The sequence below is a fragment of the Limanda limanda genome, chromosome 15 (genome assembly GCF_963576545.1).
Source record: "Limanda limanda chromosome 15, fLimLim1.1, whole genome shotgun sequence".
In the NCBI taxonomy this organism is placed as follows: domain Eukaryota; kingdom Metazoa; phylum Chordata; class Actinopteri; order Pleuronectiformes; family Pleuronectidae; genus Limanda; species Limanda limanda.
In genome coordinates, this window is record NC_083650.1 from 15270929 (window position 1) to 15415107 (window position 144179).

Here is a 144179-nt window from a genome sequence, read left to right on the forward strand (position 1 = left end):
GAAGGTAAGAAAAGAGACAACAGATTCGGCAGAAATGTGACTTTGAAGGTGAAAAGTGAAAAGTCAATGAGATTCTCAAGCTTATTGTTCTTTAACTGCACAAACGGTTTGTTGAGCAAATGAACTAAAATAACTCGAACAGCATCTCTCCCTTCTTAAATGTAAGGGGAAAATAATAAATGATCTCTGCCTGTTATTTCAGCACTTCCTTCAGGATCCTCTGCTTATTGGCTTAGCGAAATCCACTGAAAGTCGCATCCACTTGAGCACCGCTTAATGGATTCAATCCAGCATGGTGCATATAATCCATGCAGTCACACCTAGCACCTCAAGCTCTTCAGCAACTCTGGGATGTCAGTGTTTACGTTGAGTGCAGTGGTGGAAAGTAGGACAAGATGTGTAGCGTCAAATTACGCAGCGTTATTTGGCTTTTTTGGGGGAGGGGGGGGAACTGACTGAGAACAACAGTGGGCAGTGTTGAGACCTTCAGGTGGATACTTGGTGGCACAAGGAAGTTCTGCCGAAACATCTACTTGAAAAAGCAGTGGAACAACAGAGGCAGGAGCAACAGCAGATAGTTGAGTCCCGGCAGTGACGAGGCGAAGCTTGTCACGTTGCAGTCGTTGCTGTAGCAGCAGTTGACTCTGACGCCCGGCGCCCTGTAGCCCTGGCTGTTCGCCTGACTGCAGAAAGACTTGTAGGAGCATGACTTCATCACCCCACCTGACAAACACACAGGAATAGAAGTCAGGTACACTGGCTGACCAGCTGTCTCACACGGAGCAACTTAGTTCAACTGGTTCTAATAATAAAACTGCCCTGCTGGACTGCTAGATGGGCTATGATGCACTTTATGTGAAGAAACTAGTGTATCTACGATGTAACGTACATACAAGATGATGGTTTCTCCTGCCTTGTGCAGGTTTCAATTAGGAAAAAGCGTTAACTTAATTTCATGAGGAGGAATTGTCTCGGTGCCGTGAACACATTGTTTGCTAATTAAGGATATCGATCGAGTAGGAGAAACAAAGCTCTTCATTCTCAGACCCCCTGCTGACTGGGGCGTGTCTTCAGACAGCAGCAGCCTGTCCTCCATTAAATAAAACACACACACACACACCAATATACAAACTCACACATGCTGATAAAAATATAGTTTTAACAGTTATTATTGTTGGTATAGAAAGGCTACTACACTAGTGTCACAGTTGGACTCACTGTCATGGCCCACCACCACAGCGCAGGCGTCAGAGAAGCTGGGACACGATTTGGAGCCTTGTTGGTTGCAGTCCTCGTTGTTGGAGCCCATACAGGAAATACATCGCAGAGCCTCACCTGACAGACACAGAGAAGAAATGTTTGCTAATGTACGAACACACGTGCATGCATGATACACTAAGTCAAGTGGTACAACAACTCAGAGATCTCTTGAATATAGTTTTATCCTGGTGGAGGGAAGATGGATGGCTCTATGTTTTTCGAACTAAAACTTTTTATATAAAATACAAACATACACAGAGTCTCCATTTTGTTCCAGAGCAGGATCACTCAGACGTACATAGACATTGGGAATGTGTATATGTTTTTTCTTTGTTTATTATAGTCTATTATACTGTACACCCTTTTTTTTTTACTACACATTACCATACCCGCTATGGTTGAGGTTGCTGTATTACTTATGGAAACAATAGACAGCATAATAAAGCAATAATAAAGCAATATAGCTGCAGCTGCTCTAGCGTGCTAAAGACTGCATTATACTTTGGCACACTTAAACTAACTAGTCCCATTTATCATAAATTCAGGGCCTGGGATTTATGCTCTTTAAAAAACAGGATCTTTGTTGAGCATGGACACACAGTTGTGGTTAATCACACCTTACAATGACAGTAAAGTCAAGGCAAGACAAAGCATTAATTACTCCCTTTTGTCTTCTCAAACAAAGCAAATAGTTAAACTCAGATATAAAAACACATGTTCCTAACCTTCAGCTAAAGCTTGAGGAGTCCACTTCAGCACATAAAACACTTAAATGTCTCTCTAAAGCTCTCCAGAGGGAGAAGTGGTTGTTCGAGAACGAGCTGACCTTTAAAATATCCCTTTAACGCTTCCTTTTGAAAACCTCTATCCGTCTCCTAAATTCTCAAATGGCCCTTCAGAAACTGCCTGAAATGCAGCGTCCTAAGAGGATCGAACAAAGCTGGACTTAGAGGAATCACTGAAAGATTCAAACATTCTTTTGCAGCAGCACATCTCTTGCTTTGGCGAATCAAAATAACCTCCTTCGACCCCGAATGTGCCCTTTTATGGTTGTTGTGATGGTGGGAGGACAAGATAGTTGCACAGGTGCACAAACAGTTGTTTCCTTACATATACAGATCGGAGTGGTGACATTTTCCAAAAGTTATAAAAGTGTAGAAATGTCAACCTGATAACTGACCAAATCACAACTTAAGCAGTAAAACGATGACAATGACAGCAAGCCATCATTTCTTGCGTGAATTTGAATAGCTGGTCTATTTCGGTCACTGGTGGTGTGCTCCTCTGTGTGTTGACATGCCATATAAATGTCCCCTGCTGTTTGTTGTTGACCCCAATCTATCCCCACAGCACAGCCGCTCCACACACATGCTTTAAGTATTAGCCTGCAGGCCTATTAAGAGATTAACTGCTGGGGGATTGCATGCTTGCTACAGGAAAGGATGACAGTTGGGAGGGAGGCAAAAAGCAGGATAATTACCATGGAAATTAACAACAATTAGCAGACTTGGCATAAAATACGAGTCATCATAAGGTCTTACAGTGGAATCTACTTAATAGGTTTAGAAAACATGTCAGGGATGTTCCAATTAATAAAGAAATGCAGTGATGTTGTGTCATCTCTTGTGCTGATGCGGTCTTTATGGACAGTCAACAGCTTTGTGCCTCTTACAGAAAACAATTAGTTAAATCTATTCTTGGAAGTTCAAGACAGACAAATGCGAAGATTGTCTGAAGGGAGACACCAACCAAGTTCAAAGTTGACCGATGATCCAATAGGAGGAAAGGCCAGTTAGAAGAAATAGAAGATAAAGTCCTTACTGTTGGTTGTTAGCAGGACCAGGGTAAGCAGGAGCAGCGGACAGTACTGGATAGCTCTCATGGTGCCGGTGGTCCTTCTGTGAAAAGCAGCTTGTTTGGTCCTAAAGCCCCTTGAGCTTAATCTTGGCTATCTGATGAGTCAATACCCCCCCCCCCCCCGGCACTGACCAGGAGACAACGGCCCCTCAGCTGGGGCCCACAACTCTGTGTACGTTGTGTCAGTGGTGGCTTCTTCAGTCAAAGATGTGCACTGGGACACATGCTGAACCTTTCACCTTACTTATCCTCACTTGATGTGGCCACACCCATGGAGAGTGTGGCTCTTCCCTTTCCTGTCCCTGTCTGCACCTGCGGCCCAGCCCTCACCTTTATCACTCTGATACTCAAGGTTCTCTGAGGTTTATAGTGTTGTCCTCTGAAATCTGTATTCAAGAACATTTAGCTTTGTCTGTATTCCATTGGGATGGAGTTTATGTAAATGTGGCAGCTTCTTCATTTGGACTTTTGTAAAGATGAACTCTGTATCTAGAGTTATATATCAGGAATGTGCAATGTTGGGTGTCATCTGTCTAAAACACACCAAATGTCTACATATTTAGTAGAGTGAGTAGTAGCTGTCAGCTGTTGAGGACTGTTGAACAAGGTTCAACAGTCCTCTTTGAACCATTTTAGTTTTAGTGAATTTAATTCTGTTGTATTATTTGGATCTGAACCAAATTGTACACACAAAAACATAAACAGTCACCTTTATGTCAGGTTTTTGTTTTCATTAAGAGTCACACAAAATTTGAGGAAAATATTGAAAAAAATGCCTTTATCACAACTTTAAAGAAAGTGTAAAAAGTTCCTGGATCCGCCACCTCCACACCAAAATTTCATTGATTCTTCCCTGAATCATATTACATCCTTCCACCAACTTTTATGGTAATCCATAGAGTAGTTTTTGAATAATGCTGCAAAATAACAGACAAACAAACACTACCTACTCAGGGGAGGTAACAATGTTTTCTCTCAAGCTAGTTTTCACCCAGTCTCAATCATGTCATTCGGTGTTAAGGTGCCTCCTGTGCAGTTGGGTTATTGTAGCTGGTTAATTGATCACTGGGGCAACATTGTTAAATTCTACAGATCAGCCACAGAAACAATATTATTAATATTTATATATTATCATTTCATATTTATTATATTTTTGAATTGATATTTCATGCTAAACATAAATATGTTGTATATGCATTTTTTTTTCAAATACGCATCTATCTCGCCACATAATCCCTCGCAACTGCAGCATGACCCCCTGTGGTACATACAACCCTAATTGACACTGATCTGGAGTAAGAGAACAGGAAAACAAAAGAAAAGTTTATGATGCATCAGTGCATCATTTACACAACAGCCTGATCGCCTGTGCTTGTGTTTATTTTCTCCTCTGACACTGACAGGAAGCAGCATATCCTCAAATTAGTAGTTGTGCCAGGTCGACTAAACTCGTTTTCACCAGATTGCCAGCCAGGCAGAAATGCAGGAAAACAAATTGAGCCGCTGATTTTGATTTTCTACATGCGGACCCATCTAAAGTTAGTGAGAAAACATGTTGTGCAGGTAAAGCAGCAGAGTGAAACCGGTGTGCTGTATTGCCATCTTTTATTGCACTTTGTAAGCAGACGCTGTACAGTAGCTGTGCAGAAGGTTTTTCCTCAGTGTGACACAACCACCATAGCAGGACGAGGACATATCCATCCAAAATTAAATTACTCCTTGTCACAACTGAATACAGTCACGATTAGTTTGCCTCATATCAAAATAAAATCAAAAAAATAAAGTCCCCACGATTTCATCGAGAAAGCTATGACAAGTATGACAAATATCTACAAGGTTACATGAGGAAAAGCGCACTGAGGATGACAGAATAACTATCAAAAATGCAGATACTTGGAATTTCCTATGGTATATACAAACATTAACATTTCTCTCTCACATGCAGGAAGCTACTGTGATAGTTTGAGTTCTCTTTGTGGTGTATCAACATGTTATAAATGAATCTAACTCTCTGATACTCTTTGTCAAAGCCTATCTTTGAGACGACAACAGGAGCGGGTAAACAGTCTTCTCCCTCAATGGCTGTCATGGCAACAACATTATAGATAATTTTCACCCACAAACAATGCTCTCACTCTCTCATCGACACACACACCCACACTCTCTCACACACACACCAACACACTCATTAGTGATATGGTACATTTTCTAAATCTTTAAATCAGACCTCTGTTACAATACGATACGCTGACACATCAAAACAATGTACAGAGTGATTTAGAGGAAGCCATTTCTGTGGATCCTGTGGAGACAAAGTCAGTAGGTAATAAAATCTGCAAAACCACTCAGGGCTAAGATCTCCATTAGTCCTTGGTGGAGTGATAAATAAAACTGATCTGCTTCATTTTCTAAGTAGTTTTTCAACTGCCACTCGTCTTCTCTTTGAGACTTGGCCCGGATGTGACGCAGGCGCTAACTCTTCCCCATCTTGGCGATCAGCTCGTCACAAATCTTTGTCAGCTCCTCGATCTCTTTGTTCTGTAAAACAAGAATAAAAATAACTAACATACGCCTACATCTGGCATTTTTGGGTTGAATCTCTGTTCACTTCCCGGTCAAATGTCTCTGCAGTAGACACAGGTTTTGATCTGCTCTGATTGAAACATGACATCCAGTGAACGCGATAATTTGGCAAGACAGCAAGTTGAAAGAACGTCTCCGGTTTTCGCTGCATTTGTGACGTCGATCGTGACACACAGGGTGAAAAAAATATATATATATCAGAAAGGTAAACTCCACTGTCAATGAGAAAGGAGTAATTTTTTACACGTGTTTACTCAAATAATAATATTTAATTATTTTGCTGAAAAAGAGGGATTATTCACGTAGATTTTTCTGATTTCATTTCCATTTTTGCTTCTCACAACTGACCTTTTGCTCTAAAGTGCGCTCCAGAGAGTCCACTTTCATCTGCTCCTTCCTCAGACTGGCCTGGTGTCCGGCCTGCTCCTGCTTGGCCTTGATTCTCACATGAGCTATGTCTGAATTGGCCCTGGAAACACAAAAGTCACACAATGAAAATCAAGTCAACTCTGTGTAGCTCCCATAAGCTTGGGGAGTCTTGCAAAAGCACTGCCAGCTAATTACATTTGCCCGTATCCAAACATGTTCCAGTTGGACAGTGAGTAACTGTGTAGTTAGTGTATTGTGTGGATATCCCTGATGGGGAAAACGCAGTCATCGAAGAGCAAACATTAAATAATGAGATTATGTATAGACTCACTTGTCTAGTTTCTCCTCTGCATGAATCTTCAGGGCCTGATAGCGCTGTTCCTCCTTACGGACTCTGGACAGATATTCCTGAGCGCACTTCTTCAGAACCTCTTCATTCTGAAATGGAGTGAGAAGTAGTTGCTTTTAATCTCTTGCCATCACTAAAAAACTATAGGACAAATGTCTGCGTTTAGTGAATGATTAATGAGTCAGTATAAGTCACCTTGCGGAAGCCCTCCAGCACATCTTTCATCTTTTCGTAACGACGGAAGAGTTCGGCCAGGGACTTCTCCACGGAGTTGAGGTCGGACAGGGCCTGGTCCTTCTCCACGATCAGTTGCTGGATGGTGTGGTGGGAGAGAGACTTCTCTTTCTGGTCATCCTCTGATGGACACACACAAACATACGGTAGCTCAGATCATCAGTCTGCAGTATGTGCTGAACAGTCCGCTGTACTGGTGGGCATGAATGAATGGTTTAAAGACCCCCAGCAACACACATATGTACAAACAAATTATTTAATTTGGACTATAGCTGTGTCTCAATTCAGGGGCTGCATCCTTCAGAGGCTGCATTTGAAGACTGATTGCTCGATAGGAGCGTGAAAGCTCCATTTCAAGGGCTCCTTCAAACGCACCTGACAAATATGTTCATCCTCCCCTGAGAAACAAATAATTAAACATGTGGATCCTCCCTAGCCTAACCTATCCCAGAATCCATTGTGCTTTACTGATTAAATCTTCTTTACGAAGAGGTAATGAGTGGAGTTGAGGCACCGGCAGTTGACGAGATGTCAAAAAACCACAAGGGGCAATAAAACTTTCTTGTTGTGTCCAACTTCAGCTCTGTTGCTAGGCAACAGCAATAAGGGCATGGCACACTGGTGACAGAAATCCTCTGTAGACCAGACTCATTTCAGTTCTGCCTTATCAGTCCACACAGCCCACAATGAAGGCAGCCGGTTAGACTGCGTTCTCTGAAGGATGCATTCCATGACTTGAGACACAGTCTATACATCAGAATGGATTTGTTAATTTGTATGAGTTAATATCAATTTATACTACACTACAAGTGTATGTCTGATAAACCAGTGTAGCATGCAAACAAAAACACTTAACAATGGAAAACATAAAGAGACCTGCAAACCATAGAGGAACCATAGAGGCCACTGGTTTGCTTTTCTTTGAGTTCAATATTATGTGACAAAGCTTCAACAGTATCTTGACCCCCTCCCATCTTTCCTTTCCTCTTACAAGCTTATATGACCAGCCTGCTTAACTCACTAATTCTATGAATGACTCAACCCTCCATAGTACAGAAATAAGGTGCAGATGTGCACGTAAAGGTTTCCAGTAGGTACGATGTTGCACTAAATTTCAACTACTGAAAATCCCATTAAAGGCAGCTGAATAGAAACTGACAAACAATTATCTCCTTGTTAAAATACAATGTCTCACAATACAGAATGATATACAACAACATGGACAAACAGTTGTCTTTGGATGAAATGAAAAACGTGAGCGCATCTGCGCCCATTCTTTGACGGACGGATGGAGAGACGTGAGCTGACACAAAAAGAAGTGAAGGACGAGTCCTTGTTACTCACCTGGCATGCCTGTCAGGGTTATCAAACAGTAAGGGGCAAAGATGGGAGCAGAACAGAAAAGAAGGGACTGTGTTAAGTCAAGCTGGGAGGGCAAGACACGTGAGAGAGCCGAGTGTTAGACACAGGCAGAGACAGGTTGTTTCTTTTTTGTGACAGTGCTTTAATGAGAATAAGAAATTAAATTATACAGCAGCGAAAAAAGCAAAATCTCTGATAATGTCCAGAGGTGGTGGAGAGGATGTAGGTGAGGGCAGGAATGATGCAGAGAGTCGGGCCTAGGTAGAATTTACTGTGTCCAGAGAAGCTGAACACGAGGGAGCAAAAGTGAGAGCACGGCCCCGACCAAAAACTTCAGGGTTCAGATAATATCCAACAAATATGAGAAAGTTAGCACATAGCAAAGTTAGCTTTTGTCAGAGCATTTAAAAACTCTCTGCGCCCTGAAATCAGTGTATTCGGGAACATAGAGGCCTTCTATGTTTTTACTTAATTTGCAAATAAAACAAGTGCAGCACAAAGTGGTGGCAGAGGCTGGGGAGCAAAAGTAATTAATTTTAAATAAAATTCAGAGGGAACAGTAACCATGTGATTTGTTCATGTGAACCTGTATTTAGAAATTAACTCACCAATCATCTGTGAAATTGTCCTCTCATACTCAGCAACAATTCTCCTATGGATGAGAAAGTTTAGATCATCAGAATATGGATAGATTTAGATCAGTATTAATATACATGTTTCTAAAACAATCTTAAAGTGTCTAATAATAATTTATATATTTACCTGCACCATCAAACCCAGACATTTGTTTATAGAGCTTCCTGTCAGCCCATTACCAAGATTTCCAAATGAAAACACGGGATTGGGTGGATATTTCCTAGATAGCTGTGGATCTGGCACTACAGCCAAACAATTTGGGCTTTTGATTATAATTTTGAAATCACAATCATATATGTCTGGCAATATCTGATATTAAAAAGTCCAAGTTGCATTTACATACACCAAACATTCCAGTTTTATGCCTGTATTCTGAATGTTTTTTGTTGCTGTGTGGTGAAGGTTTGTTCATTTATCATTCACATCCTGATTTATAGAACATATTTTTACTCAAACATGTTGAAAACAGATTTTTTAAAAGGCTCTTAACACTATTTTCTGATTTATATAGTGATAAAAACAGATATAGAAACTTCCTTCTGTAAAAACCTTTGTGACTCTATATAACATATCAATTATAATAAATGAATTTGAACAGGGCTTCATCCAATGTTTAGATTTATGTCCTGTTGCAAATTAGCAACATTTTAACAATAGAAAACCTTATTTTCATATTTACACTTAACGTGTCTGAAAACTTGTGATAAAACGTGTTTGTTCAAATTAGCTGAATGAGTTTCATGGTGAAATCATCTATCGTAGTAAAAAATGTTACACTATCCACCTGTAGTATTGTATGATTGTATTTTTTTGTCCACCTGCATCTCACTGTTGGTAGTGCCTTGCCCTCCGAGCTGAGCAGCAGGGCCCAACGAGAAGCCTTGTTTTGGTAAAAGCAGGTTACTAGAGGTAAGAGGATTGATTAGCCATGCCTCGTCCTTAGCCTTTTAGCTCCTCCTTATCCTGAGCCCAATAAGTCAAATGAAGTAAGCTCTGTCTTATCCACACTAACTGGTCTGTGGCCAGCTGGACCCACACCCACCACCTGCTGGCAGAGAACATGGTGTCAGTGCAGCCTATCTTCTTCTCCTCTAACCCCCATTAGCAGCTATTTGTCTGATATATCGATCGTTTGTGGATGTAAACGCGAGTCGAATTAATCCCAGTTTTGAGTCAATCAATTGCTGGTTAATAAACCAAATGACAGCAATTTAAAGCACCTTAATTTATCTTTTAATAGAGATCTAACTTTTTAACTCTGGATATCAACCACATCTATTTCTCTCTTCTCCAGAACTATCACTCACGCTGATAATAAGATGAAGATCTTTGAAGAGCTCGCCACACTGCTGTTAACCATGGCTTGGTCTGTCAGTTTAAGCATGATAAACCAATTGACTTGTTAAATGCAGAGAATGGATAAAGACACTAAACATCATGACACTGCTGTAGAACAGAAGGTGTTAAACCCACACCTCGCAGTGACGTTAGTGACGACAAGGCGATGAGCTGCGTCTTACCTCATCTCCCCCACTTCCTGTCGGCTGTCTTCATACTTTCTCTGCCACTCCAGCACTTCTTTCTCCTTTGTCACAATCTGAAGGAGGGCGATGAAAATCATCAAGTAAAGAGTGATATCTTACTCTATACACAGTATTTATGACTTATAGGATAAAATAAATAGTTTTGTGGTACCTCTACTCGTGCAATTCCCAACGAGTGGTCCAGATCCCTGGGCAGGTGGGGACTCTCCCCTTCGATGTAGTTGGTGGTGGCGGTCCTGGGGTACAGCGAGTTCTTGGACACGGCACTCTCCACCGGAGACAACGTGTCTCTGTGCTGCTTCCAGGAACCGAGAGAGAGGATGGAGAGGAAAGGAAACATAGCCATTAACAAACTAGACGGAGCTACAGATGGGGCATCCTCACCCTCAGGTCCCACACGCACATTGTCCACTAGATCACTGGACCAAACTGCAAGGAAGCATCAAACGATATCAAAATGTACCACGCAGCAAAAAAAAATTAATATGTAAATGAGGCAGGGTGGTGATGCTCCTGAAGACTTGGTCAGCCGCCGCATGATTGGATGAGACAGTCTTCATAGCCACAGTACAAGCCAAGTGATTGGCTGATGCTGCCCTCGGCCGAGCAGTCATGATCTCCTGCTCGTCGTGGGCGCTGGAATGTAACTGGGGGGGTCGAGGCAAGGCTGAAGGGAAGGAAGGCAGCAGCTGATACAGCGAGGACTGCATCATATAGGAGGGAGGTGGGGTAGAAAACTGGGCAGCATGGGAAATAGATGTTAGTCTCATGTTAAAGCATTCAGCCCCATGCTACACTGTTCTTACCTGTTGGCAGATTGAATCAATTGTGATGTGAGGTGAAGTAAAAATCACAAGATTTACCATAACAATTATTTTTTACTATAGCGTTGAAGTGCACTGAAAGACACAACAAACCAAAGTATATATACACATTTTGATATGACCATCGCAACTTAGGACAATACTCCTCCCAACAACAGCTCCAATCACACAAAACACTGGGCCAAAACCAAAATCCCCAAACAATCCAAATTCTAAAGCCATTTCTGGTCCTCCAAACTCTGTTTGCTGCTCTGAAAGGGATTAAGTCATCCTTGAGAGAGCCGGATTACGGAAGGATTTGATGAAACGGTCGAGGCTCCTGGGGGACAAGGAGACTGAGACTAATTCGTAGAAAAGAGAGTAAAGTGTTTGGGTTGGCTGCAGCAATAATTCCTTTATTCCACCGGAGGTAAAGCTGGTCAAGTTCAGGTAACCATGAACCTCTTTTTGCTTTTAGCGTGGTATTAGGCTTATTCTCCCAGTTCAGTGAGGTTTTAAAAAGAAAATTCAAGTTGCATTAAAGTGCAGTCTTACAGAGACAATCCCCAAGAAGTACCCGGGGCAAAATGAGCAATTGTGCATTGGTGGTGCCATTAAGTAATTGCCACAACTTAAAAGTCTGTGGCCCCCGGGGCCGTTGCCCACTTTGCCTAATTGGTAGATAAGCCTTGTACTAAAAGCACGACATCATCCTAAAGCATCACGTTTAATAAACTGCCAACATTTAGCTTCGCTTTAAGAACGATACTGGCACAAAAAAATCTGAATCCAGCAGAAGTTATCCAGCAGAGTTTCAGGAGCAAGACCAAACCTCAACCGCGAATCTTTCACCGTTTTGAAAGAGGTTGAGGAAATGCTTTCCTCACCCTCTCCCCCTCTTCATATTCTTCCCGCCATCCCTATTCTCTCCAGGTTTTATTCCTCTGCTCTGTAGGGTTCTGAGGGGGTCCAAAGCTTCCCCACAACGCAACAAAGACTCAAGAATCCTTCATCCTCTAATCATCATATTGTAAATTGTGCTGTGGATATATGGATAGATGGATGAAGACTACAACTAGGACAAATTTGCTCACAGGGACAAATTACAGCTAGGGTAGAAGGCAAATGTAGGGATACCTTAAGAAAGGTCTTTCTATATCTTCTGGGGTCTAGAGGGTCCACAGTGCAGTCTTTAGGTATCTGGATGGTCGCTTTGGCTCAGGAATCCAGCACAGGGAGGGTAAAGTGCTGAATTTCAATTTATATCCAAACAGTGTTAGAGTTGTAGCCCCATGGTTTGCTGAAATGTTCAAAGATTGGGGCTACTACACCGACCCAACAACACATACATTTTCATTTATGTTCTAAACTGTCTTTTCTAATTTTGAAAACATTTAAACACAATACATATATATATATGTAAATAATATTTGTTGATGTTGCTGTGTTACACAATACATCAATTACGCCTCTGTCTGTCCTGGGAGAGAGGGTGAGGGACAGAGGATGTATCGCCGAAGCAAATTGTGATTAGTGAATATGGACTTTACAAATAAAATATGATTGATTGATTGATTTATTGATGTAGGGCTGTGATCCCTGTAGTCAACACTTCACATCCAGTGGTCTTCTGCACTGATCCAGACACGACCAAACCCAAGGACTGCACTGTAGTCGGGTCAAAACGTGGACAGATCACAGGAGTGTGATGTCACTCTTACTTTCAGTAAAGGTGAACCGTTGATATTCCACCGCCGTGTGCTGGGTTTCTTGAGTCGAGACTGTAAAATGTGTGGGACAAGAGCATGAGACAAGGAGGTAGAGAGGACTAGAGAGCTTCTGCCCTGCTCCAACTGGTATAAGAGTTATTCCACTGACTGATGTTGGAGATTTACCACTGATCATTCACCAAAGAAGGACAAAGACTTTTCCTATGCCTAGACAGGTGCTTTTCAAACCAAACCTAATTACTCTCATTGACACCTACCCAGTGTTTGTTAATGCTGTTAGTCTGGGACAAGGAACCAAATCACAAAACAAGAATGTGACTGGGAGTCAAGGTGATGATGACAGTAAAGCATCAACAACTACATCTGTGTGAGTCACTTCCATATACCTCCTCAGCTGCTGTCGAGTGTGAGACGTTCCCAGTCACATTCATGCTCATGTAAGCCTGAACAGACAACATGAATGTTGCCCAGCATGCATAGCAAAGGCAAGGGACTGCCACGGCACAGCACTCCTGTTTCCTGAGGAGTCAACCTGGAAGAGCTGGCTGCTAGTCGGGGATGGGAGCGGGACGCATTAAGCCATGTTAATAAGAGATTTCAGATGTGGGGACTGAAGAGGTGGCGGGCCTGCGGATGTGGTGGTGCAGCCGCCATGTTGATAAGGCCATGGGTTCACAGTCACACTCAGGATGGTGTGTTTAGGGAGAGGGGAAGGCAGGCTGAGACACTCTCATGCACACACACACGCGCACACACTGCAGTCCCTCAGGTGTGTGCCTCTACACACACCTGCTATTATGCAATCGCTCATTCAAGATGCACCTTTGCTCGCACAAATGCACTCACACGCGTCCACTCACACATACGCACACAGAGCAGGTGCAGGCTGAATCAGCGCAGTACCTGGGGGGTTACAGTGGAGAGGGAGGGGCACTGAGAGATGTTTTTGGCTACCTGCAGAGCCTCTATCCTCAGGGCAGCAAGCACCAGCTCCTCCTGGGCCGCACTCAAGGGGGGTTTGGGAGGGGGTTGATGGATTTCGAGGGTAAGGGAGGCGGGGGTGGGGTTGCGGCCCAAGGATGAGAGAGCAAAGGGAAAACATATTGAAAGTTCAGCACACACACTTCCTGCTGTCTACATTTCACACACCATCGATCTTAAGCCAAAGTAAGGAGGAAAAAATGGGGAAATGAATATGTCGGATGTGATGAGGCGAATACAATGGGAACAACAAAAACACACATCAGGGCCACACAACGGGCCAGCGAAGTGGGCTGTCAACACACCTGTAGCTTTTGGGCGAATGCGGTGGGGTTGGTCTCGGCCAGGTCAGGCTCCAGGTACTGCAGAGGGTCCTCACACTCAGACAGCCTGTCTAACAGGGGCATGGCCGGGACAGGAGCAGGGGCCTCCATGGGGCCCTGGCTAGGGGACTAAGAAGGGTACCAGGAGGAGTAGGCAGAGGGCAGGGAGGAGGGCAGGGGGTCAGCATGGCAAAGCAAAGCGCTGAGTTTTTGTTTGAGTGGCAGCATTGGGAGCTAGGTCATTGGGTTCAAGCTGGAAACTTGGTGTGGCGAAATGACTCGGCTTTAATGAGAATCATTACGACTGGCGGAGGGCCAAGTCACGGCCTGCCATGAAGCATACACTGGCTCTCACAGTTGTGACTAAACAATGACATGGTGCGAATGTTATGAAATCAACATCGACAGATTCTCCTCACGTGATGGTGACGAGACACAGTAATGGCATATGTGATGATAAAATGTGTTTGGCTCACCTGCTCGTCCCTCTCTGAGCTCTGAGTTCGACTGAGAGATTCACTCTCTCTCTTCCTGCCCTTGTCTCCGGCAGAGCCCTCGGGTCCGGGCCGGGAGCTCAGCACCGGTGTCTTTATACTTGCTGATATCTGGGCCTCCATCTCCTCAAAGCTCCTGCACAGAATGAGAGGGAGAGAGAGAGAAGGAGAAAGAGGCTCATGACATGTAATGCACTGGGTTTGATGGATGAGAGTGTTAATTAAAAACATCATGAAGCTGTATGCAATCATTGAGCAATGAAATCCAAATGTGGTTTAGACTTGGCATGTTAGATATGCCAGTAAAGTCAAACTAAAACTGCCCAGTATATCCTCCTGTACAGTGAACATACAACTTGTGAAATACTTCAGAGTAACTACACATTTACAAAACTAGAATTATTGCCCTGCAGGTGAATGCCTCCACTAACCAGTGCAGTTTAATTTCTACACACATTTTTTCCCCCAAACTCATAGAAGGTCACTGTGCCTTACACCTTTGACCACTGAGATCAAAAAATTAGGAAATTCCCAACAGGAAGACATGATATATGTTGTTCAAGAGGCCAAACACATACTGTGACCTTGACCTTTGACCACCACAATCAAATAACTTAAGACATGAATCTAAGCGAAGGTACTGAGGTAGTTAAAATAACTCGTTCAAAAAGCAAAAATAGATTTGTGAGGAGACTATGAACTTGACCCAAAAACATAATGCCTATGGCCACTGGCTGTCATCAAAGTAAAATCATGAAAAAACAACTAGTAGTACTATCAGTAGGGCTAGTAGTGGTAGTAGTAGAAGTAGTAGTAGTAGTAGTAGTAGTAGTAGTAGTAGTAGTAGTAGTAGTAGTAGTAGTAGTAGTAGAGTGTACCCTGTGCAGGGGGAGCTGGGCTCAGATCCATGTGCACCCATGTTCTTGGTTAACTTGTCAGACACTGAATCCAGATTCAGGTACAAAGATGGCTTCTTCACTGAGGGTGGCTACGAGACACACAATTCATTAAAACATGAACACATTTTTAAGCCTTACTCACATATCGCAAACAAAATCTCTGAATTATACCAAATACTCACAGGCGAAGAGGAGCCAATCTTCTCCATGTACTCGATTTCATAGTCTTGCACTGCCACAGAAAGACAAAACCAAGTTTGTGATGAAGAGGAATAAAATTGAGAGACATGTGAGCCACTGTTCAGCTGTGGACTGACGGCATCAGAGGCCGAGGCAGCACTCTCTGTTCTCGCATTCATCTGTGACCCATCTGTGGTCAGAGGGCAGCAGGGAACTAGGCCAGCAAGCCTTTTGCAATTGTACAAGAAAAATCAATAATGTTGCCAGATGAATGAAGAGTAAAGTGACTGATTGTTTTACACAAGGGTTTATCCAAACATAAGCTCTAAGCCTGTCTGTGGCATGTTGTGATCGCTGTTAGCGTTTGTTGGGACACAGGTGGCTGAAGGAACAAACAGGGATCCAAGAGAGTTAGGCCCCCTTCAGACCTGGTAGTACAATCTGTCCTGAGAGACCTGATCACAAGTGTAAGTTTGTGTGATCCCACCTGTGTATTTAAATATGATGAGATCTCACTTTCCGGCTGTATTTAAAAAATTATTTATATGTCATTTGAACCGTAACAAATTATGTTGTTTGTACCCATCAAATCAGCATATGGAGACTCACAAATATTAAAATACTTTTGATTCATAGTGAAACTGTGGTGAGTCAGAGATGTCAGTAGGCTATATATGGATATGAGGCCCAGGATACTCTTGCGGTCACGCAGCGAAAATAATGGGCCCAAATGTGTCCTAGACCACCTCCGTATGTGGTCTGAGTGATCGGATCTCAGGACAAATGTTACTCACCTAGACTCTGATGAGGAAGACTGATCTCATTAACGAAGGATGTGAGGTCGCTCGGCTGAGGAAAGTCTTGTTGGTCAGAGTTCAGTTCTGCATCCATGTCATGCAGGGCGGCCCACTTGTGACTGGTGGAGGAGGCCAGCTTCTCCTCGTCTGTGGCGTGGTCTTCCTGTGGGTGGAGGGAGGAGGGCTCATCTGTGAACGTAGGATCCTGCAACACAAAAACAATGATACCGTCAGACGGAGGAGGAGGAGGAAATACCTGAAATAGTTAGGTCAGCATTAGGTACGCACCGGTGATGTTTCAGACAGTGGGGATTTCTTTGGCGACCTCTTCACTCTGAAAGTATTACTGAGAAAGAGAAAAATAATTAAGATCCACTGTCTACAGTCCACAGACTGGACTGTGGCTGTGACACATATTAGGGGTCACAGCTGTTGACCCTAATATTCACTGAATAATAATGAGTGTGACTCAAACATGGGAAACCACAAACGCCATAATCTATTAATAACATTTATGCTTAGAGCAGCATAACCATGTTTAACAGGGCTACTTACTGTAGTGTATGTGAGGCTGAAATGACCAAACAGTGGCTGTACAAATACTGACATATAGCACAGAAACCAGACATTAATGCATTTAGGGATGTAAGGGGTTAGTTAGGACATAATGCAAACATAATGTATTACTATGGATTAACAGTTAGTTGCAGCTATTTACTTTCACTGTGAGCAGGAGCTCTCAAGAACTGGTTGATTATCTTGGGATGACCTTGGAATTCAGCAAGTCACAGAATTATAAAGGTGAACCCTCTTTAGTATTGTGAATTGAATGTGAGCTAGTTTTTACTTCAGTCTGTACATTTCTGCATCCAGTCACAAACATTTAAGGCAGTGTTTTATTGTTTAAATGCCAAATTCATTTTAGAAAAAATATTACAAAAAAGGGCACATCTTTATATAAAAAATTGACTGTTACTTTACAGTTTTAGTTCTTTCAGCCAACAATAGCCAACAGTGAACACAAGAGGGTGCACGAGTACCTCCTTTGTTTCACTCTGGCATGTCACTGAAATATCTATCACAAAGACAGACATAAGTATACAAAATAGATAGTTTCAATAGAGAAGATAATGGAACATTTTGTCAATTAACAGAATCTTTGATCTTGAAAAAAAATAGTTTGATTGTTGATTGGTACTCAGTAGAGCGCATGCCTCTACCAAGGCCCAACAGTCCCCTTATGAAACCATATTTACATTGACCAGATCTGGATTTTTATCTGGATCTGCACCAAATAGACTTAAATCTTAATATCAGTCCCCTAAACATGCCTGATTTTTTCATCAAGATTCAATAATTATGTATGAGAAATCAAGGAAAAGGCTGAGAACGCTCATATCTCGCAATGTTAAACTGGAGGGATGGGGAAAATCGAAATGTAATGGGTTCTTCCTTGGGTCATGCCCCACCCCTCCACAAAGTAAATATTAATCGTAATTTTTACATAATCTTGCGAACTAACAAACGAACAAACCCCAATGAAAGCAGACACTCCTTGTTGAAGTAAATAACACGTAACCTTGTGTTTTGTTTGCATTGATCAATTCTTCATCATTTAACAGAACCTCTTTGAGCACAGCTACACGGACCTCTGGTGGTAGAAGGTTTAAAATCCTTCATGATGCAGACTACACTGAAACGATGTGTATATTGATGTATATACTGTATATAATACAGAATGAGTGAAGATATTTGTTCTGCAATTAAAATGGGCAGACAAAATGTTTATATGGGATTATTTAATAGTAGTTAATAATAATAATGGATTGTGATGTTTCTGTTAATATGAGGAGGGACACCTGGGCAACGTGCAGACTTAGAATAAGTCACAATGGGATTAAGGATCAAATGGTGGATGGTTGTGATGCCCCTGTACTTACAACAAACAACATAGAGAGGACACACCCCTGGACTTCCTGTGGCATACGAGAATACACAGACACAGGTGACAGACAGAGGACACTACAAGCCATAGTAGACAATTAGACCACAAACACACAGACTAACCTAAAAACCCACAACAACAGAGATGCAGATGTTCCTACAAATGAAGGTCTGTAATGTGATGTTGTGTATGTCTGTATGGAGCTACATGAACTCACGATTTGAGAGGAGTTTTCTTTTTCTTGGCAGGTTTGTTCTGGTTTTGGTCCTCCAGTTCCCCCAGGTTGTCATTGTCATTTTCATTATCATAGTCATTGGATGACAGTTCAAAAGAGGCAGAGGCCTTCGGGGGAGAGTCGGCCATCTTATTGGAGGATTTGAATGGTTCTGTTGAGTCGTCTAAGTTAGTGGGGTCAAAGCTGTAAGACTGCCTGGACGATTTAGGGGAGTTGCCAATTCCTGTCTTGGAGGTAAATGGATTGAAATTTGGATTTTCCCACTTGTCCGTTTCAAAACTGTATGATGCTTTAGGAGCAGAGATTTCATCGTCGTTGCCGTTGTGTGTTGCTGGAGAGTCGTTGTCCAGCTGCTCCAGCTGTGCTGGAGGAGCCTTCTTCATCCCCAGCTTTGGTTTCCTCAGAGGCATCTTGGAACCAGGTTTCTTGCCCACTTTCTTGAGTGGGGGTGAGGCCTGGTGTGACACCTCACTGCTCTCCTCAGAGTAGTCAAACTCCAGCCTTACCGCCTGACGCTTGGGGTTGATCGGTTGCTCTTCAGGGTTGGTGATTGGCTCCTGAACAGGAGCTGGAGGGCTATATTGATGTGGGTCTGCAGCAGGGACAGGGAAACTCTCTGCAGGCGTAGCAATAGAGACTGGACCTTTACGTCCTAGTTCTGGGGAGTTGGCAATTTTACTACCTCCTGTATTGAAAGGGTCAATGTTATCAAAATTATCTGGATCCCATTTATAGGAGGTACAAGGGGGGATGGGAGATTCTTCTTGGTCTGTTGCACTACCAGGGAGAGGTGTCTCCTCGTGGCACAAGGGTAAGGCAGGGATGACAAGGCTCTCTTCTTGGCTGGTGTGATTGGTCTCTTCCAGGAGAGGAGGTGGAGTTTCAACACGGTTCTTCCTGGTTCTGCGGAGGGTTCCTCCAGGGCTCGGTGTTGCAGATCCTCCTTCTGCTTCCTCCTGAGCCAGGAGAGGGCTGGCAGTTCGAGGCTTTGCCCGCTTCTTGACCTCTGGGGTGCTGCTGGATGAGGCAGGCCTTGGACTTTCTGGGTTGGAGTTCTGTCTAACAAGAGGCTTCTTCTTCACAGAACCAGGACGGACCTTCTTGGGCCTGTGGAGTGTACCTGGGGCACTCTCTGTGCCTACGCTGAAGGACTCTGAATTTGGTTGGAAACCTCCTTTTGTGGATCCATCAAACAGACCACAGCTCTCTAGCTCTCCTCCCTGGAGGCTGAGGGATCGAGCGAGTGTGTGACTTGATGAATCAGTAGCATTATGCGCAATGTTGTATGTGCCACTGGCTGCGATTGGCTTGTTTTCATCAAAAACAATAGATGGAGAACGGCATCGTTCATCAATTGAAGTCAAGTCAGAGGCAGGGTCACTGACTGAGGTCTCTGCTACTGCAAAAGATAAAGAATCACATTCTTTTATTAATCCAACAATGGGGAAATTTATATGACGTATAAAAAAGGTTTCAAGACATTAAAAATGCAAAATCATAGCAAAAATAAATTTATAAATTACATTATGATGATGATATAGTTAAACTGGTGAGTTCCAATGTGACAAAGAAATCCTGCATGTAGCTAAAAGCTGCAGACTGGCTTTGCTCAGATGCAATGATAAAAATTAACATGTTAAAAATAATTCAGTGAATCTCTCTGCTGGACAGAAAAATATTCTGGTTCTGAAATATTCTAACTGATTGGTCGAGCTTTCCTAGATACTCCAAAAGCATCAGTTTGAGAAGTGGAGATTCTTGTCTTCAAATAGCCAGATATACCGCTTGTTTCCACTAGATGGTGCAACATGACTTTGCTTTACATGGTCTTTTTTCTGCACTCCTCAGGCTACAGCATACTACCACAGAGTATTTTACTGAGCTAAGCACGAACAGTGCAATATCTACTGTACCTTTGTCATCAGATGTCAGAAGCAGGATCTGGGGGTCTACAGGAGAAACAGCCTTGACTGGAGTGGTAGCTTCAGGGGTCTCAAACGCTCCATCAGAATCTGAGCTCCTTTAACAAAAGACAAGGACAAACTAAGTCAAGGATGCTGGGAATCAGACTTGAACTACGATGACTCTGAATTACGATCATTGGTATCAATATCGCAAGAGGCAGAGCTAAATATGTCTCCACTTCAACAACACAAACAAATTTTGTCAAGACAGCAGATAGATTATCATGTGTTGAGGTCATTTATTGAGTTATTATGTCACAGATATTGAATAGTTTGCTGTGACTAAAGGTGACAGACATAAAATCCCCTTCCCCACACACACACACACCGCGACACACACATCCCATACACACAGACAGGAGACCATCTTAACATCCAAAGATGTGACAGCTATACAATAAACAGGAGGTTGACCGAGATGAACATCAAGCCACAAATGGAGAAATTACGGATTTGGCTGATGGCAAATTATAACCACAATGTTATCATCCTAAGCAGAACACTGCATTGGTTTTTCCTCTGCATTACACATTTGGTAGCAAAGATAAGCACACAACCTGAATACCAATCTCCATCCTCCAGTGCTGTCATCATTAATTTCATCCGTGGCCCATCATCCCATTCACTCTCTCACCTCTGTCTGACCAGCCCCCCGCCAGCCTTGATCATGCCATGGCGTGAGCTCCATGAGAAACTCCGGAAAAGCCCCAGAGTCGGATCCGAGTCTGGGCTCTCCCCGTCTCCTGCCCCTCCCAGCAGCGTGTCCCAGCCCCAGCGAGCCCACTGCAGCGGAGACAGAGCCTGCCACGCAGTCACTGCCATGGCTACCGGCTGGCTAAACCCTCACAATGCTCCTGCCTGACACACAGGTAGACGCCCAATGCCTCGTCCTCAGATGATGATTAAGACCACAGTATTGAACGCAGCCTTTTTCTTCTCTATACCTTTCTCTATAGTCTAATTAGCAGCAAGCAGCTCTCTTTGATTCCTATCTACAGTCCTTTCCCTGTGCGATTCTCTATGTGTCCATATCAGCACGTCTCCACTCCTCCCCAGTAGGAGATGAGACTAAATGAGACTGGCTGCAGAAGCCCACCGCCTGCATACAACTCTCCCTGCCTCACTCTCTCTTTCTCTCTCTATCCAAGCCTTACTGTACCTCCCTCTAACTCTCTCTCTTCCTCTCTTGCCTCTGAGCCACTCTGCTGTATCGATACAGGGAAGGCAGTCTGCTGACAACCAGCTCACTCATCACATTTAACACCACTACATTTCATGTACAATACTATGTCCTGTCTCATTATTTCCACTTGGTCTCCTTTTATTTTAAAATTAAACAAATTGACACATTTTCAATTTTCAGCCCAAAATAGCCATATACCAGAGAACTTGTGACCCCAGTTATTTTCTGAAATATATTGATTTGAGCGAGTTCCCAAAATAATTCACCTACATGTACATGAACCAATGTCTTAGTCAATGCAGAAGACAAACTGTGTGTCAAATATATGTGTGTGCAGGTGCAGAAGATGGCCTCACCATCATATTCTTGGACCGCACCATGAAATTAGTCTTTTACAATGAACCATAAAAATGGCGACGAAAACCCCCAATCCCTTGAGGTTACGCTAACATTATTGGAGTCATCCACAGTTAAATGACAACTCATGTGTCCACAATGTATTGATTCAATCAATAGAGGCTCACCGGAAGGCATGCTGAGGCCAGTCAGCATCTTGTGGGGCTAATTCATCACATCCCCACAGACAATACACACAAAATATGGTTCAAATTAAAAGCAGGTAAAGTGTGAGAGACATGGGGGCCGGAATCAGCAGCTAGTTATTAATACAGCTGATATGGCCGATGCAACACAATTCCAGAGCTTAGACTTTAATGTTTATAGAGTGGGCTGGTAATAAATGTTTTTGCTGCCATGGTCAATATGTCCTTTATCCCTGGGGCCATATCCCAGCAGAGTGGGGGGTTCTTCTACGCCAACAATATGGCAGGAGTAACAAAGTCTCCTTGCACAGCAACATGCTCCTCTGTCAAATCTACAAAACTGATCAGGCTACACAAAAACCTTGGACAGCATGATGGGCTCCAACAAGGGCTACAATAATAAGTTGTACCTGTTTATTTCATTTGAATATATTTCCTCAGCTTTGAAATCACCTCCCCACACACACACAGTATGTTCATGGTGCTGTGATGTGAGATGAAACAGCACATGGCTGAGAAGGGAGCCAGAGCTATAATCTCTTCGAGGGCCCGGTGTGTCCCAGCAGGATGAGATGAGTCTGTCTGGGGATCCATCTGGATCAGTCACAGGGAACCAGGATCATATACTGTCAGATGATTTAAGGCAGGCAGTGAGAAACCACTCCAAAAACAGGACCCTAATGCTGTATCCAACGAACAAAAAAGCTTCCAGCACACAAAATTAAATATATGGGGAAAAAAAATCATGCAGTTACGGATATATGGTAAGAAAACTCAAAACAGTAAAAAGAAAGAAAAAACGTGCTCAGTTTCTCTCCATGCAGAGGCCATTTTTCATGCAACTGCAAACTCTGTGTTGCTATGGCAACTGGAGGCTGTCGCCGCCATATGTTCCACGTTGGCAGGAAAAACATGAGCAGAGTGGCTGGATGCACACGGCCCAGAATGCACTGGGGCCAAGGCACAGACGCAGACGCAACAGAGGCTTATAACCAGCCAGGATCTGCACATTGCACATTAATGATGCGAGGTGCTGCTGCATCAGCATCACCCGAGCTGGTTTCTTCTACACCTCCCAGAATCAATCATCTTTATTTAGCTTTCCAATGACTGCAATCATAAATGAATCTGCCATCTGTGTTATTACAGTTGCATCTTCTGCAGCTCTTATGCTACCAAACAGCAGACCAAACACAGAAAGAGGAATGGCTGCGTGTACACGGATGAGCAGTCGGGGTATGAGGTTGAATAGAAACAAAGAGAGCAGCAGTAAGCGATAGGAGCCTCTCAGATTGCCTGGAGACAGAGTCTGTGCAGTGTGAGGCAGGGGAGACGCTGCATTTCAGACAGCCAAACGTGTCTCTGCTTCCAAATCCAACTCCACCTGTCTCGACAGCTTTCACAGAGCTCGAGGGAGAGCCATCGCCAAGCCCTGGGGAAGTAGGAGAAACTGGGCTACACTGACACCACAAGTCAACCCAACACCACCTATCTGTCAATTTACAGCCTCCATATTCTTCCAAAACAGAAGATGCTGTGATTATTAATTAGCATTTGTGTGTTGCATAAAAAAAATGATGTCATCGCAAAGGGAAGATGGGGGAGGATGAGGCAACTGATGAGGAATGAAGGAAAAAGACGGAGAAGCGATGGATAGATGGCGGCTGGCTCCCGGTCTGCAAGCAGCTGTGTGATTAGCCCCAATGAATTATCTGCCGAGAGACAGCTCCCTCCACCGTCTCGTGCCTGTCAAACACCTTTAAACACCCTTCTCTGTCTGGACACCCACGCTCATCTATCTCTTTCTATTCCTCCCTCCCTCCACCTTTACATCCCTCATTTTCTCCGTCAACTCCTGCATCATCTCCACAAATCCTATTTTTTAATCTTCTCTTGATGCAGCAATCACGTCTCCCACATCTGCTTTGATTTATGATTTATTCTTTGCAATTTGTGGAATTAAAGAACCAGGGAAAGGTTTTCTTCAGCAAGAAGTGTGCTGTGACACATGCTTACCATTATTAAATGTCTTTGTCTGAGGGTAAATGTCTGTTTTGTTCTGTATTGTATCTGCGTTTGTTCTTTATTACGCTGTGCAGTCTATGGTCTTATGCTGAGATGAAGAGACCAACAGGGGGAGCTCCTGTGCTGTTATCCCCTGATGAATGTGTCTGGATATGAAGTATTACATCATAACCACTGTACAGACTGTGAAGCTCTACATCATTATTATTATTCATATCTTTTTACATGAGTCTCCCCATTTTCTACACAGATGTGGTGCAGTGAGCAGGGAGCAATCTGCAGAGGCTGTTTTTAATGGGACACAGAGCACAAAGCAGCTCTGTCTGATTCTTCAATCTTCAGGAAATGGAATCTTATGGAGAATCACTCTGCACTTCCTGCAGGTCATAAAGAGAATGGTACAAAAGTGTGTTTGATCATCCCCTCAGGAGTCTGGTGTCCCTTTGTCCAAGAAACCCACTCATCCAGTTCCAAAACAAAGAAGCCACTGACAGACTAAGATAATCTCCAAGAGTAATACCTCATCGAGCCTAATCGGAGACTTTGACTGCCAGCAGATGGCAAATTAAACAACAACAGGTCAGGTCAGGTTTGTGAATCAGAGCCGAAAGGGAGTATTACATAATATATGTAATTATTACATATTACAACCAACTGCACCCTCCCCTTAGGAAGTAGTACAGTGGTATTTCAATTAAATTGTGCAGATCAAGAACATTTCCTCAAAGAAAAGGTCCTGAACATTATTATGTGTAGTGTTAGGATTCAGTGCAACATATATTGAAATATTAGATATATCAACTAAACAAACAAACTATGATACAATAATATTTATTCTCATTGAGGTGGTGGGATTACAAATAAGGGCTATAATGAAAAAATAAATTATCCTTTCTCATGCAAAGTAAAAAATAAAATAAATAGAAAAGTTTTTTTTTAAATGAGCATCTTAAAACGTGTAAAATTTTTAGAAATAATAAAATAGTCATAATCAAGTTTCACTTTATCTTTTGTTAACTCACGACAACAGTCATACGTTTTTTTTTTATCAATTTCAACACATCATAACATCTGAACATCTACTTTACTTTTCCTTTCTTTTCCTTTTATATCCCACACCCACTTTTCTTTTTCAGTGAGAGAACTGAGCTCCAGCTTGTTCTGTCAGGATTTTGTAACTGGGATAGAATGGTGTAATGGTTTTTATTTTCACGTTGCTTCTTTAAAAAATTCACCACGGTGTCAGATCATATGAGACACTCGGTGGAAGAGACACCGATCCGATTCTCAAGTCACAAAATACAACAATTCTTAGTTTCAGGTGATCAAAGTAATGAAAACATTACTATGAATATTATCCCCAATAGATCCACTAAATCCAAAGATGAAATGAAAATGAAAAGAATAAAAATTCCCTTTAGCGTAAACAGAATTTGGTCCATTACTTAAGACTCAATCGTTCCACATCAGAGCCTTGCAGTGCTTCAATGTGTGAAGGCTTTACATACACCATGAGTAGTGTTGACAGGGTTACACAACTGAGGGAGTAAAAGCCTTGTTAGTCATGGTTGGGATGGCGGGAACTATTCCGGTCACCTGTGGGAGAAAAAAAGCAACAAAAATCTCCCTCCCTGCTGCACTTCGGTCCAACGAGCTCTGAGTTCAGTCGAGCTCTGACAGGCAAAATGCTATAAATCATTCATTTCTGCATTACACACAGCACACACACATTTATCCCATTCCCCTCATCCCTCTCTTGTCTTCCTCCCCTGGTCCCTCTTCCCCTGTGCAGCAGTGTGTCTGTGATATAAATAAAACACAGCAAAGTGGAGCACTCTCCCTATCCCCATTCCCTCTCTCTCTCACTCGCTCTCTCGTTCTGTCTTCAACTAATATACCTGACTTATCTTCCTCTGCCCCCACACAGCGTGTTCTATTTCAACACCGTCACCAGCTCCTGCTCCCAGTGCACCAGCCGCTTCCTGCTCCACGCAGAACAAAACATCACCCCACCAGCCTCCCAGCGGCACCTACTGTACCCATTGCCTCATTCTCATTCCCACAGGCTTCCCAGTGCTCTGTTACATCTCATCCATACGTGTAGTACCTGTAGTGGAGAAGGACTGATCTGGCATTTGTGCCTGTGCACGTGCTCCGATTCTCTCATCCTTATTTACATCACAAAAGAAAACAACAACATGATGACGCGCTCAGTCGCTCACAGTGGATTTCAGAGTGTGATGGGGTATTTTGCAGAAAGAAAGCAAAAAGGGATCAAAAACCAAAGGAGGCAGCAAAACAGAATGTCCCAGAGACAGAAATGTGTGTAAGGCTTAATTCGGCACGTGAGTGCATGATGCATAATAAATCAGTCTGGACCCACAAATAACATTTACGTTGCATGGGAAGCCAATGTCAAGCCATGAGTAAATAAATCATTGCATGCAAGAGCAATGCAGAAGCAGCTGGAGCAGCTCCACAGACCTCCAGCTTTTAATTAAGTAATTGTTCATAATTGATAGTTTCTTAATTAGCTCGATCGCCTCAGTCTGAACATTTCCAGACAGAACACTGAGCATGAATGCAGTTAAAGTCAAACTCACATGTGCTCTTGAGAGGGACAGGGGGTCAGTCCTTGCTCCATAGACTCGTTGGCTCCCATCCTTAGCTAGCTCGGCCCCCCCTGTCCCCCCTGCCTGCTCCAGCTCTCCAGCCACCCTCCACATGCACCTGCTCCCCCCTCTCCTCTCGCCTCTCACTCCGGTCGTTGCAGAGGAGGCAGCCTGTGCAAGAGGAGGAGAGCCCCGGCCGAGCTGACTGTGCTGCAGTGCAGAGGATGAGCTCGCATCAGGAGGAGAGCAGTGGGTGATTCACGGCTCCACGCACAGCATCCCTCTGCTCCTCTGCTCCTCTACACACTGAACGGAATATTCCTGCGTCTCATCTGGAGGTGCAAATGACGCAACAACAGGAGGAAAACAAAATCTCCAAGGGGAAAATGTCGAGAGGAAAATCATCCACAGCAGATGGGGCGAAACGATAATCCTGTTTTCTCTGTGTCCTGTGAGTGTGCGATGTGCCTCGTCTGTCTCTGATATCGCTGAGCTGTGTTGTTGCAGCTCTCACTGCCTCCTCCCCCTCTCTCCTCCACTCTCTCCCCCCACAGCAGCCTCCTGTGCCTTTAAAAAGACAAGCAGCATTTTTTTCCTCGACTACCTTCATTATGCAGGGGAGCCAAACAATAGCAGACCCCTGAAACCACGTAAGAGGGGCTTTCTCTTTCACTCCGTCAGTCCCCCTTCTTCCTCTCTTCCACAGTAACTCATCTCCCGACATCGCCTTTGTCCTCCCAGGATCCCCCTTTTCTTACCCTGCATGATGCATAGAGAAAAATATCATCTTTTTTTGCCTCTTTTCCCACAATGGGAGCTTCCACGACTCAGCGTAGCCAACCAGAGGTAAACAATAGACTCTGGGAAACTAGTATGTATGTGCATTATTCAACTCTGACCCTATTAGGTTTCATTCAAGCCACTCCAGCAGTGACTCAACATAAACCAAACAACCAATACAGATTACATATTTAAAGATTTTCCAAAGCCAATAAGCTTTTTACATTTACAAGCTATTATCAGACGAAATGGCAGAGACATTTTGTCATTGACATGTGAGCATCTAAATTTTCTAAGTAAAAAAGTGTCTCTGTGTCAAATCCCTGTGCAGCAGAAATCTATTTATTTCACCAAAACCTTAAACTGCATCAAATATAGGGAGAGCAATAATGATATTCTGTCTCACTGTGTCTTCGAATTTGTGTTCTGTGTGTCATACGCAAATAATGTGTCCTGTGGGATGGAAATAGGAGCAGGAACAGGTTCTACAAATTTCCCATTGATCGTCCCGGAGCAGTGGGAAAACGACTCGCTGCATGGTGGAAATATGAGAGCTATAAATCTATTGTTCGCTCATGGGAATGTGAGGAAAACGAGGGCTCCCAACAATAGGATCTCCAACCTGCAGCACTGGGGTTCAGGTGTCCCACTTGGGCTGAAAAGACAATGATATGTAGTTCCACTGCACATCATAATACACACTAACCAGTGCTCAATCCAACCTAACAGCACATTGCAAAGCGGTCACTGTTTGCATGTACACATGAAGTCCATTAACAGATGTTCACAAAGAATATCGATGTATCTCTAGTCTCAGATGAGCCTGTTGTTCGACATTTCATAGCCCGAGGGGACAACTAAAAAATGCTGCCCACTCACAACTCCCAACGCAGACCCCTGCTAAAGCACACATATTGATTACTGCTGCTGTGCAGACCCCAAACCAGTTCACAGACGTATGTAGGCCAGCAAAGCTTGTTCAGTGTGTGTGTCGATTACAAGTTCCTATTCTATTGAATGAGCAGCATCAACATCCTCTCTTTGCTGCCTCGCCACGCAGTTCTAACTGCAGCCTGAAGAACATGAAGAAATAAAAAATTCAGCAAACTCATGCACTGGAAATTATGGCTGTGGCAGGGTTTTCTGAAAGATTCATAATGGCACTCAAGAAGAATCAGGGTCACTACCATCCTACTAAATGTAGCCTGCAAGACTCCTATTACTTGTTACTTAGAAGAAAACTTATGATATGTTTGTGTCTGTTAATGTGTTTTACCTGTGCTGAAAAAAATAAAATATAGAATTGAGAGTTCATATAGAGCTGCTGTTAGTTACAGATTTATCAAGCCTTACTTTCAAAAACTGACATAAAATGTTGGCGGATCATCACCAAAAGTATCTTTAGAAGTGCCATAGTGAAATTTGAAAGCAGTTCAAGTGAAAGTGTGCACCTTCATCTGTTACGGGCTCAAATTCATTCTTCTGAAATCTAGAAATTAAAATAAATAGAAAACTGACTGTCGTAAACCATGAAATCGCTCTTACCACAGCAGTGATCACACATTTACAACAAAGTGGGCGACTAACGCCAATATTGTAAGACAGATTGTTGCTGCTGAGTGTAAATATGCTCTGCTATAGTAAAGGCTGGAAATACTATACAATAAACAGAATATAGAAAACAGAGTAAAGCAGCTCCATAAGTCATAAAAACGTGTTTTAGGGAATCCTGGTTTTAGATATCTGTGCTGATCTGCTCCTCTGATCATCCAGCTGAGCTGCTGCTGAACAAGAAGGTTAAGAACCTGAAGCTTAGAAAAAGCTGCATAAACAATGCATGCATCCATTTTCTATACCTCTTATCCTTTGAGGGTCATGGGGGGAGGGAGCAGCTGACATAGGGCAGCAGATGGGGGTACACACTGGACAGTATTACAGAGCCAACATACACAAACAAACCACCACTCACATTCACATTTACAGTTATGGTCAATTTAGAGTCTCCTATTAACCAATCTGCATGTGTGTGGACTGTGAGATGAAGTGGGAGTAAACCCACGCCAGACACAGACGAATTCCTTCTCTTTATATCAATAAAGAAAAATGGCCACAATCAGCCGGTGGAGGGATCAGGGCCCTTCAGTGGGACATCTCAAAAATAAAGACGCAATGAAACAAAAGCTCAGACATCCATCGGCCCACTTTCTCGTTTGCAGACGAGCACAGTAATAAGATAAGTTAATGCTGAGAATGCCGGTCACAGTAAAATGTCAAATAATAGCAGCTTGTGAAATGCAGTGCTCTATATCAGCCTCAATTTGTCAACAAATGTGTGTCACTGGTGGATTAAGTCTTTTGAAATTTTTGAAATACTCAGAAAGGAAAGAAAGCAGTTTTTTTCTTCAGAGAGATGTAATTATTACTCAAGATACTACTCTTTAAAAATCCCTCAGGAAAATGCACATAAACAATGTTTCGTTTTTGAATTGACTTAAATGATGAAGAAGTGCCTTTGAGCAATATAATAAATGTCTGACAGCAGAGGGAGGTGTTTAGTCTTATACGGGCTGATATATTATCTCTTAATTACCAGTAAATGTCAGTTTTCTCTCCATTATGGCCTTTGTACTCAAACTAATGTTCTTTTTGTAAGTATAGATCTTACCTGCACATATTTAGGCTTTTTTTGTGTTTCTGCAGGCAAACAATCTGTGACATCCAATCAGAACATTCAGCCCATGTTACTATGTAGGTACCCCTCTTCTCTCCACGGCTTTCCTCTCAGATGTCATAAATAATATAACAACACTACGTTCTCCAAGCCCTCTTTCTGGTTCTGGTCTTCTCTGAGCAGGTTAGAAGCCAAACAGCATTAGGTTAATAGGTAATATTTATATATGTATATCATTTTACACAGAAAATATTACAGTCTTTTCTGATTAAATGCTGATGTTAAGATACATGAGAGCTTGTGTTTCCCAGTGTTCATTCATTTATAAACACCAGGTGACTGCAGCATTCAGATGACACAGGCCAGCACTACAACAAGAGCACTGGACTCTGAGCCCTCTGCTGGTGGTACTTAACACTGCACTAAGAAAGTGGCTGAGTCATACCCTCCTACAACTGAAGTCTGTGAAAATAAATAAACAGCGAGGACAAAACACCCTGCAAATAATGTCTAGTGTTTTAAGTACTGAAAGCAAAATAATGACAAGCATTTAAATATAATCAGCATGCAAGTTAATGAAGCTGTCATAATACACCAAGTGGTTAAAATAGAAAATCCATTGGGTTAAAGTGCGCCACAAAAACCATTTGTTCCTTCTGCATTTGTGATATCAACTATTAGAAAGCCACAATTATACATACACATTACATTAGAGTTTCCATGACCACTAAGTTCATAAATTGGCAAATCCCATTTCCTTTGAAATCATGTGGTAGACACATAGAGCAATGCTATACTGTAATTTTGTGCCTGGGGTAATAAATCTGGATTTCACTGCTGCTCAGCTGCTTTCTAGGAATTATTCAACATTTAAAGAGACATGCTCCTTATCCCTCTACATGAGATCACTGAAACCACTGACAAATATGAATGGGGCAGATACACAGATCTTTATTAGCTTTGGACAGAGCCAGGCAAACTCTTTCCCCGCTGTTTATGCAAAGCCAAGTTAACCACCTGCCCACCCCAGCTACACATTTACCACGTAGCTGTGGGAGTACTGGTATCAGTTTTCTCATGTAACCACCGGCAAGATAATGAGCACATTTCCCCCAAATGTCTGGAGCTGTAAGAATTCAAACGTATCAGATAAATCAGTGAACCAGATGTCGACTTAATGCGTTAATTTGACTTGAACTGGACTTGAAGGGATAAAGACGTGGCTGCTTGTCGTCAAGGGAGGCTAAAAGGACTAGTGTCAGCCCGGGGCAAATCTATACTGGACTTACAACTAAAGCAGAGTAGAGGCACACAAGAAACCACTCACTCAGTCGCATCACCTTTTTTAACGTGACAAACATGATGATGAAATGAGAACAGGTTCAGGACAAGTGACAGGTAGTCAGAGCTCATGTGCTTACCTTAAGTTCTGGTGGCAGGGTGCAGAAGCAGGGCCGGGGTCCTCGTGAGTAGGAGGTACAGGAGGGGATGCAGGGGCTGCGGGAGGAGGGAGAGGAGGAGGAAGGCTGGGGGATGCAGGTGGGGTTACTTCAGGTGTGTGTCTCTCCGGGGGTGTGGGAGGAGGAGTGGGGAACTCCGCGCTGTCGTGGAGGTGAGGAGGGGGCTCAGGCAGGAAGGGGGAAGTGGGAGGCAGGGGAGAGGCAGGGGGACAGCCACTTCTCTGTGCCTGCTCAGCGAGGGGGGGCCTGCAGGGGAGGGAGCGCAAAAACATCAACACACAGACTGAAATAAGGCGGCCGAGTACGATTATTTGGAAAGAACTCGGTGGACAAACTCTTGTTTCCCATGAAGGAAACTTACCTCAGATAAGAGAAAGACTACACACTCTGCTCTGCCCCTAAACCAGAAGTGACTTGAAAAACTAAATGCTCACTCCAACCATCCTAAGGAAGCTATGACGTTTAAAGTACATCGAAACTGAAGGTGCAACTCCACTCATCAATCCCTCTACATGACAGCCCACGTTTCCCTTCTTTGCTCCACTTGTCCTCAGCATTGAAGACTCCCGTCTCTAGGTATCAGTGTCCGTCATCATTGGTGGAGTGGATTTGGCACAGATCTAGTCTGGTCTTATCAGGAGGCGTAGTCTAATCTGACAGGCATTGCGGCGGACGCCCCGTGCAGCTGTTACCCACTTGGGGCATGCCTTCTGTTTTAGCTCTAAAAATACCCCCCAGCAGCCTTTTCTGCAGAACAGAGAGTCAACAATAAGTTCTGGGAAAAAGCTAAAGCACATTCACAGTGATCGAGCATCAACTGTCTGCTGAGCTGCACTTTCCAACCAGCTCATTTCAGACTGAAAGTGAAACTCTGTTCTCGAGTAAAGTCAGAGTTTAATAACCTTTAATGAGGGCGTGTGCTTTTCTACAGGGCGTTAAAAGCTAGAGTTTAACAGGGGCCTGGTTCCTATCATCCCATTATGAGGGTACAGATTTTTTAATTGATGCAAGATGGTTGTATGAAAAGAAAACATGCTATAATAACATATATGCAAATGTTTTAAAGTGTGTTTTACCCTCGTAAGCATCTGTGGCTAACTTTGCACATGCAGCCTGGAAATAGAAACAAGTCACAACTTGGACCAAAACTCAGAAGCAAGCAGCAGAGAGTAGAAAGTAATATGCCCCTTGACACCGAGGACCTGTGGAGTATTTACTGGTTCGTTGCTTCTATGTGGAGATAATGTCAGCTGGCCCACTCAGGTTAACAGCTGCTGCTAGATATGATGTGTATGTACAAGCAGAGGTTTTTATTACCATAAAGGAATGAGTGCAACAAGTCAGAGGGTGCACATGTGCTCTTTTTCAGCAACACATCTCTTCATGTCAGCACTGTCGTAATCAGCGCCTGCAGGCCGCCCCAATTCACTGGTTCACTGTTTGTAACTGAGCAGCGTGCAGGGTAACTCGTGAGCACATCTTGAATTTACAAGACAAGATGCATAAAATTCACCATAAAGTCAAGATAACAAACCTGATTCTCCAACTTCCACTTTATTGACTGAGTGTTAAGCAAACAAAAGGGACATGTCCTGAACTGTGTTCAAGCCGAGCACATGCACACTCAGTGTTATCTACAGGAAACAGCTAGATGAGAAAAGACAGTCGGGGTGTTTAATGATAAACAAAGCTGTAAACAAAACTAGCTGAAGGTCCTGACTCCTGAGCAAAGCGTTTTTTTCTGTTAATGCCGTAATGATGGGAGGACCATGTCTGTCATGCAGCCAGCAGCTTGCTCATACTGTTCCTACACACATTGACACACACACTGTGCGTGTGCTGCACACTCAGGGACACACACTGACTGTATATATTACAAACACAGACATCATAAATAACCCACTAATTTGTTTCCACCGTCCACTTCTCTGATCAAATCATCATTTAAAGACCAGTGGTGGAATGAATGACAAAAAATCTGCATGACTTGCACAGGCAAAACATATGAAACTACAATCGCCATGGCAACTAGTCTATTTAGAGTTCAATGTGGGCTAAAACACATCCTACTTCATTTTTTACTCCAACAACACGAATGAGAAATATCCTGCATTCCAAGCTCAAGAGTCACAATCATTCCCTAACGTTCCATAAGCAACAAAAATAAGTTTGCAACAGATGTTTTGTTTTGTATCAAGTGTAAGATTTCCAGAAAGTTGCATGGCGTGTTTACACCATCTGTCATACATCAAACCAGACAGTGGCCCAGTTCCTGCTAGGCCTAAAGTCATCTATTTATTAACATCCTAATTTTAAAAGTCTAACATACCAACAGGATTCCTGAAAAAACTCTCAAGAACGTAAAAAATCTTTTCCTTTAACTAATGAGGGACGATCTCACCAACTGTCAATCATGTAAGGGAGGGGAGCACAACATGCTATAACCTGTTAGATTTTTCTTTAGCTTACAACCGTTTATTTCGCAACTTTGTTCTTTCTTTTCCGCCTCCTGTCCCGCCCCCCCTCTGCCCATCTGGTGAGGTCAGCCCCGGCAGAATGTTATTAGCACTGTTACCTACAGACCATCTGCTGCATCCACCTGGAGGGACTTAACCACAAACTCCTACTGTAGACACACACACACACACACATGCACAGAGGGAAAATGAGGGCAGCTACTTCTCCAACTCACCCAGATTCCAGCCATAGAGAAAACCATCACACGACTTCAGTAGGTAAATTCAGTCAGTGATGGGAATGACTCCGATCCAAAACACCAGAGGCCGGTAATAACTGTGCGTCCCAGTCCTCCTGCCCTCTGTCTGTGACTCCTCACCGACTCTGTCATAAACACACGCTCACTCCGCAGCACATGCTCCAGTCTTCCTCTGAACTCTGGCTTTTGTTCCCCTCTGTATGCTCTGTGCAAATGACTTCAGTGGGGCTGAGTGCCTGCCCAAATTCCTCCCACTACAGGCTTCAGTTCACAAAGCCGCACAGACTGAGCAGGGCTGACAGCTAGGACTGCCTCTGGGGGGGCGGGGAAAATAACATACAGACACACACACACACACACACACCTCCACATTGACCATGCAGTCACATTTCTGTCTCTGCCACACATACGCAAGTGTAACTCTATCCATTGATGAAACCTATAGTGGAAATAGCAGTGTCACCCCTCCTCTGAGCAAACCTTGTCCAGACAGCAGTGATGGGACAAATGTTGTGACTGACAGGCGGCAAGTGCTACTCTGGCATGTGGGGATGGCTCCTGGGCCGGCAACAACCGGCACGAGAGACTCACTGTACTTTCATGAGCACATCCTTATATACACAATGAACACTGTCGAGGCTGGTGATGAATCTTTTCAGTAAAACAGTAACTTACAAGGAAAGAGAGTCCAGCTAGAGCTGTTAAAATGCTTGAATAAATACTGAATCTCCACATGTCGGCTGAACTGCTTTACTATGTGTATTTAACCAAGTTGGGAGTTTTAATAGCATAAAGGGTTCACCGCCATCACATCGAGTAGTACCTATGTGTGTGACGCCTTTTCATTCGTCCAGTCTGACACTGTTAAACCACCGCAGACAACAACAGCCAACCAGACGCCCCCCCGAGGTGTCTGAAAGGCAAACAAAGCCACCAAGCGGCCTCCGTGCGCGTGGAAATCAATTTATGTGCGTTCAGGCATCGCAATGTGTGATCTGCCCACACACAAGGCATCAGTTAGATGCAATAAAATGTGTCTGTTTGGATCAGTGTAGTAGAAACATTATGAAAGGTCATTTACAAATCATTTTAATGTCTAGTTGCCGGCTGGAAAACCACTCAACCACAAATGACTAGTCTCCGTGTGAACGTGTTCATGTTCAAATGTTAGAAACCTCAGATTTTGGTCAGCTGAGAAGTAAAAGGGCTTTTTCTTTTCTTTTTTTTTATCCTAACTCTGACTGAGCTCTGAGACTCTTGGTAGTTGCTTTATTGGCAAACATACACTGGACATCGCAGAGTATATTTCATAACTTTGACTGCAGGAAACAGTAATAACTACAATGTGACTCTGTAGTGCCCATACCACCGCAAAGTCCTCTTAAATTCAATTGAGCTGTACTAAACTGCACAGACTTATGGATTAGGGCTGGGCAATCAACCGAAAATGTTTCGAAACCGACATATAAAACCTTTAAATTACTTATTTAACCTTGCTGATGTCGGTTAATTCTGTACTTTCCCCAATGTGTGCATTCAAGAACTGTCGGTTGTCTGCTATGTTAATTTTGCAGCTGGGGCCCATGAAACCTGGGGCATAAAATAATCGTTCTTTAATCACAAGCGAGGAAAAAGTTCGCCCAGCCCTAGTAGAGATATAAATTCCCTAAATATGTGTTGTTTTTTTTCATCCAGATCCATGAATTATTCACTTGTATCAGTGAAAATGTCAAAAAACACAGCAACACAACACCTGCCTCTCGTAGTGTTAAAGGAAGAGATAAAATATTTCTGGATCTGATCCAGATCCGTACCAAACTTTTTATGGGTTCTTCCCTGACATTTTTCCACCAAGTTTGGTGAAAATCCATACAATAGTTTTTGGGTTATGTTGCTCAAATCAAACTCACTATTAAACAAATGGATTGGGGTTAACACATAACCTCCTTGGCAGAGGTAACAACTGATCCTTCAGGATCAAGCAGAGCAACGAGTGGAAGTTGGTTCATTAATTCAAAGATCCTTATCATGGTTATCAGATGTAAAGATGAACCAGTCTCAGTGAAAACACTTGTAAATGTTATGGTTTTACAGAGACACTCACCTGCTGTCCTGATGCTCCTCAGCAGGATCCTGGACTGCTTCAGTCTCTGCCTCAGCCGGCTCCTTCACTGGCTCCTCTGGTGGGGTCTCCACAGGTTCTTCCACTAACAGCTCACTAATCAGCTTCTCCTCAGGTTCTCGGGGCTCGGTTGTCACCTTTGTTGGTTCTGGTTCCTCATTTTCTGTTGATTCTGGCAGCTCTTCTGTGCTTTGTGCTGGTTCTAGGAGCTCCGCGCTCCCCTCTTCAATTTCTGAAGAAATTAGCGGATCTGCTTTGGCTTCTGGAAGTTCTTCGGGAGACTCCTCTTGTTTCTTGGTTAAATCTGAGGGTTCTTCTTTTGTGCTTTGGGTTGGTTCGGAAAACTTGACCGTCAGCTGTGTTGGTTCTGGGAGATCTATTGACTTCTTTAAAGGTTCAGGAAAATCCACTGGCTTTTTCACACGATTCAGAGGTGGGATCTCTGTGGACTTCTCCGTTGCCAAGTCTGGTGGCCGGACCTCCTCCTCCTCCTGTTTCAGAGGAGCAGCTACCTCCTCGGTCGGAGTGAGAAACTCTAGTTGAGGAGACTCCAGAGACGGGAGGGCTCTGAAAGAAAGATTCAAGAGAGGAGGGGGGTTGTTGTTTTAGTTTACAGCATATGCACAAGGGATGACTGACAACTGACAAGTGTGTGTGTTTGTGGGGGCTTGTGTCCATGTGTTTGTGTTGACTGTGTTTTGTGTAGAAAAATAAGGCTCATTCTTGCTCTGGAGAGCAGGGACGATGTCACAGCTGATGTCATCGATTGAATATAAAGGGCTGCATTACTTCCATTAGACTTCAACAGGCACAGTCATCTGACCAGAGCTGGAGTCAATACAAAGTGCAGCTCTGTGTTTACCTCCTCATTCATATTCATTGTCACACTGCTCTCTGTATATCCAACAAGTCCAGGGCGAAACAATCTGCAGTACTCTGAATACCAAATGACGGGAAAATAGATGAACATCGCAACGTGGAAATATGAATTAAAGTAAAGATATTGATCTACTGAAGTCAGAAATCCTTCTTCTAGGTTCTGATTTGTAAAAAATACAGAACATACTACAAAAGGGCCTTTGATGTGCATGAGCAGATGATATGTGACAGCCAGCTAACATGCTACGTGAAACACAAAGAGGGGGGTGCTTAATGGCCTCTACTGACCTTTTTAGACACATGTGCAAGGCATGAAGCTTCCATTAATATAGTTGTTTCCCAGTGAAGTGTCATGTGCCACTGGGGATCTCTGTGTTCGAAATCACTCACTAATCACGATTTAGTCCACTATATTGTGAGTTAGCCATTTTGTAGTGCTGTCCGAATGTTTAGTGAATTTTTGTTATACCCTATATAGTGCACTCATTGTTTCCCCAGAATGCATCATGATGTGGAGTCCACAACCGCATTACAGAACAAACACGTTTATTTGTACATTTAAAGAAGATCATTCACAATGTTTTTACCAAAAAGTATTCAAACTAAGTGTAATATAGATATTTAAAATGTACTGTTTTCAACCGGCCGATGTTGTAAATCATAATCCTGCACCTGACGATATAAACAGCACAGAGAAAATGCGACAGGTACCGTCCGTAAACGTTTTCGCCTTTTGCTGATGAGCTCACTATATTGTCCTCTAAGTAGAAGACACTATATAGTAAAGTAGGGGGGAGCGAATGAATGACGACGAAGTGAAGCAGCGTGGGATGATGGGAGCTGTTCGCACCAGCATTAATTAAAAATTTACCTTACACGCCTTAAATCCTGTTCATGAATGAGGTAATTTATTAGTTTTAAGTAAATGTTTCTGTTTTATTCACATTACGTAGCAAATGGCACTGAATAAAACGTATCATTACGACTGAATAGCAGAGTGTTCTTCCTTTGTCAGACTTTGTTTACCTCTGAAGTTATAGCAGAGACGGGATAAGTCCCAGGTAAAGATGATATGATGCAATTACAAGGCGACTATTCTGTTACTTCAAATAAAACGTTTGATTTCCTGGGTTTAAACATAGTTAGAAACGTTTTGAATAATGTGAGGGCACAAGTCAACAAAATATATAACATAGGTCTAGGTGTTTTTAGAGTAATGCTACATATAGTATGTTTAACAACTTTGCACACATACTGTTGTTGTCTTTACCTTGAGGTCTCCACTGACTTAACTCTCTGGTGACTCTGACAACAGGATGCAGCCTCTTTTAGAGCTTTTATCCAGTCAGCATCCGGTTTGTGGGCTGTTAGTCCAGGATCAGGACTCTCAGCAGCCTCTACATCCACAGACAGTTGTTCAACAGGTGAGGTGCAGGCAGGAGGTTCATCCAATTGTTTACCTTCACTTTGCTTCACCTCAGTGTCACGTTTGACATCTTTGGGTTTTGATAAGGACAACTGATGGTGCAGCTTCTCTAATTGGGCAGAATCCTTTGGGCACTTTGACTCATGGAGAGCAATGCTCCCCTCAGAATGACAAACAGTCCTGTCGGTGCTGCCGTCTGACAACCCACTTTCACAGAGCTCTGAAGCTTTAACTGATTCTGAACGACTCTGAGATTGATTTGCAAGATCTTGTTTCCCCCTGGCTTCGTTGTTTATAGCGTTTCTCTCACTTTGTCCGTTCCCCTGGCTGCTGGCTTTCTCTCCGTCCAACGCTGCTTTATCTTCCCTTGTGATCTCCTCTACATCAGGGCCTTTTATGGCTGTTTGTGCTACTGGGCTGCTCTGTGTGACTGAGCTTTTATTGGGGCTTTGCAGCTCAAGAGACCCGCACACTGAATCCAGCATTTCACACTCCTCAGCTTCACTTCTGTTGCTTTTCACAGCTACTGCAGCACTAACGTCGTTTTCCACAGTTTCCGGTTGCCCATCAGGATCAGGCAGGGCACTGAATGTTTCTGTACGAAGTTCCTCAGCCTCTTTTGCACTTGGAATAAAAGGGGTATGAATGTCATGACTATCTGTGCTGACCTTTGATGAAGCCGGTATCCTGAAAGGTAAAGTCTCATGTACCTGTGATGCAGACTCTGGAGGAACAGCAGCGTTCATTGAGGTCTCTTGTTGGTCTTGACATGCAGCTGACAGATTTTCTTTTTGCTGACCTTTACCACCCATTTCACTCAGAGACTCGGAGCTTGGCATTAAATCTTCATCCGAACTAACTGCCACTAACCCAGGGCTTTTATTCCCATCCACCACCTGTGCTGTCTCACCTACAAGAGAGCAAGTTGTTCCTGTCACTATGTCAGTCGGTGCCTTTCTCTCAGCAGCCCCTCCACTCTCATTTACATCACTGCCGGTGTGAAATGGCACATACACCCTGTCAACTCCTTTAACAGCTTGTGATCCCTCTGCATCTTCTTTCTCTGGACCTAATACTTGTTCTGAGCCTCTGCTGTCATCATGTATCAACCCCTTCCTGCTTTCTGACTGACACAAACTCTCGACAGCAGCGTCTCTTTCTTCTTCTGCATCTTTTCTTCCTGGAAGCAGGGCTTCGGCCTTCTCCTTTTTTTCTCCCCCCTCTAGGCAATCACCTGATGCCTCCTCTGTGGGGTGTCTGCAGCCCTGACTCTGCTGTTGCTGTTGCTTCTGTTGCTGAGCAAAACAGTTTAGATCTGGTGATTGGCCAAAGGCTGCATTCAAACCTGGTACCGGGTCCCTGTCTGAGCAGCATTCCAGTGTTGCTGTAGCAGTTTGGCACAAACTCGGATCAGAAACGGTCTGTGGTTCCCTAACAGACTCTGTGTTGAGCTTGGTGTTAGACGACCCTGCAGGTCTGTCTGAGGAAAGGCAAGAAGCCTCTGTCTCACTCTCAGATGCAGTCCCACCCTTCCCCTCTACCTCCTCCCTTAATGGTGACTCATTGTTTTCTACTATATGTTTATGTGGTGGCTGCAGGTCTCCAGTTTCCCCTTCAGCCTCTTTATCTGGTCCATTATTCTGTTGTTGTTTTCCTATCAGCAGCTCCCTACTGCTCTCCTTTTCCTTTTGATCATCCATTGTTGCTTTTTCAACTTCTTTCCTGTCTCCTTCAAACAGCACAGATGACGGATGACCTTCCATTTTGCATTTTTCTTTTACATTGTCTTTTTTCACGTCATCAGAAGCCTCGTTGGTAGGCGCGTCAGAGATGAGTGGGCAGACATCATTTATGAGGTCATTTGGAATGGAAACTTCACAGATAACAGGCTTAATTGCAACAGAGTCAGGTTCAGTTTGAGATAAAGAAATTAAATTATCATTTTCATCATTTGCAAGAGCCCCGACTGCATCAAGAGGCTGAAACAGATTTCCCTCTTGTGAAAATTGAATATTAACATCATTAATCACATTGTTTTTGATCTCAGCCTCTGTGGCATAATTTCTATCCTCTAGTTTTGTCTCATCTGCTTCAGCACTGACATCAGCGTGCTCCAGATCCCACGCTAAAGACATACGTGTCATTTCCCCGCTCTTGCTGTCCTCCACCTCTCCAGAGACTTTGGTGGCGTCACCCTCAGCAATGCGCTTCTCTGTATCCTCAGGAAGACAGATACCACAGTCATTAATGAACTCCCAGTGACTCAACATTGGACCAGGGGGCCGCAGCACAAAAGCAGGATTACTGGCACATTGCTCGATAGCAGGAATCGACCGGTCAGAGACTGTCACTTCTGAAGTCCCTGATTCATTTTCACTCTGCTGATCATTCAAAGGATCGGTTTGATCTAATGGGGTAGGGTGGTGATGACCGGGGTCACTGGGCGTCGTCTGAAGAGAGGCAGTGCACGTTAAGGTGACAGTTTCAGGTTTTGAACTGGGGTCAAAGCCAGTAAAGATCGTCCCAACAGGTACCTCAGCAGAGGTGTCACTTAGGGGCTCACAAGTAACATTATCAGCTGGACACACAGAACTTGAAGAGAGGGGGGGTTGGCTACCTTCTTTTTCTTCATGAATGACAGCGGCATCACTGAGTGAAAGAGACTCGTCAGGCTTGACTGAAACTATAGAGTCAACCTGGGACTTATTCATCTCGTTCTCCTTTGACAAACACAGAGTTAAAGGGTCTTTCATCGTTACCGCCTCTTCTTGCTTGATCACATTTGTCGACACCTGTTCAGCTGTTCCAATATCAGGGTTAGAGATGGCACTTCCTGCTGTTTTTAAAAGGTCAAAACATTCTTTATTACAAGTCTGATCCGTCTCTGCAGGACATGGAAGCTGTTTTGTGCTGGCTTCAGTCGCTGATTGTAAATCCACAGTGTTAGTCACTGACCTGTTGTTACCTGACGGATCTATTGCAACATTCTCCTTGGTATCTTTGGTCGCCAAATCTCCTTTATCCAACTCAATCTCTTTCGGAAAGTCTGCTGAGCTTTGTGTCGTTGGTTCATCCTTGGTAGAAGCTGCACTGGTGGGGATTTCTGGCTTCTTCAAGCTGAGGAAATCTGGGAAGATGTAGCTGGCCTCAACCACGGGATGATGCAAACTCTCATGTACAATCAGGGGAAGCAGAGAGGCGTAGTCCATCGGCAGCACTGACCTGTTCCTGAGATCCACAGAGGAACTGCCCTCTCCTTTCACTGTGTCTGCAAAGTGAACTCTGTGGTTGCCTCCACTGCTGCCTCCACACACTAACACAGCCATTCCGGACATAGCAGGGTTACCAGTGTTGCTGTGGGCTTGAACTTGGCTCTCAGCTGCACTTTCTGTGGTGCCACTCTCAGGCTGTACCTGTTGATCGTTGCTTCTTTGCCGCTCGACTGGGGCTCGTTGCGGAGTAGTCAGAGGCGGAGGTTTGAGCAGGAGCTGGCTGTCGTTTCTCTCTGTCTCTGTGATGGATGACTCCTCACAAGTGTGTCCCAAAGACACTGCTTCGCCTGGAATCAAATTCTGTTTGAGATCAGCCCTCACCCCTTTGTTTGCACTGCTGGAGCTCTGCTCAGGCTGAGTGGGGAGCGGTGCGGAGTCAGAGTGATGGTGCTGTTCGGTGTAGATGCTCTCAGCGACGGCAGCATTCGGCTCACTCCGGCTCTGTGACTTGGGCTGTGACTCTGCAACATCGGTGGGCGGACACTCCTCAGTCTCAGCTGATGACACCCCACTAGCATAGCCCTCTGGCTGGCTGAATGAACTGTGGTCTGTAGCAAGCCCTCCTTTCTCTTCCACCTCCTTTCTTTGTCCTCCTCCCCCCTCTCCTGCTCCCTCCAATCCCACAGCACTGTGAGCCTGACGATGAGGACCAGTAAGTATCCCTAGGGGAGAATTATTGATGTACGCCTCTAACAGGAGCGTGTCCTTCTCTCTGTCTCCCTCTTCGGCTGGCGGGCTCTCTGCGTCTGCAACATGAGCGGTGGTCTCTCGCGGTCCCTTCATTTCCGTCTCAGCCGAGTTGTGTGGCATTTTGCCGCTGCAGCCTCTCTCAGACACCGACTGTCCGTCTTTGGCCGAGAATGCAAGTCCACATTTTCCCTGTGAACAGAATAATGGGAGCCGAGGAGGGCTGTCCAGGAGCCTTTCTCTCTCTCCGTCTGCAGAGCTGAGGCACTCTTCTCTTCCTCCCAATCCCTCCTCTGCTCCCGCTTTCTCACTCTCTGCAAATGCTACAGTAGCTACTCTCTCCGGTGAATTGCAACTCACGCTCTCGCCCTCTCCCTTGCTTTTTATCACTTCTGGCATCGTGGGTGTTGTCAGTGGCAACGCAGCTACCACCACTATAGCCTGTTCAAGGGCACTCTCCGTGTAACTCTCTCCCACACAAGTTGGACTGTCGGTGAGTGGGCTCAGTTTCTCCTGCGTGGGTTTTGCTGCTTCTGTGGTAACTATAACCTCCTGTGTTTGTGCATCCGATCTCTCACCAGCAGAAGCACAGGCATCGATAACTGTAGTTTGGACATGTGTCTCGGGTGTATTTTGGTTGTTGATGACACCTCCGGGTGCATGTTGCCTCCTCTGCGTGTTCTTGTCTGAGCTCTCGCCACATGGGGCATCTGCAGGGCTGAGGTTATCTGACAGATGAGTCCTCTGAGAAGGACCCCGGCTGGTCGCAGGTGAGCAGTCAGTAAGACGATCCTCTCGGCTCTGTGAGGGTGATAGATGGGGGCTGGGCGGTCCTGCAGGACTCAGCGGTTGCTTGTAATCAAACCCATTATCAGGCTGCTCCCCACAAATCACAAGGTCTGCCCCTGACACTGATTGTGCTTTTGCCTCTGAATCTGCTTGAATGAGTGACTCAGCCTGAAAATCATTGTCAGATTGTACCAGTGCCTTTGCTTTCTGTTCGGTCTCTGCATTCTTCTTTTTCTTCCTCCTTTGTTTCTTCTTGTCTTTCTTTTTTGTCTCTTTGTTCTGCCCGGCCTGTCCGTGACTCGCTGAATTCATCTGCGTGTCTGCTTTTGACTGATTCTCCTCAAAGTCTGTTCCTGTCTGCGCTTCTGACTGCAACTCAGAAAATGCATCATTATCATTCAAAGGAAGTCTGTTGCCTCCCAATATTTCATTAACTAAATCGTCTTTCTTTTCAGCTTCAGCTATACAAACACTAATACTGCACTCATCACTGTTATTTTCTTTCTTTATGTCTGCAGTCTCTGTTATTACCTCTGTGCCTTCGTCCCTAATCACTGTGTTACAATCTAATCTGACATTTTCCCCAATGGTTGCATTAGAATCAACATGCTCCTCTATTAGATTGTCTCTCTGCTGAGGGGACACGACGTCCTTTGGGGTTTCTTTACATGAATCTGAATCTGATGAGGGTGTTTTCTTCTGCTCATGTACCTCTCGTTCTTTTTCTGACTTAATCTCTGCACATCCATCTGTGCTCTGTGTTACTTTTATTTCACATTTTGTCTCTGCTGCTCCGGCACTATCCTCAGTGCCCAGTATATAATTCCTGAAACTAAACACAAGTACGTCTCTCTGAGTGTTTGCTGCCTCACTGTTTCCATGTGTGTTCTTGTTTCCATGGCCTCCACTGCTTTGTCCTGGCTGGACTATGATTGGAGACGGTGACGATGACTCACTGGACTTATTAACTGTCACGCCTTCAGTTTTCTTTCCTTCATCGTGAACAGTCTCCTGCGTGATGCCAGGCTGCTCTATGGGAGTAAGAAGGCCCAGCGAGGCCATTTGCTCTTCACATTCCTGGAAGGCCGCTTGCAGCTCCCTGTCTATGAGCGCAGATGAGGGAGGGGTCAGGGGTCGGACACCCGAGTGAGGTGTGGCAGCGAGCTGAGGTGGAGGCTGGGCACCTGTGGGAACTGGGTCGCTGTCATGAGGCCTGAGTCGAGGGTAGGGTGACAGAGTGGAGGAGTTAGGACTGTCAAGCAGACAGCTGGTCATTCCACGATGCCACAGAGCGCTGCAATTGAAGCCCATGCTCACTGCACACACAACTGACCTCAGGATTTCTATTCTGAGGTTTGTGCATTCCTCTACAAGACATAATACCAGGTGTATTCTATGCATATGGCTATTAATGAACATGCATGTATGTTCATACACAGCACAACACACGTTTTAGGATACACACCGAGTAAAGAAGCACATTGGCACATTTCAAAGGCAGTTGTGTGCCCTACACAACACTCATTGCTGTTACGTAATGTAATCAGCCATTCCTGGAGGCCTCCTCTGATGGATCGGCTGCTTTGCAACACTCCTGAATGTGAGAGCCTGAATTTCTACTTGATTGGTTAATAATGTATTGGAATTATGACTTTGAACTGTTCATGCCAACTTTTTAAGTGGGAACCTATTATGGACACTATGAAAAGTCTGTACCCCTCCCATGCAGCAGCTAACTACTGCGTACTATATACATAACAACACAGTCTATTCCATACTGGTCACAAGAGTTTCTTGGTTTAGACATCAGAACACACATTTTATGTTCTGTGTCTATTGTTATGTACCTCATGTTATTTGTTACATGTTCTGAGTTAATGAAACAGGCTAATTACCACCATATTGTGAATTATATAATTATATAATAGACCTAATCATTAAAAGTAATTCAAACCTGCCTGTATAAACCTTACCATAAACCTATATGCTAATATAAGATTATATCAGAGCAGACATTACCCTGCATAACACGCCTCAATGTATACAGTTAGCATTAAGAAGTTAAAGAGCAGGTGCAGGGTAGCTATTTCTCTTCCAGTTGTAATTGCAGAGTCACTGCTAAGCCACTGTTTTACAGGAAGTTGGTGTGGGTTCCTTTTAATCTCTAAATCCCATTATGGGTATGTACAGATCATTATTATATAGGTAACATATATAGCATAATCTACAGTCGAGTCACTATTCATGTCCAGATATAAGGTAATAAATAAAGTGGTAAATAAATACGATCACTTTATGTGTCAGTGTATGTGGTTGGTTAATGCTTGACCTGATATGATTCCTCAGCTCTGTCATTTCCTTGTAAGAACAATCACTACCTACCTCACCTGACTAGCCTGCCACACAGGCCTGAATCTAATCCACTTGGCACTCATCCTGCTAAGGGGTGGAGCTACAAGACACACTCAACAAGTTAGCAGATGACCTGTTTTACCACAATAGATGTTTCTTGCAGTTTTGGATTTTAAGACTATGTACACGTTTGTCCTGGTACTTTGCAGGAATTCTGTCTATTTTTCATTCATCTTTTCTTAAGGTTTTAATCTGCCTTGCAAATGCTTTAAGAATTCAAGGGGTTACACAAGGAGCAATATTATTTGGGGCGTCACACAGAACTCATTCAGGCCTTCAACATATTAGTGCAATTAATCTCAGCACTGAGACAAAAGCAGAATGCCAGGTGACACTTGAGTCAGTCCGCAGTTAATTCACCAGAGCATGAAACAAAGGAAGTGACCACACCTCAAGCCAAGACCTCACCCGAACTGTGACATCCATCACACTGGTTAAAAATACTTGAACACTCCAAGCACCCTTGTTTTAATCGTTATACAGTATAATGCAGACCACTCTCCCACAGCAGACAGACCCCCTCTAACCATCATCCTCATGCTGAGTCTCTGAGGTACCTTGTGTCTAGAACCACCCGCGGTCCACTCACTTCCACGTGATGCTGCAGGCTCGCCAGCAAAGGGTTCACCTGCTCACATTTCCCTGAGCTCGTCTGAGCTCTGCAGACATTCACACAAGCAACAAATCAATATCACATTAACGTTCACCTTGACTGCATTGTTCATAAATATCTGTTCTCTTGCAGCCATAAATCAAGCACATATATAAATATTCCATTATACAGTGATTATAATATGAGACTTTATTGATGGTGACCCTGCATCTTCCAGAGTATCTCATTACTACACTATAATTGTATTAGTTTGGAATAAACAAGTTGATTATAAGCTGTAAGTATGATAAAGTGCTTGTTGGCAAAGTAAAGTTAGACTTTTGAAAACTTTTTACAACTGAAACTAAATCACATTGTAACTATCTGTCTATATTTTAGTCCTGCAATCTATTAGTGGCCTGTCCAGGGTCTTTCTATGCCTCTAACCCAGTGCATGCTGGGATAGGCTCCTGTCCCACGATGACGGACAAGAATGTCACAATTATCATTCGATTTGTATCCATAACTTTGACTTATGCATAAAAACATGAAATATCAGTTTTCCTGCTGAATCCCACTCACTCAAAAAACTTAAATACAGAGCATCTCTCATTGCTTTCATAAGATGCTGAATGAGAAAATTGGCTTCTTTCAGACATGCACTGAACTCCGGATAATCTCCTGACATTCTCCATAGGGGCTTTGTATGAGAGTATAAAATAAATATCTTGAGGAATATAAAAAACAGTGTCATACACATAGAAGACGCAGGCGAAGATGTCAGAAGAGCTTTTAGGGATAAGTCGATGTGCTGTAAATAAAAACATGTGATCTCTGCAGTGGAACTAATTTATCAGGTCCTGCTTCAGGCATATGTCGCCTGAATGTTCTGGAGATTTCATTGTTGTTGTGAATGCGTAGCAGAAAATCTCCTGCTGCGTTATTCATACGTGAAAGGCCGGACCCCATTGTGGGGAAATTGCCTGGAGTTCATGTCTAAAAGCAACTATAGTGACAGCAGATTTATTATCTGTCTTGCGTAGAAAATCCAGGAAAGTCTGGTTTTACTTCCTTCAGTTTTTTCAGGAAATAGACAAGGAATGCAAACAACTGTAGTTCATTTACATGAACCACACTTCCTGTAACTTTAACAGCCACCCAAAAACCAAGTATCAAGTCCTGGTTTTATCTTTCATGCACAGTTGTGTATGCACATGTGACTGTATGTGTTTGTATGACCCCTGAACTTACCCCAGCGATGACCCCCAGATGTTGAACTCACTGCTGAAGTCCAGACTGGGCAGCAGGTCGTGTGGAAACTCTAGCTCATCCTTGTCCTCCTGGTCTGCAGCAGCACCCCCGCTCTCCTCCACTCCGGTGATGACCGGGACGTCGGGGTACACCGGCTGAAGCGGCAGACTCTGCAGGCTCGCCGAGACCTCGGTCAGCAGCGTCCTGTCGTCCCTCTGGGTCAAACTCTCAACTTCAGCCTGTGGATCAGAGAAACATGGCTGAAGCGACGCACACTTCATGCTGGAGTCTCTGTTGGATTATGCATGACAGAGTGTGTATTTAAACAAGTGTGAGCACGTTACAGGCAAACATGGGAACGCCGTCAGAATTAAGGCTCAAAGCCAAACACAATGAACAAATAACTCCACCCATGTGTTAAACGATTAACTAAGGGGTTGATTTGCATAATACATAAGTCACATAAGTCAACTTCTCAGCACTCTACTGTTGAGCCTTGCATGATATATTTTCTAAGGAAATAACTATTGATTAATTAAGGTGATTAATTGAAGGTATCTTGTGATTGCTTGGCTGTATGGTGTCCTCCACCTAAGAATCACCTCATAAGGACGTCTGCTGCTGTACAGTGTTTTTTCCCAGGGTGTCAAAACATTTTTTTACCCTGCGAGTATGAATAACTATTAAAGACAAACCAGTTATGCTGCCTGTGACAAGCATAATCACACATGTGGTTTCAGCATTTTCCAGAGTCTGTCATTTAGAAGACATTTTCACTTTTTAATCCATCGCACTAACTTAGGTTGATAAAGACGTTCCTTGATCTCTGCCAGTCACTTCACTGAAAAGAAAAGGTTCAAACTGTGACCTGTCTTTCTGTCTGTCTCCCACACCGCAGCCACACACCACAATACTTGGCTGTGGCATCATGTTGCAGCAACAATGGCCTCTACAACACACAACATTCAGCTGTGGACTCTTGTGATGTAATATCTCCTGCATGTGAAGTCTCGGTTTGCAGCGGTGGACGTGTTTCCCTTATCTCACCCTCACTGACTCAGATCTGTACGAAGGTGTGCAAGTGCAGGCAATGTGACGCAGCCCTTTAACATTCAGATCATCTGGGACATGTGTGTACATGTGAACAGTTACTCTCTGAGAGTTTAAGCTGAATGAAGATGTGAGTTGATTTGTCTGTGTGTGCACAGAAGGACATAACGTGGCTGTATGTCGAGGAGGTGCTGAGATTTGGAATCGAATCCATTCATTCATTATGTATGAAGTAGACAACATGGCTGCACACACGCAGAGATGGCTGTCGTCACAAATGGATAAGAGACAAATACACAGAACATACATTTGACTTTTACTTGATATACATTTTAATGTATTTTTGTTTTCTAGAATTTACTTTTTAGAGCCTGACAGATGTGGATTTTTGGTGGCTGGGGCAGATATCAATATTGGGGAGTTAAACAAATTTCCAATACTAATATGTTGGTCAATACATAGATATAAAAATTTGATAACTTAATACAATTATTAAATCCTAATGAAAGAGAAATGCAATTTAGGCCAGACAGTTTACAAAACCATCAAAAAATATCCATAAATAAACAGAAAATGCCAATACAATATTATAAATATTAGAACAAGAAGACAGTATAATATTGTACTACAAGATGGACTAAAGAATGGTCACCTGTGTGTGTGTGTGCATGTGCGTGTGAGTGTGTGTGTGTGTGTGTGTGTGTGTGTGTGTGTGTGTGTGTGTGTGTGTGTGTGTGTGTGTGTGTGTGTGTGTGTGTGTGTGTGTGTGTGTGTGTGTGTGTGTGTGTGTGTGTGTGTGTGTGTGTGTGTGTGGCTCTGACACACTGGATTCACCTGTGTCACCGGTACAAAGACCTCCCCTTGTGTGACACCCCCAGCACAGTTGGAGAATCTCTTTTTTTTTCACATACACAAACAGAACAACAATAAAACACTTCAAAACTCTGCCGCGCCAAGACTGGTAATCGTTGGCCAATTATATGTAACCTCTCTCATCTCATCTATATATAGACAGAGTTATTTTTAAGTAACTATTTAAGTGCTATTTTGGACCACTCCTGATATGTTTCTTGTAAAAACATTTTTTACAAAAACAAGGCCCCACATTTGATTTCAATGTAAAAATCTAAAACGGAAAAGAAGAAACTGAATCCAAAAAGAGTTCATCTTCAGGTACGAGCGTCACTCTGAATACCTGCTGTTACCTTCTCTGTTGACGTTACATAATCAGATAAAAATAAAACCCTCCACTCCTTCAAAGTCTTGCACGCAGAGATGAACACAGTTTGATCCTAAGACGGCTGCATGTTGTTGACGTGTCTTGGGTTTCCTGTTTCCTGACCTTGTCACTAGACGTGTGTTATACAGAAACAACACCAGAAAGCAGATCATGTTCAAATGTACACCTCACACTCCTTCACCATGTTACTGGCCATTTAAAAAAGGTCATTATGGAGTCAGTGTGTAACCAGGTGGAGACCTAATCTCAGTAGGTTTGACCCCACACACACAGAAAGAACTGTCTGTTATTAATTAACCCACGCGCAAACACAACAGAAAGCAAACTGAGGCTGCCTGGAAACTGCCGCTCCTCCAAATGTCATTCATAAGTGAACTTGCCAGTGTCCATGTGCTAAACTTCAAGACTTCACACATGTAAACAGAGAGGAAAGCAGGAGCAGGCCCCATTACAAACACACTCACACCATCCTGTGCAGAATAACACACATCTGTCACTACAACTTGTATCCCACCAGCATCCCCTGTGTGTTGCACTCACCCAGCAGTGTGCTCCTCTCTCCTCTGTCAGTGCAGCCCTCCTGCTGCTGCTCTACTGTACAGGCAGCCTCTGTGTTTTGATGATGGGGGCCGACGACGACACAAACTTGCCGCAACACATGCTGCTACTGACGCTCTCTCTCCTCTCCTCCCCTCTGGACTGACTCAGCTGACTTCCTCCTCCTCCTTCTCCTTCTCCTCCTCCTCCTCCTCTGTCCTCTATTGCAGCCGCTCCCCTGTTAAATTTCCATGAGCCTCCTCTGTGTTTTTGCAGTAAGCGTGTGTGCGTGTGTTAGTGTGAGTGAAGTCTAGAAAGACTACACTACCAAACACAGTCCCTGCTGCTGAGACTTGACTGGGCTGGCCTATGCTGACAATTCTCCTCCCTCCCCCTCTCTACTGTAAACTCTTTCCACGCAGCTTTCTCTCTCTCTCTCTCTCTCTCTATACCCTCCTCCTCCTCCTGTATCTCCCTTCCCTCTTTTTCTCTCTTCCCCTATCCACCTCTCCCTTCAGCCTCCTCCCTCCCTCCTTCCCCTGCTGCTGTGCCTCACGCCTGGCCGGTTGCACTGGCTGCCTGACAGTGCCTCTGCAGGTGAATGCTGGGAATTAGGCCAAGGGTGGACCTGCAGTGACCCCCTGGGAGAGGATCAGGTTACACTTCCAACCAGCTTTGGTTACATGCACTCGCACGGAGACGCACAACATCCTGCTGCATCCCAGCAACACCTTTCTCATCCTGCTCTGACCTCACTGTGTTGCTAAGGTCTGACATCATCACTGTGTTCATCAGGACACGTGGACATTTAAGCCAATTTTTTACTTAGGTGATTCTCAAGAAACACAAACATAATGTAAAAATACATCAGGATGTTTAACTGTTTGGTATAAAACGCATGTTCTTGTTGTGCCACTTTTCTAATTTGTATCCTTAAACACCAGGAAATGCACAACCAGGTGATAAAACCAGACAACAAAAGTACTAAGAGAAGTGATCACACTACACAGACCCTTGGTGCACTTCACTGGTCACCTGTGTGTTTTTGAAGCTTTTTACAGCTTGTTTAGAACGGCCAGGCTCCTGCTTCTATCTGCTATGACCCCTACGGCTCTGACCACTGCCCGAGATCCTCCAGCAGAGCCCTTTACTAACTGTTCTTAAATCACAACTCGGCACTATAGGTGACCAGAATCTTCCCTTAAGACTCATTTTAATGGTGTGGCATATCCGTAACTACTGGTATAGTTAAAGATATTTAGATCTTTATCTTCTTGTGACATCTGTTTTATTGTAATGCACGTGAATTTGTTTTGAAATGGGCTTTATTTTTATCAGTGTTGCATTTAGACTGAATGACAAACATCAAAGATGCATTCTACAATGGCTGACGTCCAAGGGGATAAAAATAAACCAGTTCAAACTGAGTCATCACAGCCAGTAGAGTCAGAGATATGTCATTTGAAGGGATAATGATACACATGGTTTGAAATCTACTCATTTTAACTGTGATCTAAAAACAAATGTTTTGGCTCAACAACAAGAAAAAAAACGACGCAATTGTTTGCATCAATCTGTTTGAGAGATTAAATGACTTGGAGAATTAGGTTTCTCTCTTAAACCAGTGTTGTTCTTAATTACCACTTACCTAATAATTACTTTAATATACTTACTTATTAAAGATGCAGCAAACATTGCTCCCTCTTTCTCTCCCTCTCTCACACACACACACACACACATACGCACACAGAAGTTGTTGTACCTGAAAGCTGTCATTTTGAGTTTCCTGTGGTGGAAACAGAACAACATTCTCTGGAGCGCCCTCTTCTGGCTGTAATGGGGAATGAAAGAGAACTTTAAGAGGAAATTCTATAATGGGTTATAAAGCTGTGGCGGTATGTGCTAATGCAAGGAAAACAAATCCAACTTGTTTTTGAGGTTTTAGTTTGAGACCCAGTCTACAATCACATCCAGTCAGCTCCAGTGTGCATAGTTTCTAGAGTCTATAGCTCATGAGACAAATGTTTATGTTAATCCTATTAGAATAATCCTGAATTCCACTGCTGGAGACTTCATGTCACATGGGCACATTTTTCTATCGGTGTGATTTTTCTAAATGTTGTTACACAAAACAAAAAAGATTTAAAAATAACAAGTTAACTGCCACAATATCTCCCGATGCCAAGAGGAGGCCTGCCACCCGTCGGGATGGATTTTAATAAACTGAAGAAGCAAGAAAGCAAGCTTAGTAGTATCAGAGTGTGAGAGTGAACATAGATCCTGGAAACATATTGTGAGTCGTGGCATAAACAGCTAATGTTAACGTCTGCTCTACACAGGTTAACCACATAATAGAACAAAGCATGTTATCTGAATGCTTATTACAGAAGCCTCAAATTAAGCACAGGAATGTACACAGTCTGCAGCTCTGTAGACATCCTACGTGAAGCCGCCAGTTTGTAATCACGTGAGCTTGTTTTGTTAGTCGTCCGTGCACGGAAGAGTTTAAGGTATGCACAGTGCAGCAAGTATAACAAACCAGCCATCCACTGCCAGAAACTCGCTCTTACCAACTCCTCGGTCGTGCTGGTCTCGTTCCCCATGACTCAGCCAGCTGCAGGGCCACAACTGCCCAAACCAGTGGCGCCCCTCACATCAACTGTCTGAAAGACACTGGCACAGAAGAACCATCAGCATACAGCCACATCCAGGTTCAACAAAGAGCGACTGGAGCAGAGGGAACAGGGGTGCTGTGGTCCCACACACTCTGTGGGGTTAAAGCTCTTCGGTATGAGGTTGAAGTAGTAGGGAGAGAGAATGTGTAAGTGCATGTGGTCTTTTAGAGATTAGGGGGCCTGGGATGCAAAACCGCCCCCCAGGACCAAAGTGCAGGCTTTACCTCCAATAGGGTGAGCTTCAAGAAAAAACAGCATCCTAACTTCTTGAGATAGAATGGCACTTAGTGAAGCTCATACCCTACCATGGCCCAACTCTCCCCAAATCAAACCACATTTAAATTCACTAGATCTAGTTCTCTAGTTAATTCGTATTTGGATCTGCACCTTATTTCACACACTTAGTCCCTGAGGAATGCAATGTTGTAGAAAGTGAAGAAAACATTCCCAGATCCGTCCCCAATCTGAATCTGAACCAACATTTGGGTCAAGTAGTTTTTGCGTAATCCTGCAAACAAACAAACGCAGACAAAAAAAACCCTCCCTAGTGGAGGTAATAACTGTCATGTAATTACAGACGGGGATTTCAAGTATTACTCTAAGGATAAATTATAAACAGCAGGTCCCTGAGGTCTGGAACAACACCTACACATGTGGTGTGTCACTTTGTGCGTGTGATGTGGCTGAGTGACTGCAGCATAATGACACAGTGACTGAGGATGTGTAATCCCGTAAACTAATACTAGCTGGATTAATAACAGATCTCCTGGCTCCGACTAGTGGCCCCTTGTCTGATTGAACATCAGGATCGAGACAATAAACAAAATACCCAGGAGCTTCTCTGATCAGATTAATCATATAACACATAAAACTACATTTAGAAAATTTCACAAATTCAAAATAAAGAACAGCAGCCTTCTACATTGATTTTGAGGAGAGCCACTTCCGTAACCCTGCTTGTGAGGGCATCTTTCCTCCTCTCACATGAACATGTCTGTGTTGTTGCTGAGCAGTAAACACGCAGCACCACACAGAGGCCGCTCATGCTTTTCCTCATATGACTGTAGGGACTTTGTTTAGTCAGAAAGCACTGACCTGGATATGTTAGACTGTATAAATAGAAATCTACGCTGTCCACTGCTGTTTGACGTTATTCCAGTCGTGTGCACAATTTTTCCCTCACACTTCCTCCCCAAACAAATGAGGCTTTGAACCAATGTGTTAGTGGAGTTGTGTGTGTGTGTGTTGGTGTTTTTTTTTTTTTTTTGTGTTTCTCTTCTGGCACAGATGTTATTCTCTGCTTCCCGGGGACTGCAGATGAAAATTAACTTATAGCTATCTCTGCTACTCTGTCTATTGTCACTGTCAAATACACAAATTAATAAACACTTCATCCGTTTTCTGACTTGTAAATTATTATATATTGTGATGCCAGTCATTGATAATGCCATGACAACAAGTTTGTTTCCTCTTTATATGCTGCAGCGTGGTCACCCCTCTCCATGCAGTGCCTGCCTTCTGGCTATTTGTGTGAATGGGGTGTAATTTCAGCCTGCACTTTGCGGACGTGTGTGCGTGTGTGTGTGTGTGCGTGCGTGCGTGCGTGCGTGCGTGCGTGCGTGCGTGCGTGCGTGCGTGCGTGCGTGCATGTGTGCATGTGTGCATGTGTGCATGTGTGTGTGTGTATGCACTTGAACTGGCAGCAGTGTTTTGGGGCTTTTTCTGGCAGCACCAACAGGTAATCGGGAGAAATCATATGATCAGACTGTTGCCAGGTCTCTTTTCACCTCATCATCACTCAACATGATCCTTTAAGCTCTTGGGGTTTTGGATGAGCACCGCGTGTCTTTGCTGAGACACCGAGAGTGTGAGGTTACCCTGTTTCCTGCCCCGTACCTGACCCCCCCCTCCGCTGGCACAAAGACCCAAGCAGCAGCAGCGCAGCCTCCAAACTAAACCAACTACGGTTCTAATGTTTTAAAACCAACATAGAATACGGAATGTCTCAGATAATAGAAAATAACACAGTTCAGCAAGGTGGGGGAACAAGGAAAACAGGTGAACACACTATGAAGGAGATCAAGTTGTAGATTAAACCATTTTCTTCAACCAGGCCGATGGCAACTATTGTAAGTCTATTGAAATAATTTCACTATACAGCAAAGTCATGCAAATTCCAATGCATGCATCACCCGATCTCCCACTTCACCCCTTCATCCTCCAATTTCATATTTTGACTCTTTCATCAGTTATAAACCAAACCAATCATCCAAAATCAACGCTTTAACACACAGTGAACTACTCACCAGAGCAAACAAGAGAGACTTTTCCCGACACAGCGTCTGCCTCTTGACAAACCCCCTTCACTGTGTTTACTGTCCGACTCAAGGCCAATGTTTGTTTCTGGCCCCCCCCCCCTGGTCTGAGGAGTCTGTTGCTATATTTATGAATTACACGTTGGGTGGGAGGAGAGAATGAAGGGTGGACACAGGACAGGGCAGAGGGGAGGAGACTGAACCAGAGCAGGGGAGGCCATGTCTGGGAGTAATGGTGGTGGTGGACTGTGGGTGGAAGGGGAGCGTTGGAGGGGTGTCACCTGCTCTGACAGGCTCAGGAGGCCTGTCAGTCAGCCTGGGGGGGGGGGACTAGGGCAACGCTGTAAACAAACAGACACGCTTCAGACAGCAGGTCAAGGTGTGGGGCCTCCTCACCCTGGACTGGTCATTTGAAATGAAATATATATATATATATATATTAATTTCATTTGTACTTTTGCTCCACAGCCTTTACATTCACACATCCTCTCATCTTCAGCTTGGAGAACACAGTGTCCGTCTGAGAATTTGTGGTGACTGACATGTTCGGACAGCAGCTGAAACATACTCCTGCAGCCACAAACCTGCTGCGGCACAGATTTACAAACCTACCATGCCAACAGGAGCAACATTTACAAATCTATGTTGGATCAGGTATTATCTGCCATCATCACAGGCCACCCGGAGCTCAGTGTGTGGAGAGAACAGGCTTATCATCCCTATAAATAACACTGATTTGATCAGCTCTGCCTCTGACAGATCAAAGCACTCGCAGCACAAACATCCCTTTTGCCTTGAACGTTTTTCTTGTTTATCAACCGCTTCGCTCAAAACATCATCTGTTCTCTTCAGGATTTGTCAACCCGCCTTCCACCTTCCTCCACTTTGCTCAGCATCCCCCTGACACTCCTCCCTTCCTCAGCCCCCTGCTCTCCACAGCTCCTTTTCCCAGCTGACGTCGCCCCTCCTCCACCACTGGAGAGCACTGACTCTCTCTCTCAGCCTTCTCCCTGGGAAAAGACGCTTCAGTTCCGAACCAGTTGAAATGTATTCAGCCTTCTCTCTCTCACACACTCACACACACACACAGTGATGCGACGCTGCAGTCAGCCTCAGCTCAGCACACACTCCCTCCTCTCCTCTGTTTACCTGGCTGTGTGAGATTCCGATGCAGCTCCCCATCCTGTATTCCATGTCCTCCTGTGGTGAAGTGACCCTGGCACTACATGGCTGGCACAGCACCTTTCTGCAGAACTGCATTGTTATCGGTCGGACTCAGCATTGCCAATGCAGCCGAGTCTCTACTGACAGAGTGTGTGTGTGTGCACGCCTCTGTGTCTGTAGAGTGTGTGCCTCGGTGACTAATAAATGCTCTGCACTGCGTTGCCCGAGGTGCAGCTGTCACAAATATTCTCAAGCCATTGCTATATAAAAAAAAATTCTACATTACATAAGGAATCCAACCTGAGCAAAGTGTGTGTGTGAAAAAGGGAGCTGCTCATATGCAGCTCAGGCTCAGACCACTGCATACATGGGTGAGCAGAGCTTTGGAGGGAGGGGGAAAGCTCAGAGAGGGAGAGATGGAGAGATGGGAAACAGCATGAAGCGGTGCCTGCGCCTTTAAAAGAGCAAGGAGGAGATGAGGATGGAGCGACAACGTCACGAGGAGAGCGCACCAAGACACCACTGTGTTTATCCAACTAAACCTGATCGGAGAGGGGATCACTCAGCTGAAGTAGAGCAGGAGGGAAATTAGTTCACGGAAAAAATATGAAATGGAAATTACCCTTTCTTCAAATTCCCTCTGTTTGTAATTTGGGTAAATTTGGCTAATTTCTGCCGCATCTCGCACAAAAAGATGCTGAACTCTGAGCACCATATTGGAGTTTGTACATTCTCTTGGGTAAAGACATACCTCCCACGTTCAAGGAAGAACAACAAAAATATTGTCATATTAATATTTATCCCCATATCACCCTTATGTTTAAAGTTTTGCCTCATTGTTACTGTTGGTTCCCGATCTTTTAAGCTTGTGACACTATTGAATCATCACTAGACCCTGACACCAGTTACATACGTCTATGAGTTGTTTAAGGTTAACCAGGAGCGATTACCCCTTCCTGCTTTATTCAAATAAGTATAGAGAATCTGAGGAAGCAAATCATCGTGTAAAATCATAAGAAAAAATACTCTAGGTACATTTAAAAAAACGACTATATTGTGTAAGATACATATTTACCTTCTCCAAAGAGTTTATGTTTCCACCCCAGTCTGTTTGTTAGTTGGAGTCCAGGAATCTTTCTAATTTATTGACATTTTCGAGAAGAAAATCTTGATGAAAAAAATGGTTAGGGGAGTGAACATGATTTTGTGAATGTAAATGTGGTTGCATAAGGGGACTGAGTAGAAAGTATTAGTAGACTAACATTTTGCCTGGAAGTGAGGCGTGACCTTTAAACACACAGATGCTGTTTGTTCTTTACCTTCTGCTGCAGGGATCTGTCCTTCAAATTTGAATACCAACTATTCAAATTACAGCATTTGCTCATTTTCTAACAATACAAAAAATACCGTGTTAGGACCAGAACAGTGTATCAGAGTAATGTTCAACACCTGCTATTCAAACATGCTAAAAATAAATGTAAACAGTACCAGCTTTCGCTTCTTGTCTTTTATTATTTAAACTTCTAAAAACAGAAACACAAACATTAAAATAAAATGTGCATTTGAGTTATTATGAACTCAAAAAGTGATCTACAAGAATTTGTCTGTATTATGTAGAAATCTTTAAAAAAAAGCAACACACCTAAAAAACTATTTCGGTTTCAGGTAAGAAAAAGTGGCGCGGTCCCTCACTCGCTCTGTGTGTTAGGAGGATGAATCATCGTGTGCGTGATGTCGAAGACGTCTATGAGCTCCTGGGGAAACAACAACCAGTTATAATAAGAAAATTATGACCAGAATAAAAAAAAAGAATGTGTATAATAGATCTTTTAATGTTGCTAAATTAAGACTCACCCTCCACATCTTTGGACTCATTGAGATGATGCACTGTTTGCGGCTGATGGATCCTGCAGCTTCTGCCTCGCTCTCCTCTACAGGTGCTGAAACACAAAAAACACACAACAATGCAGCAGGAGACATTTTCTTTCCTGTTCCCCAGGTGGAATATTACAACTAAATGTCACATCCTCTCACCTATACAAGGCAGTTTTTCATCCAGATGCATCCGTGCCAAACCGTCCTGAAACACACACACACACACACAATGTGGTCATGTCTGCTAACAGCCACTAGAGAGCAGAGAAGCTCAGTTAAAATCGACCTCAGCACAGGCATCTTACCCGGATTAGGAAAGACGTGTGGAAAATGTTCTCTACCGTCCGAGAAAACGAGTTGGGGTCAATGACAAACTCATAGTATGAAATCGGCGATGTTGCTAAAAAAAAACAACAAAAAACATAGCCATGTAAGCAAATAATAACAACACAAAGATGCAAAGTTAATATCAGCAAGGTTGACTTTGAACTCACGATCGTCATTGTAATAACTCTTCAGGTATCCTAGGATCCTTTCAACCTCTTGCTCCGTGGCTTCTTGATGGGACTCTTCCATTTTCTTCAGCTGAGGCAGAGAGTTTTAGTTTAGATAATACTCAAACCTGGATCTGTTTGCAAAGTCACATGAGCACAGGTACCTGGAGCCATGAGGTGTAAGTTCGGTTACCTGAGTGGGCATGATCCTTTGGGTGTCCTTTGTAGTCGCTTTACTTTGTCGCACTATCTTTTGCTTTGGAGGAGGCGGCTCTGCATGGAACGAGCCCATCCTGACGGGGGAAAGACATTTTTGCTATATGAAAAAAAATAATAATAGAGACCTAGCAAACTTGTTACAAGTGAAGTGATTTTAAATTAAGACTGTAATCTGGGATTTGAACCTGGGCCAAGAAGGTTATGTTTTCATTCATGTCTTTTCATTTGCAACAAAGTTGGTGGAGGGATGGGGCCTGGGAAGAGCCCATTCAATTTATGTACGGATTCAATATTTTTCACTTTCTTTACTATGTTTTATGACAAATTAATCATTTAGGTCATAAGACCATTTACCTTTTTTCTTTCATTTGTCTACTATAAGAACTAGACAATCATATGGAGGACACCAAGTGGCGTTCTCTATTTTGAACAATATGTTATTATTTACGTATCCATATTCTATTCCACAGCCAAACCGAGTGAACTAAGAGCCAATTTGAGCGAAGTGTTAGGCGACTCAATTATCATTTGCACATTGGTCTTTTTTCTAGTTTTTCTTTTAAAATTATCTTTCTCTTCAAAAAAATATTTTTAAAGCTCAACAGAAGTAGCGATAAGTGAAAAATAACATAATTAAGGTCTATCTAAATGTTTTTGAGACCTATGTAGTAGCAATTTTACCATTTGGGCATTGATTGATGAAAGGAACCACTTTGATGTATAGAAAGATGAGCAAATGGATTCCCTTACATATCAGAGTGTTGCTCAAGCAACTGATGTTATATGACTTTGTCACTCACATGGTCACCTAGCAATGACTTCTTCACTCACATGGTCACCTAACAATGACGTCACATGACAGGGGATGTGAGTGGGTTGTAAAACATTGATAAGAGATCTTTGAATACAGATGTTTCACTCAAGGGGCCTGAGACAGAGCAGAAGACAGGATACTGATCACCTATTTCTAATGATCAAAGAGGTTTATTGCTAACATGTGTTCTTCTCCAGGAGGAGCTTGGAAATGTATAAAAGTGCTGTGTGTCCTGTATGTCATTGCTCATTGTATGAAATCTTTGCCATGGTCATGTACTGTGATGCCCATCTGCAGGTGTAGAATTAAACTTCCAGAAAGAACAATTGTAATGACTTGTGCTTGACTATTGAGAAATTTCCATGACACCTACTATGTAAAACTTATTAAACATATTTAAGACTTTCCAGAACTCAAATTAAGCTTATTGAGTTTCAGAGTTTTAAAACCTTTCAAACCTCAACAGTGGTTGTGCGTAACATTTAGAGGCTCTCACATGTAGTGGAAGGAGGGTGCGGTCCTGAAACAGCCCTCTGCCCTCCTGGCCACTCTGTGCCAGGCATCCTGGGGAAGGTAACCCTCCACTGTGCCTCCGTTCTGCTCGTCCTCGCCGTCTTCTAGTCGGTTCAGACCCATGAAGGACAACTGTTGGAGAAGCAGACACATCTCCACATGACTACTGCAATGTGTGATCCCATGATGCTTGCAATAAAAACAGCAGATTTGTTTTTTACATTGTATTATATTATATATTTATCATATCACTGCTTTACTTGTTTCCACCAATCTGGTAAAATAAACCAAATGACAAGGAAATCTAAAGAAACACTGTAACTATGATAAAAATCCATACTGCAAGATGTTGGGATAATTTTATCATTCAGAAAATTGACAGTTAAGTGGGATCTTTGAGTTACAGGAGCAAGTGGCCCCGGTTCGAACAACAAGGTCATCCATAATGATACCGTGTTAATGCCATATCTTTGGGTTTGGTGTTTCTAGCTACTGTAACAGCTTTGTCGCAAAGGATATGTTATATACTAACATAGCAGGTATTACTGCTATAAAATTTGCTGTTGTTCACTTAAAGGAATAGAATATCTCCACTATGTACCATGAAGATACAATAATTGGTAAACATACAGACAGAAACAAACAAATCACATTAATTAGACTGTGATTCTACGATGCAAGTTCTGATTTCATACTCACTACTACTTATAAAGCTTTGATGTCTGATGTGATATAGTTTAGACTCTTCTTTCAGCTCTGTTTTGACCTTCTTATCTTTCCGCCTCACACAGGGTGAAGTAATTATAATACAGGCCTCAGCAGTCATGACTCTGTGACTGTGTGGTTATGCCAGTTAAAGGACACCTCCCTCAGTTGTAGATGTAGACATATTGAGTATACACAATAAATGTACTCACAAGATGCTCAGCAAAGGCGGTGGGGTCGAAAGCGGTGCCTTCAGCAAACATCTGACTGGCTTTCTCCTTCCCCAGGTCTGTGGCCATGACGAGGAGCTGGGAATCCAGAGCAGCTTCCCTCGCCTGTCGAACTGCAAAAGATCATTCAGATACAGAGAATCCAAAGTCAAAGAGCTGCAGCGCTGCATAGTGTTGATGATGTGATTCATATAAGAATTGTTACTCTGCAAAATTACATTACATATTAGAGAGCAGGGGAAACAGGTCATCAATTAATCAAAGTCAAATGTCTTTGGACTGTGGGTGGGACACCAGAGCAGCCAGGGGAAACACAATCAGACATGGGAAGAACCAGTAAACACGTGCTCCTCTTCCTGAGCATATTTATTCCAGTGGAGACGCAAGTTTTAAGGATTTGCTCATATTGAGAAAATGCTGTATAGTGTAGCACTAAGGCTCTCTGAGATACTTTCACCTTATTGAATGCACAACCCTGCAATCTGTCCATGTTGGACTAAAGACACAGTCAAAAGACTGAAGCCCAAATTAAAAACTTCAGTAGCTGCATCATACCTAAATAATCTTTGGAACACTGAACCAAATTATATAAGAACATCTGAGACCCTTGAAGTGTTCAAAACATTAATACAGACCCACTTCTTCTCATTGGCTTTTAATTCCAATTGAGGTTGAGACTTTGATTTCATCTGCTATTGAGCAACATTTAAATTCTCATATGTTCAAGTTATTTAATGTTGTATTGCTTTTGTATTTCCTTTTGATTCTGTTTTTTATATATAAGAGTGGTCAGTTGGACCAAGCCTGTGACAGGGAAACACTGGTGGATGTTAGCCAGTGGATTATAGACTTCAAGACCCATTGCAAATTGTCACTACCACCCTATGACCAGACCTGGTCCTCTGTTCTAACCCCCTGCGTGTAGTCTACCTCTGAGAATTCACAGTACCTCGGGCAGATGCTGAAGATGAAGCGGATGAGAGGAAGGAGAAGAGGATGTGGCATGCAGAGCAGTGGAAACAAGGATGCTTGTAAGCAATAGTCCACCCAGTGGAGGTTGGCTGCGAGGTGTTAATGCATCATGCACCATCAGGTTCCTCAAAGAGCTTGGGAATAGACAAGCCCTGTACCAGACCATGAAAGAAACATCAGGGACTACAGAACGCCACAGCCAATGGCTCTGGATCAGGAGGAAAGACCCCAACCAGGCCCCAGGATGTCGGGGACACACACCAAGGTCTGATCAGTCCGTGGTGGGCCTGCCTAAGCAGGGGGTGTCCGGTGACAACTATTGACCATCTTATCCTATGTTCTTAAAAACTCAAGTCACCTGTGGTTGTTATAAACGCTCTATATTAATAAACATGGTCGTATCTTGACATACCATCTTCAAACAGCTTGTTGGCCTCCTCTAAAACTTCAGTGAGCTTGTTGTTGGAGGGGTTCAGCATGTCCTCTCTACTCTCTGAAAAACAAAAACACATGCATCAGAGACATGTCAACAAATAAACAACATGAGGCCCCGGGTCTGTACTCACGTTGCACGGTGCTGATCAGGTCTCTGTACCTGCTCCGGATCTCCCTCCGGGCGGCCGGGTCATTGTCCTCGTTGTCCCGCAGGTCGGACGGACCGTAGCCAGAGTCGCTGTCGTCCCCGTTGCTCTGCGGTCGCTCAGCTTTCCTGCGGCGGCCAGAGGAGCCGTTCTCCCGGGAAGGGTCGTCCTCGGAGCCCTTGGATCTCTTCATGTTCGGTCGGTGAGGAGCCGAGTGTGGCGGTGAGAGGGAAGCACGCTGCCCGCAGAACAACAACAACAAGGTTACAACTCAGGACGTCGCAGCGAGAGGAAACCAAACAGACACAGAATGTGGAACCAACCAACGAGCGGATGTGTTCGAGCTGCTGAAAGACGTTTGGAAACGGATCACAACAAACAGGAGGCTTCTTCAAATCCAGCCAAAGACGTAGTAAAAGTCAAGATATAAATCCATCACTTTAGCTCATTTACAAGATGGACAAGTTCTAAATGTCTCTGGAGTCACAACACAAGTGAAGAAGCTAAAAGTGGTGAAGGGATCAGACTCGTTGTTGTTCTCCTGCTGAAGTTATTAATGAGAGTTAACCACAGCTACTGTGGTAAGCTACTGTCAGAGACTGTGGACGATGCTGCCGCTGTGAGAGTTAGCTGGTGTTAGCTGTTTAACTAACATTACATCATATATGAACCAACCACGGACATAGGATTGACTCGTTTGCGGCTAACAAACATTCAGAAGCAGCTAAAAAACAATACAAATGAAACCTGAACCAGATCCAGAAGCAAACATCTGCTGGAGCCGCCACGACCGGACAAACCGGAAGTGCTGAACAGTTTCCCATTTCGTTTGTGTTGCACTTATCTTTGGGTCGTGCTAGCGTTAGCCGTTGTTATCTTTCAAAATCAGTTATATAAGTAACTTAGCCGAGAGTTCGGACCACCGAGGCTCTCGTTGCAGAGAGGACACGTTTAAAAAAGTCCCAGTGAGTTTCTGTTGTTGTTCTACTGAGTCTAGAAGAGATGATTTCGAAAACTTCCACCAACCTGCTCTGCACTGACAGGGCGCCACAAGTATCCATGCGGAACATGAAGCTAGTTCTGTGTTGGGACTGTCTTAACAGAGAGGAAACAAGAAGTGGAAACTCGACTACAATAATAATATTATAATTATTATTATTAATAATAATAATAACAACATTATTAATAATAATAAGCTTGTTTAACAAATTATGTCAGCCTCACATAAATGCTTGATTCCAAGTTAATGCATACATCAAAATTGATTTTTTTTAAATGTATGAGAGCAATAAAATCAGAGATTAATTCACAATGACTGAGCAAATAACTTTAACTTTGGAGCAAACTACAAATGTCCTTATTCACTGGCCAATCAGAAAAACAAATACATATAATACAAATACAAATAATACATCCAACAAGTGAAGCACAGATAACACAAAGATAAATATGGCCTGTGAGTGAAAAGTTGTTATGCACTCTTTTGTGTATCTAAAATCATCACGCGCATTGTTTCCAAGTTTATTCATAAAACTCCGAGCGGGAGGTCCGGTCCCATCTTACGAAGGTGGAACTAACTTCAGTGACGGTGGACAGTGTGATTCTTTCTACAGTCGCTCTTTACTGTGAAGTCCTGGTTTCGTCGTCATGGTAACCTGAAGCGTCACCCCCAGCTGTTACCAGTCTTCTTGTCCTTTTCATACAAAGAGTTAAAAGTGATCACTGACGGGGTTTGTTGACATTGTTGACGTTTTGTTTTCTTTATGTACTTAAAGCATGTTTAAGAACATGAGTCAGTCTTCTCATATTGTCCTTACATTGACTTGAAATCATTTTGGCGCAAAGAAGGCATAAGGGGTGAGTTTTGATGATTAAGAGATTCGTTCAGGAAAACATTTCCATTGTTCTGGAGTCTTTCTAGATCTTTGCTATTGTTGTTATGCTTCCTGTTTATTTCCCATGAGGTCATAGTTCTCTACATTATTCGGTGCAATCTGTAATTAAACGTTTCATCAGGTTTGTGTAGACAACTTTAGATATTTACAGACAACATTTCTACACTACAACATTTTTCACTTCCACAGTGAAAATGTTGGACTTCACTAGTAAAGTCCAACATAGTCAGAGAGGTCCTGAACACAGGCATATCAGTCTCTCTCTGAACTAATCGAGCAAAGAGTTTTTACAGTACTTTGAAGTATCCTGAAATTTTCAATTCCACAGTGAAAATGTTGGACTTTACTTTGAAAAATCTCTTAATCTATGCAGTAAAAATGTTTGATATTCAGTATAGTCAGAGAGGTCCTGAACAATGGCATATCAGTCTCTCTCTGAACTTATTGAGCAAAGTGTTTTTACAGTACCTTGAAGCAGGGCCGGCCCTGGCAATGTTGGCGCCCTAGGCGAAATTTACTGCCAATAGATCCCTTTTACCTAAATCTTACACACTGAACCTTTAAATTGACAAAGCGAAAATATCAGCACACCTCATCTGATTAGTGAAGAAGTGTTGTCTTCTAGTGCCAGTCAAAAAGGTTCAGTTTTATTATACTAACTTTCTCCAGCTCATGAAGACATCAACACCTCCAAGGAGCTGTTTGACCTTTGACCTTCTGCGGAACAAACCAATGTGTTTATGACTGATCAACGTTTAGAGGAGAATCAATAAGGTCGATTTTTTTACATTTAAGTTTTCACTTTTCAAATTGGGGAAAGAGTGAAATGTAAAATCTAAGCGGATCTTGAGAACATTCAAGGGCGCCCTCTGGTGGACGCATGGCGCAAAGATTACCACTGAGCTCTGATGTCATCAGTGTGCGACGCGGCGTGCAGGACTGTGAAGGACGCCGACGAGAAGCTGGTGATGAACAAGTGAAACACAAAGGTTAGTGTAACGTCACTGTCCGTTTGGTTTGTACGTGAGAGACATGAGAGACACGTCTTAGCTGAATGAGACAGATAAGTGAAGGCAGGTCTGGTTCGTTCACCGGATTGACTCGGTGCACACAGGCTAAGCTAACTGTAGCTGTGGTCTGTAGAGCAACAGCAACACAACAACACGCCGAGGAACGTGTAGCAGTCCGTGTGTAGAAAGTAAAGTGAATCTGCTCTGTTCTGACAGGAGACAGGAGGACGTTGTCATGGCGATGTCGTGTCTCACTCGAGCTCTGCGTTCACTGACGTTGTCCCAGCATGCTGTGCTCCCACCACAGGTAACACACACACACGCACGCACGCACGCACGCACGCACACACACACACACACACACACACACACACACCCACACACACACACACACACACACACACACACACACACACACACACACATCCTTGACTTCACATTGACTTACATTCCTGGGAACATCACCTTAAAAGATGTCTTCACATATAGGGAACTTGTTGTTTTCTCCATAACGAAGACAAGTCCCCATAATGAGTCTAAGTAAACAGAGTAAGGTCCTCAATAAGTACTCAATCACATTAGTGGATGTTAATTCCACTTGTGTCTCTGTTTATGTGTCAACAGGCAGCCGTGTGGTTTGAGCTGGGAACCCTGGTGTCCCCGTGCAGAGGCTTCCTCACCTCAGCCTCTCTGGAGCAGAACAAGACATTTTGGAAGCAGAGGGAGAAATACACCATCAGACCAATAGGGATGAAAAAGACAGGAGGCCGAGACCAGTCAGGTAAAGAGGAGGGGCGGCTGGTTGTGTGCCGGACATGAGGCTGAGTTTGTGGTTAAGGAAGTATCTTCGGGTTGAACTCAGACGGTTCAGTCCTGTGGTGCTGGCTCACATACAGGTGTAACAGGCCAAATTAACCCCCGCCCATATTAAACCCGGGTATACTTTGGCCCGGGCCAGAGTATACCCCGGGGGATAAACTGGCCTAGGCCAAACTATACCTTGGGGTGTAAAACAGCCTAGGCCATACTTTACCCCTCCAGGCCAGAGTATACCCCAGGGGATAAACTGTCCAAGGCAAAACTATACATGGTGGATATGTGGTTGATTTAGCTCTAAGGTCAGGTAGGCATAGTAGTTGTATTGTGCTATCAAACCATTTGAATCTTCAAAATCTAGGCTTGATATTCTCTTATATTTTAATGATAATTTACACTGCATTAATTGGAATTCAGCTGTTGGCATATACTAGGAGATCTGTATATATTTCAGAGACTAATTGTATCCACAATTTAAGTACTGCAAGCTAGACTATTATGCAGTTGTAGACACAACACAGTGGGTCCCTGGGCCTGAGAAGGGAAGGAAGTGAGTTAATTGTGGCTATAAGATGGACTATTAAATTTTACTTAAACTAAACAAAAATGTATGAGTTTCCATCATCGCAAACTAGATTTAAACTAAGAAGGATAAAAATGACTGAATGTGACTAAAACTAATATGCATTTTCGTCTAAAGTTATACTAAATGTAAAATAGATACCAAAATTAACACTGGTGTCATGAAGTTGAAATTTGAGTTATAATAACAATGTTAGTATTGGTGTAGCGAGCTAGACAGTTTATTCAAACTGGATTCAACTGATCAACAGCTATCTTGGAATAAAAAAAGTATGTCAGGCTGTCCAAATACACAAAAATGCTTAATAACTAAATAAGCTGGCCCAGGAGTTAGACATTTTACCTTACTTGCCATCAAAGAGCATGACAACTATATATATATATGGTATAGTCAGGCCTGGGGGTATACTATGGCCTGTTACACCGGGGTAAATCACCATGGTAACTCGTGCTGAACTGCTAACCTGCTCGAAATCCGATCAGAAAGCGGCAGATACGTTTCCACTGTGATGCCTCTTCAGACCTGAGCTGAGGGATGACGGCCTCTCATCTCTTTCTTTCTGCTGCACAGGAAGGATAAAGACGCACGGAATCGGCGGCGGCCATAAACAAAGATACCGGTGGGTCGACTTCCAGCGCCTCCGCTTCGAACCGGGCAAAGAGGCCCAGACATTCGAGGAGAAGGTCGTGGAGGTGCGGTACGACCCATGCAGGTGAGACCAGCTTCTATTATACACACGTGTTGTTTAAGATCAAGAACACGGAATGGCCTTTCTGGCATGATATCTGCTCCACTTTAACCAGGATCACGGGAGTAAATGTTCCAGTGGACCCTGAACTTTGTTTATTGGGGATCTTAACAAGTATTCGCCGTTCTCTAACCAATGCACAACTCAAATTCACTGAAGTTGCTCTATGTGGCTAAGAAGTGCATTGCAGTGTCATGGGAAACTGACTCCCCTCTTCTTATTGACAGGTGGTCTGTTGAGATGAATAGTTGCATCCCCCTGGAAAAAATCACTTATTGTCTCAGAAAATGATATAACACCTTTTTGAAAATTTGGCAGCCATATTAAGACCATATTGGTACATCTCTTACACCAAATACTCAATGACTTAATGTAGTTGTTTGTATTGACATTGAACACTGACCTTTTTATTTTTATTTTATTTTTTTATTTATTTATTTTTGGGGAGGGGGGCACTTTGTCCTTTGTTATGTCTCTATACTGTTGGTATACTGATATGTTTGTTTGTACACATTACATATGAAACTGAAAATAAAATATTTCAAAAAGAACATGGAATGGCTTCTCACGATCCGTGTTGTCTGTACAGGTCTGCTGACATTGCACTGGTCGCCGGGGGCAACCGTAAGAGGTGGATCGTCGCTACAGAAAACATGCAGGCCGGAGACGTCATTAAAACATCGGGAGCTATCGGACGCATGGCGGGTACGAGATCATCCTCTAACGCTACTTTGAAACTATAAAGATTCTTCCGTGTTTATTAATGCTGCTCCTTGTAACCTCTGTTTAACACAAAATACAATGTCTCTCTTTGTAGTCCTGGCCAATGAAGGTGATGCCCACCCACTGGGAGCTCTGCCTGTGGGGACTCTGGTGAACAACCTGGAGATACAACCAGGGAAAGGATCAGAGTACATCCGTGCTGCAGGTAAATCTGTTACTTTGTGCGGGCTCCTGCTTTTTAAATGTTGAGATGCTTCAATAATGATTCATTTGTCAACATTTGATAAATGTTGTAGTTTGTACAAGTTTCACAGATCAAGTAGAAAATCTAACATTTACCAAGTAAAGACTCATTTATCAAAGATGCTGCTAAGAATCTTTAATGAGTGAACTTATTCTGTTAGAATAAAGTTCATGTTTAATGAGATTAAAATAGTAAGTTCTATTACGGGAAAAAGCTGAATCTTTTCAAAGTCATGATACTTATAATAATGTGCTGATGAGCCAAAAGATGAAAATATGTTTTTTTGTGGAACTTCTACTTAAATATAACTGAAGATGTTCCACATTCCTTGTTTTAACACAGACGACAGGTTGATCATCTGATATTCCTAAAAGAACAACTTTGTTCTTGTAATATTAAGATGAGTATCGTAAACGTATGACTTTTACCCATAGTACCACAGCTTCATGCTCTTATTATGTCTACCATGACATTTTTTTTTTCCCCCTTTGAGTGGCCCAAGTACTCATCAGTAACACAAGCAGTTACCATTTTAAGCCAAATTAAATGTTGGGGGTGCTTTGTTTTCAGGCACGAGTGGCGTTCTGCTTCGTAAAGTGAACGGAACAGCAATCGTTCAGCTTCCTTCCAAGCAGCAGGTTCAGGTGAGACCATCTGGATTAACATTACACTGGCTAGTTAAATAAAAACTGCTCTGAAATCATCGTTGTTGTCTGCTATGCTTCCAGGTCCTGGAGACCTGCATGGTGACGGTGGGACGCGTGTCCAACATCGACCACAACAAAGAGATCATCGGCAAAGCAGGGCGCAATCGCTGGTTCGGCGTTCGCCCTTCGAGCGGCTTGTGGCAGAGGAAGGGAGGCTGGGCCGGACGCAAGATCAAACCACTGCCCTCCATGAAGAGTTACATCAACCTGCCGTCTTTCACCGCTCAATAACAGGAGTCCGGGAATGTGTGTGGGACTGACCGTCGTCGTCTTGTGATGTTATTTTGTTCTGGACATTTAAATTAAATCAGAAAATATGAATAAAGACAAACCGTTTGTACAGAAGATTAAAAATTTTATTTAACACAACTGCTTGTGAGAGCATGGAAAGAAACAAAACGATATAAAAATCCAAAACATATTTACATCTATAGTAAAACATGCAGAGTAACCCATATTTTTAGTGGTAAATTTAAAAATACTGTCATGTCATTTAAAATAGGGTTTGTGCAAAGACACTGGGCGGCATTTCAAGTAACAGGAGCAATGAGATGGCATGTTGCTCGACCACCAATGAACATTAACACAGATGTTTAGTCGGTTGCTAAACTAGTGAAAGTCGACATGCCTGCTCATTGATCCAGTCTTGTAAAACACCCCCATGCTACCTCTAGATTTAGGGCAAAGGAAAAAAACAAACTTGAGGTCAAATACATTGAAATCCACTTGTCATTTAGCCCGTTTAGTATTTAAGAGGCTAACTCACTTTGACAAATTCCCTCAATCAACTCTGCCACGGCAAACACTTCACAGCCCGAGTTCTAAAATCTGTCGGGGGTCCGTCAGCCTTGTGGCCGAGAGAAGACCGAACCCTTCAAAATAAAGGCAGGAGACCAGAAAATTGAGTGTAAACGTCGCGGGCAGACGGGACATCTGTGGCAGCTGCAAAATAAACTTGAGCATCAAGTGTCAAAACATTGAAGTAACAGACAACTGTGACGGTTTTCAGGCCCCAGCGGGTGCCGTACACCCGTCAACATAAACACAACATCCTCATGAGAACAAGGGTTATTTTCAACTGAATCAAAAAAGGCCTTCTCTTGACTACAGGCAGTGGTTTACATTTCATAAACGCCTCGAAAACTTCACCTCAAACCAAAGCGTGTCCCAATCGGAGCGAAGGTATAAAACCACATGAAAGTGCATCACAAAGTGAGGGAAATGTATGAGAAACAACAAACCTAATAGCGTTTGCATTGTACAAGTCAACTTCATAGTCTGTAAATATATTTGGTATTTACGTCAAGAAATAAAAGTACACTATTTGTGCTTTCAATTTAGTGGAGGGGGGTGGGGGGTTTGCGGTTCACAATAGTACATCTTGTATATATATTTATATACAATGCTAACGAAAAGCCCAGCCTGTCAAAGCTCGTAAGTCTTCACTTTATAAAAAAAAAAAGAAAAAATAAGCAAACTCATCCTCTTGCAAAAATATTCCACGCAACACTGTTCAGGGAGTACCATCGAACACATAGCACAGCTACACACAGACACACACACACACAGGCAGTGACTTCTGGCAAGACTCCACACACGTTTCATCATGTTTTAAAAGCAGTACATTACTCGCATTTTGCTTAACTCTACTGTCAAAGCACATTTCAAATCAGAGCAGCTCATTCCTATTAGAAATTGACCCAGAACAAAGATCTACTGAATGAGCAGTTTGAGGTCGGGCGCCTCCTGCGTGACGAAGCCGTGCGAAAGGGCACAACGGTTGGTTTGGATGTGCACGTCTACATTTGGCCAAAAAAGTGGAAAACTAATCTGTAAATTTATATCTTTTTTTTAAAACTCAGTAATCTAAATACTGATCTCCACAGGGACCACACATATGTTATCTATTAGTTTTAATTCTTACAAACTATTTGGCCAAGGCAAGAGCTCTGGTGGTTACACTGTGAAACAAACGCCACTTTGGCACATCACTGCACATCGGGAGTGATCCAGTTATTTGCTGTGTTACTGCAGGTGTGTGAGATGGTGTCTCAGGGTCAGCTGAATATGGGGGCGGCTGTGTTTGCCAAAGAAAGGCTGTTACAACCTGAATTTACTCCAAAAAGGCCCGATTACACTCGAGCGGAAAACAAAAGAGGGAGAAACTAGTGCAACAGCTCATGGAGTCGCAGCTAAATTTGGCATTCAGCTGAAATGTGTTGTTTCTGTGTCACGTTACCCTGCTTCTACGGTCTGTCACTGTACAATCCAAATGTACAATAACATCCGTACAAAATCTCCAGTACTTACATGAATGAAGTCATTGGATGAACGGCTTACATGTTACAAATGTGTCATAGCTACATTCATCATAGCTACCTTCAAAAATACACAGCTCCAGTTGTTTTCCTTTTTTTTTTTTTTTTGATTTGCACAGTGTGCTTGAAAGCAACGAGGCAAAAAGAACGCATTGTTCCTTTTTGTGAAAATGGACCTTTTTGGAGAACGTAAAGGGACGAGTAAGAAAACGGAGCACTGAGTTCGGAGAGAAGGATTCCATCTAGATTCACAGCAATATTCCAACTTTCAACAACAAACACAAACACGGTCTCAAACAACCTCACGCACGCCACTGCACGTCACCACCACACTCCTCCATTGTCTATAGAGTAACAATAAATGTAGGATTTCACAGAAATAATAAAATGTTAACAAAAACAAAGTGCAAACACAGCTGCCATTATCGAAATGTGGCAAATTGTCAAAAAGCCTCAAAATACCTCCGAGGCGGTAGCACAATTCTTACAAAATAGTACTTGTTCTTTCTGTAGTGTGTAGAAAACAAAACAAAACAACAACACCCAACAACATCGAAACATCAACTTGACGACATGAAGTTTGTGTATTGAACATGGTTGTGAGTCAGTAAGATTTCCACAGGAAAACTATTACTGCCAGCGGCCGGTTGGCTTTTCCTCTAAACCTCTCGATGAGACAAGTGCGGCGGGGAGTCTGGTAGTGGGTGAGGTTGCAGTGACGACGGCCGGGGTCACACGGGCTTAGTGTAACCGAAGATTCCAACAGGGAAGTGCTTGACATGTGTCGGCCACTGGGCGGCAAGCTGGAAAAACTTCACATCATTCCACTCCACTCCGTCAATAGTGACTGGGGAAGAAGATGGATCACAGTTAAATACACAAACAGGAGAGCAACATAATAAACATTTGAGGTGATGCTTGAACGAACGGTTTCAAAGAAGATCATTCATTATTTAGATCAGTGGTTCTCAACCTTTTTTGAGTTGAGACAAACATTTCAGACGGGACATGTTTTTATAAATCTTTGGTTGAGATGCTTTCCGAAAGCAACAGAAATTCTCCAGATATTTTCTAGAGGCTGTATGTGAGAACACAAATGTCCGAGTCAGTTTCACTGGACAGTTTTTCTTTCCTGCCAGTCCCCTCGTGAAATGTCCTGGAAATGTGTGAGTCAGCCCATGTGAGAATACACCAGGAAATTCTAAGTGATTGAGTGGGAGCATTGATGACCTGTCTAACACGGGAGGAGCCACACGTAGGAGACTTGTGATTCCTGCTGCGTCATGTTCTACCTCCTGCGCGCTCCACTAAGACGCGACCACTCGCCTCAATGTTCTGAACATTTTTCTGTTGTTGTGAACCGACTAATTCTGACGAACAATCTCCTGATGCGTTACTAACAAGTGAAACAAACTCAGGAAAATGTCCAAACCCTAATTTACAAGAGCTCATGTCTGAAAACAGCTTTGACTCACAAATACAACCAATAAAACCTCCAATCTAAAGCAGATGTTATCACTGGGGCAGACAATTACATGTAAAAACAATCCCCACTCTAAAAAGAGTCATGTTATTGAATAGATCATGTTTTTATTTTCTCTACAACCATCTGGCGAGCTCCAGATATGATCTCGCAATACCCACAGATTGAGAAACACTGATTTACACTATGTAACACTGAGGCGAGTTGTGGCATCAGCACCACCAGGGGGCAGTGCAGCTTCAGCTGTGTGTTTGTGCGGTCTCACCTCTCAGCATCGTGTGCTGGTGCTTGGCTGTGCAGATCAACCTGCTGATACCATCAATCACTTGGCTCTTAGAGTCCAGCTCTTTCTCCTTGGGCTTCTTGCTGAGAAAAATCACTGCAGAGGGAGGGGGGGGAGAGAGCCCAGTCATTTTCCTCAGCTGACGTTACACAGCAAATGTTGTTTACTGGTCTCGGGAAGCAAAACTGTGCATGTGGAAAAACTGTATTAAGCTTTCTGTGGCAGCAGAGAGAGCTGCATGGACTCTGATTTAATGCCTCATGTGAGGTCATCTGACTCAGCATAGGTACAAATGAAAATCGGGGGTTGTGGAGTAAAAAATAAGTGAGTTTATCAGACCTCCTTCAACTGCTCCTCATCTCTGAGAATAAAAGTTCCAGGCTACATAAGTGGTTACTAGCAAAACAGTAATAAAGTAGGTACCAGTTTAAAAAATTTAAAAAGAATATGTGGGATAAAAACAAGACGATATCTCTGGTTCTGCTGTGTTGAATTTTAAAATTGTCCTGAGTCTGACACATATTATAGAAGTGCACTGTTAAAAAGGTGAATAGGCTTAAAGAAATATACACATTACTCTTCAATTCAATTGCTGAACTTTTTGAGGACAGACATTGCAAGGTGCTAAATTGCTCCACCGCTGTTTACGACTCGGCCACTGTTGCCTCTTTCTCAAAAGGCACATCATCAACCTCCTATGTCTCCTAAAGGCATCATAAATGAGCCTTAATAGCAGATTGGACAAAATTGCATATGTCATCCAGCTGAATTTACTAGTTACAGACACTTTTTTTGTGTACAGTTGCGTCAGAATTTCCCAGCGTACCTTTCTTGTTCTTCTCCTTGGTAACAACGGTCATGGCCATGCTGGGCGGGGGGGTGAGCTCCCCTCCACACGGGAGGCGGCTGACTTGCAGTGAACGGAAATTACTCTTCAGGGTGTTCTTCAGTCCCACGTCTCTCTTCTCTCCCTCCTTCTTCTTCTCTGGGCCTTGCACCGTCCAGTAGTCCACCTGAAGACCCATGACCTCGTTGCCCGAACATGGAGAACTAACAACGGAGAAAACAAAATGAGAAACGGCACAGGGAGTGGACAATAAAAGCTAAGGTGAGAAAGAAAAATGGGATGAGTTTGCATTTATTGATAAGTGACACGAGTCTCGTCATACCCAGCTCCAGAGAGGGCGGTGGACACAGAGGGGGACTGCGGGGGGGTGCCCCCAATCTCCTTCCCATACAGACCAGCTGATGGGGGAGTCGGGGAGGACAGGATGCTTATGTTGCCTCCCATCGCATCATCTGAGTCCACTGCAAATTGGGGGAGGGGAATTATCTCGTGCACAAAATTTCAAATTAAAACTAAACACTGTCAAAATATGTATTGCTTGCCTGTGTGGAAATTTAAAAACCATACGAATTAGGTCTCTACATATAACTATATTGTAGTTGTGTTTATTGTTTCCTCCGCCAAGAAATTATGTTTTGGTCTGTATTTGTTTGTCGGTTTGTTAGCAGGATAACACAAAAACTACCAGACAGACTAAAACTTAGTGGAAGGATGTGGTCAATTTTTCATAATTTCCATTGATTTTTCAAACAATAATTCATTGATCTTTATAAAAGAAACAATCAGGCCTTTTTAGGAAACTGATATTATTTATGAGTGTGGAAAATGTATTCAATAAATAAAGTTTATGATTCTTTCTTTCTTTGCTTTATCCTCTGACCAGCACACAGAAACAACAGTCACATGTTAAAACGAATCCTTTCTTACCTGAGGTTGAGAGGCTTTGCTCCACAATTCCAACTTTCACAACCTGTTATAATGAAAAAGTTCTCAGATTAAAATAACATTCAACACAGAAGAATCTATCAATTCTGTTTGGCATCTTGGTATTTAAAAAAAAAAAAAAATACGTACCCCGATAAATGGCACAAATTTCTGACAGGAGTCCTCATCAGGGCTGCAGAGACAGATAACAGAGGCTGTGAGTGAGACCAGAGGTGTGTCTGAACATTTCAACAAAAGGTGCACATGAACACACTCAAAGGTCCTGGAGGGAAGATGACTGTGCCATGACCCATCCAGAGTGGAAATGGCACATGACTGGCTTGGGTGGTATGGGGGTCATCTTTGGGGTCACGTTACAATGAGATGAATGAGAGGACTGCTCCTTACAACCAAAAGAAGACAGGGTCAGGGGGTAAGAGAGCTAATTTTTGGTGAAGCGCTTGAAAAGTGATAGTTTGGGCACAGACATGGTAGTAACTGCGTGGCCTCATTACACGACTACGCTGATAAGCTGAGCGTGTCACCCGTTCAGCAATACATGAAAAATCATTAGGCACAGAAGTTTAGCGCGCTCACACAGGCCAGGACAACAGATTCTAAAAGTTATCTGTCTGCTTATGTCCTCTAACATGCAGCAACCAGCTCCTAACCTAGTCGGCGATTATCTCCCTGTCTTTCATGAGCCTGCAAAATAGACTGCACCCACAACAACAACGCAAGGACGAGTGGAGGTGCTGGTTTTGTTCCAGTGCAGGATGCAGAACAGCAGACCACAGCGATCTCACCTGCTCGGGCGCCAGTGCTGTATTTCCTCATTATGTTTCAGTAGAGTTACATTGTGCGAGCTGAAGGTTTTGCATAGCAATGCCACCGCGGAACAAAACACTAAATCCTAACAGGTTGTAAATCAATCACCAACGTTGTGCATCAAATCCTTCGAGTGTCCTAACTTTTATTGATTGAACATTTCTCGTGAAACTCGTATCGCTGGATGTATGAGCCAGTATGCACTTGTCAATTTGTTAAAAGGTTGTAAGGCAAATCTCCACAGCAACAACACAGAGGACAGAGTAAAACCCAAAGTCACAGCAAACCAAAGACAGGAGTAAGGACAGAGTGCAGAGTGAAGTTACAGTGAGTATCGAGTGTGAGAGGGGGAATGTTAGGACACAGCGAGACGGGAGCTCAAGCCAAATGGAGGAAGAGGAGGAGGAGGAGGAGGAGAGAGAATAGGGAGGGCAAAACAAGAGTCGAATCAGATACCTGATGTAAAAATCAAAATACAAACTCCTTTTCCTTGAATGCAAATCAAAAAAGGGGGGAAAGGGGGGAAGAAGGAATGCGACAGTGTTAAATCTGCGTGTTGTTTTTCGGATCTCTCCGACCAGTAAAAAGCTCCTGTCCCAAAGAGGGGAGGGGGTTTGGTCAAACCTCAGAAAGAAAACAAGCAAATGCACAGCGAGATGCAGAAGAGTGTGTGAGATGAGAACTGACTCAATGCAGGACTTTGTCGAGAGAGGCCTTCTCTAATCTGAAAATCAAATCCCTGCTCCATCACATTTAATTATTAACCCTCACCATAAAAACTTTTTTATGTCATAATAAACAGATGTGACTGTACTTTGTGTGTATTTGAATATGTAGACACATGCATGCATGCATATTTGCAATTCAATATCCTCTCATGTCTGATCCAGTGGTTCCCACTAATTATATAGACTGTGGCGGTTCTAATTTATCTATATTCTAAATTATTTGCAGTTCTATTTGCTGCATGCTTGCTAGCACTGTTGCTCTGCTATCGTCCACAAGGGTTTTACCGTCTCAGCTGCAGTTATCAGGGGCAAGGCAGTTCTTTCTCTTGTGAGAGAACTTATCTTTCAATCTATACGTGTCACTCAGAATCTGTTGCACACGAGTGAACTTCGTGCATGTGCACCCCTGCTACCGCCATAGATTTAATTAATTCTATGGGAAACACTGACTGATCAGTTGTGTTCAAGAACAAATTTTAATAAGAGAAAATAGAGGAACATTAATATCGGTACACCATGTTTGAAACCATTCCGACACAGACATGCTCAGAGCATAAAAACATTCATGCAACACACAAACATGTGCAGCACATGTGAGCATTTAAATCAATGTCGCTTTACCTCTTCTGTTTGTAGGTGAGCATGGCCTCCGAGATGGGGAACTGGTGGGACACGTTGGCACCGGCCAGATACTGAACCACTCGTCCTGCTACATCTATGTTATCTGCAGGGGAGCAGGGAGACAGATTGTTAACAACGTGCCTCTCTCCTTGTTACATGTCTGACTTAACAAGCTGCAAGACAACTGGTGAAAGATGCTAATTCCTCACATGCAGCACATTGCTCGGAGACTGTGCATTAATCATTTACATGTCACGGAATTAAGGAGACGGGCTTGCTGAGTGTAAAATGTCATTAAAACATGGGTGAAGTCGGCCGTACGACACACAAGACAAATCGCGTGTCGCAGAGAACGGCTGCGGGGCAAATCCAGCCTGACACACATTTGTTGGCACCTTGAAATGTGGAAACTTGAGGATTTTGAATGTCAATTTGTTTTGGACTGCTGCCTCTGTACTTTAAGCAAATTCCCCTTGTGAAAGAGAGAACCAGGAGTTTCTATCCAAACACTGCCTTTTGTATTGAGGATATAACAATTCATGTCGGAACAATGGAGGACAGAGGGCAGTTTTTTCCTGCAAACACTCGATGATTCAAGGTGGTGTGTGAGACTGTGACTCTTGCACCTATGGGGAGTAAATTAAGTGAGTTAGGTGGAGAGGAGTGGATATTATCAGGCCTGTTTGGGCAAGAACAAGTGAGAATTGAGGAAACGGATGAGGACAGAAAAATGTACATGGATATGTGTGAAGCAAAAAATGCATACCTAACAAAGTGAGTGTAAAATCAACTTAAATCTAAGACTATATAGAGCGTATATTCTACAAAATAGTGGTAAAAGAGGAATGTTTTTTACTTAATAACTCTCTCCCACAACACCTCAAAGTGAAATTTATGTAATGACAAGAAATGTAATGTAATGTCACATAAATGTACCTTTGATATTACAATCGATTCTGATAACGTCTGGGGTAAATATCTGACGATGTACTGTCAGAGGTGTAGCATCATGATGGAGAGTTGCTCTCTACACTAAAGCAGACTGTGGTGGTCTTTCACAAATTCAGAATTCTCTTTCCATCCATCAGTCTCTGGCCACTTTTCTTTCCCTTTCAAGTTGGGTGAACACGAGACATGCGGTCCTGCTTTGCAGTCAGACATCAGAGCCATGCATCCTACCTGAAGCGGGCCGATCTGTCCTGCAGAACAGCTCCCTCCATGCCGTGTCCATGAAGATGGTGTTGAACTTGCTGTCAAAGGAGGCCACGTACTTTGCCAGGGGATGAGAACCTGTGCACAAGAAGAAAATGCTCATATTTACAACAAATATAAAAATGGGTAGCGTGTTCTGGCTGGTATTTCCAATAACCCTCTGCACTAATCCTGACTGACATACCTATGGGGATCACCAGAAAGCGTATGTAACTGAGCCAGTCAGGGGTCTTGTTGGCCAGCTGCTCCACGAAGAACCTCAGGATGGTGCTGAGGTAACTCTGGTCGCCGGCCACTGCCACCTTCATCGTCGACGGGGTCTGTGCGTTGCAGTTGCAGCTGCAAGGGTTAAGGTCAGAAAGAAAGAGAAAGTATTTAAGAGAAAGGGAGAGAGAGAGAGAGCTAACTCATAAAAGATGTGGGTCACAGAGTGTGTGTGTGGGAGAAATTATGAGTGTCTGAATGATCTTCAGGGGTTTTCCAGGTTTTAAACCGGTCTTTCCTCTTTTGAAAGCCGGATTATGTCGTACGTTATAATTTGAAATACTAGATACTTGCAAGTATCTGCACGTCTCCTCAAGTTAAACCAAACATTACAGCAGCTTTAAGGACTTTGTTGCTAAACAATTTAGGAAGTGAGACATTAAGGGTTTTCCATTTGCAGAAAAAGACCTGTTCTGCTTAGGCTCCGTGACAACATTTGAGGAAACACCCAGCAGCCAGCTAAACCGTGAGTGAGTGACACATTAACAGAGATGTACAAGACTCTACATGACGAGGCCCCAGCTGGAGTAAACACACTGAGGAGCAGGTGTGGAGAGAGGGGGAGAGTTGCAGTTTGGCAGATTTAAAGAGAAAACAGGTTTAACAGAAGCAACACGGCAGAGCGAAACAGCCTCATCTGCAATTGACACGGCTTCCTGAGGGGACACAGGCGAGCAGATGGGTCCAAAAACAAAACAACAAAAAAAAAGAGAGAAGAAATTGTAGTTCAGCTTTCAAGAGAAAACAGACACATTTTGATTGAATGGGTTCACAGGCGGAGAGCACTTGAGCAGCGTGAGGGATGGCGTCCTGGAATTCTCTGGCGGCAAGCCACAACAAACACACATTGTTGTTTGGCGAAGACGACTCCCAGGATTACAACCGGCAAAATCATACTCTCTGATGGCTTGAGTCATTCAACCAATGCGTGTGTTATGTGTGCATGTGACTCACAATCTCTGGATGCGAGTAACGATAGTGTTGAAGGCAGCCTGAACATCGGCAGCAGAGCAGGTGGACACAATGGGCTGGGCCTGTTCGTGGAGCAACTCGGCCACATACTGCACAGAAACACACGCGAGAGGGACACGATGAGTTCATGGGGGAATAAAAGAGGAAGGGTTGATTGGGCTGGAGAGACAGCAGGAAAAACACGCTACTGGGGATACACAGTGTACATCCCATGAACAATACGTCCTGTCTTAATGCGAGATGAAGGTCAACATGTTGTGTATAGGAAAGCACACACCTGTCCTTGCCACTCCATGGTGTTGATGAGGATGATGCTCTCTGGAAGGCGTTCGTCAGAGATGAGGATCTGGTTCAGTTGGTCGTACACAGACTTCCTGGGAACCTTTGGCACAAATGAGAAACAGAGAGTCTAAAAACATCTGTGAAGAACAGATCCGCGGCTTGATATTCCATCCGTGTGTGTCGCTCACCTGCGCTATGAGCCGTGATTCTGGGGAGTACTCGCTCTCCATGCTGCTGGTTCTGTCGCTCTGGGCCTTGGAGTTCTGTCTGTCTTTCATGGAGGTGCTGCGAGGACGCCTCTGCAGCTTGTTCTCAACTTTACTGAGAAAGAGAGTAAACCGGGGAAGTGTGAAATACACAACAGAGCAACAAAGCTAAACAAACACATTGACCCGTTAAGGTCCGGTGTGCTGTGGGGTGTGCATGTCTCAACCTTTAGAGCCAGATTACACACATGTTTTTCATCAAGTTTCATAGTTTTGTGTGCGACTGATGCAATATATAGTGATTTAATCAAAATACCCGGGGGAAAAGAAAAATGTATTGTGGTCGTTTGTTAGCACAGTGGCGTTTCAGACAGTGACCGACGAACTATGAAAACAACAATGAAGAATATTCAGACAGAGACGGGGCTGAGAAATTTAAGTTTTTGTAAATGTTGACAATTCTGTCAGCTCTTCAGAAACCTTGAGGTTTTAAGTTTTAATTTTCAAACAACATTTAGGTTTTAGAATGCGGTTTTATTCCAACCCTTAAGTCTTAAAACCTAAAAACCCTAACATAACTTTCATTATAAAGTTCATGCATGATGACATAACACTACTGAGAGTGTATGTGTCCAGATGTAAGACATTTACCTGGGAGACATGTGGTTTTGGGACTCTGTCTTGCAGAGCTTGCCAACAGTGGTCATTCGTTCAGTGTTGACATCCCAGGTGCTCACCTCCCCTGGCCCTGGCCCCGGCCCTGGCCCATTGTCTTCAGCCTCTGGCTCCTGAACCAAAAGGAGAGGGGGAGCAAAGATGAGCCAAGAAAATGATGTTTATGATACAACACTGGCATGGTCACATCCCGTCAAACTAGACCAGATTCCTCCTCAGGTTTCAGGTGTATTCCTTATTCTGTCTGAGTGGAGAATAAGCAGCCAGCATTTTAAGGAGAAGAGTTGAGAAACAGTGGGGGTGTGGAGGGAGGTCGAGAGGTGCTGGCATGCTGAATTATTCAGCTGAGCTGCTGAGGTTGGAGATAATGATGCAAGCGCTCCTCGACAGATGAGATAAAAAGTTGTGGTCTCTTAGCAGGTGGCGGAGGAAACACTGCTCCTGCAGCTCAGATATTCAGATTGATCTGGGTTATTGAACCAGGGAGATGATCGGACGGCGTGCAGCTCAGAAGGGGAGCCGGGGGTCAGAGAAACAGGTTAGACAGACCCGACAGCACAAAGGCGAAAACAAACACAAACATCTCTCCTTCGATCGCCGCCAGTCAAGACTCCTCCTGCATGGTGCTGCCTTCCCTGATCCATAATGGATGGCTAAGGCTGCTTGGTGTGCTCGCCCTTACATAAACCCTCCCTCTGTGATTTCTCTTGGAAAAACAACAAAGACCCATGGGAGGAAAGAGCACTCAAGTGGACGGGATGGGGGGTCAGAAAAGACAAATCCGAGTAAGAGTTGCTCAAGGGGGATTTAGCTTGAGAAAAAAGGAAACTAGTGTTGTTCCAAAAACATACCACAACAGTCGGATCTGTGGGGCTGTCGTCTTGATACCGAGCTCCTTGTACTTTACATCTGTCCACAGTCAGAAAGTCTCCACTCTGCAGGGGAAACACACATACACACACACACATACATTAAAACAATGTAACAATGGAAGTCACTTCTCCGATCTATCTATTAATTCATCTAATAATTCCTGAAATCTTTGTCTGTCTGTGTGTGGAGCCCAGATCTGGAGAACCGTTCATTTGATCAGCTTCACACTTGCCATTTGTATGGTTAATACCCAAGTAAGAGCAGTGTTGAATTAGGTGCGATTTGAATTGGAGGCATTCAGTAAATAAACTATGAAAAAAAAAGAGGTGTCAAGCACTCTGTAGCAGCGGTAGCTAGGACTCATTAACGTCAGCGATGTCAAAATAATGCTATGGTCCATCTGTTCAGATTTACCAGTTTCTCATTGTGTCCCAACAAAGTCCAGCTTGGTGACAGCGGCGGAGTATAAATATCTCTAAAAGCTTCTAAATGTTTCACTACCACTGTGTACTAATACTATATGAGCTTCCAAAGTATAAATGAGACATTTATGTGTTCAGGTTTACGCGACTAAGTGTTTAAGTGCATCTCCTATGATCTACTTAATTCATTTCAATATCACTTCAAAGACCTTACATTTTGTCTCGCAGACATTTTTTACAAGTTCAGCCTGGGACATTTATTGGGTAAAATGGAGGACTATAGCAGTCTGCAGTGCTCCGGGCTGTTTTATTACAGGCTAAAATGGATTCCCAGATATTTATAAACAGCACTCCCTCTATCGCCATCAGACTCAACACGTCTCCCTCTTTCTCTGCCCTTGTTGATTCCAATGGGCCATAAATCTGAGCAGGAATTCAGGGACAGCAACAGTCAATCTTTTCCCTGTGCATGGCAGCATATTTGTATCTGTGTGTGTCTGTGTACGTGGGTGAATGAGTGTGTGTGTGTGTTGATGGTGGTGGTGGAGAGGTCAGTGGGTGTCAGTCCCTATAAATACTGCAGGACTACAGGGGTGCATAGGATAAGGACCACAGGCCCCGTTCTCTTTTGCAGGGTGGGGACATTGCCCTCGTGCTCAGAATATCTTGGCTGTCTTATCATGGACCTTGGGAATCCCTGAACCACAATAAGCACAGAAGAGCGCTAGATATTTAAACACCTCTAACCATGGGCCATTCCTTTACATAACACTGTTTACATAAAAAAGAACCTCAGCAGAAATCTAGGGGGAAGAACCTAAGGGGTAAACAGTGGAGCTGAGAGGCATGAAAGAGGCCTGTTGATGGAGTGGCTGATCAACTTACAGGACATGACAGCTCTCTCTGCTGACTTTTCTGGCTGTGTATGCTTCCAATTTCTGTCTGAGAACTGGAGTGAGACATCCCTTCAAAAAACGGCCTAAAAACACAAATAGAAAGATTTGAATTAAAAACAACAACTAACAGCATGGAAATAATGTTTTTTAAAAAAAAGTTAATTGAGAGGTATCAATGAGAGCTTTTTCAAAAATAACAATTTCTTCAATGTTTTCGAACAAATCAAACAAATTTGTAGACGCAAATTCTGATATTTCAAAAATAATTAAGTTATATTAGAAGAATAAAGTCGTAATAGGGAAGAAAGTCGTAATATTTAAAGGGAAAAATAATCATAATATGACTAGCATAAAGTCGTATAATGAGAAAAAACTCATTACAAAAGTTAAGGCATTATGTAATGAGAAAAAAGGTCATAAAATTATGAGGATAAATAGTAACAGTCACAATATTAACCTGATAGTCCTGATAATTGTGATAATATGTTGTTTATATGCAAAAAACATTACATATTTTGTTATTTGTGAAGTATAACTTGAGGTTGTAGCCTAAAATTTAGACTTTATTCTTTTTATAATAATACTTTATTCTCAAACCCCCCACCCTTTTAAGTGGCCTTAATTCTCCATCATTATGTGAATAATATGAATATTTCAGTCAATAGAATTATTAGATATATTAGATTTAAAGAGGTTGAGTGCAGACATACTTGAGTTTAGGTTTAGGTGTGCTAAGGACGCTCTCGTTATCCTCCATCTCTGGCCCGCTGTCGCTCTGGTTGTACACTTCAAGACTGTCGTAGAGTAAGTCCAGATCCTCCTCCACCTCCTGGGTCTGGTCTACAGGGTCAGAGTCCAGGACCTACCGCACAGGATAGACACATCATTAACACATCAGCACACTGTAATCAGGGATTTGTCATTATGGCCGTGGATTAAATAAATGTAGGGAGTGACTGGTGCTATGCATTAGCTAATCACTTTCACAGCTGGGTTAATGGAGCTTAAAGAATGAACAAGAGCACTGGCGGCTGTAAAACAAACAGAAAAACAAGCTATGCCATAAATACATCCCTGCCTCGGCCATAAGCAGGCCACGTAGAAGGTAAGTGAGTGCTTGAACAGAGAGCTAAGGTGATGTGCCTTGATCTACCCGCTGCACAGTGGGGATGTATATCATAGAAACTGAACACAGCCAGGCCTTGTGGACTAATCAGGTGATTAATGCCACTCCATAAGTGCAGGAGCTGGCAGGGAGCAGATAAACACAGTCTGTCCACTCTCCTCCTCCCGGCCATGTATTAATAGAACTGTAACCCTGCACACTGACTAGCCACAAGGAAGAGATTAGAGATAGGGAATGTGATGAAAGATCACCGGGCCACCTGGAGCTTCCAGAACCATCCAGCGAGGCTGATGGCCTCGAGGCTCCTATAGGCATCAGTGGGTTAAACCTTATAAATATGTCTCTTTGTGCGGATGGCTTAAAGTAAACATAAACCTAAAGGGAAGAGTGAAAAGGCACAGCACGTCCTCATTCAGAGTGGAAACCTACCTCTTTTTGGGTTCAGAAGAAGAAATGGAACTAATACTCCTATAGGTTCCACAATTTGCTAGTAGTTATATGTATAATGGCCTAATGCAGATTAAGTAGCGGGGTACATGCAGTTGCACACAAATGTTCGACATCCGGCCGATGACCTGATTAGAAGCTTTTATGTAGAATCCAGAAACACTTCACATTCACACTCGAGAAGAAAAACACTAACCTAAAATAGGACAAGCCTCTGAGCCTACATTTATCATTAGATTAACTGGTAGAGAATATGGCCGTTAATGGATTCTGCATACGGATTGCAGCTAATGGCAAAGTATGAATCATACATCAATGAACACGGAGGTAAGGCAGCCTAGCATTATAATGACGCTTGTACCTCTGCTGTGGCACTGATTTCTTCACAGACAATGCTCCTGCAGACTGGAGCACGCTAGAACTACAGATTAGTCCCCCCCCCCAAGTGCAATTTAATAACTGAAATGTATTGAAGCTGACTCACTGAAGTATTCATAACAGAAGGATGGAGAAATTCCAGGAGGCTGCACAGGGAAGGATGCTTCCTGCTCTAAATTTCAACACACTGTTTGCTGCTTTGACATGGAACACAATCTCCTGGGTGTCGATCAAACAGAAGGCAACTCTCCTTTTCTGCAACTCACCTCATCTGTCACCTTGAACCTCTTAAGCAAGGCCACGAACTTCTGCTTGAAGTTGGGTTGCTGTAACGGGAAACAGAAAGCATACAGTTATGATGAAAACAACCCCCCCACCACCCAAAAGGGAAAGGCTGTCCTGATTAAATAAGCATGACAGCTGGGCTCAGGCTTTTCAGTTCTCCAGTAACTGTCCACTGGATTACTCATTCACAGCGACTCCACGTAAAGACCATTATAATCAGTCCAGTGAACCCAGTGTTCATTTACATGCTCATCCACATCGTCCTAATGGCTTGGGCAAATGGAAGACAGAGTGTACTTTCTCTTAAAAGCTGGTCTGACAGCGAAGACAGATCTTGTGTTATAGTCAATGAGTGGCGAGCAAAAAAGGATGAGGCGGCAACTAACCCTGGTCATGGAGGTTGTCCGGATCATTTTCCTCCGGGCTTTCTTGGGCTTCCTGACCTCGTCGTCTTCGTCATAAAGATCCTAAAGTGTAGACAAGAAGGATAAAATATCTGTAATATATCAAACTAAAATTAAAAAATCTCTTCACTTACTTGCTATCAAAGCTATGTAACAGCACGTACTGTGCGACAAGGATTTTATTCCTTTAATTCACTGAATCTCTTATATGTATTTGGTTTCACTGGGTATTGCAGATTTGTATGCACCCAAGTCATTTCTGGCACTGACCTGGCCATGAACTGCGTCATCACTGGCTTCTTGCTCTGAAGAGTAGCTGTCATCATCCTCCTCAGAATAATTATCCATGTCTGGGGAGCGGTCTGAGATGAGAAAGCACAGAAACACGTCAGGATATTAAGATACACATCTAGACAGCATTACAGCCATACAGATTTAAATTTGCAAGTTTCCCACAGACACATCTTTTTAAATTTAGGCTTAGGAGAGATAGAGTTTGTTCGGTGAACGAAAAGACAAGTAGAAATCCGAAGGTCGCAGCCTTATTAGTGCTGAAACTCAAACTCAATCTTTTGGAATAAAAAAGCCCTGAAGGAACCAATTCGTTCTGAGTGAAATCCAACCTTCTAAATGCACTTTTTCGGTAAATGTTGTTCTTCCATCACATTGGAAGGTAAAAGGGTTTTTATTTACAAAACAGTATTATTCTCTTATGATGTAAATAATGCTTTATGTCTGTTGTTTATTAATCACAAATATCAAACTAAGTTAAAGAAATTGGTTGCCACTTAATCCATGAAAGATATTAAATGTATTCGGTGGGGCTAAAGTTGTACAATTTCCTGTCGTTCATCATTTCATCTTGCCCTCTTGGCAAGAGTAATGAACAAAATATAATTTACAGTTATGTAAAACATATTCCTACCACATAATTAAAGGCAAAATTTTACTGCTGCGGAAATGTAATGAAACTCGTGTTGTATGCAAATGAGGCCATAGAGCTCTCTTTGAGTGATTCATTTTAGTGGTAGTGAGGTAGATTTCCCTGTGTGTCAGGTGATGGATCTTTTTTTTCTTTTACAGCTTATTCAGACTTCCTCCTTGCCTGTGAAACATCCTGTTCTATGTCCCTAGAAGAGAATGAATATTATTAAGGATCACTGCATAGGGGTGAAAGATAAACATCTTCCCCTTCCCTCAGAGTGACACTCGTTTAATACTCGGTGCATGAGCTCATCTGTTATGTTTGAGCGGCCTCCTTAATAACATCCAGAGCAGCGAGGGATCAGCATAGCAGGACGAAGGCGTGGAGCGAGAGCAGGGCTCAATATTCCCCCCTGCCCAGAAATAAAGCAGTGTAAGGTAATAGGCCCTACATCTGTTCAGCTCTCGAATCGACATTACAACCATAGCTGAAGAAAATAACATATCCTTGGCAATAGGTTGGCCTGGGATTAATAGAGTTTATTCTGTCCACGGTTGGGAAATAGAAGCCATGTGCAAGGAGGGAAGAGAGAGGCCTGGGCAGGGACGGCTGGCTCTAGGGTGACGGCTGAAATTACACACAGGATTTGGCCGGGCAGTACGAGTACAGGCCTGTCAAAAAACACATTTGGGTGGGACGGGATATGGCTGTGCCCACCTGAGGTTTTAGTCTTGCGGCCAGCTTGGACGCTTCCGTCCTCGTGGTCGATGGGCTGGCTGGACAGAGAGTACACGCTGATCTCTGCCACGCGCACTGGCGCCTCCTTCACGTTGCTATGGAGACCCAGAATTTGACCTCCGTCTGTCGGGTGTTGCATCACCTGGACATAGGAAGATTAAAAATGAGGTCACTGATTTTAAAAAGATAAACTTATATAAGACACCAGTTTCATTCTATCCCTCTCCTGCGTCGTCACAGATCATATTATCTTTTGCTGAATGAATACAACACAGGGTCTGATAACTGGACTTCATCTGCCTCAGCATCAAGTCCTCCTTAGCTCAGATGCCTTCGGGTTTTGTATAATTCCTGCTTCTTTCTGTCAATCAGTAGAGTCATGTGGAAGTCACATGGAACAAATCTTTCGGCAGAAGGGAGGCAAGATGGGAGAATTGTATCTGAGGAAATACTGAACCAACAGAGATGACGACAGCTTCTGTTACTGCTTTACAAGCACAGAGATTTACCAACTGATGACAAGCTGACAGCTATGTTATCTCCACATAAATCTTCATTAGCACAATACTGCTTCCCCATTCAGAGAGTCTGAACCCGAGCATTTTTGTGCCTATCATCCAGTATGACACAGTTGGTAAAGTGTTCTGAATCAGATGAGGAGGGACCAGCTTCGACTCTGAGCACTGTCTGGGGGGTGCTCTAATATTTCACTTGATGAATTGCTGTACAGGGAGTACGCTCAAACACCAGCAGGGGTGCAATTGAATGCACCATGCAAAGTCCAATAAGTGACATAATGCCCCAGCAGATTCATTATAAGGGCACAAGAGAGTTTACTGCACAGCATATGACAACATAATTACCTAACAACATCCAATAATGGCCAATCGAGCTTTATTCATAGACGACTATGGCTCGTTTCACTGCAGCGATCCCCACAGCAAAACAGCACAGCAGCTGAGTGCTTGCAATAATGCATTAGTCTGGTTTTCAGATGTCAGTCAGTTCCTGTCTTGGGGCTAGTGCAGGAAAGAAGTCCAAGTCACCGGATCCACATTTTGTGTGTAAGGGCATGGTTACACATGCACGAGAAAAGCAATGGCGAACCTTTATATCCTAGTCCCTTACTATCTGTCTGAGCGAGGGTGCGACTAAAACATTTAAACAGTATATTAAATCCAGAGCAAAACATTTTAAGTGATCTGTATCTGCTATGTAAAACATCATTGGTCAAAAATACCCGACTGGGCTTTGGAAAAACACAGGTTGTTTTGAGCGAATGACCCACAGAATGCCACAAATTAAATATAGCTGACAGTTTCAATGTGTGATCTCCACCATGACAACAGTACAGGTGAGACATTGCTCACAAGTGCAGGGAAAATACGAATACAAAAGCCACAACACGAATGCAGAAGTGAACACACAATTGCAAAAGCCACAATGGAAACACAATAACAATGGATGTTGACAGTGATATAACCAGCTTATCTTTACCCACTTTCTACAGTTAAGTGTTTGCAGTTGTGTTATGGCTTTTGCATTAGTGTGACCCGTTAATGCATTTGTGTGAGACGTCTCGGCCAATGTACTGTAGGCATTAGGAAGCAATGGAAGTGGACCCACTTTAAAAATCATCTTCATGGCTCAGCAGTATGACGTAAACTTTAAGTACACACTAGATCAAGAACTTGTAAAAAGAACTTAACAGACATTTACATATTTAAAAACATCACTGGGCATTAAAGAAGCTCCTCTTCCATTATGTATGCAAAGCACGACCAAATACATTACTTGGAGAAAAGTGCATATGAAGCCAGTTCCAGATGGCCCGTAATCTCACATAGCAGTATGTGTGACGAGGATGAATCATTTGAAATGACACAATAACGCAGGAGAGCCTCTCATTGGCAACTAAGACCTGGTTACAAAGACACTAATAGCATGTCAGTCACTGTCAGAGCGCCGCAGAATGCAATCACAAGCTCCTGAGCCAAATCATGCCTTCTTCAAAGAGAAATGAAATGGCTGAAAATGAAACATGAAATGAGATGGTTGAAAGAGGCGCCCTCAGTCTAGCCACCATATAGTACCTCAGCCATATTGATGACTCCCACAGCCAAAGTTTTGAAGCCAAGAATGGTTCGATTCTTGTAGCGTTTCCTCCTCTGCAGCATGATCTGCAGTCTGTTGGCGTCCCTCTTCAGAAAATGAGGGTACTGAAAAAGAACACAAATAAAGTCAGATAAACAGTGCAGACTGCACAATATATTCATCAGCCTTTAGTTGGAAACACATGTGCACTTATTTCACCACATTGAATTTGTTTTAATCAACTTCTATTTCCTCTTAAGACTTTTCTTTGACAACAATATACATAATAAAAAGACCTGCTGTTATTTATGAAGTCACTCTCCTTGACATCACATCATAAAGAACATTGAAGCTGATGCCCACTTTCTTTCAAGACTCTCTCAGCTTTTTGAGTGTGATTCAGTTTCCTGATCCTTTTAATTACCAAAAGTCTTTTCTCAGTGAGGGAATTAATGGGTTTCGTTGCATCAACGGGTAATTGCCGACTATAATGTACCAGTGTGGCCAGGCAGTATTATTGCCATCAGACATTTTCAATGTTTCACCCGCCAGTGTCCTTCTTACAATCCAATTGACATTTAGCTTGCTCACACTGTCAGGTCTTTTTGCAACATTAAAGTATCCAAAATGTTTCACAAGATTAAATTGCAGTAAAAATACTATTTGCATTGAATTGTGAGAAGTGATGATGTTGATAACACAACTGGGCCAAACTCATATAGACATAAAGTCTCATTGTATTCAGATGCAAGCAATGACCCCAAATAATTACAGCCTGCAACCTTACTTTCACAAAAAAAAAAGTCAATGGGTGAACTATTGACGACAATTCACCCAATTTCAGAACTGATTTTCTCTCTGAGACTTTAAGTATTTCATCCACACATTTGTTTTTATCATCATCTTGTCTGCTTTCTCTGGAATCATAGTGTCTCTGACTCCCACAACTTGATCTTCACATTGCCCTCCCTTGCCTTCTTGGTCTAAAATATTAACATGGCTTTGTAAGATTAAGTTTCAAGGTCACTGCAGTTTTAATATTGTATCCTGCCCTTGCTCTTTCAAGGCGTCAGTCAGCTCATTTCTAGGTATCATGTCTTTTTTTCCACAGCTTGATCACTATAGCTATCTCAATTCAGGGGCTGGATCCTTCTGAGGCAGCACTTGAGGACAAGAGTGGCCCATTTTGAGCAATTGTTCGAATGCGGCCAACAAATGCGTCATTGCATTCCAGGAAAACAAAGGATCTGACAGGCATCATTGGCAAACTCATCCCAGGATTCATTGCGCGCCAGTGACAAAGCTAACGAGCTAGTTGAGCTGCAGTGAGGGCAGCCGCTGAAAGTAGCAATGCATTGGTTTGAGCGGGACAACTGGTGACACAAATAGCTACAAGGATGAGTCCATTGGAAAACCATCGTAATCCACAAGAGAAACAACAAAGCCATTTCCTGTGCCCCCAAAACAAGAGTTAAAACCTCGTCTAATCACAAATAACATGCACATTAGTCATACAGGCAGATTTTGTGATAAAATAATTGTAAATACCCATGTCTGAAGATTTTGAACCTAAAAATGTTGCTACTGGAAAGTAATCCAACACCAAAGAAGTAAAGAGGAGGCACCAGTGTGGATAAAGACCTCAACACGGTCCTGTCTGTCGAGTAAGTGCTGTATCAGTGTGAGAATTCACAGTATAATGTCAGAGGCCTTGCCTGTAGTGAGAATGTGAGCTCCAGATCAGTCTCCATCAGTCCGCTGGGAGGGAGGATGTACTCATTTGATCTGAGGAGACGCTTTGAACCCTGAAAGACAAAGTAAAAGTTTCATTGTAAGAAAGAATTATTAACGCAACAAATGAAAAATAACACAAAAGGCACAACCAGCTTTGTTTAAGTTGCAAGTCTAAATTTGACGTACACCTGTTCTGGAATGAAAACAACAACAAAATATTGTTTCGAGTGATCAAACTAAAGCTCTGAGAGTGGACTCAAAATTGGTTCTTTTATTTCTGTTCATTTCTAGTAGAGCAGGAAGAGAGAGCCAGTGAAAAAAGGCAAAGCATTACTAAAAGATTTACACACACAAATCAGCCATGACAACTGCACAACACATGGTTGTTTATTAATGTACACATACACTATGTGAACAACAGAGAGAAATATGAAAAACAAAGTCAAGGGAAAATGTAATATCGCTGTAGACCATGAAACATAAATTGCACAGTGCAAAATGCGGATAAGGAAAACATATGATTTGTGATGTACATTGATTGTAATAAATGTTCAGAGGATACTGCTGGTGATGCACGTGTGGGGTGAATGTCACATTTAATCTTTCCCATCACAAACTTGTCAGTCATGTGTTTGCTAGGAAAACTACTTGCACAGGCGAGGAGAGTAATATATAATAAAATATATTGTATTTTGACATGGGGTTCAACATTAATTCTCAATTATTGAAAAGTGAGTTTTTAGCTTCAACTAGATTTGTTGCCTGGAACCCTATATGTGTAGCTGATATTTAAGCCATTTTGAACGTTTTAAATTGCACAACCACATTGTATGACAATATGAATATCAATTAATCAGAGTTAAATGTAACTTTTAACTTAGCAAGTTACCTTACATAAAGTGTTTAGCAAAGTTAGTACAGGTTAAATGACTTTCAGCTAAGGTTGAAATAGCTAACAAAGTCTGTCTTAAATTAGCTAAAATCTTAAATTAGCTGTTTGTTCCTCCACAACACTGTCAATGTGAACCAGTCTATTTCAAATCAATTCCCACCCATAAAATATTTCACAATGCCATACACAACATCTTGAATCATTTTTCTCCAGTGTGGACGAGGGAATTTCAAGGTTTTAGTTCAATTTTGTGTGAAATTATTCAAACAGAAAGGGGTTACAAATCAGTGGAAGGAGGAAGGTTGCTGACAAATACAAATAACACCAAATGAATTTACCTTCATGTCCATGTGCTCACTTCGGAATAAAAACCAATCCCAACGTATGTCACATATAAGGTTGCTTCTTAAGCCTGTATCTATCCAGACAACAGTGGCCTAGCGTGCAAGCCTTATTTCAGTACCAGCCTGCTTCACATTCACACATTTATGAAGATTCACACCTTGAGGCTGCCCAGAACAAACAGTCCTCTACTCCTTCACAGCTTTCTAAAGAGGAGTGTTACTAGACCAACTGAAGAGGTCAGATGGACTTGCTCAGGATCATATCCAAAACTGGAGTTTTTCTCTTCTTAACCTTAAAGCTCCAAACTACTGCTAGATTCAGCATTTAAGACACTCGAAACCAAATTTAGTTTTAATATCTAATATGCAATATTATTACACATGCTACTGTGGATGAGAAAAACTAATCAGCTAAGCTAAATCTGGGAGCTGACACAAAGCTGTTGCAGCCACACTGCGCAGGGATTTAAATGCCATGAGTTGGAGCAGTCTCTTTCAAAAGTAGGGGCAGAGACAGTCAGTGTGTCCTCAGAGAACCTGCCCCTGCCTCACAGCATGTTTATAATCCTAACCCTTTCTTGCCTTCGATTAAAGTCGATCATGTTCCTTGTAAAGTTGAAGATTAATCCCTCATCAGGCTTCTTTTATAATTTTGAAACAAGCTACGGGTAAAACAGAAAGAAAGTGTGAACGTGAGAACAGAAACAGCTTGTGAAGTCTCAGGTTAACAGTTTTATGTCAAGCTGTGAGCGCTGAAGAGAGGCAGCTGTTGTGTAATATGTTTGGCAACTAATCAACGGCTGAAAAATGTCATTCGTCCTCTGGGCTTCGTTCAGGTGTCTAAACTCGCTAAACTTGCCACTCGAATTAAGTAAGACTTGGTGAGCAGCACAGAGCGGTAATGACATCCTGTATCTGGCCGAATACCCTGGGGAGACACTCTTTCATGGTCCGCTGCAGTGGCCACGACACTGGATCCTAATGTCATCAGAGCTGCTAAAACACGTAACGGGATACCAAATGAAATGGTTGGGTGTGTGCTGAGGAATCATCACAAGATACTAGAACGGGGTTAGCTTTCTTCAAGAGGGCAGTGATGCTTCACATGCATGTCACATAACTTACTCGTCTTATTGTATAGTATTAATGTCTCAATGTCATTGCATACAAGGACGATGGCAGTGTTGAAATCAACCTCATGTCCCAATAGGCATCAATAAATAAAGGCTGAGGAAAAATCCACACAGCCAATCATTACATTCGGACCGTATGAATGGTACAACACCCGTTTTGTGATGTATCGGTTGCATTTTCCCAAAGTGTGCCATACACAGAGCTGTGTTTTAGCCAGATTGACTTGATTTAAAAAGAAAATTTACTTCAATGTCAATCATTTAAAGATGCATGGACTTTGCATGAAACAACGCTTTGAAGAAGTGAAGGGAACATGGGAAAACAGAATTTTTGGCTTTGCTGACACTTTTAAAGCACTCGGCTGTAATAAGCAGTTATCTATCCAGTCTATTGGTTCAATATGCTGCAGAAAGGGAAATTCTGACAGTTCCCCGAAGGTAGTTGCATAACGAGTTTTATAAGCAAGGAAAACATTGGGTAAAACGCAAAACTCGGCCTGACCTTGCCACTAACTTGAGGTCCACAAAGAGGCCTGGTATGTAGTCTTTTCTCATGCTGTGTGGCTGGTACAATGAATCAAGGCACAAAAGCCGGGCACTTTCAAACTGCCTGACATGCATTAACAATACAGAGCCTTGGCAGGGAACGCTTGTACTGAATGTCCTTAGCTGCCTAACCCCCAATCCCCCCCCTTTTTTGTTCTCTTGCCCTCTCTCCCCAGCTACAAGTTTCTCTACTGTCTTTCTGGGGCAAGATGGGGAATGTTACAACTCCTCTACTCGACCATGCTCAACAAGCTTGTGGGAAAACAACTTAAACTTCACACATCTTCTCAAAATTACTTTTTTAAAACAAGTTTAATTGTTTAAATTGGCAGCCCTGTTTACAGCAGAGGTAGGAAGTGATTCAGGGTCAGAACAAGGTGAAACGTGGAAAGTGTGTTAAAGTAGTTTTAAAGGCTTCTGCTTTCACCCAACACACACACATATATCTTAGTGAGGGCACTCATTGTCATAATGCATTACCTAGCCCCTTACGCCAACCTTAACGATCAAAACAAAATGCCTAACCCAAATATGAATCCTAAAACCAAGTCCTAACCCTGAAACAGCCCATTCAAAGTGGGTCAGAAAGTGAGGACAGGCCAAAATGTCCTCACTCTGTAGGTCTTAGGCTCAATCTGTACAAGTACACACACACGCAAAATTGGATCATTTCTGAGTGGATTGCAAATATAAACGCTTTAGACGGCGGCTTTCCAACAATAATCCAGCTGATATCAATATCTGGCTACAACCTCAGGCAGCAACACACAGAAGAGACAGGACGCAAAACATACAATCACGTAACGCACGTGCAACAGCAAACCACAGTGCAATCACATGTACAGAGAAGGAAGCAGGTTTGTGTTCGGAGGCCTGAACTACTTTAAGTGACCCTGCAGTCTCCAGGGTGAGGGACAGAAGGACACAGATTCTCCTCTAGACTAAAATGCAATCTCATCATCCCCACTGCTTTGACTTTGGGAGACCATCCAAATGATTAGCCATTACAGGGATTGTGTGCATGTAGGCCACTTAACCTGATGAGACTCAAAGGGAGAAGAGAGACGGAAACTGTATGCAGAAAAGGGGGCTGATGACATGGTGTCTTTGTAAGTCACCGTCTGAAAACAAACCCACTTATTCCTCTGTCATCTTCTCCAAGTGTCTGTTCATCCCTCAGCGTCTCTGTTCTCCCTAAGCAAACCTGCTGGAAATTGCATTTAATGCTCCAGTTCCGGAGCTGTGGCAAACAGAGCTTTGCTCGTCTGTCCTCCAGGCGGAGATTTCACGCTCCGGAGACAACGTAGCTCATGGATAAAGCCGCACTTGGTTGGTTGCTTTCTCTTTCAGGATGACGGTAAACAAAAAAGAAGGGGGGGGATATTTGTTTCCCTTTAGATAGAATTGCCCACTATAGCAGAGCTTTCCATAAACTGCTGGCCAAAACGGCATCCACTCATTGAAATCCAGCTGAAGTTTATTACCCTATTTCCACATTGTGACTTTATCTACCGCTTAGGGAGATAACAGCCGTTATTTCAGGCAGCTTTATCAGAAAACATCCTTATTTCAGATTCTGTGTGTTTTTTAACTATACTCTGTCATATTTCAATATGAAGCCCTGTCAGTGAGGCTGCATTGCATGCCACACAAAAACACACAGTGAGCAGAGCTGTGAAGATTTTAAACACAGCATTCTGTGAGGTAATAGTGAATTGCTATGGAGCCCCTCCCTAGACAAGAGAAAGGACTGACACTGACTCATTACTGTGTTCTTCATTCTCTCTAAACTTCACTCAGAATGTTGATGCCAGGACTATTATTTATTTTACTGACATTTTGATACCACTGACAGATTATTAAATAAACAGCGACACTTGTCTTGTGAGGATTTATTTTGCTGCTCCAGAGACAGTTATTACTTGTAATGTCAGATGCCTTAAATCATGATCTAAAAATAATATATTATATATGATTAGGATATATTGTATACAGGTTTCTCCACAGCATCCGCTCTAAGCTAGAATCCATATCTTAATAAACAATATTATTAATCCTATTGCAGAGTAATTTTCTCCTGGTTGTGTCAAACAAATTGTACATTCATTGTTAATTTCCTTTTCCCAGCATTTTCCCATTATTAGGCTCCATCATATCCTTATGGAGAGCACAGCTATTACATAAAGGTTCAATTACATTTCATAATGCATGAGACAGTATTGAGAGTAGGACAGAAAAATTGTCATTTGTTGAGGTGTGAGAATAAAAAAATGTGGGTTACCAAATCGCAACCTAAGATATATGGTTTCTTTGTTTATACAACAAAGAAATACACTAGTTGTGACGAGATACTTCTGGTTCTATTCTCTACACATAAGACCCTCATCAACTGTATGATGTGTATACTACACACACCAGCACTGTAGTCTTACCGGAGCAGATAGCATATTATTTAAGCATCTGCAAGATCTACAAGATACTCTGGTTTTAGTTACGTTCCAGAAACATTGGACCAGCATCTTTACAACCACTACTACACTAACTGCTGATTGCATGTTTTAAAACTGGAACCTGTCAGTGGACTAAAGGCAGGATTCCAACACGCTGCCACTGCACATTAGTCTAGTAAAGGAACATGCAGAACATACACTATCTTAGATCATAACAAGAAGTATCAGTTTCCATGATGTTTATGTCATTTAAAAATTACTAAAATATCAATATGCTTTTGGTTTCAGAGATATTTTTTATTATAAACAAAAAACTGAATTGTGATTTACTCTGTTCTGAGATGTAAAGAGATACATCAAATCCATTTCCGTATCTAATTAGTGTCTATTTTTAGGTTTAGTGGTCGAGCAGTGTGTGACAGAATGCCGCTAATGTAAAGTGTGGTGTGATTGTTGTGCAGGAACGTGTTGCTACTGTGACAGCAGGGTTGTAACTCAACTGACCTCAAGTCATCTGTGATCAGTGACATGATGCAACTCCACAGTACAGAACTCTATTGCTGTGACCTTGTTTATTCAAGCACAACATTACAACAGCATGTCAGTTTGTGTAGTGAGCAGAACAGCTACAGTCACTGTAAAATCATGTACCATTGCAGATCTTTGCTGTAATTTATTTCCTATTAATCCAGCCAACTGCTGCTTTTCGCTATTAATCATTCAGAATTTGTGATATCAATACATTGCAATATTGGGAGGATTTAAAATGTCAGTACCTGTAATAGCAAAAATCTATTAGCAGTCATTGTAAGATGCACAATCCATCTTAAGGAGCTAATGCTGTGCTTAGAATAGTAATGATAGTCTGCCATTGAAAGCACCTGAGTGGATGTGACTCATCGCAGCTTCCTGTGCAGCTAAGGAGGTTTTTTATCACTCGGCAGGATTAGCAGCATATGCTATCATCATCGAGGCTTTGTGAGCGTGTTGAACAGGGTGCAGCCTCGACAAAGGACTGTGATACTGTGAGATACGTGCTCCAGACCGTGACATGCTATCAAATGTTTTGCAATTGAGCTTGTTGCTCCCCTCACACGTGGGAGAGTAACCCACCCACCTGGATTTTGACAGCTATAGACAGGGAGTTCAGCTCTTTATCCAGTTCTTTGAGGACAACCAGCTTTTTCAGTGTGAGACTGCAGAGCCTGTGGAAACGACAAAGAACAAGACAAGGGGGTGAGATAAAAAAAAAAGATTAGTGGCATGACTATACACAGAATGCGAGCACAGCTTCCTGACAAGCTGTAACATCTGGGCATGAAAAGCATGGCCGGCAGTATTCACATTTCTTATCTATTTCTATCTTCTTCTTTTGGATTGAAGGTATGATAATGACAGGAAGCATTCAGTAATCGTCAATTACTGCTGAGAAAGCGAGTGAATAATCAGGAGAGCAACATAGTAATCAAATCCTCTTCTAATCTATGACATTTTTCTGAATGATGATGATGCACCACTGTGCTAAGAAATCCTCCTGTGAGCTTTGTGGGAAAATACTTCATGGAAAGAGTCATAAGTTAAGTATTAGAAAGGCAAAATGCAGTGAAGTGTCCTCAGTAAGCCCTGTTTGAACACACTGCTACATAATGTATTAAAAAGTTACACGCAGAGTAACTTGGTGCCATCTGTGCGTTATTAAATAAAACAAGAAACATATTTACATACGCCTCAAACAAAGAAAGTTCATATTTAATTTGACTGGCTTTTTTAATATTAGATAACTATCACTGGGATCTAGATTGGGTGAGGTGTAGAAAGACAGAAGACAGGAAATATACTGTATTTAATCAGAAAAAAACCATGTAGGTAGGTACCCAGTGGACTTCGCTCAGGTCAGCCTTTTCTCTCAAAACCCTGAGGCTGCTCAATGTGCTACAACTGACAAGACACACCTCAATCTCGTGCTTCTGTAATGGATCAAAAACCAGTTGTGACCCCTCCTCTCACCTGCACCAAATTCCACCTTCTGTCCTTCCCACACACACACAGACACGACAACAAAGACACTCCGCAAAAAGTCAAAAGCACCAAGGACATGTTTGCTGAGCTTGCTCCTGACCCACTTTTCCCCACAGTCCTGTTCAGAAGGTTGGAAGATAGTCAAAGCAAACAAACAGCCAGTCACCCACTTTCCCTGAGAGACTTTCACCCATGTCATTCAGTCACTCCCGGCTAGACAAGTATGATTCACAAAGATTCATCCTGTTTAAGCACAAAGGAAACTTTGAAACTTAAATTTAACAGGCAGCAACAACAGGGTGCCCTATTTCGGGGCATGAAGAGGTAGCAAGGTTTTGTGAACATACAATATGCAACTTTGGATGTCAGGGGCTTCTCAATCAAAACAACCCAACTCAAGCGCAAATCATGTTCAGGGATAAGGTCAAGTAATTCATTTTATTTATGATACGCAGCAGAAAGAGATTAATTATCGTGATCCAGTATGAGTGACCAGTACAAACATGGGAAGGACCAGCTAACTGGCTAACAGCATGATTTTTTTTCCTCATACATTATTTGCCTCGAACGTTATAGCAGGGACGGGCAAAGCTGCAGGCAAAACCTATACTATGCAACTAAAAGGCAACCAAAATGAAACGCCCTGTTACCTTATATAAAATTAGGGATTTCTCTGGCTTTGAACATTGTTAAAAACTGCCAAAAGTAAAAGTCTACTTAATGGCATAGCATAGATGTAGTTGTTTTTTTAGACATTTCAATGAAGAATTTTGACCTATTACATCTTCAAATGTTGACAGTATTGAAGTTTTTTATGCATTCTAAAAATGTGTAACATGAAAAATCCTAAGGATTTCTTAATTTATAAATTTTCTAACTTCACATTTTAAATGTTTTACTGTCATTACAGTGACATTTATATGAACTGATGTCTTTCTCTTTCTTCTTGACTTTGTTATTTGCTGGTACAGAGCCCATTCTAAATATGCAGCTTCACAACAAAAGTGGCCTGCAGTAGCTGCTGACTTGGTGAGTCCTGAAAACACATCCCCAATGCTGCACAAAGAGCTGATTCACCTGTTTCTTCAAAGTGTGGTGAAGCTCAACCCTAAACAGAACTGTGAACTGGAGAATCAGCAGTCATTGCCGTTGTTGTGAACGTTCCATTATCGTGATCAATGTCATAACTTATGATGATTAGTCCCAGCCCCCGCTCGCTGCTACAGAGCCCTGTTTCTTCAAAATGTGTTAATATTTAACAGTTCACGTGTCAAAGCCGGAAATTAACCACTGCACTTCTTTGATCCCCAGGAACACTTGCAGTGAAGTAGATGGTATCAACAGTTTTTGAAACAGGACAGTACAGACAGAGATCCCTCACATTATAGTAAGATGTTGTATGTTTTTTCCTACAGGGGGATACAAATGTCAGAGATCAGTGGTCCCCACTGTAAATTTTACTGTAAAATTGAACCAGATGGAGGGAAATGGAAGGAAGCCAAGGTCATTACATTCCATTGGAGGTTTATCCAAACAGCCAACTGAATCTATCGTAAATGATGACAGTATAACAACAGGAACGAGCCAGGAACTTTGTGTTCCCGTGTTGACTCTCCCTTTGGCCCAAATAGGTGACAACATAATTTTGCAGCGGGAATTCAAGCGCAAGTAGCGAATCCACTTGGCTGAACAAGTTACCTCATGCATTTGAGAAACTATAATGCTAGTCTATTTGAGTCTGGAGTAATCAAATGCTGAACATTGTAGGTAGCGCATGGATCCAGCTTGCCTCCTGGTGAGGATGAGTCACCAGTCAGCTACAGCATTCTGTCAGGGATAAAAAAAACAGAGCTGAGGGTTTAACAACATCTCTACCCCGTCACATCTCTCTCTCGCTCTCTCCTTAGACTGGGATTCACATGTAATTAAAAAGGCTGCAGGCGCTGAAGAGGTCACCTAGGGAACCAGGGATTTTTTATTATTAGACAGAGGTGTTATCTCTCCTCTTGCCTGCCACTGTGTTGTGTTGTAAGTGAAAGTCGCTGCCATCTGTTCTGGCCTGGTACCAGTCTGTCCCTGTGCTCCTCACCATTGCCAGTTCACTTTGCCACCCAAACAGCGGCTGCAGTGACAGGCCAGGTGCCGCACAAAAGCGCTAAATCACTGTGCTGAAATGGCTGGCAGAGGCACACACTGGGTCATGGATAAATCAGCTGGTTTTAGAAAGGTCCGCCAGTATGGATATACTGTATGTTTGTGATTACAGGAATATAGATGAGGGGGGTGGGTTTATATACGGAATGGTCTCCCCTTCACTCAACTGACACTGGCACACACTCAGGAATTGAAATAGGGGCTTGGAGTGGCCCCTCAAAAGATGCATTAATCCTCAATTTTGGCATGTCATTGCCACATTCCCAGAGTAAGCCTGCGGTTGGATCACAGCTCGCCTCACTGTGCGAAAAGAGGACGAAAACACAACAGTGTTATCAATCCACAGAGGAGGCCGCGTGGGTGGAGAATCTATAGAGCCGTCTCCAGTTCAATATTTCTGTGAACAGGCGGTGGAAAGGGAAGATAAGTGATACATGTTTGGTCTGTTTCCCTGTTGATAAGGGCCCATGGGGGAAATCCCTCTTTCAGTTTCAGTGCTCGGGCTTGCTGAGCCAACTCATCGCTTGCCAAGCTCCTCTGATTGGGTCATCATTGTTATAGATGTTATTGATCCTCAAATGCACGCCATGTGCGGCGACTCTGCTGTTTCTGATCATACTCCTGACATGTCAGTGAGGAAAGAGATACTACACTTAACTGACTGTTAAATCAACATGAACACTATGAAAAAGTTTCAAAAAAAACATTATGTCTTGAGGGTAGAAACTTTTGCAAGGATGTTCTATTAAACTGCATTCAATTTAGCTACTGTAACTTAAATTGACTGGACTATAATAATGTACATATCCTAGTTCCTGATTGCATCTAATGATACTAACTAGGGATGCATTTTTTTCCATTATTTTTATTAAAGTTAAACAATCAATTCTTCTTTTCAATGGATGAATTGTTTGGTTAAAAAACAAAAATGTTTAATTTGTCTTATTATCAGTTTACTATTAGATAAACCAGAGCAAAATAATGAAAATATTTATCTTTCTTGTAACTAAATCAAACCACTAATCATAATCAGTTTGTTGCTGATTTATTTTATGTTGTTCGACAAATCAATTCGATTCATCAAACAAGCTGTGTCTTTTAAACTGTCCTGCCTTCACTCACCTCTCGTTTAAAAAACATTTTGCTAAAATTGTGTCACAGAAAGAGGATGTGCGGATTCTAAATCGGTGCCAGAATCTGAATCACATCCTACCACTAGCTAATTACATGCAAATCGTTTTCTGGATGCCATCTTCTATTAATGACATTGACATATAAAGCAACTGACACCAGTGTAATATCATATCTCAATGAATAGCTATTGACCGCCCTGAAGGACGGTGCCCAGTAGACGCTTGGATTCTCTACGGCTAATAGCTTTAGCCTATATGACATAAATCACAGCAGCACAAGTAGTGCTGCTCCATCTAAGCTCATTAGTGTGTTCAAGTCACTCGCTGTACCATCACTAACTGTTGACCTTTTCGGCCTATAAAGTAAAGTGAGGCCATTAGACCACAGGGCCATTTCCCCCTTTTCGATTACACAACGGCTTCCTGTGACATACCAATATTACTGAGGAAATCAAAAGGAGGCTTTGTGTGAGGCTGTTGAACTGACAAACTTGAGCAGCATGTGTACAATACAACAAAAATCTATTACAACTTAATTTTCAATTACCCTAGGCACTATAAACACACACCTGAGTAAATTAACGAACATCAATGCTCTGAGAATAAAATCCCCAAGAATTTTTATAGTAGGTTTGGAATATATGGCCAAAAATAATATTGATATTGCTTTAATTACTGTTATTGTTTTATTTCCCTGCCCCACCCTATACTGCAATATCATTTAAGTCACCTTAGACCAATCATCATTAGTAAATGCTTTTAGATAGCAAAGGAGGTGAGAACTACTCTTGAAGTAACTGTTATGAATGTTGGTCCATCTGTGGCTACACTCAAATCCTTTCACTTTTATCTGTGCAGGACAAACAAAACCTCTTATCAGGCATTACACTCAAACAGCCGCGGCCAAATATTTGGTTTCAGATAAGAGGCCTGTGATTGTGGGTAATATTGCACAGCGTATTATCTTATCTCGGCTGCTTCATCCATTTTCTCTACAGTAATAACAAGGAGGAAAAGTAAACATTTGAAGCTTTCATGTTTCCAGTGGTGTACAAGTTTAACACTTCATTTAGGCATAAAGCTTTTCAGATCTACTGAGTCACAAGCGACAAAATGGCTCCAGAGCATTTACACACACAGTGTTTCACAACTGCTTCAGGAGACAGTCTTGTCTCAACCCAGAAAGTCTCTCCTTTCCAGTGCAGACTCGATAACTTATCCCACCTGTATTGAAGTGTTGCTGGAACATCAGAGGGAAGCGAATCAGTGGTGGGAAGTGGATTAAAACGTGGACAGCAGGGTCAAAGTCAGAGATGCACACATTCTGCACAGCGAATAATCCTTTTTGTTAGCCCCTTTCTGACCTCACCCTCCCCCTGAGTCAGCCTAGCTCTCTTTAACCCACACAAACACACACACACACAGAGGCCTCACGCAGTCTCCTCCGGAGTCAGATCTCAAAGAGAACGTCTGGCGCGACACCAAGCTTCAGTCAGTCGAGTTGAGTTTGGCTCTTTGGTAAAACGATATGTCTGTCTTAAGCCTGCTTATGTGACAGGAGACAGACAATTTATATTACACCGACATCACAAGGTATTTCAAATATTTAAACCCCACTCTGAAATAAGCTCCGTAGGCTCTTGGCCTCTGCGTCAAATTTGAAAGGATTTGACTAGATGCATCTGAAGAAATAATCATTTATGATGAAGGGGAGAACACTGATACCAGGCTCAACTGTGGTTGTGAAAAGTCACGACAAAGCCAGAGCAGAAGGAAGTAATTCACATACAGATCTTTCTTCATATCATATGAAGGAACGCATTAAGAGCTATAAATATTTAATGTTTCCACAGTAATAAACTGTGTGGAACTTGTAGAGCCTTAGTTCATTCGACAACAATTTCTAAATCTGGTGCGAACAAACAATACAAATCCCACCTCCATCAGCATCTTCCAAAGCCAACAGTTCAAGATGTCCCAGAATACACAAGTACATGGCTATTATCTCTGTGCTATTTCTGGGCCACTTTAGTGACAGCAGCATCTCAAATAACTTAACGATGGAAACACTGTTAAGTTCAAGAGCCTACAAAGAGACAAGTGCTACAGCACTCATCCCATGGCAATACTTACAACAATGTTAAGACAAGTGACAGTCGTTGAGTTGTCAATTTCTACGTCTTGTATCAATGCTTACGTTCACGTTTGTCTCCGTTGTAGAGATTAAAGCACAGTAGATGTTCCTCTGTTTCTACTTTGCACAGTTATTTCTGCGTCCAATAAAAACAAAACCATCTTTACATTCATGGGGCCATAAAAAGGTTTATCATGCAGGCACGGACATGGGTCCGGACTATAAATGAGCACGTACGAAATCAACTGAGAGGCCAGCAAACCTTCTGAAATGAACGATATGCTACCTAAACAAAACAACAGTTTTGTAATTCTTTCCCCCTGGTCAGCATTCTAGTTGATGTTTTGCCAAATCTATGACCTCGGATCACTGCACAGCAATTGTCAGAGGCACACAGTAGGTGGAAGTGGACGATGAGCAATGTAACAGAGAGCTGAATGAAAAAGACACTGTCTATGTTTGGTATGTGCTGGGGGGCTTCCAAGCGAGGGAATGAAAAAGGGACCCATGCTTTTACTGCTTTTAATGTACTATTTCTCATATTCTCTGCTTCAGATGTGAAAGAGGTCACAGTCTTTTATTAAAACATGCTTTAACATTATGCTCTGCATGCAATTCTTGCATGCTACTACCGGTTTGTATGTGGGAGACTGACAAAAGTGCCTTTCTCTGCAGTCCAGGCTCTCGCAAAGGAAAGCCCTTCCACTTTGTTCATTCATAATGCTATTATTTGTTCATGCGTAGTTGCATAATTTAGCCCAAATAAAGGGTACGCTGGTCTAAAAGCTACTTCTTCTGAATATTTCATTCACCTACAGGAAAAACAGGAGCAGGTCTATTCACGGTGAGTGACATCCTTTAGCACTTGTGAGGTTTTCTCTGATAGCAATACATTGAAGATTCCCTTTATTTATATTTTATATTTATCCTTCATGGCCTTTTAGGTGGAAATTATATGCAAAACAAAACCCTGCATTTTCAAACCCACACCCTCTGGAATGTTCTAACTAAATCTTCCCTTTTCAATCTTTAATTTTAAATTCACAGCTTTTAGTCTAAGATGAGAAAACAATGAAAGTTACAAAGCAGAATAGTTAGAGAGGGAACATGGAACATGGAACTAGTTACTACGATAATGGAAGATGTCAAAGAACATTTACATTTAGAACTGGGCCAATTCAGTTGAAATCTGGTGCCAAAACTGACAGAATTCACTTTTAGACTGAGGCCACTGATCCGCGTATAAGATCGAATTCTCTAGTCTGACGTTTTTATGAATTGTAAATGTGTCAAATGCCCATGGCCAAAATGTTGTGGAGCAATAGATTGGTTATCGAACAGTTCTACAAATATATTTAGTTGTCCCTATCTCTTTCTAATTTTGATCTATCAGTACTAAGTCATTGCATTTCTATTCAATGTTTGAGTCCCATCTACATTATGAGTGATACAGTCTAATCCAGAAGACTGAGCAAGTTGCTTTTAACAAGTTAAAACAGTAGGATGTTCCATAAGGGCTTAGCCTGCACTTAGGCTTGCATGCAAAAGCTATTTTACCCCTTGAATATCTCGTTGGGTGTGACAGATGGCCATATGCTGGTTGGGCTTTAATATCCCTGAATAAAATCTCACTCTCAAGGCCACTGGGAAAGAGGAAGAAGAGGCTGTGACCCAGGTGCACAAGGGCAAATGTTAATTTGGTAATTTGCAATATGATTTATGTGTGAGACACAACCTATTGTTCACAATAGCAATGTTACTGAAAGTCAATCAGACCTCTGGATTAGAAAGTAACCTTCTGGCGTGCCAAAGAGGTTTGTAAAGCCACAGTGTAATTCTCATAATGCAACACAACAGATGGTATGCACTCATTAATCAAAACAATACAAAATATTTTGTAATGAGATGGCGCTTAAGCTTGGCCAAAAGTCATGTGATTAAGCATAACACAGACTTTACAATGTTTTGTAGACATGGATTAAGTCTTTTGAGTAACAAACACAAAAAACCCTGCCAGCTTAAAATGTGGCTTTGATTATGGATTCAAATATTGCTTGATACGTTATAGTAGTAAGATTTTTTAAATAACTAATGACACTTGTCCTTTAGTGTAATCAACAGCATTCTGTTCCCCAGCTATATGATCTGTATGCTCAGTGTGTTTCTGCAGCCATATTTTGGCCAAGCCACGGCAAAATGCGCAACTTCCTGTAGTCAACCTCTTGCACCAATCATGTTTGGAATAGTTGACAAAAACTTGAGTACTCAAGGAAATCTACAAATAAGGAACCCAACAGAGAACAAGCTAACTCTTCAAAGCCGTGACGTTTAATTTACATAATCTAATGACCAGTAATTAAAATGAAATTATTATGGGTTTTAAAGTATTTTTAAGAAATGGTAGACTTTATTGACTACCAGTGAGAGTTGTGGAGGACTGGCAGTAAACACCTGGCTACAATAATTTAGATGCAGCCACACGACATCCCTCTAGCTATTTTCTAAAATCCCACATTCAACACGTAGTTAGTGTTAAGTCATGCCTAGGAGGGATTTTAGCTTCTTCTTGCCAATTGGAGTAGAGACAAGAGTTACCATGGAGAGCAATTTGGTGCAACAGGAAGGCAGGACAGGTGTCACCACTCAGGTATGAAACCACCCTGAGGGAGGTGTTATGAAAAGAAAAATGGATAGGGGAGGGGATAAACTGGCCATTTCCAAGAATGTAAGAGTAGAGGATGCAATAGCTGCACTCAACTCGAGTCTGTCATAATACTCTGAAATAGGTTTTTTGTGAACTCTGGGGTCCCGAGGCTGCACCATGCTGAGAATCTGACTGCTGTGGGGATTACAGACACATTTGATGTAATACTACACAGGGCTGGTACATGAGAGCTCAGAGACAGATTTTATCTCACTTTGGCGATTTAAGCCAACGCTTTCCCCTCAAATGCCCATTTGAGCAACAGTTATATCTGTGGAGCATGAATCAGAGGTTTGGCCACTTTGCTCTTGCTGCATGGTGGGTGGTTTGGTTGAACCCTTCAAAGCCTTCTCTCTAATAATGAAGGAAGTTGTGCACATTTCCCATTGAGAAATACAGGCCAGAGTCTGAGTTACAGAAAAAGTACGAGGCGGAAACAGTAAAAGAGAAAATGCAAGATGGGATGATCTTATGGGGTCCCTTTATTTTAGTCCAACACACACTGTGAAAAACATCTGCCAAACTAAATTAACAATCACCCTCAAATTAAAACATACATGATGTCACAACCTAGTGACAAGGTTTGTGAATCAGTAATTGATGATCCTTTATTCATAGTTTACTATAGCTGCTTCCTTTCAGGAGCATGGGCTCCCAATGGGGTTCATCTGCCTTTTTAGCTTTGTTTTCGACTCTTCTGCCTCTTTTATATCAATTAAATATTCAGGAACTTTTGTTGCTCTTTTTGCAGGGCTCAACAGGTCTTTTGTTCAGCCCTTACCACAAACTGATGAGGTCAGCAGGCCTGTGTTTGTATTGGCCACGGAAGACAAGATCAGACCAGACATGGCATGTTTACAGGACAAGCCAGAGCAAAAGACGCCTGGACCAGTTCAACTGCAGTACATCATAAATAGAGGTAGTATGACAGATTATACCTCTCAAGCATGCAGAAAATTACGATCTTATCAGTTTATATACTATACATCTTTATGTTCATGCCTATTGCCTACTACATCCAGTGACTTCCAATTTATAGTACAGTAACCAGACCAGCAGATACAGGTAAATCCTGAGTGTCACAGTCTCTGACAAGGTAACGACTGAGCTTTAAAATCCTATTAAGGTGGATGGTCTACCTGGCAGCAGCGTTCCTTTGCCTGGAGTCTCCTGGTCGGATCAAAAGCTCAAGAGCAAAGCCTTGTTTAAAACAATCTCTCTGTCTAGGCTGCTGACCAGCATTCAAAGACCAAGAAGGATCAAAATCAAATATTGACCAAAAAAATGACACTGACAGTAAAAAACAACAATTCACATTTCAGGATTATGGAGTCCAGACACACTGTTAAAGCAAAGACAGCATTCTGTCAATTTTTTAATTGCAGGAAAATTACTTTTCTGGCAGAGGTGGGTGATAATAATGAAACCCAGTGATTACTCTGCTCACTGCTGAGCAGAATAACTGTGATTATCAGTTCAGTTCAGTTATTATGCAACCCTACTAACAAGGAAAAATTTGGTATTGCAAAACTGTGTAATTAGAAAGTAAAGGCTACGTCACAATCCAGTATTTTTGGTTTGAGGATCCTATAAGTCCACATACAAATGACTGAAGAGTGATTCATCATAAAAAGCCCTGAATATAGGCTGGATAGTGCAAGAATAAAAGTAATATGATAGCGAGGAAATCCACCCAGACCTTTGCATCTTTTTTAATACATCTTAAGCTTTTAAGCTTACAGTGTTATCATTTCATTCATTCGTGAGTAGGCTAGGGGCCACTGCGGTTTTCATGACGCAAATGTCATAATCAGAAGGTGTGTACAGAGATCTATGTACTCTCCTGTTTATTGTGTCCATACAGATTTGTCTGTGCCGTAATGCAGACCCACAACCCTACGTGGTTGTTGGGGGTAGGTGCAACGCTTGGATAGCTCTGACATGAATATAAATTTGAGAATCAAATAGTAAATGTTTGGCCAAAATTAAGATGAAAACCAAAGAGCGTCTATGACCTGGGAAATATATTAACTAAGCTCAGCCAAGGAAATATCATTCTGCTTTATTTCTCATGACAATTTTCCCATTTCTGAAATATCAACTATTTCTGTCAGCACTACTGGGTTGTATAGTTACCATGTTATAGCCCTTCCAGAATTGCAGCTCATTATACTCTGCATTCACATCTTTCTTCTCTCCATCTCCATGCAACATTCTTTAATATATATGGTTTGAAAAGAGCAGCTGCAGAGGTCGACATTAAAACCCAAGAGTTTTTGAGAGGATGAAAAGAGTCGCACATTGGTTGTGTGGGCTAATTGGGCAAAGGCACATGTAGAGCAAGGGGGCTCCAGACAGTTCAGACTCTTTAATCTGTGATTAGACATTTGGGCAGGGCCTCCAGCTCAATGCTATTCAAGAGTTGGCACTCGGGGGACTGAAATGTCCTTAACTAGAGAGCAAAGGGAAAACTATTGATTCCTTTCTCTGGATTTCATTCAGCCAAGACAAGGACAACATTTGCTCTGGGTTTGTGGGATTTAAAAATTATCATTAAGTGGGGACCACAGATTTGATCATTTAAATAATCATCTGACTGGTCAATTTTTAACGTTTTATTTGGAGTAATTTGGTGAGTTTCAATACATATTTAAGCTGTCAACAATAATTCGTATGCCCTTTATTTTCTCTGCATCACCCAACGGTATGTTTACAAGACTTCACTCTGCTAGAATATAGCACAGGATCGCTGACTGCCATTATTACAATGCTTCATGTTTTCAAATGGTCGGTCATGTGCTCTCATTCATCGACACCACAGTGTTGTGTATCTGAAATAATGGTGTGCGTGTTGTTGCTGCTGGCACATACAGCTCAGGAAATGCCTGAATGGGAGAGGTGGGAAATAAGTAGAGCAAAAACAAGAGAGAAAACGAGTTGAGAAACATTGTCCCAAATGTGCGTATTTTGACAGGATCCTCCCTATGTCAGTGGACAGTTTCCTTGCCTCACTTGTTGCCTCAGGAAGTTGGATCTCGTCACTAGCTGAGACCCCAGTATCCACCCACACAAGAATCTGGCCTTTCTCCCTCTGCCTGGACTCTCTCTGAGGTCCAGGCAGGGGGAAACAAACCTTTCTTCCCTTTGTGGGGAATTCGACATGAGTATTCAGAGCTTGAGCGTTCGCTGTGGAGTTCTGGGCCAGGTCAGCAAAACTTTTCAACGGGGTGAGCAATCCATAACACTAATCCTGCTTACCCAACCCACCCTACCCATCCCTATTGTTGGTCAACAACAGAATACAGAAGGGGCTCTGCAGAGGGGCCATGGCTCTGCTGCCCCAGCAGCTCTATAGTTGCAAGGAATGTGAAACGTTTCCCAAGGAAATTCCTCCTCCTCCAGGAAGGCAGGGAAGGAAACCAACAGACGTTTGACACATTTCAGGCAGTGGGAGTGAGCATGAAACAGAAGAGAGTGAAGGTGCTGATTGGCCTGCTGTTAGCAAAGTGTGTGAACAGCATGGTGAAGCAAGGAGTACGTATACTGAAGGCCAAGCAATCCTAAAAGTCTGTCTAGCGCTCATAAATTTCAAACTTATAAATATATCTTTTTTTTTCAGATATATTTATTAAAATGTCAAAAAAAATGCCTGGATATGCCCATTTAACTTGATCTGGACAAAATAATGAGGTTTTTTTCAATCTGATAGAGAAAAAAAACAACCTCTGAGGTAATAAATGTTTCTGAAATCTTAGGGGCCTATAAAAATGTCTCACTAGCCCCAGAACGTATGTTTTATTTCTCTACATTGGCTCCAGTGAAGAACAAATAAAAAAAATCTCAATTCTTTTACCATTATCAGTTTTTTCAGCATCTCGCTGCATTAGAAGTACAGCTGCTTAGAAAATAGATGTTATTCCTTTAAGTGAAATGATCTGCACTGGAACCTTTCCATGTATCCATGGTGGAAATAGCTTCTCTTGTTCCAGTCACTAAAGGCAAATGATACGACTCTAGAAAGACTATTGCACATTAATACTATGCCAGTTAATGACAGGGATGTTTTCATTGTAAGAGCTTAGTTCATCAACAATTCAAGCATTGTTCCTTCACTTAACATATCCCAAATAGAGAACAATATGGTTATTTTACCCAGAATTAAAAAAGGGCCAAAGTAACAGTAGAATTAAAATATGATAAGGTCCTAAATACTAAGCAGCTTGTTTTACTTTGACATCACAACAACAGTCACTTCCACACATGTACATGTACATACTACATTAGTTGTCAGTTGGGGAAGTGTAGCGAAGCAAAGCCTGCAGACAAGACGAAGACTGACATGCAGTGCTGTGTCACAAACCTGAAGGCCACTGGAGAAGGCCGATGGAGCCTTGTTTATGATTCCAAAAGGAAGCAGTGGATTAAGCAGACGGTGTCTGTGTGTAGCATCAGATTACTAGCTCCTATTTTCCTGTTATGAAATCAGATTACTGGAGCTCCCCCGCTATGAGAAGTAATATCCAACCCTTGAGATGAACGGGTTACAGGGAAGGTGAAAGGGTAGTGTGAGCTCATATGTGACGGACAGGCTGTCTTTTTTTGTATCCCGTTTGACTGGATTCGTCTTCCAACAAACAGAGAATCAGACATTAAATCAAAGAGCTTAAGGCCAAGAACAATTCAAACTTTAGTCCCCAGAGGATTTTCGTACATTATTTTTTGGGAATATTGTGCAGGTTATTTTGGGGGGATGTGTGATGCATGTCAGGGTGTTTTTTAGGCAATGAAACTGTGGGAGCAAGTGAAAGTTACACTCACACAGTTTGTCATGGAAACGAGCGAGCATGCCACCATCACTGTGATTTACACAATACTAACATTACCACCAACCATGCACTTTTACATGGTTACCAACCTTATTTCTTCCAGCACTTGCAATAAATCTGTATGCTACAGCCACTGTAGTAGTTGTGTTTTGCAGCAGAAAAGTATTTGTCAATCGATGACTTTTGTTTCAGTGTTTGTGTTCCACTGAAACGTTGCACACTGTACAAAATATTCACTTGTGCTTAGAACATCAGGGAACTGACTTCCTTAATCTTTAGCTTTGTTTTTGTTGGTATATGTGGGACGATCATGTCCGAGTCTGCACAAAAAGTGAGTTACAAATATTAATTTCTGCAATTGCAACGTTAAGGAGACGCTGTATGATAAATTCCAGGGTGCACAGCAGCATAAAGAATGTATAAAGACTTGTAGCTGATGGCTTCATCCCAGATAACAATGTGATACTTGCTCCAGTCCAGGCCTGGGTTTGTTTTTTGTTTATCTTCTCTACTTGTTGACATGCACAGCACACATCAGTTTGATACACCGTACAGATTTGGGCCAGAGGAAATAAACATCTGACCAAAGTACACTCAATTACTATTGCGATAAGGCTCAGCAACTCACAACAGAATAAGGTCATCTTGGGACTCCCATGAATCAAGCAGCCAGAAAGAAGGATGCTCTGCTCAAGGGAGATAAACGTCAGAGGGAAAGAGGAAAATATGTTGTTTTGTAGCCTGCAGCAGCACCTTTAACCTTAAGCCCTCTCAAATTTAAAAGACAGATATACATTCAGAGTAAAAATTCCAATGGTATGAAAATGGAATTCAAAGGTTCTCTTGGAGAAAAAAATTTGCTCAGTGACCCACATAAGACTGTCATGTTTATATGTAAGGCCTGTGAATTGAGAACAGATGTCGATCACAACAACTCCCCTGCCATTCTGGAAACAATGCAGCCTGGCGAGCTTGTATGGCAAACACGACCAAATTGCTCGGTTGCTCCCATCATGTCAGTGACGAGGGTAAAGATCACAACTTCTGACCCTAGGTTGTAAAAGATCTTTGAACTTGGTCCGAAATCAAACCTGCTCATGCTGGTACACATTATTTATTGTGAGTAGATAAACATAGCACCATGATGCTGACCTCTGCATTAGTATCATTCCTGCAAATACCACATCGTTCCCTCAACAAATGCCTGCCATGCCATAGTTTTTAGACAGGCCACTTGGATTTCCAAGCATTTAACTTAACTTTGCGTATGTGTATAGTATTAAGTCAATAACTCTCACTGTTTTGGGTTTGTTGACGCAAGAGACAGTTTAGTGTACTTCGCTATATAACCATGTTTATGTCCACTAAGTATGTTGTTCACACATCTGTCGAGAGGGAAATAATACCTTTGAAAAAAGCCAGTATACTTAAAAGTTCCAGTGTGTAAGATTTAGGTAAAAGGGAATTAATTTGACAGAAATTTAATATCAAATCATCCTAGTGATGTTATTGCTGGTGTGTTTCATCTAAATTGCAGGTATTATTGAGTTGAAATTGGGACCATTATATTTTAATACTTTATATTTCTATCGGCAGCTGGTCCTCTCTATGGATGTTGCCATGTTTCTTGTAGTAGCCTAACTCCACAAACTAAACACCTTTTGAGTTTCTATGACAACTGAAGGCTACCACAGGTTCTCTTTAATGTGTGGAAGGGGAGGGTGAGGGGTATTCAGCTGCAACAGGCTACTTTACCACTAGATGTCACTAAATTCTACAAACTGAACCTTTAAATGTGTGCACAGCACACTGAAGCGAAAAAGGTACACGAAATAAAGCTTGTACTTCGCACTATTTTGCTACAAAAGCATTTGCAACAAGATCATCCTTGTCATATTTAGCATTGAAAAAACTTAGTGCCATGTTTCTTTGCCTGGGATGCAGCCCATTGAATTATTCTTCCTGTACATTTTACCTTGTAGCTATCTCTGGTTACTCAGCAACAAACAATGCATTGGTCAGCTTTTTGCTGAGCCCCAAGCAAGGAAAAGGCAACCCCCTGAAGAGGGTTTTGTGTTGCTGTAGAATTCTAGATGGTGAAAAAGCTCAGTTTATATGAAATTAGCGGAAGCCTCAATGACACATACTGTATTGGAAACATTTGGCTGGCAGGCATGGCAGCGCTGGAAACAAAACCATGTTTATCCAACTGTTCCAAAAGGCATGGTAAGGATAGAGCTCCCACAACACTCGTCTGGCAGGTAGAAACCAGTCAAATACTGAAACACACACAGCAATAAAATCGAATGCGCTAGATAATGGTTCCATTTAGATATAACAAGCAATCTATGATAATAAAATAATGATTTAATGTATAAATAACAGATAACATACTGTATATATATCTATGAATCTTGTGATCTGTTTAGTAGTTAAGAAGTACAAAAAGAAGAAAAGTGCTTTCTATGCCATAATTGTGTCAACAGCCAAACTGTCAGGTACCACAATCCCGTGCTGAAAGCCTGTACAAAAGCTGACAACATATTTTCCATTGTGGATCAAATATTTTCTCCTGAGCATGGCTTTCAAGACGGCTGCAAACTTGGACTTGAAGGATCAATTTCTAAAATACTGCTTCTTGCTTAAATTAATCAACAACAGCTGTGTGTCATGTTTTAGATCACCAGAGTAAAAAACGTAAATTGCTCCGAGCCCTGTGGCCTCATTTGAAACCATGCCACTTATCTGGACACCCACATTTGCTAAGAGGCTAGTGGAGGAGTAAACAGCTGCACACAAAATGGCCCACCCCCTGAAAGAATGCCAAGGCAGAATCCCCAAAACAGGCTTTGGGTTGGGCTCCATGTGAGACCTCTCGCACCAGTCTGAGACGAGAGAGCAGAAACAGCCCTGGCAAATTACTTTGAGAGCTGCTGTGAACAGTAATAACTCCAAGCAATCATGTCTGACAAAAAAGTCGACAGGCCTAAATAAACAATTCTGTCATACATCACTATCCGAGAGGAAAACTTATATTACATATAAGATCCAACCAAGTAGCCCATCAACAACGACTTGTGTCGAGCAGCTACTGCAGTCTTGTGCTGAACAATGACTGGTATGCCTTTACTCCATACCTCATTAATAATCCATTTCATCCTCACCCCTTATTCATCTTTGATTCACCTGCCTGTATGTCATCCTCTACAGAGAGAAAGCACATAGTGCAGAGGCAGTGATGTGGGAAATCAATGTGCCATGTGTGCTGCACTCTATAAATGCACAGACATGTCCCCGGCTTTTTCTGCTACAGCCAGAAGCCTTAAAACTTAATGGATACAGCTATCCCAAGAAGCTGATTCCATATGTTAGAATGAAACACATGTTTTTGCTTTTACAGTACATCAGTTGTATCTATTGGGGACTGGAGACATGACCTTGAAAACCACAAGTGTTTCATCCCAGGCAAACATCAATGATGTTATAATTCTATTGAGGCCAATCTGAGTTAAAGGTCACAAAATTGAACGGTCCTTTTTCAGGGATAATATCAAAAAGAGAAAATAATCGCTGAAAAATGGCAACAAGGACATATGGTAGTAAAGTCGTCTCATTCTAGTTCTCTTCAAATGAGCTGATATACAACATACAAGAAGATAATATCAAATTGTATTTGTATAGCCCACATTCTCAAATCACAATCCGCCTCATCGGGCTACAGTAACTGATGTGTGACGATCTCTGCTCTTAACCCTTGACTAGAGGAAGAAAAAAACTAGCCACAAAAACCCTTTTGGCAAGGGAATAAACACAGAAACCGCAAGAGAGAGGGATTCTTCCCCCAGGACGGACAGATCTGCAATAGATGTCGCGTGTAGCAGAGCATGTCAACAAAATAACAATATTTACAACATTCACAAGAAAGGACTGTGTCTAACACAAATGGAGAGCCGTATTAATGTTTAACGTAGTAACACAGAAGAACATGTCTGACCGAGATGAAGGGAGCAGCATTGCCAGTAACACTAGCATATGATGGTAGGCATGTTGTATATTCAATAGCAATCTAGCAATATTCAAACAGAAATTTGACCATAAATCCCTGTGAATAAACCATGTATTCCTCATGGCATGCTTCACATATGCAGACACTGAAGAGCCTGCCGGCAAACACACACACATACACACACATCGACTGTGGAGGAAACCCTCCCCACTGTAAGCCCACTTTTCTACCAATGAGTGGAACAGATCTAGGTCAACGCTGATTAATGTGCCCACAGATCCCAGGAGGCTTCTGGTCAGGTGGCAGCCATGCCTGCTCTCTGACGATGAATACTAATGCGGGAGTATTAACACCGCTGACTGTCCTCTATATTAAACGGTGTCATCAGAACAGCACGAAGTCGATGGGGATGGTGCATTTGCAGAAGAGACGATCGTAAAGAGTGCAGCCCCTCTGCTGTGTCAACACCAGAGTGTGTTGTGGTGCCTGCGTGTGTGTCTGTGTGTGTCAGTTACCCGTTAGAACCAGAGCACCGAGCACCTGAGCTTTACACCAAATGGGACATGATGTGGATCTCAAATAAGCTGTGGCCTGCTGCAGAAATGCCCATCGGCTCATGACACACACACACACAGACACACACACACGGTGCAGCTGACGGGTGACACGGGGGCATGCTGCTCCTTGTCCCCGCATTTAGAGACACTTGTGTGGGCATTAGGAGGCTTGCATTCCGCAAATCAGTTCACACCCGGGTCAGCAGGGACACGGCAGAATGTGTGTGTCGGGACACTTTCAAATGACGACGCAGCAACGCAGACGCCGATGAAGTAGTTAGCTAAACTTTTATATGCTAGTTATAACGGTGAACATAAAGAAAACCACACCGACTGGTAATTGCACACTTGAGAGGAAATATACGAGCTGCTGGTATGAATGTGACATGTTGGTGTTTTAGCCCGACTGTGTCTTTGAAGGGGGGAAATAATAAAACAAAATGTCAAACGCTTTTAGCCCGAAACATGAGAGGAAAACCCCAGCGCTGTTTGCTAGGTCGCGTTAGCATTAGCCACCTTGCTAGTTAGCTCGCTAGCCAGCCCGACAATGTTTTGGAAATGTGTTGCAGCTCGAGGGCGTTGTGTGTCCAACATTAGCCTGGTGTTTGTCCAACTGCGTTCTGATTTGTACACACTGCTGCTGGTGCTGTTGTGTCTTTTACACGCCGACACACAACACTGTTCACGTTACCTCGGGACGCAGCTCGGGGATGATCGGTCTATCTCCCAGGTCGCGAAGAGGTTCATGGGCACGGGCATGCTGCCGGAGCCCGAGCCCAGCAGCACCGCCCCGGCTAGCGCTCCGGCCGGGAGCATGGTCGGCGCTGGTCCTCCTCCGCCGCCGCTGCTCGGGTTCAGGAGAGCGGCCCGGACGACTCCTCTCTCTACAGCCGCCGCCATCATCACCTCCACCGCCTGGGGAGCAGCTCGAGCTAGGTGTCGGACGAACGCGGGAGCCGCTGCACTGTGCGCTGCTGCCTGCTCCAGCTCCTCCAGACTCCCGGCTCCGCTCAGCCGCCTGGAGATGCTGATAGGCGGGGCGGGGCGGGTCGCGTCACCGCTGATAGAGGGCAGCACGTCCCAGCTTCCAGGGAGGGACATCTGTACTGGGGCCCAGCACAATACTGTACTACTGTAGTACTTTAAATACAGTCTATGGGCCCAACACACAAAACTGTAGTATTTGTATAAACAGTTTAATGGCCCAATACACACAACTGTAGTATTTTAAATACAGTCAATGGGCCAAATACACTACTGTAGTATTTTATATACAGTCTATTGGCCAAACACACAACTATGGTATTTTATATACAGTCTATTTGCCCAACACACACAACTATTGTATTTTATATAAAGTATATGGGTCCAATACACAACTATACTACTATAGTATTTTAAATACAGTCTATGGGCCCAATACACTCAACTGTAGTATTTTAAATACTGTCTATGGGCCCAATACACTCAACTGTAGTATTTTAAATACAGTCAATGGGCCAAATACACTACTGTAGTATTTTATATACAGTCTATTTGGCCCAACACACACAACTATGGTATTTTATATACAGTCTATTTGCCCAACACACACAACTATGGTATTTTATATAAAGTATATGGGTCCAATACACAACTATACTACTATAGTATTTTAAATACAGTCTATGGGCCCAATACACTCAACTGTGGTATTTTAAATACAGTCAATGGGCTAAATACACTACTGTAGTATTTTATATACAGTCTATTGGCCCAACACACACAACTATGGTATTTTATATAAAGTATATGAGTCCAATACACAACTATACTACTATAGTATTTTAAATACAGTCTATGGGCCCAATACACTCAACTGTGGTATTTTAAATACAGTCAATGGGCCAAATACACTACTGTAGTATTTTATATACAGTCTATTGGCCCAACACACACAACTATGGTATTTTATATAAAGTATATGGGTCCAATACACAACTATACTACTATAGTATTTTAAATACAGTCTATGGGCCCAATACACTCAACTGTAGTATTTTAAATACAGTCAATGGGCCAAATACACTACTGTAGTATTTTATATACAGTCTATTTGGCCCAACACACACAACTATGGTATTTTATATACAGTCTATTGGCCCAACACACACAACTATGGTATTTTATATAAAGTATATGGGTCCAATACACAACTATACTTCTATAGTGTTTTAAATACAGTCTATGGGCCCAATACACTCAACTGTGGTATTTTAAATGCAGTCAATGGGCCAAATACACTACTGTAGTATTTTATATACAGTCTATTGGCCCAACACACACAACTATGGTATTTTATATAAAGTATTTGGGTCCAATACACAACTATACTACTATAGTATTTTAAATACAGTCTATGGGCCCAATACACTCAACTGTAGTATTTTAAATACAGTCAATGGGCCAAATACACTACTGTAGTATTTTATATACAGTCTATTTGGCCCAACACACACAACTATGGTATTTTATATACAGTCTATTGGCCCAACACACACAACTATGGTATTTTATATAAAGTATATGGGTCCAATACACAACTATACTTCTATATTGTTTTAAATAAAGTCTATGGGCCCAATACACTCAACTGTGGTATTTTAAATACAGTCAATGGGCCAAATACACTACTGTAGTATTTTATATACAGTCTATTGGCCCAACACACACAACTATGGTATTTTATATAAAGTATTTGGGTCCAATACACAACTATACTACTATAGTATTTTAAATACAGTCTATGGGCCCAATACACTCAACTGTGGTATTTTAAATACAGTCAATGGGCCAAATACACTACTGTAGTATTTTATATACAGTCTATTGGCCCAACACACACAACTATGGTATTTTATATAAAGTATTTGGGTCCAATACACAACTATACTACTATAGTACTTTAAATACAGTCAATGGGCCCAATACACTCAACTGTAGTATTTTAAATACAGTCAATGGGCCAAATACACTACTGTAGTATTTTATATACAGTCTATTGGCCCAACACACACAACTATGGTATTTTATATAAAGTATATGGGTCCAATACACAACTATACTACTATAGTATTTTAAATACAGTCTATGGGCCCAATACACTCAAATGTAGTATTTTAAATACAGTCAATGGGCCAAATGCACTACTGTAGTATGTTATATACAGTCTATTTGGCCCAACACACACAACTATGGTATTTTATATACAGTCTATTGGCCCAACACACACAACTATGGTATTTTATATAAAGTATATGGGTCCAATACACAACTATACTACTATAGTATTTTAAATACAGTCAATGGGCCCAATACACTCAACTGTAGTATTTTAAATACAGTCAATGGGCCAAATACACTACTGTAGTATTTTATATACAGTCTATTTGGCCCAACACACACAACTATGGTATTTTATAAACAGTCTATTTGCCCAACACACACAACTATGGTATTTTATATAAAGTATATGGGTCCAATACACAACTATACTACTATAGTATTTTAAATACAGTCTATGGGCCCAATACACTCAACTGTGGTATTTTAAATACAGTCAATGGGCCAAATACACTACTGTAGTATTTTATATACAGTCTATTTGGCCCAACACACACAACTATGGTATTTTATATACAGTCTATGGGCCAAACACATAAAACTGTAGTATTTCTTATACAGTCTATAGTCAGAATACACAACTGTAGTATTTTATATACAGTCTATGGGCCAAACACACACACCTGTAGTATTATATATATATGGTATATGGGCCCAACACAAACACCTCTAGTATTATATATATGGTCTATGGTCCCGAGTCCCGACACACATAACTGTAGTATTAGATACACAGTCTATAGTCCCAACACGTACAGCTGTACTATTTTTATAAATAGTCTATGGGCCCAAAACACACAACTGAAGTATTTTACACGTTTAACCACAGTGATCAGGACACAATGATTGGATTATTTCAATTTTCATAGTCAGAGGTAGATACAAGGTGCTGCACAGGGACATTAAAATAAACACAGTCAGAGATAAAATTAAAAGAAATAAAAAAACACAGCTCATAACCAATTTTTAAGCAAAATTTAAAAAAAATTTAAATACAAGAGATTAAAAGAGTAGAATCAAAGAGGTAAATATATAATAAAAAAGGAGATAAATAAAAGATCTGTTAATCTGTCAAAAAAAAGAAGTGAGCAAATCAATACATACTTAATGGATAGAAATGTGTAAAATTAAAATAAAACATGGTATCAAACATAATAATGGCTTGACCTTAGGACCTCCTCTGAGTGTATTGTGGGCCCTCTTCTTTCTGAATACATATACATAACATTACCATTTGCAGGTATAAGACTATTCACTGATATTCAAATGTAATCTTCTCATGAAATATAATTGTTGCCAAGCAACACAATACACACAGTTGCAAAGCTTGCTGTAGTTCGAGACCAATACAGTTTTCTTTTTACCTCCACAGTCCACTTTGAATAAACCACAAATAAACTTCTATGTGCCCGGTAAATTGTGCATGTTAGAGGCGTTGTTCTCAAATAATGTGTTATATATTTTATTGAGGAGTGAAAAATCCTGAAATGGCCCAAAACGTTACAATATTTTAAAACTGTTGGATCTTTATGAATAACATGGAGCCCGGGTGAGCACAGGTAAAATCAGGATTGACAAAGGTAAAACGCATGAATACTATTAGTGTTCAACATTGACTGGGCATAAAATCATGGCAGCACCGTTAGAGTGAAGCCAAAGATTGTATATCGCCACCTGGTGGCTAGCTGCCTCATGGAAATATTTCCTCCCTCCTCCATGTTGGCAGATAGGACAAGGTGCATTCAAAAAATAAATTCTAATACATTTATCTCAAACATGGTCTCTGTCATTGTAAGTCATGTTTATCACACGGATGTATCATCAAGTGAAAGTGTTTCTGATGAATTTGTTTTTAATAAGTTATTTAGCTATAACAGGATGAAACACCATGATTGACAGCTCAGACTAACTCACGATTGGTTGAGTGCCTGTATCAGCAAGACCTTGATACTACAGCTCCATTCCCTGATCAGTAATACACAGACATGTTGTCCATCTTTATGTTCAGTCAACTGTTGTTCTTTGTATGTGGTGTGGTCAGGCTAAGGGTTGGTGCATTGTCCAGACACCCTGGGACACTTGTTTCACTACCTTTGACGTCACCTCCTCTTCCTGGCTGCCTTCTCACACCCAGATCTTCTTTTGATACCTCTTTGCTTTTTCAAGTCATCATCGGAGTCTCTCAGACTTGTGAAAGCTCTGCATTATGCCACCTTGAATTCCTTTAGAACTGTTGACAGAGGGAGCAGTAGGTTCCTGACCATTTCGGAAGGTGCTTGTTGGTTTTCCTCCCGAAACAGTAGTCGTCAAGAGCTGTTAAATGATCAAGAATCTGTGCAGAGGGCCACAGTGGTACAGCAACCTGCGTACAGAATTAGTTACATACTGTTGGTGAGTCATTCAACTATTTTTAGAGGTTCCCTATTGGCTGGTCATAAATGGATATGCTGACCTCAGCCTGAACTGGGCGGCTGGACTTGCTGGTAACATTGCCCTCCTGGATCACTTTACTTTTGGAGTACCCTGTCCTGGAAGGACACCCTTGTCCAAGTGGCTACACTGTCCAGGGTTTCCAGAAATCGTTTTGCTTGGACATGTGACACGTGTTATTTATGAGAACCCCTTTAGTACAGACTGGACAATGTCCAACACCAATGCATGGCAAAGGGTTATGTCCTCTCATATTTATACTTACAGGGAGTGGAGATGGTGAACTCTGATGGGATCCTCCTTTGTAGGCCCAGCAAGTTTGTTACTAAAAATGGGTTGATGTGAATCTGAGTTGGAGCTCTGCCAGGGAGCGGGTGAGCATGTCTAGAATATGTAGTAGTGGTCTACTTCTTTTTAATATACTCCTGTGGGATCAACCTGTATGGTTCACCAGACAACTGGCCATCACCTTTCTTCTGCTTGGCCTCTAGGATCAGTTGGGGGATCATTTGGGTTTGTTCCACAAACCCCCAAAATACCCCCTGTCTGGATGGATGTGTTAACATTGTGGTTCTGCGCCACACAAAAGGTCAGAGTTCTTGTAAGCATAGAGAATATAACCCTGCATTCCACATTCATGGAGGAAACTGTCCTGAACTCTAGAGAAAGCTCTTTTCTTCGGTACAAAACATTCCTCTGCCCTTGTTCTTCCACAATAACAGCACAACCTTTAAACTCTTTTTTTCGGGTTGAGCACAAGAGTCCAGTAAAAATACAACTGCTACATACACCTGATTGATGCATTGTGAGGATAATTTCTACAGTCAATAATTTAGTATGCACATATATTATATTTCCTTTACATTAAGCCAACCAAGTGTATCTTGTAAATTGTGAGCAAATATGCTATAATATTGCTTTACCTTTTCTCTTAAATTTAGCTTTTTTAAGACAACCTGGTTGTAAAATGTCACCAATGGTTCTTACAATTCAGTTTGTCTATGTGGGTGTAAATTTACAGTAAAGTTCCTTCCTGTTTGTCTTACTTATGCTTACTAATTAAGTGCAATCCCAGCATGAATAAATCTGTTTCTCTAAATCTGTTTCACAGTAAACGTTCAAGTGGGCTTGACTTCCTTTGGTAATAACTTTGTGTTATTCATCATTTCTCATCCGTCTATGATGACATAACGATACCTGGAAATTGATACGTGATTCAGTCATTGTTCTGATAATGCACGTGTTGGGATACGCATTGGCTGATACTGTGACGAATGACTGGAATAAAGCTGACATGACTTGACACGTACAGGAGGGTTGGGTAACGTGTGCGACAGCCTGTTTACACTGACCGAAAAAGTAAGAACACTTCCTGAGAAAAGTGCTGTGCCCAATCAGTAATATCATTGTACAGCAATGAATCATTAGGGGAAACAATATCTTCCATGAAGTCATCACTCTGGCAGGTTTACCTTTGCTTTATTGACTTTTAATCCACAGACTTTCAATAGAGACGTAAACCACTGGCATGCACCACCTCTCGCGTAGACATACAAAGGTGAATCATTATTTGAAAGATATTTGGTGAAAACAAGATCAGCACTCTGTCTGTTGCAATATCATGGGATATAATGTTGCCGCTGGAATATACTCTGTGTGAATGCAGTCTCTGTTCACCTGAAAACCTTCAGACTGTGGCGATGGCAACATTTATTGAGCTTATTGATGATAATGGAAAACATAACACAATTTGGAGATTTTTGATTGATTAGCAGGCTGTTCATTATTCTAATGATACATTTAAACAAGATTAGATGCACATAGAATCCATCAGTATATGCATGGTATTGTAAGGCAATGTAATATTTGCATGAATATACTTTTTTACAAAGAGAAAAACTCATTATAAAACTGAAAAGACAGAAAAACGGAAGCTAGGTGTCAGACATTTTATTCTGCATGAATGAAAACACTCTTATATGGGGAAGCACAGTTTTCTTTTAATACCAAGGTGCCTGGATGTCGAAACTCTGATGCAGTTCCTTTATTTTTTTATAAATCTCAATCAATATGTGAAGAGAGAATAATTATTTCTCAAAATTATTTTTACTTTTATTATTTAACTTTATTTTATATTTCTTTGTAGGACTCTCCCTCCTTCACTTGGAGATTGCTCCCACACAGTGTACTGTATGAGGAAAGGCTAGTGAAATGACTGGTAAATGAAGTTGTGAAGTGCAGTGGCACCTAGTGTTTACAAAAGAGAACTACAACAAAATGTGGTATATTTAACACTGACATTTGCACATTGGGATTCATCCAATAGATGGCAGACTGTCTGCATTATTGGGAGTGGATGTGAAAAGAAAAATTCTCTCTCTCTCCCTCTTCCTTCTTATTCTCATTTCCTCTTTTCCTCTCTTCTGCTAGCTCTACCCTCCAGACTGAACCCTCCTCCTCCTATAAGTATGAGTGGGTGGATACATATATTGTCATACTGTGACACCATTGATGTTTCCACAAAACAACACAATGACACTTTATAAGCCAGCCATTCATCTTTATTGAATCCCGGAGAAGAGACAAAAGAATACAATACACAAGCATGAGTTTGTCATGTAACACCTGCTCAGCACCAGGCACCCCCCCATTCTCCCTAATACCGAGCGAAGGAGGTTCTGAAGCTGCGGATGCTTTGGAGAGTTTGCAGGGGGTTTCAAGTCAATATAGAGTTGGCTTGCAATGCCTCTCTGTGACGTAAGCATAAAGGCGATGAACAATACTAATTACCAACATACTCTGTTAGGTAACAGCATCTAGCATTTCTGGATACCATTCTCATAATGCCAGTGTGACGAAAGGCAACCGTTGTTTCCGAGCAGATTTTTATTTTTAGGTGTGAGCCATTGTTTTAGGCTTGTGGCATTGTTTGCATGCCACCTCCTCACCCATCAAAGTCAGACATTGAGCAAGCCTTTGATTACAGAGCTCAAAACAACACTTTTCTGTGCGCCTGCAGGGATTACAGATGGCAGTCACGCATGCTGTTCTGAAATTGTACAACATAAAGGACATAAGGTCTTTTAAGAAATAAGTCTGTAAAGTGGGTGCAGTGAAAGGGGAGACCAGTGGAGAAAAAGTGTTGGCCTGCATCTCTCTCCAAGATTTGTCAGAGCCAACACGTGTTTATTTTTCTCTGCTTGTTTTTCTTCCCCAGCAGTACAGCACTAATGAGCCACATCTGATAATGTAATCATTGTTCTAGCACGAGGAGCGTATTGGAACTGTATCTATATTCACTTTAGGTGCCTGCATGCAGCAAAATTTGGACCTAATAGAGACAATCATGAGAAGTGCTGCACACAAGAAATTATGTGCAGCCATATGCTGACCCCCGAGGAGCTTAGCGGCGTCGCTCTGCAGATGAATATGAATTTCTGTGCATGGAATTCGCAGCACAGAGAGTATTTGTCTGTGCCAGTGCCTCAGGAGGCAGAGTCAACATCTGCATTATCTGTGATGATAAAGACCTTAACCGCACAAGATTAAGAGAGACAGATGAGGACGTTGTCACTTTCTTGAATTGCACCCATGCATATCTAAACAGCGTTTGGTATCCACACGCACATCTTCCCGTTCATTTCACGGAGGTTTTCTGTCTGTGTCAGCTCCTCGAACACATGAGGATGGAGTGATCACTCACACTGCGGTGAGCAAGAAGGGTTAGACTCTCTGGTCGGTCACAGTCAACCCATTTCACAGGAGTTTAAGGGGAGGTGGGGGGGGTGTCTCATTCATCAGGGAAACTGTGCACAGTGTTACTCTTATGTGTCTCATTTCACACACATATTATTGCTGGCTCTCGTCGCAGCCTGGATTGGCCTCTGGTGAGGAGTCAGATGCAATTTAAAGGTCTTGTCTATTTGTAATCTGCTGGAAAGATTGCCACATGCCCTGGTACAGTAGAGCAGATCAATCCCAGACACATCTCTTTCTCATGCTCACCAGCTCTCCGTGCACCGCTCACTCTACGAATCACACCTCTGCAGATAAGCTGCTGATCTAATTAAGGTTTTGCAAGCCTGGCAAATTAAAGATATTACGTCTCATGGATTATATCCTTAGTTACGACACAATCGATGTACAATTTCCTGCATTTTGATTCATCCCAGGTATTATCATCATTTCTTTTCATGGTTTGGAATGTGATACTGATTAATTGCCGATAAAACAGACTGGGAGGGAGGTGAGCCTGAAGGTGAACACGTCTGTGATCACAGAGGAAGATTTCTGAAAGCCGTAAAGAAAGCAAGAGCAAAGTTAAACCTTCATGTTGCACAGTTGAAAGGTAATCAAAGTACAAAGGTAATCACAGTTAATACATTCCTAAATAATCTATGAATAAAGTGCGGGGTCATTGGAAAGAGAGATGTAATTACTGTATATGATATACATTATTTAGATTTAACATTGAGGTTGGATGTGTGGAATAAATGTGAGTTTCTTAAAGTTCTCTAGTTGTGTTTAAAACAGAGTTATGTTTTTTTTACCTTTAAATAAAATGTTGTTTCAAAAATGCAGTCTGAATTTACTGTTAGTGTTTTTATTAGTGACAAACACATAAAAATTATAATCGATCTATGACCAATCTTGACCAATCAATGTAGTTTAGTCTCAAGCACCTGCAATTAATCACATATAAGGTTAAGGTATCACATTAGTGACTGATCTATTATCTATTTCATCTAAAAGCTCAGTTTCCACATGAGGTTAATTTCCCTCTTGGTTTGATGAAATTACATTTCAGTCCCAGAAATATGATGAGTGACATTAAACCACAGTATCCCCAACGGGAGGATATCTCTGAAAAATGCTTTTCTCTGAGCATTTGAATAGCACACACATAGCACATATATATATATTTCACTGACAGATTTCTCTTTAAACTGTGGGGTTTGAATTCCTATCGTTGATTTATCTGGGGGTTCGCATATTTAGATGTTCAGATTTTTCCAGACAAATGAACAAACTGTAATAATCTTTGTTTAGTGCCCAGTTTTGTCCCTCAGATCTTTATTTTGTCACCGACACCAAGTATTTCAGTTGTGGCTCAGCTGAAACCCAGAGTAAAAGGGATTCAAAACTGAGTTTGATTTCAGCCCAAATGATGTGAAAATCCCATTTGGAGGTTATGACTGAAAGGAGAGATTCTTCAACTGAAACCCCTTATCACGTTACAAAGAGCCTCATTCATTTAATGTATATTTGCACATGAATGAAATGACAATCCTATACAGTCTAGCCAACACAGCTTTTTGCTGCTTGTTTATGGAAACCTTCCTCAAAGTGCATTAACATTTTAACCCAAATAAAATCACCTCTCTTCTCATCCAGAGATTTGCACTAATGGCGATGCGCTGAGGAAACACAGATAGCGGCGGATGCTACGAGAGGATAAAAGACGACGCAAGCCGGGGGAAATGTAAAAAGTGATGGAATGACTTGATGAAATCCTGTAAGAACATACAGTATGCAAATCAGGCGGGACACGGTGTGCCAGCTTTGAATCTCATCTCCATCATCAGAGTACATGAACTCTTCATAAACGCGTTCACGTCTCTGTCCTCCATTCATTCAGCCGTGCCGCCGCAGCTCCATTGATCTCGGAAGAATGTATTCACAGATTCCCCTAACGCTCATTGTGTTTCCCACTCTGGACAATGCAGCCTGGAAAAGACAAGAGAAGTGACGCTATGAAATCCAGCTACATGACGAGAACAGAGGCTAAAGCAGGCAAGACAAAAGCCCTGCAGGGGTCCCAAGACCCACAGCGCTTCCTGTTAGGGGCCGACCGAGTGCTACTGCTCGGCCAGGTACAGTCGCACAAAAGACAACTTTGGACAAAGGCCAATATTTTTTTGGGGAGAAATTTCTGCTGTCATTAAAATTCACATTTAAGTGGAGGCAGAAAATAGACCTGCTGGCTTGCTCTCTTTCCGCCGCTCTCCTTAATGCTTTCTGATGGGACCCTTTGTCTGAAGGAATCATTTTGCATTTAGATTTCCCAAAGTAAAAAGAGACACAGAGGGAAACTCCCTGCCCCTGTTTCTCACAGAGAAAGCTCTTCCTAATGAGTCCTTTTAAGCCGAGCTGATTATTTCCTGCTCTGCAGTGGTAGCTGAATTGCCAGTCCATGTTTTCCCCACTATTAACCCAGATATCCAAAATGGCAGCCCCGGGATATGCTTAATTGCTCTTCCCCAATCCTTTGAACTTCTCTGCAATCAGACTACCCAAACTGCGGCTTCTTTTCTGCCGTGAAATTGAAAAGGTATCTGTCTATCACAGCATTCCCCTCGAGTCACCTAAATGAGAAACAACTCTGTGTCCTGAAATCTTTGAGCTGCTCTTGCATCGGAGGCTACGCCGGCAAACGTATCTGCAGCTGAATTACAAATAATTCAGTTGATGGTCCTCGTGGGGAGGGAAGACAGTGTGTTTTGGTTTCTCACAGGAAAGTGTTTTGCTCGTCAAAGGAGAGGCTGCGATACAAAACACACAAGCTGTCAAGACTTTTCAAAGATCCTTTTTTCTGTTTTTTTTTTGCCAAGTTGAGACATTTTTATTAATCATTGGGATAAGCACTTACTCAGGACAATTGTATCTGTTTCACTTGCAGGTTGTTTATCATCTACTGGCAGCATTTAAACCATTTTTTTTTTTAAATATGTGAGACAAAAGAATTTAATGCCACATCTGATTCTTCTGTGAGGAGCAACCATGCATAAACCTGCCAAAGCCAAAGAACTTTTCAACTTATTTAAAAAAATAATTGCAGTAGTTGTCTACAGGTAGCCTTGCACTGCAAAAACTGCAGATAGAACCATGTGCCTAAGATGTCCACAGGGATCTCAGGAAGAAACCTGCTTCTTCACATAGAAAGGGAACCGTTTGGGACCCCCCAGGAAACGCTGGAAAGCGTGGCTAGGGAGAGGGACGCCTGGGATACCCTACTTTGCCGATACCTCTATCACCAAAGCACTGATAAGTGGAAGAAAATGGCTGGATGAATGGATGAATGGACGAATGGCTTCATGGATGGATAGATGGACAATAATCCTATATTCAAAAGTTTTGAATGAATTGATTATCTAGTGCTTTCTAAGGAGGATCCTTCAAATAAAGTCATCAGGTAAATATCTCTTGCCTTTTCTTGATAAGAAACTGTGTCTATCTTTGAGTTGTATAAACTAGATACAAAGTACGTGTCTGTAAAACATCCACTTAAAGGCTCTAGTATAGAGGATTTTCTTGGTGGGCAGCACATATGTTTTCTAGCTGTAGAGAGATGTGCAAATAGATTACTTTTCAGGAGAAGGGACAAACAAAAGTCAAAAATGTTCATGCTTCAAGATTTAAATTAAAACGCTGCAGAGTATCTGTGGTACAATATCATCACTGATGTGATAGTGCACCATGACAGGGATTGTGCAATACCTTCATCACTGTGATAAACCAATAGCCTTATAATAAAAAATAAAGCATTTTATTCTCTTCAAATGTTCAAATAAATACTTGTCCTTCAAAGGTAATTCTTGAAATAAATTAAAAAGTAAAACGAGTGCAGTGCTGGAACCAGGCAGGGACACAGGGGAGGCCACAGGAGAGGAAACTCTCATTCCCCAGAAGGAAGACAGTGGGACACTGTTCTCTGCTCGGATTTAATTCACAGCACATGGTGCAAACTACAGTAATAAGCAATAGAGAATGGCCCATTTGCATTTTTCAGTCTATCAACTGATAGTAGATTTTCAGTTTTTTTCCCAGAACTAAACTCAAGCCCAATGCAGTTAATAAAATCTGTACAGTGTTTGCATTGCCCTGATCCCTGACATGTATGGTCAGTGCTTGTTTTTACTGATTAGAGATGTTCAGTGTAAAAATAAAGCGGCAAGAGTAAGAGATAGAAAGATATCAGTAGACACAACAGGCTTCTCGTCCCAAAACTTGAAAAAAATATGTAATAATGTTATATAATACCACCATCTTCCAAGAAGTGAAAGATTTTGTGATTTTAGGTCGGGACTTGGATTCGAAGCCCTGGGAGCAGCCCCTCTGCCCTGGTCATGTTTCCCAGTCTTTGCAGGTGGGAAGCCAGTGAGGGTCTCTGTCACTCTGAGACTCTAGCGTCCACCATAAAGATGCTGGATGGATGAATCGTGACACCTCTCAAACCACTGCAGCATTTAAACCAACAATTCAGCCCAAACTAAAAGTGGCATCAGTGATTCACTTCCTCGCTGTATAAAACCCACAGAAAAACCTGAAGGTTTGAACCATGAACTTCTAAACAAAGTTACTTTCATGTGCAAAGGATTGTACTTGATTCGCCCTCCACATATCATCTGTTCATATTCTCGAACTTTGACGAAAGGATGGAAGAGTACTTCAAAAAATAAATAGCAGTGGTGATAAAGTCTGACAGGACGTTGCTGTTTTTTTAATGCCACCCACACGGTTTTGTAGATACAATACATTTCTCCAGGCTGCCAAGTGTTTCCTGAACGAGGGCCAAGACACTGGGACTTAAAGTGCTGCATTATATTGCTCAGCCTGGCTTTAAGTTTCCCTTCAGCCGGCGCCTCGGCTGTGACACGCAGTAAATTCTGAATGTCAACATGCCATGTTCTGACCTCACCTTCGTCCATGTCTTGTCACACACGTCCCTCAGTGCTCAGCCTTTGGACACTTCACGGCAACATGGGAATCTGACATATTGGATTTTACCGACAGAGCAGAACAGGAACAGGGAAAGGAGCACCTTGCAAACACCGCCCTGAGGGCCAAGAGAGAAAGAAAGGGAAAAAAACAGCTCTGACTCCTTCTTGTCGCTGAGCTTTCAATGTCAGGAGCTTTTTATTTTTTTGACCCTGTCAAACCGAGACTCTTTCAGAGCGAGGCCAGGTTCTGGTGTGTGATCCGTAGACATTCACCATTAGATTGTGCGAAAATGAAATAAGCACATATTTTACTGGAAGGTTTTGGGGCCACGTTAGGCTTGAAGAAAACTGTGAATATTCTTTGAAGCTGTCGGCCTTGATACAATACAACAGACCATCAACCATATCAATCAATAAAAGAGTTCCTCAAGCATTCACATTCTCAAGACTGGGCTACAGAAATTGCCTTCTCTCTGGCAGAACTCAAAAGTCACTCTCTCGCCTCCAACTAGACCAGAACGCAGCTTTGGATTCTTATTGGTTCTAATAGATGACATCAGCCAAGTCCTTGCCTAGCTCCCCTGGCTCCCTGTTTGGTTTATAATTGATTTAAAGATTTCACTAATCACTTTTGTCACTGTGGTCTGGCCCCAAACTACGCAGCAGAAATGTTGGCCCCCATATGAACCAGCTCAGCATCAGATCTTCAGGTGGGGCCCTTAACATCCCAAGTCGAGGCTTTTCCTTATTAATTTGTTTTGATGAAACGTCATCCTCTTTTTATTGTTCCTCCAATCTTTTTATTTGTGATAACTACTTTGGCGTGATCCTGTCTTCTCTTCTTAATCAGTGTGAGTGCATTTTTGCAATTACCCCAGAACATCCTATGTCTGCTTTGTCTTTTTAAATTTTCTGTATGAAAAAAGGAATTATTATCATTATTATCATCATTATGTCATTAGTTTTATTTGCTGAAGCACAGTATGTATATCTAAAAGTCCTGAATGATGGCCATTATAACTTCATAAATGTTAGTTTTTCTGATAAATAGAGGCCTCGGATTAATAATGAGATTTGTCTGGATAAAAAACATTCCTTCACTCATTAAAATCACCAGAGGAAAAAAAAAATCCCCTAATCGTTTCATCAGTGTAATTTCAGGAGGTGTGAGTAGGAGATGACAGGGAGCTGAAGGCCTGTTCTCACATGAGTCAGCATGTCCTCATGATTTACTGCTGTTATTGTTATTGTCGTTTCTATTTTATATTGCCCCACTCCTGTACTGTGAAGCCGTTGGAGGGAGACGTTCACTTTTCAGGTAGCCAGGATCACCAACAGTTTACACAATGTGACACACAGTTGACTATCACAGGAGGCTGAAAGGTAAGGAAGCGAGAAGAGGAATCAAAGCGTCTCTTTCTTTTAGAAAAAATAACTTGGCTTCTCAGTGGGACGTTTGACCCAGATATGCGAACGCAAAATCTAAAGCTGCAGGCTACGTCAAGCACAAATCCAAACAAGTCCTATTCTGTTAATTCTACTTGGATGAACTAAAATGAAACTCTTTGTGGGTACAATGTTGAAAGGTTGTGCGTTTATACGTGGAGACGCCCACGCAGTTCATCACATTGTACAAGGTTGTTGCCACTCCAGGAGGCTGGATTCTTTTCCCTTTGAGGTTAAGATTCATTCTCTGGATTTATTTCTGCACGGCTCTGACATACCAAACTTTTTTTTATCTTCGTTCACCTTCAAGAAAATGTAAATTTTTTCCGGTATACTTTGTCCTTGCCCATATTTTTCCATGTTTACCTACAATTGTGCTAAAAAATGATTCTTCTGCTGCAGCTTTGCTAAAGGGAGAGTGCAAATGAAACAGACAGGCACATAATGTGATCTATTAACGAAATAAAGTATTTTGGGGACACTCTTGTGTCTGACAAAATACTGAATAGACTTTTCAAATGACTTTCCTATCTCTTAGAGCTCGATTGTGGAAGAGAGAGAAATGACAGTGAATAGACTCAGTTCAAGGCGCAAAAAATTGAACTGTGTCTTTCACCGTTTCAAACGACTAGAAGGGAACACTCACAATCTTCGGAACTGCGGTTTTAAGATTTGTTGCGGGATGGTTGGAGTAATTGCGGATGACATCAGGTCATTATATCTAATGGCTTACGTTAGAATGGAAATATACAAATGTGAATGCTGAAAGCCAATTTGCGACACAGTCTCGGCTCACCGGTAAATCCAGGTCATTTCAAGGCTGTGTGGGAAACAGCTGGGCACACTTACACAAAATGAGCCCTGTTAATTTTCAGAGGTTTTGGATGCGGGAAGATTAAGAGTTTGTTTATGTGTGGCTGAGCGGGTGATTTCTGGGATGGCTTGCGCTGCCCCTTGCCAAGGGATTAGAAGAGGATAAGAAACTGAAATGTAAAATGGTCTGTTATCTCATTCCAGGGAAGAGTGTGGGGACCAGATGTTATCTTGATTCGGGTAATGGGTTATCAAATCTTGGGGCACAGATTGCAGATTCTTTGCGCTCCTCTTCCTCTCTTAGATATTATTGAAGTTTTCATTATCGTGTCCACACACTGTCACCTCGGTGACTCAGCTCCTTCTCCTCAGCCCGACGCCTCGTCACAAAGCAGCTTAGTTCATGTCACCTCATTTGCCCTCTCACACCGATCTTAATAACTCCTTATCACCATAAACATATCACAGCGAGGACTTTCCAGTTATTAACTTTCATGCAGCAGCGCTAGAGCTGATGGGGAGATGGGGAATTTACTTGACCGTAGATGGGGGATTAGAATTGGTTAATGGGGATTCTGGTCGGCTTGACACGTGCACTTATCCCACAGTAAAGCAGACGCTGAGTCAGATGTCAAAATATAACAATGGCTACGTGAAAACAATCAGACTAGCGACTTGATTTGTTCTGGTTCATTTAGCCGTTTAACTGCACTGTCACATTAAACAAGCAAACACAAAGACGGCCGCACATCACATTGATAGATGTGTACATTTTCACGCCTATTCACGACTATTATCACCTTCAATTACCCTCTTAATCTTTATGGACTTCGCCACAGCTGCCAGCTTAATTGCCAAAGCAACTTTAAATTGGTGTCAACTTTCTCTGCGCGTCCTTGCGGCCGCCACCAGGGGAATAAACTGGGATTAAAACATATTCCGTGAGCCCGTGTGAGCTGTCACATTATCATGCACGAATGTAAGTGGGATCATGTCAAAAGAGCCGAGAGTCTGGTATATTTCTAGCTACTGAGACCAGCACGCAACTTTCTGGAGGATTCAGTTCTATATATAGCGGACGTTAAGTCTTGGACAAACTCAAGATTGGAGCAAACGTACACTATGGGTTCAAGAAGACGAGAAGTTTACTTTCTCGCTTGCAGCACTGTGAGGCTCTGCTTTGACAGAGCAGTGCATCTTAATTTACTGTGGTGGCCGTGCTAATATTTGCTATCCATCACAAGTGCAGATGGGGCTGATGTCATTGGTTCAGAAGTTTTGAGTCATAAACCGAAACCAAAGTAGTGAAAACTGAAAATAAAAACTGAAAATCCTCCAGAGCGGTACATGAATCTTTTTATTAAATCCAGTTAGCAGTCCATTAAACAGATTGTCAAATCTGCAGCATTCATCCTCTGGGGAACAAAGTCTCTACTGCACAACATATCATCAGTGATTTGCGTTCCCTCGCAATACTCTTCTTCTTCTACTAATTCAGATCCATGTGTATAGAGAACAGTTGGGTCGTATCTTTCTGTCTGAACCAGTTCAAGCCCCGAGAGAGAACTAATCGAGCCCGACCCGATCTGGACAGGCGTTCAGTTTTTTGTGTCTGTGATGTGATTTGAGTGTAGCTTGCTGTCTGTGTTTAATAAATGGTCACGTTCTGACATTAATGGGGGTTGTATTCCTCTCTTTGAAATGATCTGGGGTTCACATATTCAGACAATTAAAGTGTAAAACTGTGCTCTACAGTGCGGTGTAAAAAAAATCTGCCCAGCCGATGAGGTCGACCAGACCCTAACCTGAAAACCCTCCACACACTCTGACTTGTAGCCCGAAATTTCCCTCATCTTCTTCCACTACAACCACACAGTCTCCATCAGCTTCTTGAGATTTACTTTGAACTGGGTATAAAGTATGTCGCCCATTAGGTATGGCTATACAATTAGTGAAAATAGACTTCAACAAGAAGGGCCTGAGCCGGCTTTACTTCCTGAGGAGGCTCAGGTCCTTCCACGTCTGCAACAAGATGCTGCAGATGTTCTACCAGTCTGTTGTGGCGAGCACCATCTTCTTTGCTGTGGTGTCCTGGGGTGCGGGCATCAAGGCAAAGGACGCCAACAGACTGAGAAAACTAATAAGGAAAGCAGAGTCTGTGGTTGGCTCTAAGCTTGTCACCCTGGAGGAGGTGGTGGAGGACAGGATGCTGGCAAAACTGCTGGCAATCATGGACCATCCCTCTCACCCCCTCTACCAAACCCTGGACAAGCTAAGGAGCAGCTTCAGCCACAGACTCATTCAACCCCGCTGCTCTAAGGAACGATACAGGAAATCGTTCCTCCCAACCGCAATAAGACTATACAACTCATCCACCTCTGTCAGAGCCACCATCACAGAACTGCACTAAACCTGTCTCCTTGCACTGTGTACCTGTACAACACTCCATATACACTTACTTCACATCATATGTGATATGTGCTCATATACACCATATTGATATTATATATCATTTTATACAATAATATTGTCTTTTGCACACTCTGTCTACATATTCTTAGACTCTTAGTATATTATATTACCTATTGTATAGTCAAATACTTATATTCATATTCATACTTCTACTATATATCATATCATACTCTCTGTATATTCTTGTTTACGTAAGTCTATATACACATATTTATACATGTGTACATGTTATAATTACTATTATTATACCACCATTACTATTATATATACTGTTGCTGCCATTATTACCATATACTGCTTTTATATTGGTATAATTACTATCATATATAAATATATATTATGTTATATTATATGCTATATATACTGTACTATTCTTATATACTGTCTAACAATACCATTACCATCATATCATCAGTACTTTTACCATCATCTTGCCAATGCACCTTATCTATCTATTTGATTGTATTCTAACAATACCATTACCATCATATCATCAGTATTACCATCATCCTGACACTGCACCTTATCTACCTATTTTATTGTATTTTATCTTGTGCTTCTGTTTTTTATTCTTTCTACCTCAATATTTTTAATTTTATTCTATTGTATTGTATTGTATTTTATTGTATTCAAATATACCGGCTGCTATGACAACTTAATTTCCCTTCGGGGATGAATAAAGTACTCTATCTATCTATCTATCTATCTATCTATCTATCTAACTAACTATTGAATCAAGAGGTCTCTCCAGAAGAAGGATGATCTGCAGGATGCTGTAGGATTCATTTATATACTCAGGACAACTGCACGTATACAGATTACTGAACACTTGTGCACCTATAATGAAATGAAGATGTTGCATGATGGGAACAGGAAGCTACTGCAAGGTAATGAAAAAAACAGAGAAGGCAAAAGTAATCTTCAAAAAATAAAGAAAGAAATCTTGTAGTGACCCTTTGAGGGCTCAGCAGTTTATATATTTCAGTCTGGACTTACGTTGTGCGATCACTAAAGCTCTTCTTTAATAACTGCAGGAGAGCAATGAGTGAATAGAAGAAAAGAAAAAAAATCAAAAGTTTTGTCATTGCACACTTGGCTCGTATTTGGAGCTGTTAGCTGTGTCTCCTTTGTCAATACAGGGGATGGAGATAATGATATTAGAGATGCTGTAGATAGAAGCTTTTCTGCAAGTTTGGTCCAAACAAACACAGCACAACAAAAAAGCAGCGCTGATGAAAAAACATTGATTACTGGATTCAAAGAAACTGCAGCTTGTACACAACACAGTGTGATGCTTTATAGGAGCCGTACTCATCATGTTGTAGTTTCCACACTGCATGTCTGCTGTTCAGAAAGAATAAAGTAGCTACATACAGTATAGGAGTGGAACAGAAATGTACTGGGAAACCTTGAGTTTATCTGACTCATGATTTTGGCGGAGGCCTCTGTGGAAGAACGTGGCTGAGATCTAATACTCAGCCTGCCCTGTCCGCAAGATCTAACGACCGCACCATCCCCTCTTGATCCTCACACAGCTCTCACCCCTCCGCCCAAGCCGCAGCCCAGCACTCCGTCCAGCAGAGCCTTCCTGTAATTTATTATTAAGGAGAACGCCTCAACCTTAATACCTGAAGAACTGAATGATAAGACACATTCGCGTGAACTTGAGGCCAAATGTCTTGACACCGAGTTGACGTCTGCCTTCATTTGACGTGAAACTTTTGTCATTATTTTCTTCGAGGTCAAGAAGTTTGGGCGGAGGCAAACTCAAACAAGCTTCCAGTTTGTTCTCACAGTAAGAGATACTTTGCAGCAAGATTTTTTTCAAAAATGGACTCTGTGAAAACACAGAAACCAAATAACTAGAAATATTAAATGCAAATCAGAATCACACATGAAAAACAGTTCAGAAGAAGCAGCGTTTTGAAGGTGGACAGATCAATGCAGTCTTTCATGCAACTGTGCATGGATGAATCAGAGTTCAAATATTAATATATAGGTGCAACTCTACAGTCAAGGCTGGATTACTAACCAGGCAAATTAGTGAGCTCATCTGCTGCCTAGGACTCTGACGCGCTATAGGCTCAGTTCACCCTGCAGTCAGTTTGTATTGTATAGAGCCTTGAATTTTATGCTAATGCCTTCTTTATTTACAGTTTATACTGTGCCAATTTGGGGCAAATTCCTCATCAGATTTGTGCTGTAAGGGGAACACCACTGATTTTACTAATAACGAAGACTGGTTTAATAGTCAGGAAATGTGCAATTTCAATAATGAAACCAGTTTTATACTCTAATGTCTTATGTGGCTCTAGAGGGACCTCTCTACTGTCTGGGGGAAAACCCTGGTGATGTTGTTAGAGCAGGATCCAGAGTTATGCAGCTTGAGCCACAATAAGGAAGAAAAGATCTGAACATTTTGATCGTCGTTTTAAGGGGCTGCTGTTGTTTTTTTTTATTATGACACACACACAATGGACAGAAAGAAATGTGAAGAAAAGAGGTGCTAGCTGGGGGCCATATTTCATTTTGCCCCACGTCTCACTTAAGAGTTGATCAGCCCCTGGAAAAGACTCACTAATGAACTGAAATCCGGACATTTACCTGAAATTATCCAGAGGGGCAGTGAGTATGCAAAACTCCAAATCCGGTTTCTCCAACTGTTTTTCCTGAAATTTTCTTGCCAGCTCCCAACTTAAAAAGGAAATGCCCATGTGAGAATACAGCAGGAAATGTGAGTCGGCTTGTTAGTGTTGATTCTAACACACAATGGACGTGCAACTATGAAAAGAGGTGTCATCCATGTAGAAGAAGCAGGTGAAGATGTCCACTTGAAAGATAACGCGATTCCAGAGGCTTTGGGGATAAGGGCTGCAAACAAAACATGCGATTTCTTTATATGTCAAGCCTCCTGCATAGTCACATGAATGCTTTGCACATTTTCCTGTTGTTGTGAATCGGTCTGACCTTTACATTGCATTTTTTCTGTTGAGTAGAAGCTTTGCCTTTACAATAATTCTTTAGTATACAGCTTCAAACTGCACCTGTTCTGGAAATAATTCATCTATTCACATGAAAACCATCACCTTCATTCCTCTGAAACACACAAACACTAAGACCTCGCAGTGGGGGTCAGACAAACACGCCTGTAGTTAGGATGTTGACAGTATTGTCAGTGGCACAAATAGAGCGACGCCTGCGAGCTAGTTCAGGCAGCCAACTTGAACTGCGCTGCTCCAATCATGTGACATACATAATGTGACCCTCTACAATACACACCCACCTTATCAGGTGATCTATTTAAGCAGAGAGAAAATACCCATCATCCCTTTTGCTCGCACTGCTGCTGCAGAATTGCTACCAGTCGCTTCAGCCTGATTATATTGTTGAATTTCAGGTGGCCTGCTGGGCTCAAAGTGTTCGATTTTGATTTTGGTTTTTATGTTGCCGTGTGCCAAGTTCAATAGGTATATTCCCCTACAGCCAGGGGAACCTTATTAGGTAGTATATTGTCCCGCAGGCCAATGTGCCTAAGGAAAATGGCCAAACCGTGGGTTTTTGGGGGGTTACAAGTATTTGCTCATCACTCCCATCATTCCTGTGTAATCATATGGGGGAGTGATAAAGTTGGAGCCTAGATGCTAAACACTAAACCTGTTCTACTGCTGCAATAAATGTTTTGACCGTGAGTTGTCTGACTGAACTTCTGATATTTCTCAGAGTCCATTTGCAAATGTTACAAAAAATACCTGGGTGACAGTGTTGGAAATTCTAAATGTATCAGTAAAGCGGAACAGCGTGCTGATGGATATACAGGCCATGCTGCACAAAGCAATTTACCATGACACACACACACACACAGGACACACACGCACAGGCACATGCACACAGACACACACACACACACACACACACTGTAACAGGCTTACTGAAGCGATCTCATCCTCGTCCCTCTTTGCTCAGCTCAAATCTCCAATTCGTGTTCCTCGTTCTATCCCACCGAGTCTAGCATATACGTACATAATAGTGCAATTTTCTATCTGACTGCTGTTCCTCTTGGGGATGTTTTTTGTCAACATGCAGTCGGATACGTGGAAAATTTCAAAAGCATTGAAAAAAAGAAAGAAATACTCCATACACAGCAGGATCGATACAAAGTGCCTGTTATTAGATGTGATTTGAGGAGGTTGTTTGGGGACTTTTCAGTGACTGGATAAATCCCCCTACACAACACAGGAAGTGATCTGAAATCACCACACAGCAGATGCAGTGAATTATCCTGCGTTTTGTCATTCTGCTCCGTGATGCAATGAACCGCTTTGACCACCCCCTGTAGAGGGAGTGTGAGCTCCTACCTTCAGGCTGTAGATATAAACTTTCCGCTCATCAGCTGAATCAAATCTGCTTTGTTTCCGCAGCTTTAGTGGGATGAGTCTGCACATGTCGTCTGTACAGTAATACGGATTTCATGTATTTGGCATCGAGCTTGTCTAGATGTGATGTTATCGCGGCAGTTGAAGCTGTGAATCTTTGCTGGCCCCAGTGAGGCAGGTGCTTTGTTGAATGCAGTGCAGCTGAATATTAAAGCGAGCACTCGTAGCCTGACTGTCACAGGGTGCTATGAGTTTTCCATGTCACAGCAGCCGTTCTGCCTCGGATAGCAAAGGGATGGGGGTTAGAGAAAGGGGAACGTGCTCATCTGTCAGCAGACCTATGAGGATTCTTTGGGATAATGACTTTGCAAATAAGGGGTCGTTTTCAAAGCAAGGTTGTTAAAAAAAAAGGCCAGGATTAACACCATTTCTCCATTTTTTTCTAGATAGAAATCATAGATTGACATGAAGGTGATGAGTCAGGGGAGGATGCTGAGTCTGGATAAGTGAAATCCATTTCTCACTTCAAATGCGTTGCAGACGTACAGAGCCTCGGTCGATTGAATTCACAATTCATCTGTAATGAAAAGCAATTTGTTATTGGGCAATAAAACGATTTGACGATCACATGTGGCGTCTGTTAAAATTAATCAGAAATTATTATTTTTAATTAAACCAACTCCGATCTGAAGCACCTTCAAACTCAGAGGGGAGACCTTTGAGCTGTGTGTCTCCGGCAGCTCGGCCCGGTGTTGGCGCTGTCACACACTTTTATGACAGCGCCGCTCCTACTGCACCTTTTAAATGATGATAATCGCTGGATGCAACTGGATGCAAAATACAGTGTGTACTGGGCTAAGCTACGAAACCCCACAGGGCAGATATCAAACACACTCACACTACACATAATCCTTTCTAACATATAAGATTACTATACTGAACAACAGGCTTAGATCCAACGCACAGCAGTATAACTGAGCTGCTCCTTCATCTTAAGGTGTTATAAAGAGCTTAATGTAAATGTAAGGGTGGTAGGCATATAGATACAAGATCAAAATTATACGGTTAACGTTAGAAAATCTTTTGCAATATACTTGTAAGGGATTTATATTCATTAAGGGCTTATGTACAGGAGATTTCATTTTGGATTGAAATAACCTTCAAGTGCATAAGGGATTCACATAAATATAATCCACATTTTATTGCCATCATCATTTTTTTCCTGGTCTTTACTCGAAGTAAAGACCATGTTTTAGTCCTGCTTAAAGGCGGATACAACATGGAGATTTCAAGAATAAAGTCACAATATTACAAAAATAAAGTTGGGATTTTACACTTTGTGTCATTTTAGAGGATAAACATTATACTTTTTTTTTTTTTTTTAAGTTTGAGACGTCTTAATTTCACATTCAGTAAGTTGTCATGCTCTCACTCAAAACTCTGCACTTATACCCATATAGCCCCCACTTGTGTTTAGATTTTCTCCACTTGAGCTCAAACGGTGTGCTTGCACTCAGATAGCTTGCACCTTTTTTTTTCGTTGCATAACAAGTCCGTCAAAATTCCCCAACTATAAGACTGCCAGATGAAGTGTTGACAAATGCAATTGATTGCGAGTTTCCTACTGCTGCTGTTTCACATGAAAAGCATTAGGCTGGGACAAAGAACGGCTTTTAATGTGAAGCAGCCACAGAAACTGTCACAAATACGTCTACAGTGTAACAGGACATATTCATTGTTTATAGCTTAAGTAGCTGCTGAAGACGTGTTTTCAGAATTTTGAGGTCTTTAGTGCTAAATCCCACCTGCTGTTACCACCATTATAATTTAACATGATACAGACAATAACTATGATAGCTTAAGTCTAATTATGATTGCATTTGAACCATAAACTTCTTTAAAGATTCTCAGACTGACTGAATCCTGCCTCCTCCATGTTAGGGATTGGACAAGGACCAGACTGAAAAGTCAAAGTACACGTCAAATAATTTTTTTCTCAACGATGTTTTCTGTCATTTTAGATGATTTTACAAGTTCTTGAAACGATGTTTGTTTAAGTGTGTTATGTGTATTTTTCGGATAAATTTTAAAAAATTACTCTCATTAGACTGACCTTCAATTGGTCGAGCTCGGACTTTGATACTGCTGCTCCATCCTCTCATCACTCCTGTGCAGGCTCTGAGTTTAGACATGATTGTGGCGTTCACATATCAGGGAAATTGGTCTTCATGTCTGAATATTGTGAGGAAGTGGAGACACATTGTTCATCTTTATATATAAAGATGTTTATATACAGTCTATTATTTGAACACATAGTCCAAGAGTTCTTCTACCATCATTTTTTTTAACATTACACAATTTAAAAAATCCCATTTTAAATTCTGACTGCCTTTCATTTTTCGTATTGTCTCCCTTTTACAGAAAAATAAATCTGTCCAGAATGAATATGAGTCAGAGAGCGCGAGCTGTCATCTGTAATCAAAGCAGCCGACACTATCACCCACCGTTATAAGGCCGTAAATGTGTTTTGTTCAGTTGTTCCCTGAGTCGACGGCCAACAAATCCAAACTTCAAAGTAACGTTGTCACGCCCACATTCGACTGTGAATCCAAGAAGACTGTAATTGCCACGTATGAATAATTCAGCTGTGGGATTTATGATAAGGCAAAATTCTTATCGAGGCTTTCCCTCAAGGTTCCTGCAGGGTGTTTTTCCCTTGCTCTGTATGGCTGGCTGCTCGTACGGGGGGGTCTGAGGTCTGTGCCTCCTTGCGCTCCTGCTGCCTCTGATGCTCAACAGGTGGAGGTAGTCAGCAGAATTCACATTCACTCCCACCGGGTCATGGACAACAACCCCAGCTCTGTATACACCTCAGCCTTCAAACACACATAACACAGGCCGGAGACGTTTTTTATATGTGCGAAACATTTAAATCACTGGTGGAGGAGGTACTCAAAGATTTTGTGAAAAGTAGAAATAAATAGACAAAATTGAAGGCTACTCAAAGAAAGGTAAAAGTACCACATCAACCTTTCTACTTGTGTAGATGATGCTACTGAAAACATGGTGCATTGTTTAATCAAACAAGTCTCAACAGTGACTTTCTTCCATATCCCTTTTAGATGTTAAGCAATGCATTGTGTATGTATGTAGAGAAATGTGCTGATTAGTACTGGAGTAAAAGCATCAAGTGCCTGAAAAGAAATTTACTTCAATAAAATACAGATTCATGGTTGGCACGGTGGTGGGTGGTGGTTATTGGTCGGTCACCTCGCAGCAAGAGAGTTAGATTTGGATAATTGGCGACTTAATTGACCGTAGGTAATAGAGTGTACCTGCCTCCCTGCCAATGTTAGCTGGGTTTGGCTCCAGCACCCCCCGCAACCTTCAAAGGATAGGCAGCATATGTTTGTTTCTTTTGGTTCATTTCAGTTTAATCCAAAACAATTTTACAAAACAAAATAATACACTTGTACACATTCCATGAACAAAAATAAGGAGCAGGAAGAAGAGCATAAAGCCCCTTTCAGAGTAATAACTAGGGATGAAATGATAAGGGGGTTCACCTACATACGATGGTTAAAAACCTTACGGTCATTTGTACAGTTTAATCTTTAGATGCCGTTATGATTTGGTTGATACTGTCCAGCATCAACTTTCAGACAAGACCTGCGGGTAAAATCCGAAGAATTGGCTTTTGGAGTTTACAGGGACAACACAGTGGGAGGTTCTCTGCACAGACGCCTTCTCAACAGCAACAAATCCTCACTATTCAGTTATTCAGGCGAGAGGAGGAGCAGCCAGGTGAGCAGGCAGAGGCAGGAAG

At 42.2% G+C, this 144179-nt stretch overlaps 5 protein-coding genes across 6 annotated transcripts; 1 reads left to right on the forward strand and 4 right to left on the reverse strand.

The window, feature by feature from the left end:
- Positions 1-529: 529 nt before the first annotated feature.
- ly6pge (lymphocyte antigen 6 family member pge) lies at positions 530-3142 on the reverse strand. The gene is made up of 3 exons (XM_061086797.1): positions 3082-3142; positions 1219-1335; positions 530-723 (listed from the first exon to the last, which is right to left on the reverse strand). Exons 1-3 carry the CDS (start codon positions 3140-3142, stop codon positions 530-532), a joined length of 372 nt encoding a protein of 123 aa, XP_060942780.1.
- Positions 3143-4705: 1563 nt separating this feature from the next.
- tacc2 (transforming, acidic coiled-coil containing protein 2) lies at positions 4706-57041 on the reverse strand. The gene is made up of 30 exons (XM_061087799.1): positions 56931-57041; positions 52554-52622; positions 47965-48203; positions 46679-46780; positions 44421-44922; positions 41927-43796; positions 41721-41797; positions 41064-41411; positions 39976-40256; positions 39272-39585; positions 38806-38932; positions 36662-37223; positions 31780-32045; positions 20495-20601; positions 18564-19980; positions 18342-18377; positions 16690-16747; positions 16399-16606; positions 15607-15656; positions 15404-15513; positions 14508-14661; positions 14014-14160; positions 13631-13723; positions 10346-10489; positions 10171-10247; positions 8623-8666; positions 6614-6774; positions 6401-6507; positions 6049-6169; positions 4706-5655 (listed from the first exon to the last, which is right to left on the reverse strand). Exons 1-30 carry the CDS (start codon positions 57039-57041, stop codon positions 5590-5592), a joined length of 7968 nt encoding a protein of 2655 aa, XP_060943782.1. The 3' UTR covers positions 4706-5589.
- A 1396-nt stretch (positions 57042-58437) lies between these two features.
- nsmce4a (NSE4 homolog A, SMC5-SMC6 complex component) lies at positions 58438-64430 on the reverse strand. 2 transcript variants are annotated; one of them, XM_061087269.1, is made up of 11 exons: positions 64375-64430; positions 63334-63586; positions 63180-63260; positions 61778-61908; positions 60844-60992; positions 59508-59607; positions 59315-59405; positions 59126-59220; positions 58980-59025; positions 58800-58885; positions 58438-58699 (listed from the first exon to the last, which is right to left on the reverse strand). In XM_061087269.1, the coding sequence occupies exons 2-11, from the start codon at positions 63539-63541 to the stop codon at positions 58634-58636; spliced, it is 1053 nt and encodes a 350-aa protein (XP_060943252.1). In that variant the 5' UTR covers positions 63542-63586; positions 64375-64430; the 3' UTR covers positions 58438-58633. The 2 variants fall into 2 exon arrangements, with proteins under 2 accessions (XP_060943252.1, XP_060943253.1); XM_061087270.1 differs by lacking the exon at positions 64375-64430 and adding an exon at positions 63672-63744.
- A 1731-nt stretch (positions 64431-66161) lies between these two features.
- Positions 66162-70443, forward strand: mrpl2 (mitochondrial ribosomal protein L2). The gene is made up of 8 exons (XM_061087599.1): positions 66162-66232; positions 66470-66560; positions 66878-67034; positions 68223-68364; positions 68990-69105; positions 69218-69328; positions 69938-70011; positions 70096-70443. Exons 2-8 carry the CDS (start codon positions 66489-66491, stop codon positions 70303-70305), a joined length of 882 nt encoding a protein of 293 aa, XP_060943582.1. The 5' UTR covers positions 66162-66232; positions 66470-66488; the 3' UTR covers positions 70306-70443.
- Positions 70417-117897, reverse strand: zmp:0000000755 (phosphofurin acidic cluster sorting protein 2). The gene is made up of 24 exons (XM_061087598.1): positions 117629-117897; positions 98522-98609; positions 92021-92110; positions 90305-90430; positions 88191-88353; positions 86819-86910; positions 86531-86611; positions 86126-86185; positions 84619-84770; positions 83898-83991; positions 82569-82652; positions 81694-81830; positions 81025-81157; positions 80832-80936; positions 80537-80643; positions 79503-79657; positions 79286-79396; positions 78107-78209; positions 76080-76122; positions 75933-75975; positions 75328-75466; positions 74985-75208; positions 74141-74254; positions 70417-73239 (listed from the first exon to the last, which is right to left on the reverse strand). The coding sequence occupies exons 1-24, from the start codon at positions 117838-117840 to the stop codon at positions 73124-73126; spliced, it is 2772 nt and encodes a 923-aa protein (XP_060943581.1). The 5' UTR covers positions 117841-117897; the 3' UTR covers positions 70417-73123.
- Positions 117898-144179: the final 26282 nt, after the last annotated feature.

Excerpts from the sequence above, each read along its gene's own strand:
- nsmce4a (XM_061087269.1), bottom strand. The coding sequence starts at position 63,541 with ATGAAGAGATCCAAGGGCTCCGAGGACGACCCTTCCCGGGAGAACGGC. Across the intron at positions 59,608-60,843 it reads GCACCCTCCTTCCACTACAT|GATGGGCTCGTTCCATGCAG; the intron begins GTGAGAGCCTCT and ends TTCCCCCGTCAG. Across the intron at positions 59,221-59,314 it reads GAGTTATTACAATGACGATC|CAACATCGCCGATTTCATAC; the intron begins GTGAGTTCAAAG and ends GTTTTTTTTTAG.
- mrpl2 (XM_061087599.1), top strand. The coding sequence starts at position 66,489 with ATGGCGATGTCGTGTCTCACTCGAGCTCTGCGTTCACTGACGTTGTCC. Across the intron at positions 68,365-68,989 it reads GTGCGGTACGACCCATGCAG|GTCTGCTGACATTGCACTGG; the intron begins GTGAGACCAGCT and ends TTGTCTGTACAG. Across the intron at positions 69,329-69,937 it reads AGAGTACATCCGTGCTGCAG|GCACGAGTGGCGTTCTGCTT; the intron begins GTAAATCTGTTA and ends CTTTGTTTTCAG.
- tacc2 (XM_061087799.1), bottom strand. The coding sequence starts at position 57,041 with ATGCAGTTCTGCAGAAAGGTGCTGTGCCAGCCATGTAGTGCCAGGGTC. Across the intron at positions 41,412-41,720 it reads TGATCAAGCAAGAAGAGGCG|ACGACGCCCAGTGACCCCGG; the intron begins GTAACGATGAAA and ends GCCTCTCTTCAG. Across the intron at positions 14,662-15,403 it reads CCCAGCTCCCCCTGCACAGG|GAGCTTTGAGGAGATGGAGG; the intron begins GTACACTCTACT and ends CATTCTGTGCAG.
- ly6pge (XM_061086797.1), bottom strand. The coding sequence starts at position 3,142 with ATGAGAGCTATCCAGTACTGTCCGCTGCTCCTGCTTACCCTGGTCCTG. Across the intron at positions 1,336-3,081 it reads GGTCCTGCTAACAACCAACA|GTGAGGCTCTGCGATGTATT; the intron begins GTAAGGACTTTA and ends TGTGTCTGTCAG. Across the intron at positions 724-1,218 it reads TGTGGTGGTGGGCCATGACA|GTGGGGTGATGAAGTCATGC; the intron begins GTGAGTCCAACT and ends TGTGTTTGTCAG.
- zmp:0000000755 (XM_061087598.1), bottom strand. The coding sequence starts at position 117,840 with ATGATGGCGGCGGCTGTAGAGAGAGGAGTCGTCCGGGCCGCTCTCCTG. Across the intron at positions 86,911-88,190 it reads CCGCAAGACTAAAACCTCAG|ACCGCTCCCCAGACATGGAT; the intron begins GTGGGCACAGCC and ends TTCTCATCTCAG. Across the intron at positions 86,612-86,818 it reads ATGACGCAGTTCATGGCCAG|GATCTTTATGACGAAGACGA; the intron begins GTCAGTGCCAGA and ends TCTACACTTTAG.